The sequence below is a fragment of the Abramis brama genome, assembly GCF_963993115.1.
Source record: "Abramis brama genome assembly, chromosome: 23".
Taxonomy (NCBI): domain Eukaryota; kingdom Metazoa; phylum Chordata; class Actinopteri; order Cypriniformes; family Leuciscidae; genus Abramis; species Abramis brama.
In genome coordinates, this window is record NC_139985.1 from 21,104,528 (window position 1) to 21,226,423 (window position 121,896).

Here is a 121,896-nt window from a genome sequence, read left to right on the forward strand (position 1 = left end):
ATATTCAGTTATAGTCATAACGCCACCTACTGGCAACAGAAACTGACATGGTTAACACAGTAATGCAGTACTAACCACATAATTATTGTGTACTAAGCATGCTAGAAACAGACTAAACATGCTAGCAACACTTAGCTGAGTCATGAAGCATGCTATTATCACCATTATACAAAACATTTTGTAACTGACTTTGACATACTCTTACTATATATACCTCCTTAAATGTACATTTCCCAACCATGCTCTGTCTTCCTAAAGCCACCGAGTGTTGATGGCACGGGTGCGAGGGCCCTTTCATCGCTGCTTGCAGCTTTAATTATTATTATTATTCTTCTCCGCATTAAATTGCATTTTTGAGGGCCTAAACATGCTCGAAAACTCACGAAACTTTGCACACGCGTCAGAACTGGCGAAAATTTACATCTGATATAGGTTTCAGAATTGGACAGGGCAAAATGGCTCGATAGCGCCACCTATAAAAGTTCAACGGAGTGCGCCTCCCGCAACGTTCCACGTATGTGCACGAAATTCGGTACATACATGTAATGACCTAATACCTACCAAAAAGTCTCTTGGAGCGTAGCCCTAAACACAACAGGAAGTCAGCCATTTTGAACTTCCTCTCAGATTTTTGTGCAGTTTTTGCCATTTTCAGGCCTCATACTTTAACGAACTCCTCCTACAGTTTTAATCTGATCATCTTCAAATTTGGTGAGTGTAATCTTAAGGCCTTTGCGACGTTAAATTGCGAAGATCTTGAGTTTTCGTCGAAGGGCGGGTCCTCGGCGGCCTGACAAATTTCGATGTTTCGCCATGAAACAGGAAGTTGCTGTAACTCAGGCATGGAATGTCCAATCTGCCCCAAACTTCACACGTTTGATAAGAGTTCTGTCCTGAACACATGACCATGCTCATATTCAGTTATAGTCATAGCGCCACCTGCTGGCAACAGGAAGTGACATGTTTAACACTGTTATGGACTCCTAATAACATATAAAAAAGTGCCAGCAAGTGCTAAACATGCTAACAACATACTAGAAGCATGCTAAAACATGCTAGCAAACTCTTAGCTAAGTGCTAAAGCATGCTATTATTGCAATTAAATAGGAATTTGCTGTAACTCAGGCATGGAATGTCCAATCTGCCCCAAACTTCACACTTTTGATAAGCGTTCTGTCCTGAACACATCTACATGAGAATATTCAGTTATAGTAATAGCGCCACCTACTGGTAACAGGAAGTGTCATGTTTAACACGTTGATGCCATTCTAGCAACATGTTAAAAATGCCATTGACTTCTAAACATGCTAGAAACATGTTAAAACATGCTAGCAATACTTAGCTAAGTGCTAAAGCATGCTAATTCAATGAAACAGGATGTTGTTGTTACTCAAGAAGGCAATGTCCAATCTGCGCCAAACTTCACACTTTTAATAAACATTCTGTCCTGAACACATGACCATGCTCATATTCAGTTACAGTCATAGTGCCACCTGCTGGCAACAGGAAGTGACATGTTAAACACTGTTGTGGACATATAAAAACATATAAAAAAGTGCCAGCAAGTGCTAAACATGCTAACAACATACTAGAAACATGCTAAAACATGCTAGCAAACACTTAGCTAAGTGCTAAAGCATGCTATTGCTGCAATTTAATAGGAATTTGCTGTAACACAGGCATGGAATGTCCAATCTGCCCCAAACTTCACACGTTTGATAAGAGTCATGGCCTGAACACATCTACATGAGAATATTCAGTTATAGTAATAGCGTCACCTGCTGTCAACAGGAAGTGACATGTTTAACAGTGTTGTGGTCTCCTAATAACATATAAAAAAGAGCCAGCAAGTGCTAAACAGGTTATCAACATACTAGAAACATGCTAGCAAACACTTAGCTAAGTGCTAAAGCATGCTATTACTGCAATTAAATAGGAATTTGCTGTAACTCAGGCACGGAATGTCCAATCTGCCCCAAACTTCACACGTTTGATAAGAATCATGGCCTGAACACATGTCTATGCTCAAATTCAGTTACAGTAATAGCGCCACCTACTGGCAACAGGAAGTGACATGTTTAACACGTTGATGCCGTTCTAGCAACATGTTAAAAATGCCATTGAGTTCTAAACATGCTAGAAACATGTTAAAACATGCTAGCAATACTTAGCTAAGTGCTAAAGCATGCTAATTCAATGAAACAGGACTTTGTTGTTACTCAAGAAGGCAATGTACAATCTACCCCAAACTTCACACGTTTGATAAGAGTTATCTCTTGAACACATGTCCATGCTCATATTTAGTTATAGTCATAGCGCCACCTGCTGGCAACAGGAAGTGACGTTTAACACTGTTCTTGACTCCTAATAACATATAAAAAAATGCCAGTAGGTGCTAAACATCCTACCAACATACTAGAGACATGCTAAAACATACTAGCAAACACTTAGCTAAGTGCTAAAGAATGATATTACTGCAATTAAATATGAATTTGCTGTAACTCAGGCATGGAATGTCCAATCTGCCCCAAACTTCACACTTTTGATAAGAATCATGGCCTGAACACATCTACATGAGAATGTTCAGTTATAGTAATAGCGCCACCTACTGGCAACAGGAAGTGACATGTTTAACACGTTGATGCCGTTCTAGCAACATGTTAAAAATGCCATTGAGTTCTAAACATGCTAGAAACATGTTAAAACATGCTAACAATGCTTAGCTAAGTGCTAAAGAATGCTAATTCAATGAAACATGACTTTGTTGTTACTCAAGAAGGCAATGTCCAATTTGCACCAAACTTCACACGTTTGATAAGAGTTCTGTCCTGAACACACATCCATGCTCATATTCAGTTATAGTCATAACGCCACCTACTGGCAACAGAAACTGACATGGTTAACACAGTAATGCAGTACTAACCACATAATTATTGTGTACTAAGCATGCTAGAAACAGACTAAACATGCTAGCAACACTTAGCTGAGTCATGAAGCATGCTATTATCACCATTATACAAAACATTTTGTAACTGACTTTGACATACTCTTACTATATATACCTCCTTAAATGTACATTTCCCAACCATGCTCTGTCTTCCTAAAGCCACCGAGTGTTGATGGCACGGGTGCGAGGGCCCTTTCATCGCTGCTTGCAGCTTTAATTATTATTATTATTATTCTCCGCATTTAATTGCATTTTTGAGGGCCTAAACATGCTCGAAAACTCACGAAACTTTGCACACGCGTCAGAACTGGCGAAAATTTACATCTGATATAGGTTTCAGAATTGGACGGGGCAAAATGGCTCGATAGCGCCACCTATAAAAGTTCAACGGAGTGCGCCTCCCGCAACGTTCCACGTACGTGCACGAAATTCGGTACATACATGCAATGACCTAATACCTACAAAAAAGTCTCTTGGAGCATAGCCCTAAACACAACAGGAAGTCAGCCATTTTGAACTTCCTCTCAGATTTTTGTGCAGTTTTTGACATTTTCAGGCCTCGTACTTTAACGAACTCCTCCTACAGTTTTAATCTGATCATCTTCAAATTTGGTGAGTGTAATCTTAAGGCCTTTGCGACGTTAAATTGCGAAGATCTTGAGTTTTCGTCGAAGGGCGGGTCCTCGGCGGCCTGACAAATTTCGATGTTTCGCCATGAAACAGGAAGTTGCTGTAACTCAGGCATGGAATGTCCAATCTGCCCCAAACTTCACACGTTTGATAAGAGTTCTGTCCTGAACACATGACCATGCTCATATTCAGTTATAGTCATAGCGCCACCTGCTGGCAACAGGAAGTGACATGTTTAACACTGTTATGGACTCCTAATAACATATAAAAAAGTGCCAGCAAGTGCTAAACATGCTAACAACATACTAGAAGCATGCTAAAACATGCTAGCAAACTCTTAGCTAAGTGCTAAAGCATGCTATTATTGCAATTAAATAGGAATTTGCTGTAACTCAGGCATGGAATGTCCAATCTGCCCCAAACTTCACACTTTTGATAAGCGTTCTGTCCTGAACACATCTACATGAGAATATTCAGTTATAGTAATAGCGCCACCTACTGGTAACAGGAAGTGTCATGTTTAACACGTTGATGCCATTCTAGCAACATGTTAAAAATGCCATTGACTTCTAAACATGCTAGAAACATGTTAAAACATGCTAGCAATACTTAGCTAAGTGCTAAAGCATGCTAATTCAATGAACAATGTTGTTGTTACTCAAGAAGGCAATGTCCAATCTGCGCCAAACTTCACACTTTTAATAAACGTTCTGTCCTGAACACATGACCATGCTCATATTCAGTTACAGTCATAGTGCCACCTGCTGGCAACAGGAAGTGACGTTTAACACTGTTGTGGACTCCTAATAACATATAAAAAAGTGCCAGCAAGTGCTAAACATGCTAACAACATACTATAAACATGCTAAAACATGCTAGCAAACACTTAGCTAAGTGCTAAAGCATGCTATTACTGCAATTGAATAGGAATTTGCTGTAACTCAGGCATGGAATGTCCAATCTGCCCCAAACTTCACACGTTTGATAAGAATCATGGCCTGAACACATGTCCATGCTCAAATTCAGTTATAGTAATAGCGCCACCTACTGGCAACAGGAAGTGACATGTTTAACACGTTGATGCTGTTCTAGCAACATGTTAAAAATGCCATTGAGTTCTAAACATGCTAGAAACATGTTAAAACATGCTAGCAATACTTAGCTAAGTGCTAAAGCATGCTAATTCAATGAAACAGGATGTTGCTGTAACTCAAGCATACAATGTCCAATCTGCCCCAAACTTCACACGTTTGATAAAAGTCCTGCACTGAACACATCTACATAGCGATATTCAGATATAGACATAGCCCCACCTACTGGCAACAAAAACTGACATGGTTAACACAGTAATGCAGAACTAACCACATAACTATTGTGTACTAAGCATGCTAGAAACATACTAAACATGCTAGCAACTACTATTCCTCCTTAAATGCACATTGCCCAACCATGCTCTGTCTTCATAAAGCCACCGAGTGACGATGGCACGGGTGCGAGGGCCCTTTCATCGCTGCTTGCAGCTTTAATTAGGGCCCGAGCACCGATGGTGTGAGGACCCTCTTGGAATTGCTCTGTTTATTATTATTATTAGGGCCCGAGCACCGATGGTGTGAGGACCCTCTTGGAATTGCTCTGTTTATTATTAGGGCCCGAGCACCGATGGTGTGAGGACCCTCTTGGAATTGCTCTGTTTATTATTATTATTAGGGCCCGAGCACCGATGGTGTGAGGACCCTCTTGGAATTGCTCTGTTTATTATTATTATTATTATTATTATTATTATTCTTCTCCGCATTAAATTGCATTTTTGAGGGCCTAAACATGCTCGAAATCTCACGAAACTTTGCACACGCGTCAGAACTGGCGAAAATTTACATCTGATATAGGTTTCAGAATTGGACAGGGCAAAATGGCTCGATAGCGCCACCTATAAAAGTTCAACGGAGTGCGCCTCCCGCAACGTTCCACGTATGTGCACGAAATTCGGTACATACATGTAATGACCTAATACCTACCAAAAAGTCTCTTGGAGCGTAGCCCTAAACACAACAGGAAGTCAGCCATTTTGAACTTCCTCTCAGATTTTTGTGCAGTTTTTGCCATTTTCAGGCCTCATACTTTAACGAACTCCTCCTACAGTTTTAATCTGATCATCTTCAAATTTGGTGAGTGTAATCTTAAGGCCTTTGCGACGTTAAATTGCGAAGATCTTGAGTTTTCGTCGAAGGGCGGGTCCTCGGCGGCCTGTCAAATTTCGATGTTTCGCCATGAAACAGGAAGTTGCTGTAACTCAGGCATGGAATGTCCAATCTGCCCCAAACTTCACACGTTTGATAAGAGTTCTGTCCTGAACACATGACCATGCTCATATTCAGTTATAGTCATAGCGCCACCTGCTGGCAACAGGAAGTGACATGTTTAACACTGTTGTGGACTCCTAATAACATATAAAAAAGTGCCAGCAAGTGCTAAACATGCTAACAACATACTAGAAGCATGCTAAAACATGCTAGCAAACTCTTAGCTAAGTGCTAAAGCATGCTATTATTGCAATTAAATAGGAATTTGCTGTAACTCAGGCATGGAATGTCCAATCTGCCCCAAACTTCACACTTTTGATAAGCGTTCTGTCCTGAACACATCTACATGAGAATATTCAGTTATAGTAATAGCGCCACCTACTGGTAACAGGAAGTGTCATGTTTAACACGTTGATGCCGTTCTAGCAACATGTTAAAAATGCCATTGACTTCTAAACATGCTAGAAACATGTTAAAACATGCTAGCAATACTTAGCTAAGTGCTAAAGCATGCTAATTCAATGAAACAGGATGTTGTTGTTACTCAAGAAGGCAATGTCCAATCTGCGCCAAACTTCACACTTTTAATAAACATTCTGTCCTGAACACATGACCATGCTCATATTCAGTTACAGTCATAGTGCCACCTGCTGGCAACAGGAAGTGACATGTTAAACACTGTTGTGGACATAAAAACATATAAAAAAGTGCCAGCAAGTGCTAAACATGCTAACAACATACTAGAAACATGCTAAAACATGCTAGCAAACACTTAGCTAAGTGCTAAAGCATGCTATTGCTGCAATTTAATAGGAATTTGCTGTAACACAGGCATGGAATGTCCAATCTGCCCCAAACTTCACACGTTTGATAAGAGTCATGGCCTGAACACATCTACATGAGAATATTCAGTTATAGTAATAGCGCCACCTGCTGTCAACAGGAAGTGACATGTTTAACAGTGTTGTGGTCTCCTAATAACATATAAAAAAGAGCCAGCAAGTGCTAAACAGGTTATCAACATACTAGAAACATGCTAGCAAACACTTAGCTAAGTGCTAAAGCATGCTATTACTGCAATTAAATAGGAATTTGCTGTAACTCAGGCACGGAATGTCCAATCTGCCCCAAACTTCACACGTTTGATAAGAATCATGGCCTGAACACATGTCTATGCTCAAATTCAGTTACAGTAATAGCGCCACCTACTGGCAACAGGAAGTGACATGTTTAACACGTTGATGCCGTTCTAGCAACATGTTAAAAATGCCATTGAGTTCTAAACATGCTAGAAACATGTTAAAACATGCTAGCAATACTTAGCTAAGTGCTAAAGAATGCTAATTCAATGAAACAGGACTTTGTTGTTACTCAAGAAGGCAATGTACAATCTACCCCAAACTTCACACGTTTGATAAGAGTTATCTCTTGAACACATGTCCATGCTCATATTTAGTTATAGTCATAGCGCCACCTGCTGGCAACAGGAAGTGACGTTTAACACTGTTCTTGACTCCTAATAACATATAAAAAAATGCCAGTAGGTGCTAAACATCCTACCAACATACTAGAGACATGCTAAAACATACTAGCAAACACTTAGCTAAGTGCTAAAGAATGATATTACTGCAATTAAATATGAATTTGCTGTAACTCAGGCATGGAATGTCCAATCTGCCCCAAACTTCACACTTTTGATAAGAATCATGGCCTGAACACATCTACATGAGAATGTTCAGTTATAGTAATAGCGCCACCTACTGGCAACAGGAAGTGACATGTTTAACACGTTGATGCCGTTCTAGCAACATGTTAAAAATGCCATTGAGTTCTAAACATGCTAGAAACATGTTAAAACATGCTAACAATGCTTAGCTAAGTGCTAAAGAATGCTAATTCAATGAAACATGACTTTGTTGTTACTCAAGAAGGCAATGTCCAATTTGCACCAAACTTCACACGTTTGATAAGAGTTCTGTCCTGAACACACATCCATGCTCATATTCAGTTATAGTCATAACGCCACCTACTGGCAACAGAAACTGACATGGTTAACACAGTAATGCAGTACTAACCACATAATTATTGTGTACTAAGCATGCTAGAAACAGACTAAACATGCTAGCAACACTTAGCTGAGTCATGAAGCATGCTATTATCACCATTATACAAAACATTTTGTAACTGACTTTGACATACTCTTACTATATATACCTCCTTAAATGTACATTTCCCAACCATGCTCTGTCTTCCTAAAGCCACCGAGTGTTGATGGCACGGGTGCGAGGGCCCTTTCATCGCTGCTTGCAGCTTTAATTATTATTATTATTCTTCTCCGCATTTAATTGCATTTTTGAAGGCCTAAACATGCTCGAAAACTCACAAAACTTTGCACACGCGTCAGAACTGGCGAAAATTTACATCTGATATAGGTTTCAGAATTGGACGGGGCAAAATGGCTCGATAGCGCCACCTATAAAAGTTCAACGGAGTGCGCCTCCCGCAACGTTCCACGTACGTGCACGAAATTCGGTACATACATGTAATGACCTAATACCTACAAAAAAGTCTCTTGGAGCATAGCCCTAAACACAACAGGAAGTCAGCCATTTTGAACTTCCTCTCAGATTTTTGTGCAGTTTTTGCCATTTTCAGGCCTCGTACTTTAACGAACTCCTCCTACAGTTTTAATCTGATCATCTTCAAATTTGGTGAGTGTAATCTTAAGGCCTTTGCGACGTTAAATTGCGAAGATCTTGAGTTTTCGTCGAAGGGCGGGTCCTCGGCGGCCTGACAAATTTCGATGTTTCGCCATGAAACAGGAAGTTGCTGTAACTCAGGCATGGAATGTCCAATCTGCCCCAAACTTCACACATATGATAAGAGTTCTGTCCTGAACACATGACCATGCTCATATTCAGTTATAGTCATAGCGCCACCTGCTGGCAACAGGAAGTGACATGTTTAACACTGTTATGGACTCCTAATAACATATAAAAAAGTGCCAACAAGTGCTAAACATGCTAACAACATACTAGAAGCATGCTAAAACATGCTAGCAAACTCTTAGCTAAGTGCTAAAGCATGCTATTGCTGCAATTAAATAGGAATTTGCTGTAACACAGGCATGGAATGTCCAATCTGCCCCAAACTTCACACGTTTGATAAGAGTCATGGCCTGAACACATCTACATGAGAATATTCAGTTATAGTAATAGCGCCACCTGCTGTCAACAGGAAGTGACATGTTTAACACTGTTGTGGTCTCCTAATAACATATAAAAAAGAGCCAGCAAGTGCTAAACAGGTTAGCAACATACTAGAAACATGCTAGCAAACACTTAGCTAAGTGCTAAAGCATGCTATTACTGCAATTAAATAGGAATTTGCTGTAACTCAGGCATGGAATGTCCAATCTGCCCCAAACTTCACACGTTTGATAAGAATCATGGCCTGAACACATTTCTATGCTCAAATTCAGTTATAGTAATAGCGCCACCTACTGGCAACAGGAAGTGACATGTTTAACACGTTGATGCCGTTCTAGCAACATGTTAAAAATGCCATTGAGTTCTAAACATGCTAGAAACATATTAAAACATGCTAGCAATACTTAGCTAAGTTCTAAAGCATGCTAATTCAATGAAACAGGACTTTGTTGTTACTCAAGAAGGCAATGTACAATCTACCCCAAACTTCACACTTTTGATAAGAGTTATCTCTTGAACACATGTCCATGCTCATATTTAGTTATAGTCATAGCACCACCTGCTGGCAACAGGAAGTGACATTTAACACTGTTCTTGACTCCTAAAAACATATAAAAAAATGCCAGTAGGTGCTAAACATCCTACCAACATACTAGAGACATGCTAAAACATACTAGCAAACACTTAGCTAAGTGCTAAAGAATGATATTACTGCAATTAAATATGAATTTGCTGTAACTCAGGCATGGAATGTCCAATCTGCCCCAAACTTCACACTTTTGATAAGCGTTCTGTCCTGAACACATGACCATGCTTATATTCAGTTACAGTCATAGCGCCACCTGCTGGCAACAGGAAGTGACATGTTTAACACTGTTGTGGACTCCTAATAACATATAAAAAAGTGCCAGCAAGTGCTAAACATGCTAACAACATACTAGAAACATGCTAAAACATGCTAGCAAACACTTAGCTAAGTGCTAAAGCATGCTATTACTGCAATTAAATAGGAATTTGCTGTAACTCAGGCATGGAATGTCCAATCTGCCCCAAACTTCACACATTTGATAAGAATCATGGCCTGAACACATGTCTATGCTCAAATTCAGTTATAGTAATAGCGCCACCTACTGGCAACAGGAAGTGACATGTTTAACACTTTGATGCCGTTCTAGCAACATGTTAAAAATGCCATTGAGTTCTATACATGCTAGAAACATGTTAAAACATGCTAGCAATACTTAGCTAAGTGCTAAAGCATGCTAATTCAATGAAACAGGACTTTGTTGTTACTCAAGAAGGCAATGTACAATCTACCCCAAACTTCACACGTTTGATAAGAGTTATCTCTTGAACACATGTCCATGCTCATATTTAGTTATAGTCATAGCGCCACCTGCTGGCAACAGGAATTGACGTTTAACACTGTTCTTCACTCCTAATAACATATAAAAAAATGCCAGTAGGTGCTAAACATCCTACCAACATACTAGAGACATGCTAAAACATACTAGCAAACACTTAGCTAAGTGCTAAAGAATGATATTACTGCAATTAAATATGAATTTGCTGTAACTCAGGCATGGAATGTCCAATCTGCCCCAAACTTCACACTTTTGATAAGCGTTCTGTCCTGAACACATGACCATGCTTATATTCAGTTACAGTCATAGCGCCACCTGCTGGCAACAGGAAGTGACATGTTTAACACTGTTATGGACTCCTAATAACATATAAAAAAGTGCCAGCAAGTGCTAAACATGCTAACAACATACTACAAACATGCTAAAACATGCTAGCAAACTCTTAGCTAAGTGCTAAAGCATGCTATTATTGCAATTAAATAGGAATTTGCTGTAACTCAGGCATGGAATGTCCAATCTGCCCCAAACTTCACACGTTTGATAAGAGTCATGGCCTGAACACATCTACATGAGAATATTCAGTTATAGTAATAGCGCCACCTACTGGTAACAGGAAGTGTCATGTTTAACACGTTGATGCCGTTCTAGCAACATGTTAAAAATGCCATTGTCTTATAAACATGCTAGAAACATGTTAAAACATGCTAGCAATACTTAGCTAAGTGCTAAAGCATGCTAATTCAATGAAACAGGATGTTGTTGTTACTCAAGAAGGCAATGTCCAATCTGCGCCAAACTTCACACTTTTGATAAGCGTTTTGTCCTGAACTCATGACCATGCACATATTCAGTTACAGTCATAGCGCCACCTGCTGGCAACAGGAAGTGGCATGTTTAACCCTGTTGTGAACTCCTGATAACATATAAAAAAGTGCCAGCAAGTGCTAAACATGCTAACAACATACTAGAAACATGCTAAAACATGCTAGCAAACACTTAGCTAAGTGCTAAGCATGCTATTACTGCAATTAAATAGGAACTGCTGTAACTCAAGCATACTATGTCCAATCTGGCCCAAACTTCACACGTTTGATAAAAGTCCTGCACTGAACACATCTACATAGCGATATTCAGATATAGACATAGCCCCACCTACTGGCAACAAAAACTGACATGGTTAACACAGTAATGCAGAACTAACCACATAACTATTGTGTACTAAGCATGCTAGAAACATACTAAACATGCTAGCAACAACTATACCTCCTTAAATGCACATTGCCCAACCATGCTCTGTCTTCCTAAAGCCACCGAGTGACGATGGCACGGGTGCGAGGGCCCTTTCATCGCTGCTTGCAGCTTTAATTAGGGCCCGAGCACCGATGGTGTGAGGACCCTCTTGGAATTGCTCCGTTTATTAGGGCCCGAGCACCGATGGTGTGAGGACCCTCTTGGAATTGCTCTGTTTATTATTATTATTATTATTATTATTATTATTATTCTCCGCATTAAATTGCATTTTTGAGGGCCTAAACATGCTCGAAAACTCACGAAACTTTGCACACGCGTCAGAACTGGCGAAAATTTACATCTGATATAGGTTTCAGAATTGGACAGGGCAAAATGGCTCGATAGCGCCACCTATAAAAGTTCAACGGAGTGCGCCTCCCGCAACGTTCCACGTATGTGCACGAAATTCGGTACATACATGTAATGACCTAATACCTACCAAAAAGTCTCTTGGAGCGTAGCCCTAAACACAACAGGAAGTCAGCCATTTTGAACTTCCTCTCAGATTTTTGTGCAGTTTTTGCCATTTTCAGGCCTCATACTTTAACGAACTCCTCCTACAGTTTTAATCTGATCATCTTCAAATTTGGTGAGTGTAATCTTAAGGCCTTTGCGACGTTAAATTGCGAAGATCTTGAGTTTTCGTCGAAGGGCGGGTCCTCGGCGGCCTGACAAATTTCGATGTTTCGCCATGAAACAGGAAGTTGCTGTAACTCAGGCATGGAATGTCCAATCTGCCCCAAACTTCACACGTTTGATAAGAGTTCTGTCCTGAACACATGACCATGCTCATATTCAGTTATAGTCATAGCGCCACCTGCTGGCAACAGGAAGTGACATGTTTAACACTGTTATGGACTCCTAATAACATATAAAAAAGTGCCAGCAAGTGCTAAACATGCTAACAACATACTAGAAGCATGCTAAAACATGCTAGCAAACTCTTAGCTAAGTGCTAAAGCATGCTATTATTGCAATTAAATAGGAATTTGCTGTAACTCAGGCATGGAATGTCCAATCTGCCCCAAACTTCACACTTTTGATAAGCGTTCTGTCCTGAACACATCTACATGAGAATATTCAGTTATAGTAATAGCGCCACCTACTGGTAACAGGAAGTGTCATGTTTAACACGTTGATGCCATTCTAGCAACATGTTAAAAATGCCATTGACTTCTAAACATGCTAGAAACATGTTAAAACATGCTAGCAATACTTAGCTAAGTGCTAAAGCATGCTAATTCAATGAAACAGGATGTTGTTGTTACTCAAGAAGGCAATGTCCAATCTGCGCCAAACTTCACACTTTTAATAAACATTCTGTCCTGAACACATGACCATGCTCATATTCAGTTACAGTCATAGTGCCACCTGCTGGCAACAGGAAGTGACATGTTAAACACTGTTGTGGACATATAAAAACATATAAAAAAGTGCCAGCAAGTGCTAAACATGCTAACAACATACTAGAAACATGCTAAAACATGCTAGCAAACACTTAGCTAAGTGCTAAAGCATGCTATTGCTGCAATTTAATAGGAATTTGCTGTAACACAGGCATGGAATGTCCAATCTGCCCCAAACTTCACACGTTTGATAAGAGTCATGGCCTGAACACATCTACATGAGAATATTCAGTTATAGTAATAGCGCCACCTGCTGTCAACAGGAAGTGACATGTTTAACAGTGTTGTGGTCTCCTAATAACATATAAAAAAGAGCCAGCAAGTGCTAAACAGGTTATCAACATACTAGAAACATGCTAGCAAACACTTAGCTAAGTGCTAAAGCATGCTATTACTGCAATTAAATAGGAATTTGCTGTAACTCAGGCACGGAATGTCCAATCTGCCCCAAACTTCACACGTTTGATAAGAATCATGGCCTGAACACATGTCTATGCTCAAATTCAGTTACAGTAATAGCGCCACCTACTGGCAACAGGAAGTGACATGTTTAACACGTTGATGCCGTTCTAGCAACATGTTAAAAATGCCATTGAGTTCTAAACATGCTAGAAACATGTTAAAACATGCTAGCAATACTTAGCTAAGTGCTAAAGCATGCTAATTCAATGAAACAGGACTTTGTTGTTACTCAAGAAGGCAATGTACAATCTACCCCAAACTTCACACGTTTGATAAGAGTTATCTCTTGAACACATGTCCATGCTCATATTTAGTTATAGTCATAGCGCCACCTGCTGGCAACAGGAAGTGACGTTTAACACTGTTCTTGACTCCTAATAACATATAAAAAAATGCCAGTAGGTGCTAAACATCCTACCAACATACTAGAGACATGCTAAAACATACTAGCAAACACTTAGCTAAGTGCTAAAGAATGATATTACTGCAATTAAATATGAATTTGCTGTAACTCAGGCATGGAATGTCCAATCTGCCCCAAACTTCACACTTTTGATAAGAATCATGGCCTGAACACATCTACATGAGAATGTTCAGTTATAGTAATAGCGCCACCTACTGGCAACAGGAAGTGACATGTTTAACACGTTGATGCCGTTCTAGCAACATGTTAAAAATGCCATTGAGTTCTAAACATGCTAGAAACATGTTAAAACATGCTAACAATGCTTAGCTAAGTGCTAAAGAATGCTAATTCAATGAAACATGACTTTGTTGTTACTCAAGAAGGCAATGTCCAATTTGCACCAAACTTCACACGTTTGATAAGAGTTCTGTCCTGAACACACATCCATGCTCATATTCAGTTATAGTCATAACGCCACCTACTGGCAACAGAAACTGACATGGTTAACACAGTAATGCAGTACTAACCACATAATTATTGTGTACTAAGCATGCTAGAAACAGACTAAACATGCTAGCAACACTTAGCTGAGTCATGAAGCATGCTATTATCACCATTATACAAAACATTTTGTAACTGACTTTGACATACTCTTACTATATATACCTCCTTAAATGTACATTTCCCAACCATGCTCTGTCTTCCTAAAGCCACCGAGTGTTGATGGCACGGGTGCGAGGGCCCTTTCATCGCTGCTTGCAGCTTTAATTAGGGCCCGAGCACCGATGGTGTGAGGACCCTCTTGGAATTGCTCTGTTTATTAGGGCCCGAGCACCGATGGTGTGAGGACCCTCTTGGAATTGCTCCGTTTATTATTATTATTAGGGCCCGAGCACCGATGGTGTGAGGACCCTCTTGGAATTGCTCTGTTTATTATTATTATTATTATTATTATTATTATTATTATTATTCTTCTCCGCATTAAATTGCATTTTTGAGGGCCTAAACATGCTCGAAAACTCACGAAACTTTGCACACGCGTCAGAACTGGCGAAAATTTACATCTGATATAGGTTTCAGAATTGGACAGGGCAAAATGGCTCGATAGCGCCACCTATAAAAGTTCAACGGAGTGCGCCTCCCGCAACGTTCCACGTATGTGCACGAAATTCGGTACATACATGTAATGACCTAATACCTACCAAAAAGTCTCTTGGAGCGTAGCCCTAAACACAACAGGAAGTCAGCCATTTTGAACTTCCTCTCAGATTTTTGTGCAGTTTTTGCCATTTTCAGGCCTCATACTTTAACGAACTCCTCCTACAGTTTTAATCTGATCATCTTCAAATTTGGTGAGTGTAATCTTAAGGCCTTTGCGACGTTAAATTGCGAAGATCTTGAGTTTTCGTCGAAGGGCGGGTCCTCGGCGGCCTGACAAATTTCGATGTTTCGCCATGAAACAGGAAGTTGCTGTAACTCAGGCATGGAATGTCCAATCTGCCCCAAACTTCACACGTTTGATAAGAGTTCTGTCCTGAACACATGACCATGCTCATATTCAGTTATAGTCATAGCGCCACCTGCTGGCAACAGGAAGTGACATGTTTAACACTGTTATGGACTCCTAATAACATATAAAAAAGTGCCAGCAAGTGCTAAACATGCTAACAACATACTAGAAGCATGCTAAAACATGCTAGCAAACTCTTAGCTAAGTGCTAAAGCATGCTATTATTGCAATTAAATAGGAATTTGCTGTAACTCATGCATGGAATGTCCAATCTGCCCCAAACTTCACACTTTTGATAAGCGTTCTGTCCTGAACACATCTACATGAGAATATTCAGTTATAGTAATAGCGCCACCTACTGGTAACAGGAAGTGTCATGTTTAACACGTTGATGCCATTCTAGCAACATGTTAAAAATGCCATTGACTTCTAAACATGCTAGAAACATGTTAAAACATGCTAGCAATACTTAGCTAAGTGCTAAAGCATGCTAATTCAATGAAACAGGATGTTGTTGTTACTCAAGAAGGCAATGTCCAATCTGCGCCAAACTTCACACTTTTAATAAACATTCTGTCCTGAACACATGACCATGCTCATATTCAGTTACAGTCATAGTGCCACCTGCTGGCAACAGGAAGTGACATGTTAAACACTGTTGTGGACATATAAAAACATATAAAAAAGTGCCAGCAAGTGCTAAACATGCTAACAACATACTAGAAACATGCTAAAACATGCTAGCAAACACTTAGCTAAGTGCTAAAGCATGCTATTGCTGCAATTTAATAGGAATTTGCTGTAACACAGGCATGGAATGTCCAATCTGCCCCAAACTTCACACGTTTGATAAGAGTCATGGCCTGAACACATCTACATGAGAATATTCAGTTATAGTAATAGCGCCACCTGCTGTCAACAGGAAGTGACATGTTTAACAGTGTTGTGGTCTCCTAATAACATATAAAAAAGAGCCAGCAAGTGCTAAACAGGTTATCAACATACTAGAAACATGCTAGCAAACACTTAGCTAAGTGCTAAAGCATGCTATTACTGCAATTAAATAGGAATTTGCTGTAACTCAGGCACGGAATGTCCAATCTGCCCCAAACTTCACACGTTTGATAAGAATCATGGCCTGAACACATGTCTATGCTCAAATTCAGTTACAGTAATAGCGCCACCTACTGGCAACAGGAAGTGACATGTTTAACACGTTGATGCCGTTCTAGCAACATGTTAAAAATGCCATTGAGTTCTAAACATGCTAGAAACATGTTAAAACATGCTAGCAATACTTAGCTAAGTGCTAAAGCATGCTAATTCAATGAAACAGGACTTTGTTGTTACTCAAGAAGGCAATGTACAATCTACCCCAAACTTCACACGTTTGATAAGAGTTATCTCTTGAACACATGTCCATGCTCATATTTAGTTATAGTCATAGCGCCACCTGCTGGCAACAGGAAGTGACGTTTAACACTGTTCTTGACTCCTAATAACATATAAAAAAATGCCAGTAGGTGCTAAACATCCTACCAACATACTAGAGACATGCTAAAACATACTAGCAAACACTTAGCTAAGTGCTAAAGAATGATATTACTGCAATTAAATATGAATTTGCTGTAACTCAGGCATGGAATGTCCAATCTGCCCCAAACTTCACACTTTTGATAAGAATCATGGCCTGAACACATCTACATGAGAATGTTCAGTTATAGTAATAGCGCCACCTACTGGCAACAGGAAGTGACATGTTTAACACGTTGATGCCGTTCTAGCAACATGTTAAAAATGCCATTGAGTTCTAAACATGCTAGAAACATGTTAAAACATGCTAACAATGCTTAGCTAAGTGCTAAAGAATGCTAATTCAATGAAACATGACTTTGTTGTTACTCAAGAAGGCAATGTCCAATTTGCACCAAACTTCACACGTTTGATAAGAGTTCTGTCCTGAACACACATCCATGCTCATATTCAGTTATAGTCATAACGCCACCTACTGGCAACAGAAACTGACATGGTTAACACAGTAATGCAGTACTAACCACATAATTATTGTGTACTAAGCATGCTAGAAACAGACTAAACATGCTAGCAACACTTAGCTGAGTCATGAAGCATGCTATTATCACCATTATACAAAACATTTTGTAACTGACTTTGACATACTCTTACTATATATACCTCCTTAAATGTACATTTCCCAACCATGCTCTGTCTTCCTAAAGCCACCGAGTGTTGATGGCACGGGTGCGAGGGCCCTTTCATCGCTGCTTGCAGCTTTAATTATTATTATTATTCTTCTCCGCATTTAATCGCATTTTTGAGGGCCTAAACATGCTTGAAAACTCACGAAACTTTGCACACGTGTCAGAACTGGCGAAAATTTACATCTGATATAGGTTTCAGAATTGGGCGGGGCAAAATGGCTTGATAGCGCCACCTATAAAAGTTCAACGGAGTGCGCCTCCCGCTGTGTTCCACGTACATGTACGAAATTCGGTACATATATGTAATGACCTAATACCTACAAATAAGTCTCTTGGAGCGTAGCCCTAAACCCAACAGGAAGTCAGCCATTTTGAACTTCCTCTCAGATTTTTGTGCAGTTTTTGCCATTTTCAGGCCTCGTACTTTAACGAACTCCTCCTACAGTTTTAATCTGATCATCTTCAAATTTGGTGAGTGTAATCTTAAGGCCTGTGCGACGTTAAATTGCGAAGATCTTGAGTTTTCGTCGAAGGGCGGGTCCTCGGCGGCCTGACAAATTTCGATGTTTCGCCATGAAACAGGAAGTTGCTATAACTCAGGCATGGAATGTCCAATCTGCCCCAAACTTCACACGTTTGATAAGCATTCTGTCCTGAACACATGACCATGCTCATATTCATTTATAGTCATAGCGCCACCTGCTGGCAACAGGAAGTGACATGTTTAACACTGTTGTGGACTCCTAATAACATATAAAAAAGTGCCAGCAAGTGCTAAACATGCTAACAACATACTAGAAACATGTTAAAACATGCTAGCAAACACTTAGCTAAGTGCTAAAGCATGCTATTACTGCAATTAAATAGGAATTTGCTGTAACTCAGGCATGGAATGTCCAATCTGCCCCAAACTTCACACATTTGATAAGAATCATGGCCTGAACACATGTCCATGCTCAAATTCAGTTATAGTAATAGCGCCACCTACTGGCAACAGGAAGTGACATGTTTAACACGTTGATGCTGTTCTAGCAACATGTTAAAAATGCCATTGACTTCTAAACATGCTAGAAACATGTTAAAACATGCTAGCAATACTTAGCTAAGTGCTAAAGCATGCTAATTCAATGAAACAGGATGTTGTTGTTACTCAAGAAGGCAATGTCTAATCTGTGCCAAACTTCACACTTTTGATAAACGTTCTGTCCTAAACACATGACCATGCTCATATTCAGTTACAGTCATAGTGCCGCCTGCTGGCAACAGGAAGTGGCATGTTTAACACTGTTATGGACTCCTGATAACATATAAAAAAGTGCCAGCAAGTGCTAAACATGCTAACAACATACTAGAAACATGCTAAAATATGCTAGCAAACACTTAGCTAAGTGCTAAAGCATGCTATTACTGCAATTAAATAGGAATTTGCTGTAACTCAGGCATGGAAGTCCAATCTGCCCCAAACTTCACACGTTTGATAAGAGTCATGGCCTGAACACATCTACATGAGAATATTCAGTTATAGTAATAGCGCCACCTATTGGCAACAGGAAGTAACATGTTTAACACGTTGATGCTGTTCTAGCAACATGTTAAAAATGCCATTGACTTCTAAACATGCTAGAAACATGTTAAAACATGCTAGCAATACTTAGCTAAGTGCTAAAGCATGCTAATTCAATGAAACAGGATGTTGTTGTTACTCAAGAAGGCAATGTCCAATCTGCGCCAAACTTCACACTTTTGATAAGCGTTTTGTCCTGAACACATGACCATGCACATATTCAGTTACAGTCATAGCGCCACCTGCTGGCAACAGGAAGTGACATGTTAAACACTGGACTCCTGATAACATATAAAAAAGTGCCAACATGCTAACAACATACTAGAAACATGCTAGCAAACACTTAGCTAAGTGCTAAAGCCTGCTATTGCTGCAATTAAATAGGAATTTGCTGTAACACAGGCATGGAATGTCCAATCTGACCCAAACTTAATATGTAACATGCAAGAACCATGCTAGCAACACATAGCTAAGTTCTAAAACATGCTAGAAATGCTAAAGGAAGTTGTTGTAACTCAAGTATACAATGTCCAATCTGCCCCAAACTTAACATGTTTGATAAAAGTCCTGCACTGAACACATCTAAATAGCGATATTCAGATATAGACATAGCCCCACCTACTGGCAACAAAACCTGACATGGTTAACACAGTAATGCAGAACTAACCACATAACTATTGTGTACTAAGCATGCTAGAAACATACTAAACATGCTAGCAACTACTATATATACCTCCTTAAATGCACATTGCCCAACCATGCTCTGTCTTCCTAAAGCCACCGAGTGACGATGGCACGGGTGCGAGGGCCCTTTCATCGCTGCTTGCAGCTTTAATTATTATTATTATTATTATTCTCCGCATTGAATTGCATTTTTGAGGGCCTAAACATGCTCGAAAACTCACAAAACTTTGCACACGCGTCAGAACTGGCGAAAATTTACATCTGATATAGGTTTCAGAATTGGACGGGGCAAAATGGCTCGATAGCGCCACCTATAAAAGTTCAACGGAGTGCGCCTCCCGCAACGTTCCACGTACGTGCACGAAATTCGGTACATACATGTAATGACCTAATACCTACAAAAAAGTCTCTTGGAGCATAGCCCTAAACACAACAGGAAGTCAGCCATTTTGAACTTCCTCTCAGATTTTTGTGCAGTTTTTGACATTTTCAGGCCTCGTACTTTAACGAACTCCACCTACAGTTTTAATCTGATCATCTTCAAATTTGGTGAGTGTAATCTTAAGGCCTTTGCGACGTTAAATTGCGAAGATCTTGAGTTTTCGTCAAAGGGCGGGTCCTCGGCGGCCTGACAAATTTTGATGTTTCGCCATGAAACAGGAAGTTGCTGTAACTCAGGCATGGAATGTCCAATCTGCCCCAAACTTCACACTTTTGATAAGCGTTCTGTCCTGAACACATGACCATGCTCATATTCAGTTACAGTCATAGCGCCACCTGCTGGCAACAGGAAGTGACATGTTTAACACTGTTATGGACTCCTAATAACATATAAAAAAGTGCCAGCAAGTGTTAAACATGCTAACAACATACTAGAAGCATGCTAAAACATGCTAGCAAACTCTTAGCTAAGTGCTAAAGCATGCTATTATTGCAATTAAATAGGAATTTGCTGTAACTCAGGCATGGAATGTCCAATCTGCCCCAAACTTCACACTTTTGATAAGCGTTCTGTCCTGAACACATCTACATGAGAATATTCAGTTATAGTAATAGCGCCACCTACTGGTAACAGGAAGTGTCATGTTTAACACGTTGATGCCATTCTAGCAACATGTTAAAAATGCCATTGACTTCTAAACATGCTAGAAACATGTTAAAACATGCTAGCAATACTTAGCTAAGTGCTAAAGCATGCTAATTCAATGAAACAGGATGTTGTTGTTACTCAAGAAGGCAATGTCCAATCTGCCCCAAACTTCACACTTTTAATAAACGTTCTGTCCTAAACACATGACCATGCTCATATTCAGTTACAGTCATAGCGCCACCTGCTGGCAACAGGAAGTGACATGTTAAACACTGTTGTGGACATATAAAAACATATAAAAAAAGTGACAGCAAGTGCTAAACATGCTAACAACATACTAGAAACATGCTAAAACATGCTAGCAAACACTTAGCTAAGTGCTAAAGCATGCTATTGCTGCAATTAAATAGGAATTTGCTGTAACACAGGCATGGAATGTCCAATCTGCCCCAAACTTCACACGTTTGATAAGAGTCATGGCCTGAACACATCTACATGAGAATATTCAGTTATAGAAATAGCGCCACCTGCTTTCAACAGGAAGTGACATGTTTAACACTCTTGTGGTCTCCTAATAACATATAAAAAAGAGCCAGCAAGTGCTAAACAGGTTAGCAACATACTAGAAACATGCTAGCAAACACTTAGCTAAGTGCTAAAGCATGCTATTACTGCAATTAAATGGGAATTTGCTGTAACTCAGGCATGGAATGTCCAATCTGCCCCAAACTTCACACATTTGATAAGAATCATGGCCTGAACACATGTCTATGCTCAAATTCAGTTATAGTAATAGCGCCACCTACTGGCAACAGGAAGTGACATGTTTAACACTTTGATGCCGTTCTAGCAACATGTTAAAAATGCCATTGAGTTCTATACATGCTAGAAACATGTTAAAACATGCTAGCAATACTTAGCTAAGTGCTAAAGCATGCTAATTCAATGAAACAGGACTTTGTTGTTACTCAAGAAGGCAATGTACAATCTACCCCAAACTTCACACGTTTGATAAGAGTTATCTCTTGAACACATGTCCATGCTCATATTTAGTTATAGTCATAGCGCCACCTGCTGGCAACAGGAATTGACGTTTAACACTGTTCTTGACTCCTAATAACATATAAAAAAATGCCAGTAGGTGCTAAACATCCTACCAACATACTAGAGACATGCTAAAACATACTAGCAAACACTTAGCTAAGTGCTAAAGAATGATATTACTGCAATTAAATATGAATTTGCTGTAACTCAGGCATGGAATGTCCAATCTGCCCCAAACTTCACACTTTTGATAAGCGTTCTGTCCTGAACACATGACCATGCTTATATTCAGTTACAGTCATAGCGCCACCTGCTGGCAACAGGAAGTGACATGTTTAACACTGTTATGGACTCCTAATAACATATAAAAAAGTGCCAGCAAGTGCTAAACATGCTAACAACATACTACAAACATGCTAAAACATGCTAGCAAACTCTTAGCTAAGTGCTAAAGCATGCTATTATTGCAATTAAATAGGAATTTGCTGTAACTCAGGCATGGAATGTCCAATCTGCCCCAAACTTCACACATTTGATAAGAATCATGGCCTGAACACATGTCTATGCTCAAATTCAGTTATAGTAATAGCGCCACCTACTGGCAACAGGAAGTGACATGTTTAACACTTTGATGCCGTTCTAGCAACATGTTAAAAATGCCATTGAGTTCTAAACATGCTAGAAACATGTTAAAACATGCTAACAATGCTTAGCTAAGTGCTAAAGAATGCTAATTCAATGAAACATGACTTTGTTGTTACTCAAGAAGGCAATGTCCAATTTGCACCAAACTTCACACGTTTGATAAGAGTTCTGTCCTGAACACACATCCATGGTCATATTCAGTTATAGTCATAACGCCACCTACTGGCAACAGAAACTGACATGGTTAACACAGTAATGCAGTACTAACCACATAATTATTGTGTACTAAGCATGCTAGAAACAGACTAAACATGCTAGCAACACTTAGCTGAGTCATGAAGCATGCTATTATCACCATTATACAAAACATTTTGTAACTGACTTTGACATACTCTTACTATATATACCTCCTTAAATGTACATTTCCCAACCATGCTCTGTCTTCCTAAAGCCACCGAGTGTTGATGGCATGGGTGCGAGGGCCCTTTCATCGCTGCTTGCAGCTTTAATTATTATTATTATTATTATTATTCTTCTCCGCATTAAATTGCATTTTTGAGGGCCTAAACATGCTCGAAAACTCACGAAACTTTGCACACGCGTCAGAACTGGCGAAAATTTACATCTGATATAGGTTTCAGAATTGGACAGGGCAAAATGGCTCGATAGCGCCACCTATAAAAGTTTAACGGAGTGCGCCTCCCGCAACGTTCCACGTATGTGCACGAAATTCGGTACATACATGTAATGACCTAATACCTACCAAAAAGTCTCTTGGAGCGTAGCCCTAAACACAACAGGAAGTCAGCCATTTTGAACTTCCTCTCAGATTTTTGTGCAGTTTTTGCCATTTTCAGGCCTCATACTTTAACGAACTCCTCCTACAGTTTTAATCTGATCATCTTCAAATTTGGTGAGTGTAATCTTAAGGCCTTTGCGACGTTAAATTGCGAAGATCTTGAGTTTTCGTCGAAGGGCGGGTCCTCGGCGGCCTGACAAATTTCGATGTTTCGCCATGAAACAGGAAGTTGCTGTAACTCAGGCATGGAATGTCCAATCTGCCCCAAACTTCACACGTTTGATAAGAGTTCTGTCCTGAACACATGACCATGCTCATATTCAGTTATAGTCATAGCGCCACCTGCTGGCAACAGGAAGTGACATGTTTAACACTGTTATGGACTCCTAATAACATATAAAAAAGTGCCAGCAAGTGCTAAACATGCTAACAACATACTAGAAGCATGCTAAAACATGCTAGCAAACTCTTAGCTAAGTGCTAAAGCATGCTATTATTGCAATTAAATAGGAATTTGCTGTAACTCAGGCATGGAATGTCCAATCTGCCCCAAACTTCACACTTTTGATAAGCGTTCTGTCCTGAACACATCTACATGAGAATATTCAGTTATAGTAATAGCGCCACCTACTGGTAACAGGAAGTGTCATGTTTAACACGTTGATGCCATTCTAGCAACATGTTAAAAATGCCATTGACTTCTAAACATGCTAGAAACATGTTAAAACATGCTAGCAATACTTAGCTAAGTGCTAAAGCATGCTAATTCAATGAAACAGGATGTTGTTGTTACTCAAGAAGGCAATGTCCAATCTGCGCCAAACTTCACACTTTTAATAAACATTCTGTCCTGAACACATGACCATGCTCATATTCAGTTACAGTCATAGTGCCACCTGCTGGCAACAGGAAGTGACATGTTAAACACTGTTGTGGACATATAAAAACATATAAAAAAGTGCCAGCAAGTGCTAAACATGCTAACAACATACTAGAAACATGCTAAAACATGCTAGCAAACACTTAGCTAAGTGCTAAAGCATGCTATTGCTGCAATTTAATAGGAATTTGCTGTAACACAGGCATGGAATGTCCAATCTGCCCCAAACTTCACACGTTTGATAAGAGTCATGGCCTGAACACATCTACATGAGAATATTCAGTTATAGTAATAGCGCCACCTGCTGTCAACAGGAAGTGACATGTTTAACAGTGTTGTGGTCTCCTAATAACATATAAAAAAGAGCCAGCAAGTGCTAAACAGGTTATCAACATACTAGAAACATGCTAGCAAACACTTAGCTAAGTGCTAAAGCATGCTATTACTGCAATTAAATAGGAATTTGCTGTAACTCAGGCACGGAATGTCCAATCTGCCCCAAACTTCACACGTTTGATAAGAATCATGGCCTGAACACATGTCTATGCTCAAATTCAGTTACAGTAATAGCGCCACCTACTGGCAACAGGAAGTGACATGTTTAACACGTTGATGCCGTTCTAGCAACATGTTAAAAATGCCATTGAGTTCTAAACATGCTAGAAACATGTTAAAACATGCTAGCAATACTTAGCTAAGTGCTAAAGCATGCTAATTCAATGAAACAGGACTTTGTTGTTACTCAAGAAGGCAATGTACAATCTACCCCAAACTTCACACGTTTGATAAGAGTTATCTCTTGAACACATGTCCATGCTCATATTTAGTTATAGTCATAGCGCCACCTGCTGGCAACAGGAAGTGACGTTTAACACTGTTCTTGACTCCTAATAACATATAAAAAAATGCCAGTAGGTGCTAAACATCCTACCAACATACTAGAGACATGCTAAAACATACTAGCAAACACTTAGCTAAGTGCTAAAGAATGATATTACTGCAATTAAATATGAATTTGCTGTAACTCAGGCATGGAATGTCCAATCTGCCCCAAACTTCACACTTTTGATAAGAATCATGGCCTGAACACATCTACATGAGAATGTTCAGTTATAGTAATAGCGCCACCTACTGGCAACAGGAAGTGACATGTTTAACACGTTGATGCCGTTCTAGCAACATGTTAAAAATGCCATTGAGTTCTAAACATGCTAGAAACATGTTAAAACATGCTAACAATGCTTAGCTAAGTGCTAAAGAATGCTAATTCAATGAAACATGACTTTGTTGTTACTCAAGAAGGCAATGTCCAATTTGCACCAAACTTCACACGTTTGATAAGAGTTCTGTCCTGAACACACATCCATGCTCATATTCAGTTATAGTCATAACGCCACCTACTGGCAACAGAAACTGACATGGTTAACACAGTAATGCAGTACTAACCACATAATTATTGTGTACTAAGCATGCTAGAAACAGACTAAACATGCTAGCAACACTTAGCTGAGTCATGAAGCATGCTATTATCACCATTATACAAAACATTTTGTAACTGACTTTGACATACTCTTACTATATATACCTCCTTAAATGTACATTTCCCAACCATGCTCTGTCTTCCTAAAGCCACCGAGTGTTGATGGCACGGGTGCGAGGGCCCTTTCATCGCTGCTTGCAGCTTTAATTAGGGCCCGAGCACCGATGGTGTGAGGACCCTCTTGGAATTGCTCTGTTTATTATTAGGGCCCGAGCACCGATGGTGTGAGGACCCTCTTGGAATTGCTCTGTTTATTATTATTATTATTATTATTATTATTATTATTATTATTATTATTCTCCGCATTTAATTGCATTTTTGAGGGCCTAAACATGCTCGAAAACTCACGAAACTTTGCACACGCGTCAGAACTGGCGAAAATTTACATCTGATATAGGTTTCAGAATTGGACGGGGCAAAATGGCTCGATAGCGCCACCTATAAAGGTTCAACGGAGTGCGCCTCCCGCAACGTTCCACGTACGTGCACGAAATTCGGTACATACATGCAATGACCTAATACCTACAAAAGAGTCTCTTGGAGCATAGCCCTAAACACAACAGGAAGTCAGCCATTTTGAACTTCCTCTCAGATTTTTGTGCAGTTTTTGACATTTTCAGGCCTCGTACTTTAACGAACTCCTCCTACAGTTTTAATCTGATCATCTTCAAATTTGGTGAGTGTAATCTTAAGGCCTTTGCGACGTTAAATTGCGAAGATCTTGAGTTTTCGTCGAAGGGCGGGTCCTCGGCGGCCTGACAAATTTCGATGTTTCGCCATGAAACAGGAAGTTGCTGTAACTCAGGCATGGAATGTCCAATCTGCCCCAAACTTCACACGTTTGATAAGAGTTCTGTCCTGAACACATGACCATGCTCATATTCAGTTATAGTCATAGCGCCACCTGCTGGCAACAGGAAGTGACATGTTTAACACTGTTATGGACTCCTAATAACATATAAAAAAGTGCCAGCAAGTGCTAAACATGCTAACAACATACTAGAAGCATGCTAAAACATGCTAGCAAACTCTTAGCTAAGTGCTAAAGCATGCTATTATTGCAATTAAATAGGAATTTGCTGTAACTCAGGCATGGAATGTCCAATCTGCCCCAAACTTCACACTTTTGATAAGCGTTCTGTCCTGAACACATCTACATGAGAATATTCAGTTATAGTAATAGCGCCACCTACTGGTAACAGGAAGTGTCATGTTTAACACGTTGATGCCATTCTAGCAACATGTTAAAAATGCCATTGACTTCTAAACATGCTAGAAACATGTTAAAACATGCTAGCAATACTTAGCTAAGTGCTAAAGCATGCTAATTCAATGAACAATGTTGTTGTTACTCAAGAAGGCAATGTCCAATCTGCGCCAAACTTCACACTTTTAATAAACGTTCTGTCCTGAACACATGACCATGCTCATATTCAGTTACAGTCATAGTGCCACCTGCTGGCAACAGGAAGTGACGTTTAACACTGTTGTGGACTCCTAATAACATATAAAAAAGTGCCAGCAAGTGCTAAACATGCTAACAACATACTATAAACATGCTAAAACATGCTAGCAAACACTTAGCTAAGTGCTAAAGCATGCTATTACTGCAATTGAATAGGAATTTGCTGTAACTCAGGCATGGAATGTCCAATCTGCCCCAAACTTCACACGTTTGATAAGAATCATGGCCTGAACACATGTCCATGCTCAAATTCAGTTATAGTAATAGCGCCACCTACTGGCAACAGGAAGTGACATGTTTAACACGTTGATGCTGTTCTAGCAACATGTTAAAAATGCCATTGAGTTCTAAACATGCTAGAAACATGTTAAAACATGCTAGCAATACTTAGCTAAGTGCTAAAGCATGCTAATTCAATGAAACAGGATGTTGTTGTTACTCAAGAAGGCAATGTCCAATCTGCCCCAAACTTCACACGTTTGATAAGAGTCATGGCCTGAACACATCTACATGAGAATATTCAGTTATAGTAATAGCGCCACCTACTGGTAACAGGAAGTGTCATGTTTAACACGTTTCCAATCTGCGTCAAACTTCACACTTTTGATAAGCGTTCTGTCCTGAACACATGACCATGCTCATATTCAGTTACATTTATAGCGCCACCTGCTGGCAACAGGAAGTGACATGTTAAACACTGTTGTGGACTCCTGATAACATATATAAAAGTGCCAGCAAGTGCTAAACATGCTAACAACATACTAGGAGCTAAAACATGCTAGCAAACACTTAACTAAGTGCTAAAGCATGCTATTACTGCAATTAAATAGGAATTTGCTGTAACTCAGGCACGGAATGTCCAATCTGCCCCAAACTTCACACGTTTGATAAGAGTCATGGCCTGAACACATCTACATGAAAATATTCAGTTATAGTAATAGCGCCACCTACTGGTAACAGGAAGTGTCATGTTTAACACGTTTCCAATCTGCGTCAAACTTCACACTTTTGATAAGCGTTCTGTCCTGAACACATGACCATGCTCATATTCAGTTACATTTATAGCGCCACCTGCTGGCAACAGGAAGTGACATGTTAAACACTGTTGTGGACTCCTGATAACATATAAAAAAGTGCCAGCAAGTGCTAAACATGCTAACAACATACTAGAAGCTAAAACATGCTAGCAAACACTTAACTAAGTGCTAAAGCATGCTATTACTGCAATTAAATAGGAATTTGCTGTAACTCAGGCACGGAATGTCCAATCTGCCCCAAACTTCACACGTTTGATAAGAGTCATGGCCTGAACACATCTACATGATAATATTCAGTTATAGTAATAGCGCCACCTACTGGTAACAGGAAGTGTCATGTTTAACACGTTGATGCCGTTCTAGCAACATGTTAAAAATGCCATTGACTTCTAAACATGCTAGAAACATGTTAAAACATGCTAGCAATACTTAGCTAAGTGCTAAAGCATGCTAATTCAATGAAACAGGATGTTGTTGTTACTCAAGAAGGCAATGTCCAATCTGCGCCAAACTTCACATTTTTGATAAGCGTTCTGTCCTGAACACCTGACCATGCTCATATTCAGTTACAGTCATAGCGCCACCTGCTGGCAACAGGAAGTGGCATGTTTAACACTGTTGTGAACTCCTGATAACATATAAAAAAGTGCCAGCAAGTGCTAAACATGCTAACAACATACTAGAAACATGCTAAAACATGCTAGCAAACACTTAGCTAAGTGTTAAAGCATGCTATTACTGCAATTAAATAGGAATTTGCTGTAACTCAAGCATACAATGTCCAATCTGCCCCAAACTTCACACGTTTGATAAAAGTCCTGCACTGAACACATCTACATAGCGATATTCAGATATAGACATAGCCCCACCTACTGGCAACAAAAACTGACATGGTTAACACAGTAATGCAGAATTAACCACATAACTATTGTGTACTAAGCATGCTAGAAACATACTAAACATGCTAGCAACTACTATTCCTCCTTAAATGCACATTGCCCAACCATGCTCTGTCTTCCTAAAGCCACCGAGTGACGATGGCACGGGTGCGAGGGCCCTTTCATCGCTGCTTGCAGCTTTAATTATTATTATTATTATTCTTCTCCGCATTTAATTGCATTTTTGAGGGCCTAAACATGCTCGAAAACTCACAAAACTTTGCACACGCGTCAGAACTGGCGAAAATTTACATCTGATATAGGTTTCAGAATTGGACGGGGCAAAATGGCTCGATAGCGCCACCTATAAAAGTTCAACGGAGTGCGCCTCCCGCAACGTTCCACGTACATGCACGAAATTCGGTACATACATGTAATGACCTAATACCTACAAAAAAGTCTCTTGGAGCATAGCCCTAAACACAACAGGAAGTCAGCCATTTTGAACTTCCTCTCAGATTTTTGTGCAGTTTTTGCCATTTTCAGGCCTCGTACTTTAACGAACTCCTCCTACAGTTTTAATCTGATCATCTTCAAATTTGGTGAGTGTAATCTTAAGGCCTTTGCGACGTTAAATTGCGAAGATCTTGAGTTTTCGTCGAAGGACGGGTCCTCGGCGGCCTGACAAATTTCGATGTTTCGCCATGAAACAGGAAGTTGCTGTAACTCAGGCATGGAATGTCCAATCTGCCCCAAACTTCACACGTTTGATAAGAGTTCTGTCCTGAACACATGACCATGCTCATATTCAGTTATAGTCATAGCGCCACCTGCTGGCAACAGGAAGTGACATGTTTAACACTGTTATGGACTCCTAATAACATATAAAAAAGTGCCAGCAAGTGCTAAACATGCTAACAACATACTAGAAGCATACTAAAACATGCTAGCAAACTCTTAGCTAAGTGCTAAAGCATGCTATTATTGCAATTAAATAGGAATTTGCTGTAACTCAGGCATGGAATGTCCAATCTGCCCCAAACTTCACACTTTTGATAAGCGTTCTGTCCTGAACACATCTACATGAGAATATTCAGTTATAGTAATAGCGCCACCTACTGGTAACAGGAAGTGTCATGTTTAACACGTTGATGCCATTCTAGCAACATGTTAAAAATGCCATTGACTTCTAAACATGCTAGAAACATGTTAAAAAATGCTAGCAATACTTAGCTAAGTGTTAAAGCATGCTAATTCAATGAAACAGGATGTTGTTGTTACTCAAGAAGGCAATGTCCAATCTGCGCCAAACTTCACACTTTTAATAAACGTTCTGTCCTGAACACATGACCATGCTCATATTCAGTTACATTTATAGCGCCACCTGCTGGCAACAGGAAGTGACATGTTAAACACTGTTGTGGACTCCTGATAACATATAAAAAAGTGCCATCAAGTGCTAAACATGCTAACAACATACTAGAAGCTAAAACATGCAAGCAAACACTTAGCTAAGTGCTAAAGCATGCTATTACTACAATTAAATAGGAATTTGCTGTAACTCAGGCATGGAATGTCCAATCTGCCCCAAACTTCACACGTTTGATAAGAATTATGGCCTGAACACATGTCTATGCTCAAATTCAGTTATAGTAATAGCGCCACCTACTGGCAACAGGAAGTGACATGTTTAACACGTTGATGCCGTTCTAGCAAGATGTTAAAAATGCCATTGAGTTCTAAACATGCTAGAAACATGTTAAAACATGCTAGCAATACTTAGCTAAGTGCTAAAGCATGCTAATTCAATGAAACAGGACTTTGTTGTTACTCAAGAAGGCAATGTACAATCTACCCCAAACTTCACACGTTTGATAAGAGTTATCTCTTGAACACATGTCCATGCTCATATTTAGTTATAGTCATAGCGCCACCTGCTGGCAAAAGGAAGTGACGTTTAACACTGTTCTTGACTCCTAATAACATATAAAAAAATGCCAGTAGGTGCTAAACATCCTACCAACATACTAGAGACATGCTAAAACATACTAGCAAACACTTAGCTAAGTGCTAAAGAATGATATTACTGCAATTAAATATGAATTTGCTGTAACTCAGGCATGGAATGTCCAATCTGCCCCAAACTTCACACTTTTGATAAGCGTTCTGTCCTGAACACATGACCATGCTTATATTCAGTTACAGTCATAGCGCCACCTGCTGGCAACAGGAAGTGACATGTTTAACACTGTTATGGACTCCTAATAACATATAAAAAAGTGCCAGCAAGTGTTAAACATGCTAACAACATACTAGAAACATGCTAAAACATGCTAGCAAACTCTTAGCTAAGTGACTAAAGCATGCTATTATTGCAATTAAATAGGAATTTGCTGTAATTCAGGCATGGAATGTCCAATCTGCCCCAAACTTCACACTTTTGATAAGAGTCATGGCCTGAACACATCTACATGAGAATGTTCAGTTATAGTAATAGCGCCACCTACTGGCAACAGGAAGTGACATGTTTAACACGTTGATGCCGTTCTAGCAACATGTTAAAAATGCCATTGAGTTCTAAACATGCTAGAAACATGTTAAAACATGCTAACAATGCTTAGCTAAGTGCTAAAGAATGATAATTCAATGAAACATGACTTTGTTGTTACTCAAGAAGGCAATGTCCAATTTGCACCAAACTTCACACGTTTGATAAGATTTCTGTCCTGAACACACATCCATGCTCATATTCAGTTATAGTCATAACGCAACCTACTGGCAACAGAAACTGACATGGTTAACACAGTAATGCAGTACTAACCACATAATTATTGTGTACTAAGCATGCTAGAAACAGACTAAACATGCTAGCAACACTTAGCTGAGTCATGAAGCATGCTATTATCACCATTATACAAAACATTTTGTAACTGACTTTGACATACTCTTACTATATATACCTCCTTAAATGTACATTTCCCAACCATGCTCTGTCTTCCTAAAGCCACCGAGTGTTGATGACACGGGTGCGAGGGCCCTTTCATCGCTGCTTGCAGCTTTAATTATTATTATTATTGTTCTTCAAGGGTTCGGGGGCTTTTGGGGCCTTTAACGTGCTCAAAAACTAATGAAACTTTGCACGCAGGTCAGAACCCGCGGCCATTAGGGCCGGGCTGAAGATGGTACCCGGGCGTGGCAGGGGGGCTCAACAGCGCCCCCTGGAACGGAATCCGAACACTTGTCCATAAATCAAACACACTTGCATGTAATAATATGAAACTCGGAACACATATAGATCTCATCGGGCCGAACAACTTTCGTGCTCTAAGTTTTACGCCAGCCCAACAGGAAGTCGGCTATTATAGGTTGTTTGGAAACGCATGCTGTGGAATTTAATGTACTCCTCCTAGGGAATTCATCCAATCGCCTCCAAACTCGGTCAGCATGAAGTCAAGACATTGAGGATGCTAAATTGCGGACGGATTTTTGATATCTCGAACGGTTTGGCCGTGGCGAGGAAACGAATTTATGGCGAATAATGGAAACAGGAAATGTGTTATAACTTCTGCATAAATTGACTGATCTTGATGAAACTTCAGCAGTGTGTTCGTTGTCAGAGGCCGATCACATTGATGTGACTATTGTGAGTCAAAGTTATAGCGCCACCAACTGGCAGCAGGAAGTGTGTTACTTTAAAAATTCTTTGAAATCACCCTCTTATTTTTACCCGATTTGCTTCAAACTTTATGTGTATAATGTAAACACACGGCAGATGTAGACCTGTGAAAGGATTTTTGATATCTTTAATACTGTTGCCATGGCAACGCTTCAAACTTTAATATTCTTTTTTGATGCTTTTGAGACTCTTAACATACTTGAAATTGGATGAAACTCGACAGACACATCACATTTATTAGCCCGTAGACATGTGCAAAGTTTCAGAAACGGGCGTGGTGAGGGGCTCAGTAGCGCCACCTTTAGTCATAAGTGGGGGGGTTAGTTTTATCAACAGCAACAAAACTTGGTATGTGTATTGTTCTCATCAAGACGGACAACTTTCTAATTGACATTAACTATGTCCGACCAACAGGAAGAGAGATATTTTGGTTTGAATGTGGATTTTCTGAAGAATTTTCTCTCCCTCTCTCTGTGTCTCTGTGTGTGTGAGGGGAGGGGGGGATTTGACTATTGCTTTTATATTGTTAATCAAGGTTTCAGGGGCTTTTGGGGTCCTTAACGTGCTCAAAAACTCTTGAAACTTTGCACACAAGTCAGAACCCCCTGCCATCAGGGACGGGCAGAAGCTGGTACCCGGGCATGGCTGGGGGGCTCAACAGCGCCCCCTTGAACGGGGTTCTAAAACTTGGTCCATATATCAAACACGCTTGCATGAATTAATATGAAACTCGGTACACATATAGATCTCATCGTGCCGAACAACTTTCCCCTGGTCAAGTTTTACACCAGCCCAACAGGAAGTCGGCTATTATGGGTTGTTTGGAAAACGCTTGCTGTGGAATGTGAAATACTCCTCCTAGAAAATTCACCGTGTCCCCTCCAAACTCGGTGTGCATGTAGTCAAGACTTTGAGGATGCTAAATTGTGGACGGATTTTTTATATCTCGAATGGTTTGGCCGTGGCGAGGAATCGAATTTATGGCGAGTAAAGAGAAACACGAAGTGGAATAACTTCTGCATACATTAACTGATCTTGATGAAACTTCAGCAGTGTGTTCGTGGTAAGAGGCCGATCAGATGGATGTAACTATTGTGAGTCAAAGTTATAGCGCCACCAACTGGCAGCAGGAAGTATGTCACTTTAAACATGCTTTTGACAAAAGTGGGGGGGTTAGTTTTAAGTACAGTAAAAAAAAAAATAGTTTTTATATTGTTCTCATCAAGCCGGACAACTTTCTAATTTACATTCATTAGCTCTGGCCATCAGGAAGTCAGATATTTTGGTCTGAATGTGGATTTTTTTTGCAAAATCAGCCTCTGAATTTTTAGCCACTCCTCTTACACTATTTATTTTATTCCCACCAGACTTTTTCAACGTGATGAAAATACATTAAATATGCTAAATTGTGAAAGAATAATAAATATCTCAAACGGTTTTGCTATGGCGAGGGATTAAAATAATGTCCAAAAAGGAAACACTAAAAGCCTAAAATCTTCTAAAAATGTAATTATATACCATTTATTTCTATATAAAAGTATACAAATATCACAACTAAACCCATTTTATCCTGTTTTTAAAAAGAATTTTATTCTAAAATTAAAAACAGTAAAGTAAAAAAAAAAAAAACAAGTCATACATAGGGCTATACTGCCCTCTTGTGTCCAAAAGCACATCAAAATAGTATATAAGACTTTTTACCAGGTAGGCCAATATTCTATTTAAAGATACATTTATTAGGTATGTGTCTGAGGATATTTTCCCACCGGTTATTCGACGTGTGACACAAGCGGGTGCTTTTAAATTGCTAATATAAAAGTAAAAGAAAAATACAGACTTCCACACTGACATTGATAATGTTGCACACACAAATCACACAAGTTGGAAAGAATGATGCTTTTAAACAACACTAAACCGCCATTAGGTGTCGTCAGGCATCCATCTTAATAAGCGAGTCATTGATTCATTCGTTCAAACGATTCGTTCGAATGAGTCGATCATGATTAAGACAGATGTTTATGGATTGATCATTCAAACTTTGAGTCAACCGATTCCTTAAAAATGCTGAATCGTTCAGTTATGAGAAAACACGTGATGCGTGATGGTTCTGCTGTGATCTTTAACTATTTTCGCTGCTGAAACAGAACAAAAACAATCAATACTGCATCTAAAATGTAAGTGACTTAATTGTAACTGTTTATTAACCTGTTGTATGAAATCTAGGGGTGGGAGAAAAAATTGATTCTTAGATGCATCGCGATGCGGATGTGGACGATTCTGAATCAATTCACAAATGTCAAAAAATCGATTCTCTAAAAAAATATTTTTCTAATAACGTAATATTGACGGAACGCAACGGAGTAATATTGAAATATTGACGGAGCATCAATCATCATATTAGAATGATTTCTGAAGGATCATGTGACACTGAAGACTGGAGTAATGATGCTGAAAACTCAACTTTGATCACAGAAATTAATTGCTATGTAAAATATTTTAAAATTGAAAACAGCTGTTTTAAATTGGAATAATATTTCACAATATTACAGTTTTTGTTTGTATTTTTAATCAAATAAATGCAGCCTTGGTGAGCAGAAGAGACTTCTCCTAAAAACATTAAAAATCTTACTGACCCCAAACTTTTGAACGGTAATATATATATATATATATATATATATATATATATATATATATATATTTATATATATATATATGTGTGTGTGTGTGTGTGTATGTATGTATGTATGTATGTATGTATGTATGTATGTATATATATATATATATATATATATATATATATATATATATATAAATATAGCTGCGAGCATCGATGGAGGGCCGAAGCCGGCGGTACCGCCAACCCGGTGCCTTTAGGTAACTAAAGGCACCGGGGTTGCGGTGCCACCGGCTTGGGCCCGTAATCGCTGCTCGCAGCTATATTTGTTTATTATTATTATTTTTTTCTACTTCTCTGGCACTTTTGGGGCCCTTAACGTGCTCGAAAACTCTTGAAACTTTGCACACAGGTCAGAACCCGCGGCCATCAGGGCCGGGCTGAAGCTGGTACCCGGGGCGTGGCAGGGGGGCTCAATAGCGCCCCCTAGAACACAATCTGAAATCTTGGACACATACAAGAACGTATTAGTATGAAACTCGGTACACATATAGATCTCATCAGGCCGAACAACTTCCGCACTCTATGTTATTAGCTCCGCCCAACAGGAAGTCAGCTATTATGGATTGTTTGAAAAACGCATCCTCTGGAATTTGATGTACTCCTCTTAGAGAATTCGTCCAATCGCAACCAAACTCGGTCAGCATGAAGTCAAGACATTGAGGATGCTAAATTGCGGACGGATTTTTGATATCTCAAACGGTTTGGCCGTGGCGAGGAAACAAATTTATGGCGAATAAGGGACACAGGAAGTGTATTATAACTTCAGCATACATTATCTGATCTTGATGAAACTTTAGCAGTGTATTCGTTGTAAGAGGCCGAACACAAGGATGTGACTATTGTGAGTCAAAGTTATAGCGCCACCAACTGGCAGCAGGAAGTGTGTCACTTTCAAAATACTTTGAAATCACTCTCTTATTTTTACCCGATTTGCTTCAAACTTTATGTGTATAATGTAGAAACACGGCAGATGTAGACCTGTGAAAGGATTATTGATATCTTAGATACTGTTGCCGTGGCAACGCATCAAACTTTAATATTCTTTTCGGATGCGTTTGAGACTCTTAGCATGCTTGAAATTGGATAAAACTCGACAGACACATAACACTTATTAGCCAGTAGACATGTGAAAAGTTTCAGAAACGGGCGTGGCAGGGGGGCTCAACAGCGCCCCCTTGAATGGGGTCTGAAATCATGGTCCATATATCAAACACGCTTGCATGATTTAATATGAAACTCGGTACACATATAGATCTCATCGGGCCGAACAACTTTCCCTCTGTCAAGTTTCACGCCAGCCCAACAGGAAGTCAGCTATTATGGGTTGTTTGGAGAACGCTTGCTGTGGAATGCGAAGTACTCCTCCTAGAGAATTCATCCAATCCCCACCAAACTCAGTGTGCATGAAGTCAAGTCATTGAGGATGCTAAATTGCGGAAGGATTTTTGATATCTCGAACGGTTTGGCCGTGGCGAGGAAACGAATTTATGGCGAGAAAAGAGAAACACGAAGCGGTATAACTTCTGCATACATTAACTGATCTTGATGAAACTTCACCAGTGTGTTCGTGGTAAGAGGCCGATCAGATGGATGTAACTATTGTGAGTCAAAGTTATAGCGCCACCAACTGGTAGCAGGAAGTGTGTCACTTTCAAAATGCCTTTGACAAAAGTGGGGGGGTTAGTTGTATATACAGTAACAAAAATCAGTACGTACATTGGTCTCATCGAGCCGGACAACTTTCTAATTTAAAGTAATTAGCTCCGACCAACAGGAAGTCAGATATTTAGGTCTGAATGTGGATTTTTGGGATATTTCAGACTCTGAGTTTTTAGCTACTCCTAACTGGTTTATTTTTTTCACACCAAACTTTTTCAACACGATGAAAATACATTAAAGATGCTAAATTGTGAACGGATATTAAATATTTCAAACGGTTTTGATATAGTGAGGGATTAAAGTAATGTACAAAAAGGAAACGCAAAAAGCCTCATCTTCTAAAAATGTAATTATACACCATATATTTCTATATAAAAGTATACAAATATCACAACTAAACCCATTGTATTCTTTTTTTTTTTTTCAATTTAAGAATTACTTATACGTTTAAAAATAGCAATTGTACTCTTTAGTCCCATAAAAGTCAAGTCATACATAGGGCTATACTGCCCTCTTGTGTTCAAAATCAGGTAGGCCTATTGTATCTATATAAAAATATACTAGGTATGTGACGGTGAGAATATTTTACCACTGGTTAATCGACGTGTGACACCGCTGGGGGCTTTTGAATCGCTAACTTAAAAAGGAAAGTAAAATATGTTCGTCCGCACTGACATTGATAGTGGTTGAGCGAGCGTTTCAAATGAATTCCTATGGAAGTAGGAATTATCTGAAAAACGTTCACTCTGTTCTGCTCGTTCCTCGCCGTGGATGCGCACCGTTATGAATGCCTGTGCAGCCGTGAACATTTTAGTTTAATTTTAAAATTAGCGCCTTTCGGGGGGTGGATTGCTTGAAATTATTTTACAAAAGCTCAATGTTGTGTTTTATTGCGGCTGTACACAAATATAAGTTAAAACTTTGCAGTTTGAATGTCGTCCTGCATAATGACGGAGTATGTTTTTATGTGTCCACTGTTCAATCGCGCCCACGCCACACACGGTTTACTATCTTTGTGGGGACTCTCCATAGACTTAATGGTTTTTATACTGTACAAACTGTATATTCTATCTCCTAACACCAACCCTACCCCTTAACCTACCCATCAAAGAAAACTTTCTGCATTTTTACATTTCCAAAAAAACTCATTCTGTATGGTTTATAAGCTTGTGTACCCATGGGGACCTCTATTTAGGTCCCCACTGTGACACGAGTCCCCAGGAGTCTGTGTGCATTCAGGTTGAAGTCCCCACCGGGATAGAAAAACATGAACACACATACACACACACACACACACACACACACACACACACACACACACATACACACACACACATTCCAGCATTGCAGTCTTGACATTGCAGTCTGTTCATTATAGCCTTAATAAAATATAATAATAAAATAGTCAACCTAACATATAAAAATTACACTGCTCCGTTTAAATAGTCAGTAGTACAATTCATACTATTCACAGTAATCACCGCTCAACTGTGATGTTTCCAAGCACATTTTTGCACATGTGAAGAGGATAATTTTTCCCTTCAATAGTGGAACGTGAGTGAAGTACAAAGCCTTTAATACACAAATGTTTAGCATCCAAAAAATTTAATTATATATATATATATATATATATATATACATATATATATATATATATATATTTTTTTTTTTTTTTTTAAAGTGTGTGTGTATATATATATATATATATATAAATATAGCTGCGAGCAGCGATGGAGGGCCCAAGCCGGTGACACCGCCACCCCGGTGCCTTTAGCGTAACTAAAGGCACCAGGGTGGCGGTGCCACCGGCTTGGGCCCGCAATCGCTGCTCGCAGCTATATTTCATTTTAAGACTATTCATCGTTTCTACTACACACCTTACAAGCGATATCGCATGAAACTTATACCCAATCCATACTGCAGTTTCTGTAACACTGACGCCACTGGTACATTTCTACATATGTTTTGGGACTGTCCAATGATTCAACCATTATGGAAGTATGTGATTGTTATGTTACATGATCTTACAGGTCTATATTTGGATTTGGACCCCTGTTTACTATTATTGAATGATGATTCAAAGTACCAATTTTCTTTATGTGAAAAAAGAGTGTTGATGGCAGGGTTCACAGCTGCAAAAAAAGCTATTTTACAGCAGTGGATAACCCCAGACACAAACCTGAAACAATTTTGGATAGTCTCATTTCATTATATAGTTTGCCTTGAGTGTACAACTGCAAAGATCAATAAGGCAAAGACAACCACTGTGAACACCTGGATGAATATAGCCTCTGCCCTTAAAGAGCTTCTTTGAATACAGTCAATATGAGTTTGCTGCCAGTGTTTGTTAAGTGTGTTTGTGTTCTGTGTGCATGTGTTTTTATTTTACTTTATTTTAATTTTATTTCTATCCTCGTCCAAATGCTCTCTCTGTATGATAATCACAAAAAACAAGCAGTAATGACCACTGACAACTTGAATTAAAATAAAACTAACTGTTTACTGAATTTTATGAACAGGATTACAGATAGATATAGCGCACACACATGGAATCAATCTCATTTCTCTTATCTCTTTTTTCTTTCTGCGCGCCCACTATGCATTATGGGTAGACTTTTCTTAAAGCTGAACAACCTTAAAAATGACAATTTAAACTGTTTCTGTTATTATTAAATATAATTAATTAAACATTTATATTCTAATTAATTCACAACAATCCCTTTTCTTTAAAATGTTAAAAGACTAAAATCAGAGGTTTATTATTTTATATAACTGTTTTTGTCAGAACCTGTATTTTAACTGTAAAGTTGTATAAATAATGGTTTTCAGAATCATAATGAGCTTTGTTGCTAAGTATGTGTCACAGTTGAGCTGCATATAAGGATAAGATGACGAAGATGAATGGTATTAACAGTATTTAATAGTATTCACAGGGTACATCCAGATGTACAGTACATCCAGACAGGCAAGCAAATGTAACCAAAAGTAAACGAGACCAGACAAAGGTGAACTGAAAACACAGGACTTAAATACACGGACAAACGAGGTGATTAATGATACACAGCTGACAGTGAGGAAAAATGAATCAGTAACTATGGTGATAGACTAGTTGTGATAAATGGTGCAAAACAGAAAACAAAGTCCAAACAGAGACATGACACAACACCTCACGCCAGTAAATGAATGAATGAAGGAGGCTCTAATGGAGGATGAGAGAGTCCGGTAGAGGGATGGAACAGAGGGCAGTCCATGGCTAAGTGATGGCGATGTCTAAGCCAGGTGAAGTGATGGTGATGTCTGAGCCAGGCGGAGCCAATGGTCCGGGAGTCCGGTGGAGACAAAAGCTTGTTGGTCGCTATTGGAGTTGAGGGAGGAAGGAGTGCAGGCTGAGGAGTCAGGGTGATGGGCCGAGGTGGCACAACGGGATGGAGATGTTGGACACTGTGGTCGGGGGCAGAGCAGGGGGCTCTCCACGACCAGGAGAAGCTGGCTCACAGTGGGCCCCAGGTGTAGCTGTGCCACTGAGAGGAGGCTGAGGAGAAACTGAGGGGCAGATAGGAGACAGCGAGGGACTGGCGAAAAACTAAATTCTGGTAAAAAGTCTGGAGAGGAGGCAGGAGAGAGAGGCTGGGCAGGACCAGCTCATCCAAAATGGAGCCGACAGGCTCGGGAGGGATTAAAGGAGGTAGGAGTTCTTCCTCTCCATAATCAAAATAACTGTTTAAGGCACGGGCCAGAAACTCATTCTCAGTTGCGGGAGTGTGGACAGGGCTCCATTCTCCATCCCCGAACTCCTCACAAACTTTGGATGATGCAGCCGGCTTGCACACCTGGTCAGACTTGCGGGGCTCCGGCTCCACGGCGATGTTTCACTCAGCCATTCCGTAAGTCGTTGGCTCCTGCATGGCGGGCTTTCTGTCTTCAGTGGGCTCGTGCTATTGTTCCTCGCCATTTGGAGGTTCCTGGCTGGGCACTGGATTAGAAGTGGGGCTAGTGTTGTTGAATCCGACTGTGAAAGACAATCCACAGTGATGCCAGCACCCACTCCACATATGCAGCAAAGCTCCCTCATGGTCCCTCCCCGGACAACTGTGCCTTTGTCCATGCGTTGAGTCCCACGAGGAAAAATGAACAGAAGTGTGACAGATTGGCAAGGTCGATGAATTCTGTCACATGTGCCTCGAGGGAGCGATTTTCCTGCTCAAGGCACAAAAACATTCAGTCCTATCACAGTCACAGAGTGGCGCAAACAAACAGCAGCCACCTTAAGTTTATGCTGGGTTCACGCCATGCCGTAATTACCATAATTAAGAGATGGCAACCCGTGACATTCTCCTCAAAGTTGTTCACGTCCTTAGACTCGAGTGTATGCATCTCTATGGCAACACTGCCAGGGAATCACACTCTGAACAGGTGTGTACGTTTCAAAATGCTTTCTAAATCTAAATGCTTTATTTGAACAAGCTGATGGGCTTTATTTGAAACAATGGGCAGGCAAATGAGAGAAGCATACAATGGCTGATGAAAGGTAAGTTACCACACACACGTTAGAAAGTCACTGATAGATGAATGACATCATCCTTTTTCCTTTGCAGTGAAGGATTACAAATTTAAGTTTTAGATGTTTTTTATGTTTTAGATCCTACTTCCTTACATAACATCACATAAAAACTAAGGTGAACTATACTGTATTGGGCATTCAAGGTGAACATGAGGGCATCCATTTACTGATTAGATTTAATATAGTTTCCTTTGAAGGGGTTTTGTTAGTCTTTGATCTTCCTACTGAGAGTTGAACTGTGTGAATGTTTACCTAGTCTTAGTTCTCGTGACCATGTGTTGTTTATACAATTTGGGGGGTACCATTATCTCAGTTGGGGGTAATTGCCTCTATTGTCTTTAGATTATTAGATTTAGTGGTCATCTCTAAGGCAGTGTTTAAGGTCAAGACTTTTAAGGACTGTCAGCACCTCTAAGGACTGCCCACTGAATGCCTATAAGATACCATGTAAAGTTACGTTAGTCAGATTGTTGGATGACTGCAGCAACGCTCAGCGAAGTACTCAATAAAGAATAAATGAAAGTTTAGCCTAAGTTCTGCCAGGAAGGCTAAATTACTTTGTCACTTATTACCTTAATTATTATCCAATCACGTCTTTATACTCTTCGTATAAAAGATCGGTACTTACACATGTTTGAGTTCGCAGATGCCGACGCGACAACAACCTCCACCCTCCCCACCACCACCAGGATGGTCCTGTCCTTACCTTCCAGGGGGGTCGGCTGCGCCCCTGCCTTCGTCTTCAGGCAGGAGATGCAGATCCACTACCCTCGGATTACGAACTATGGACGGGGCCTACGCCAAAGAAATGTATAATAATGCTTGCTGAGCTGTCAATAAATGTATGCTTCGTTACATTTTATCTCCCGAGTCTTTCTGGTAGAACTTCTGCTTGAACGATATCCCAACATCTCCTGGTCTTGCTTGGAGGGGTCTAGACTGGAGGGACACAAGGAACTGGGGACCAGGAACAGGAACAAGGAGAGGAATGAGTGAGGTAAGTAGGTAAGAGATAAACCAACAGGAGGTAGTCTGAGCTCTAGACGAGACTAGACCCAGTGTATGTGTGTGTGTGTGTGAGGTAATTTAATGCCATCTCTCATGGCACTGCAGACTCTGCTCTGAAGGGAGGGTAGGATCTAATGCTTTCAAATCTATAGCTTGCTGTTGCTAGCCTGTACAAAACTGCAAAACTATTTTCAAATCAACATTTAGAATAAATACCACTCTTTCCATTTTATAATTGGGTGTTGTGTTATCTGTTTGTTTTTTTGTTTTTGTTTTTTTTCTTGCTGTTGTGTTTTATGGTTTGTTAAATTTATTTGCACTTCAGAGCAGGGATGTGCAGAGAGGTCCTCAGGGGCAGGGGCTCAAATGTAAAAAAATGGGCATATATATATATATATATACATATATATATATATATATATATATATATATATATATATATATATATATATATATATATATGCTTTGCATCACAGAAATAAATGATATTAAAAAGTATATTAAAATAGAAAACCATTATTTTAAATTGTAATAATTTTTTTCCTGTATTTTTTATCAAATAAATGCAGGCTTGATGCTCATGAGGGACTTCTAAAAAAAAAAAAAAAAGTAATGTGTGTGCAAATTTTTGATCAGTAGTAGTACTGTACTATTACTATTGCTGCAAAATGATCAAAAATGTTAAAATAATAAAGTGGCCATTTTGTGTGTTGTTGTCAGCCTACACTTCACATAATAGGCCTGGGCTTCATTTAACAAACTATGATAGTTTCATCAAATGGTAAACATTGTATATAGACTAAATACAAGTGACTTTACTACTATACTTACCATTAATGCTACTTTTGGTGCTGGTTTTGTGCAGTGCTTTGTAGTCAATTAACATCCATTAGTTCAACGACGCAGATTCAGATCGCTTCAAAAATGTAAATTCTTCTGTCCATGTAATTTTCAAACGATTTATGAATGACCGGAAAATTACTGCTCCACTGCACATTGTCCAATAAAATTTGAACTTGTTGTGCCAGATGACGACTGGTCAGTGTATTATACATGACAAACAGGCTTCAGTGAATTATGTAATATTATAAAATATGTGATATGTGAATTTTTAATTGAATCGACACACTACCTTTTATTATTGAAAAAAAGTTTAAAATTGTTTGGTTTGGAGCCATATACTCACTGAAAGAACCATATTTGGCTCGAGAGCATCGGTTTCCGAGCAGACTGTGGAATACCTACGTTTACACTAGTGCATTTTCATTTTAAAACGCATAACCTTTGCTACGGTTATGCCTGCCGTCCACACACACTGCTCCGGAGTTTTAAGACCCTCGAAAACGGAGACTGACCCCGTCGGTCAAGACCGAAGTAAGACACACGCAACTTGACGCAAGTGACGCAACGCAACCCATAGCAATGCATTATAGCAACGACACCTCAGACTGACAGAAACGTAAAAATAAACGTGAATTTAGGCTACTTTAGTTTTGTACATGTTGTCATGTTAAATATAATCAAATGCATTTTGTTTTATTGACCACAATATTATCATTGATATTTGTTTGAGAAGGGCACTTTTGATTAATTTTGAAATAGGGCAGGGGCTCGAGCACCCAAAGCCCCAACCACTGTATTAGGCACACAAATATTAATAAAGCATTATAAGTCTCTGTGTTCAACGAACCGGTTAATTCAAAATCACTCAACACAAAAAGACACTCGCAAGTTGACGGTGTAACCTGCAGAAAAGGTCACTGAACAAATCATTGAATTAATTTGAATAAACTTTTTAGTGAAAGGATTCAAAGATTCAAGTCACAATTGTGAGAATATGTGTTTTTGTAAATGTTGAGATTTTTCTGAGAAAAAAAGACTAGGAGCTGAGATCCAGCTCTATCAATAAATCACAGCGTTGATGGCCATTGGTCAGGTCTGTTGAGTTATACCTTGAAAATCCTGTTAAACCACAACAAGACAGACTATATCAAGAGTAGCCTAGGCTACTGAACTTCAAGACTTCGGAACTTCATTTACCTATGTCAGTCTATTCTCCAGGGAAAAACTCATTTAGGACACTCTCATCTGTAACGAGATCAGGTGAAGGCACGTGCTGACTTTCCCTGTGGCTTTAGAGAGAGAGATCATTTACCTCGCCTCATTATGGATTAGGTTTGTGAACAACACAATGCACTACTTTCTGATCTCTCTTCTACTACAGTATAAATAAACACAAAGTGTGGGTTACTTGACATCACTTCATGACAAAAATCTAAATGGCACAGAGCCACTGTCAACAGGGAAGTGTTAGATTTTATTACTACATCCTAATCCTCTTAGCCTCTTAATTCCTCCCAACCGTGGTCTTGAGATGTTGGATGGATGCATGATGGCTTAATCCCTCGTTAGAAAAGGTTACCTCTGCTTTTCCCTCCTGCGTTACACACAGCGTCTCACCATGGAGGAGCTACTGATACCCGCAGATGTCGAGGAGGCGCCGCCCGAGCCTGTAACCTTCTTCTCTCCGGCGGGACCTGCTAAAACCCCGCTGGAGAGAATAAAGGACTGCATGGCCACCATTTTCTCAGTCAGTGTCAGGAAGTATGTGAAGGACTACATCAGGCGAAACGGGTTGCTGACGCTCTCGGTACTAGCTGTAATCACAGGATGCGTCCTGGGCTTCATGCTGAGGGGCCTGGCCCTCTCCACACAGGTAGGCTTATTAAACTAGGATTTTAGAGAAATGAATGACTGTGGACATGTCACTGAAAATGCACACAAGGGTAGAATTATACAAAAGAATGGCAGTTGTTGTAAAGTTGTTAGTGATGCATGATAACCTAGGTACACGTCAAACATCCTTCCAACATTCATTTTTCTATATTTTATTATCTTTTGATCAGATTTATGAAATGGTGAAAACATTCTGTTGTGTTTTAATTGGTCTCTCCATCCTTAATTATTAAGTTATTTATTCTTGCTTTAATGTCATGTTTTTAGAAAATGGCTTTAAGGTTTATGATTTAGAATGTATGTAGAACTTACAGTATGTTTGACAAGTATGCTTGTCAGATGATGGGCTCATCTTGGAAACATATGTTTCCATATTGGTTTGTTACAGAACAAAACATATGTTTGTCTGTAGCTAATGAAATGGTGTCAAATACACATTTTTTATCTTCATATATTGTATTATTTTTTTGTCAACATGGGCTAAATGGGTTTTAACTGATTTTTTCCCTGAGTTTACCTGTTTAAATTATTATAACTCCACAGATAAAAATTATTTGAACAACATTGTCGGTTTTTGATTTTTGTTGTGATGGATGGAGGCATGTAGGTTTCAAGGTTAGGAATTACTAGGCTACTTAAGAACATCTGTGCTTAGTGATCTAATCCCAGACAGAGAGACAACAACATACTCATACTTCCAATAAGAAATATTATATTGTGGCAATTAACTCGCCCCATAAAAGCAACCTCAAATCAGACAGCAGGTTAAGGAGAGGTATACATACACACACACATATATATATATATATATATATATATATATATATATATATATATATATATATATATATATATACAGTGCAATGCATAAGTGAATACACCCATGCTAAAGTTGACTAAAAAGAGGAATAAAAAATCATAATTTGAAAATTGAACTTAATGCCTTAATTTAAAAAATTAGGAAAAATCCAACCTTTAAGGACACCAATTTTCTTTGTGAATGAATAATGTATCGTAAATAAATAAATGTTCATGGTGCATAAGTGAGTACACCCCTATGTTAAATTCCCATAGAGGCAGGCAGATTTTTATTTTTAAGTATTTTTTTAATTTTTTTTTTAGGATACTATGCATCCTGATAAAGTTCCCTTGGCCTTTGGAATTAAAATAGCCCCACATCATCACATAGCCTTCACCATACCTAGAGATTGGCATGGTTTTATTTCAGTTAGCCTAAAAGCTAGATTGATTTGCATTGAGAGATGATCTTATGGAAAGTACCCCATGCCAATCTCTAGGTATGGTGAAGGATATGTGATGATGTGGGGCTATTTTAATTCCAAAGGCCAAGGGAACTTTATCAGGATGCATAGTATCCTAAAAAAAAAATTAAAAAAATACTTAAAAATAAAAATCTGCCTGCCTCTATGGGAATTTAACATAGGGGTGTACTCACTTATGCACCATGTATTTTAAGGAAGAACATTTATTTATTTACGATACATTATTCATTCACAAAGAAAATTGGTGCCCTAAAAGGTTGGATTTTTCCTAATTTTTTAAATTAAGGCATTAAGTTCAATTTCCAAAATATGATTTTTTATTCCTCTTTTTAATCAACTTTAGCATGGGTGTATTCACTTATGCATTGCACTGTATATATATATATATATATATATATATATATATATATATATATATATTGCTTTCAATATTGATCATAAGAAATGTATCTTGAGCAACAAATCAGGATCAAGTGACAGTGAAGACTGGAATAGTGGCTGTTAAAAGTCCAGCTGTGCCATCACAGGGACAAATTACATTTTAAAATATATAAAAATAGAAAACAGTTCTTTTAAATTGTAAATACTGTTTTTGCTGTATTTTTGAACAAATAAAATGCAGCCTTCTTTTAAAAACAGTGGGGAATTTTTTTTTTGAATTTGCAGTGTTTCACAGATGCTTGTCAAATGCAACGCTCATCTTGTAAATATATATATATATATATATATATATATATATATATATATATACATACAGTCAAACCAAAATGTATTCAGACACCTTCAATTCAACATTTCTCACATTATCACAGTTTATTCACTATAGTTTAGAAAATGGTAATAAAATATGACAAGAACAAGAGTTATTAAATCAGTTTATATTTCACTGGTTTTAGCCATCCTTCTCTTAGACTGTCTCACAAATGGATTAGGTTGAATAGCTGTCAGCTGTTAAATTTAAGTACACAATTAGATAATACCAATTTAGGTCAACGAATTACCAAGCAATGCTTAATTTTGTTCAGTCTGTGGTGTAAAAAAGGTCGCATTAGCAATTAAGGAAAAAACACTTAAGCAAAACATGGTCAGGTCAAAGTGTCTGAATCATTTTTGGTCCCAAATTTTTATCAATTTTACTGGTAGTCCACTGTGTTATGAAGAATTTTTGGGTATAATATGTCACAGTTTACTTTATCTTGCTATCATCACTTACATAAATGAACTATAGTATATAGTTGTATCTATCTATCTATCTATCTATCTATCTATCTATATATATATATATATATATATATATATATATATATATATATATATATATATATATATATATATATAATACACCCACACATTACTGATTAAAAGTCTGAATATCATCTTTCTCTGTTTTCGTAATCAGGCAAAAATCTATTTCTCCTTCCCTGGTGAGCTGCTCATGCGGATACTTAAAATGTTGATTCTTCCCCTAATCACCTCCAGGTGGAGTTTGATTTATTCACATCTGCATATTACATTTTAAAGCTATCAGACAAAATTCTTAATCTCACACATTAAGAATGTGTGAACATATCCTCATATCAGCTTTTACTCTCTGTAGTTTAATGTCTGGACTGTCATCAATGGAGTCAAAGGCCTGCTGCAGGATGGGGGTGCTAACGGTCACCTACTACCTTTGGACCACATTCATCGCTGTAGTGGTTGGCATTGTACTTGTTCTAATTATCAAACCTGGCTATGGGACAGATGTGGAGAGCAACAGACTGGGAGGTGGACAGGTCATAACATCTGCAGATGCACTGCTGGATCTGGTCAGGTACAGTCAGAATGGATTATGACAAATTTTGTCAGGTAGCAAACATTTTTGTTGGTCTTGGACCAACGTTCCTATCAGCCAAGCAGATTTTAGGAGTAGGCTTAGATATCAAGCTTAGCACCAGTTGACTCTCAGCGGATCCACGTCTACCTATAGGAATACGACGCCTATCACTATATACATATAAGCTCCTTCAGTATTATCAGCAGCTATCGCGTTTCTCAGGAGCTTATTACCCTCATCCATCCCCAGCTCCTCCTCTCGTCAGTCAGGATTTGGCATTCTGATTACCCCTGAATCAGACTAAAATTCTCAAATTATGTTGTACATTAAAATTAATTAATGATATATGCAATACATTCATGTTGGTTCTGTTCTGTTTACCCTAAGGGGGAAAACTGCTGCTCTCCCTGCTCTTATCCATGCTAGGCTGCATGGATGTGCAGGGAGTTCTTGCCCAGAACAGAACCATACCACCAATCCTAACTGTATGCTAATTGTCAATCGTATTTGACGATAGTGGTCCTGACAGAAATGGGGTTAGAAGCTTGGACAAACTTTTCAATCTATTTCCATCTGATTTTAGGGGTAATTAATGGTTAATGTTTGGACTTATTGGTGGGTTTGATAGTGTTCTTCTGTTTCAGAAATGGAAAATACCTTAAAGGGATATCACCCAAACATATAGTTTCAAACCTGTGTTGCTTATTTTTTCTCCTATGTGACACAGAAAGAGAAAGATTTCCCATGCAATTACAAACAATGGGAATTGGAGCACCCAGGCTTCAAAAATTACACAAAGACACCATAAAAATATTATAAAAGGAGTTCATATGAATTGTGTGTTGTGTCTAAATGTTTTGTTGTGTTGAAATTCAACAATGATAGTCTTTTCTTCACAAAATCTATTGTATGACTTCAGAAGAAAATATTATAATATACATATAAAATCACTGTGCTATTTATATAACACACAAATCACATGTACCACTGTTATGGTGTTTTTATACAGAATAAAAAAGTCACACAGGTTTGGAATGGCATGAGATTAAATCTTGCCAGTATTTTCATTTTTGGGTGAACTATCCCTTTAATATTAGCTTTTTAATTGCTAAAATGATAAGCTTTTGGGGTAAACTGCTCATTTTGATGAGTCACTGCTATTTTCATTCATTGGAAAGAATTGTCCATGTCTGGGGAGTCTAGGCCATCCCATACAGTGCAATCCTATTAAAGCAGCGGGGTGATTAGGATATTTTTAGTAATCTGTACAAAGTAAGAGGAGGAGGACCCTCCCATCCCCCACCCCCTTCTGCCCATGGACACAGTGAGCTGCTGTTAGTCTTGGCTGCCACACTTAATTATAGCTGGTGCTTAAATCTGCAGTGTATGACATATCATAGGGGATTCATGTCCTAAATATTCATAATGTGAATGAATTAATGAATTGGCATCATATTTTGTATCCTCAGGAATATGATACCCTCCAATCTCATTGAAGCCACGTTCCAGCAGGTGAGTAAACACTTTACCACATTAAATGCCACTTATTTGACAAGTGAGCTTAAAAATATACTGTGTGTGTACTGCGAACATGAACAATACCAAAGTCTCTTTCAAGAAAAGCCAGTTCCCTTTCAGTCTGTCACAATCGGCGTACGTAGACGTACCGACATATTGGGATCACGTCAGAGAGCCCCAATCATCTTCGAGTGTAAACAGAATGAGCCAATGCACATTGGCGTGCAAGATTTGCATCTCACGCTTCGCCCTGCAGCGCGGGTATAAATAGGAAGCAGATGCAAGCACCAGTTGTCTTTCGCTTCGGAGCCGAACAAATCTTTATAAAAATTTATATGCATTCTCTGAGAGTGGTGAATACAGTCAACGAGTGTGTTGAGTGTTCTTTGTGAAGAAGCCTCTCCAGCAGTGTTGGTGTTACGGCGTGTGCAGCGGTGGTCGCGAGCTCACAGCTCTCAACTGCTGTTTTCACAGCATTGGTTGGTTCGAGGGCGTCTTCTACGAGGTCACTGTTTTAATATCAGTTGAGTGAGTGCTTCACTGTGCGGGCTGCACTGAGAGAGCTAATTCCTGAAAGAGCAAACACAGGTGTGACTGCGTCTTTTTCAAGATGTCATATTACCGTGTGTTTCTGGATGTGATCATTCCCTGGTGCAAGCTGACTGTCACGAACACTGCATCACGTGTCTGGGCATTCAGCAATTTGGGCATTCTGAGGTCGAGACTCCTATACCTCAAACGAGGTGGGGTCTCCTTACCATCTTCTTATGCTGGGCGCTGGAAGGGAGCAGCAATAGGTGGCGTTTTACGAGATCCCAATACGTCAGTATGTCTATGTACGTCGAACGTCCCGACTGAAAGGGAACGTCTCGTTACGTATGTAACCCTCTTTCCCTGAAGGAGGGAAAGGAGACGTACGTCCCGTCGCCACCATTGCTGGACCACCACTGATGCCAGGCTCCTGCTCAGCTCCTCAGTGGAAAAACAACTGGTGCTTGCATCCGCTTCCTATTTATACCTGCGCTGCGGGCCGGAGTGCGAGATTCAAATCTCACAAGGCAATGTGCATTTGCTCGTTCTGTTTATACTCAAAGACGATTGGGGCTCTCTGACGTGATCCCAATACGTCGGTACATTTACGTACGTCTCCGCTCCCTCCTTCAGGGAACGAGGGTTACAAACGTAACCGAGATGTTCACTTGGTGGCCATATTTGCAATGTCTCCAAACAGCTATTTTGTGCATAAAAAGACCTACTACATGAACATGAACTGTTCCATAAATGTTATTTCTTATTTTTAAATAGCACTTGTAAGTGTGCATTCAAGGTTTTTCCAGCCAATGCGCCTGTGCAGTCCTAAGTGCCTAGTCCTAACCAGAGATTCAGCTGCAGCAATGCGATTACTTTACAAACTGATGACTGGCTTTTTTATTTAGGCGGGACGTTTTCTACCAAATTGCGTACCACTTTCTCTCGTTCAACCAAATTGCGTACCACTTTCTCCCATTCATAGCAATATGAGTGAACTGTTTTGGTATATATATACAGCCTTTGACCTCAAATCATGTGGCTTATTGTTTTTTTGTTTTTACTTGAGCCAGTATGCAATTGCCTAGCAACTCCCTAGCAACCGTATTGCAAGGTGTTAAAAAAATGAATATTTACAAAATCCTAGAATATTTACATGTGGCTAAATTATATATCACCTAGAATATTTACAAAATTGTTATACCAATGATTGTACAATGAACATCACTCACATTTTCTTATGAAAATGTAAAACCTATTTTTGTTGTTTCAGTATAAGACAGACCTTATTCCCATCTTAAAAACACCAGTGAACACTGGACGCCCAAATTTTGTTTACTTGATGCCAGATGACGACAATCCAAAGGGTCGAACGGTGCTGTTGGAACTTACGCCAGCTCCAGACATCCAGTATAAGACCCGTCCAGGCAGCAGTCAGCAGATGAATGTACTTGGCATTGTTATTTTCTCAGCCACAATGGGTAAAACATCTGACTTCACCTAATAAAGTATCTTCATTTAGTAAAATCATGATTAAAAGCATAAATATAACAAAGGGCTTTTCATTTAGGTCTCTTACTTGGTAAAATGGGCGAACGGGGAGCTCCTCTGGTGAACGTTTGCCAGTGCATCAATGAATGTGTGATGAAGATCATTAATACTGCTGTATGGTAAGAAAGAAAGCAGAGGTTTTGAGCTTTTGACATATAAGATGTCATCATACTATGAGAATATCCTGTAAGTTTCAGAACTGAAAACTTCCTTGTTAGTCCATAAACAGCTTTTATTGTGACCAAGCCCAGCGAATGACTCTTTGTGGAATGTGCTTTTTATAGATAGGTAAAAGACCGTCGCAACAAAAGAAAATGAACGTCTACTACATAGTTGCAACGTTGGCCCCGCCCACTGGCATGTTAGTGAGATGAAGAGTAGAGAAGCGTGACTAAAAATAACATTACCTTCCAAAAGATTCTAAAGCTAGGAATGTAGTTATTTGTTTTTAACAATGTGAATGTCTCAGTTGAGCATTATTTGTATTCTGTACATTTTACTGTGGATTCTTTGGTAAATCAGTCGCAATTTCGGCACAGGCTTTGCAAAAAGACTTTTACGATATGGACTCGACAGTAATACCACAACATGCAAGTAACCGTGCTAATTCTAATGCCTGATCTGTGACCAGTGATTTTTTTATATTTAATGATTTGTGTACAGTCAGATGGTCTTGTCTATGTGTCAGTAAATCAAACCAGTGGTGACTAAATCAACTTCACATTGTTTCTCTTAGTAGGATGAAAATAATCTATTATGTAAACTGTTATTAAATTATATATTGAAAGTGATCAAAGTATGCTCCTTCTACAATCGCTGGAGCTGTCAATCAAACAGCAAGTTTATCAGTGACTGAATTCTGGACTTTTGCCAAAACTCCCGGTATAGTCAACGAATCTCTTATTTACATTGTATTTGCACTGTTAGTTATGATGAAAGCATTCGTTAGTGTGCAGAAATCGAGTTGCAATGACGAGATCACTGCTTTTTTTTTTTCACTTCAGTTTTTGGGGCAGACCTGACCTGTCGAAAAGAGATGGTATTCATCCCTCCTAGGATGGTGCTGCTCTTCTCTCTAGTAATATGACACATAGTCTTAGAGCTCAAACATGAACTGGGGCTCAGGTCAGGAAGCAGACAGACTGGCTAAACCGACCGTCTGCTAGCTGTCTCACGTCACCGAGGTCAGATAAATCCCATCACATAGAGCCTCTTTCACCTAGATATCATCATATAGAGACTGTGTCTGTTGCCCGAATTAGGAAATACAAAAAACTTCAAAACTCATCTAAGGGTAAAAATATAATTGATGTTCAACAAATAAACAAACAGATATAATACAAATGAGCAAATGATAAAGCTTGGGTTGCTGAATATTCAATCCCTTACTTCAAAAGCACTTATTGTTAATGATATGATTACAGACTATAATCTATGTGTTTGACAGAAACCTGGCTAAAACTAAACGATTACATTACTTTAAATAAGTCCACCCCCCAAGATTACGGTTATAAACATGAACCTCGCTGGGAGGTGTTGCTGTAATTTATAATAATATTTTCAGAATTACTAAGAAGTCTAGTTTCAAATAAAATTCTTTTGAAGTGTTGGTGCTTAATATAACAATATATAGTGTGAATGATAAACCACGTATTAGATTTGTACTGGCTACTACACTCACCTAAAGGATTATTAGGAACACCATACTAATACTGTGTTTGACCCCCTTTCGCCTTCAGAACTGCTTTAATTCTACGTGGCATTGATTCAACAAGGTGCTGAAAGCATTCTTTAGAAATGTTGGCCCATATTGATAGGATAGCATCTTGCAGTTGATGGAGATTTGTGGGATGCACATCCAGGGCAAGAAGCTCCCGTTCCACCACATCCCAAAGATGCTCTATTGGGTTGAGATCTGGTGACTGTGGGGGCCATTTTAGTACAGTGAACTCATTGTCATGTTCAAGAAACCAATTTGAAATGAGTCGAGCTTTGTGACATGGTGCATTATCCTGCTGGAAGTAGCCATCAGAGGATGGGTACATGGTGGTCATAAAGGGATGGACATGGTCAGAAACAATGCTCAGGTAGGCCGTGGCATTTAAACGATGCCCAATTGGCACTAAGGGGCCTAAAGTGTGCCAAGAAAACATCCCCCACACCATTACACCACCAGCCTGCACAGTGGTAACAAGGCATGATGGATCCATTTTCTCATTCTGTTTACGCCAAATTCTGACTCTACCATCTGAATGTCTCAACAGAAATCGAGACTCATCAGACCAGGCAACATTTTTCCAGTCTTCAACTGTCCAATTTTGGTGAGCTCGTGCAAATTGTAGCCTCTTTTTCCTATTTGTAGTGGAGATGAGTGGTACCCGGTGGGGTCATCTGCTGTTGTAGCCCATCCGCCTCAAGGTTGTGCGTGTTGTGGCTTCACAAATGCTTTGCTGCATACCTTGGTTGTAACGAGTGGTTATTTCAGTCAAAGTTGCTCTTCTATCAGCTTGAATCAGTCGGCCCATTCTCCTCTGACCTCTAGCATCAACAAGGCATTTTCACCCACAGGACTGCCACATACTGGATGTTTTTCCCTTTTCACACCATTCTTTGTAAACCCTAGAAATGGTTGTGCGTGAAAATCCCAGTAACTGAGCAGATTGTGAAATACTCAGACCGGCCCGTCTGGCACCAACAACCATGCCATGCTCAAAATTGCTTAAATCACCTTTCTTTCCCATTCTGACATTCAGTTTGGAGTTCAAGAGATTGTCTTGACCAGGACCACACCCCTAAATGCATTGAAGCAACTGCCATGTGATTGGTTGATTAGATAATTGCATTAATGAGAAATTGAACAGGTGTTCCTAATAATCCTTTAGGTGAGTGTATATACAGGCCACCAGGGCACCATACAGACTTTATCAAAGAATTTGCTGACTTTCTATCAGAGTTAGTACTGGCTGCAGATAAAGTCGTAATTGTTGGTAATTTTAAAGGGACCCTATTATGCTATTTTAAAGTTTCCTAATGTTGTTTTGGAGTCTCCTACAATAGGTTTACATGCATCAAAGGTCAAAAAACTGTTTAATTTTCTCATAATATACATTTGCACATCACCAGATTTTCAATGATTCTCAAATGACTCGTCAAATGAATCAATCTCTCTAAATCCCTCCTTTCCACGAGCTACTCTGCTCTGATTGTTGTGATTGGTTTACCGTGTACAGCGCGTCGAAAACAAAAACTCCCATTGCCATAACAATGTCAGCTCTGCATGTCCTGGTCCTGAGGTTCCCTAAACTAAACACAGTAACGAACAATGACGTCAATTTTACCATATCAATGCGAGCGCGAGTCCTATGATGAAACATTCATTGGAAAAACTAGTTATTGAACCCGAACCTCCATCGCAAGGACAACTCAAGCAGGACGTTTCTCAGTGATACACTAACGTTACTCAGTTTGAGGTACATGAGATGTTGCAACTGTAATTCCTCAGCATCAGCATTAACAAGTGCATGTCAATCAACCGATTATTTTACTTGTACTAATTTATTTACCGAATATTTTTCTAATATATTGCGGTGAACACGTGGAAACTGTATCAATAACAGTCCATGTAAGTTATGCAATACATTAGCCGAGCTCTAGCATGAATGACTGATGTAACATAAACATTGGTAAAACAAATCTTGCTCCATGCTTAATCTTTACTCAAACTAGTGAGAACAACAGACAATCTGCATTAATAGACACAGTTTTAGGTAATAGTGGCCCACAGCTGATTAGCAGAAGTATTTCAGTTAGACAGTAATAATGTGAGTTAGCCAGTTAGCAGGAGACCTACACAATATAAAACTCAAAACTAAGTATTTTGAACACCATCTTTCAAGAGTAAGCGGTTTGCGAATCCTGCATTGAACTCCAATATTTCGGAAGAAGTCGTCAGTAAAACAAAGGGAACACAGCAAAAGTTTAGGATTATACTGCTGTGATATCGTGGATAAAGATGCACTTTAACCACTGATTCTTCACATGCTCGTCCTTGGGCAGTGAAAAAAAAAAACTGGCTTTACCTTCACATTGTAGAGCACAGCGTTTTCTCGACATGATGCTATCCAGTATCCACAGGAATCAGCTGCTGGTTTGAGGTTCAAGTTTTCCCTGGTGTCTGTGCGCGCAATAAGTGTGCGGGCAATATGCTAATGTTGCGTGTTGACGTCACAACGAAACGGCTTATGACTCGTTTGAAAAACAATTAATTTCATTGACTCAGAGTCGACTCTTACTTTTCAAAGACAAGAAAGACTTTATATACGGTGCACTTTCAGTTCTCTTTCATAGGTTCACTCAACGCTGCGTAGGCTAAGACGCAGTGGGAACGCCCTCTGGGTGAGCCGATTGTCTGAAGCCCGCCTCGATGCTCTTACGTCGTCATATTATATTGGTGCGCGCGCCATCTGCTCCTCAGATTTCTCTGCCTTCATGAAGCGGCCATTCTAGCCCTTCGTTCTTGGTTTTTCTGGCCCACATATTCAGATTTTAGCATCAGCATTCTTCATCTGCACTTCAGTGACTGCGAATAGTGGAACTCAGTTCTCCTTGCGGTGGAGTTTCGTCGTTGCCTGGCGCCATGCGCTCTCTTTATTGCGAGTGAAGAACCTAACAGTAAGTGTGTTAAATGTTTGGGTTTTTCACATGCGGCTGTTCTAGGTTTGTCAAAATGTAAATTTTGTGACAATCTACTCCTCAAAAGTTTGTGGTTTTTGAGAAGGAGTCATCAGCCCCCCCTCGTCGTGCTCCCGAGACCGCCGAGGCCTCGCGGGGATCCGCGAGCTGGGGTTCGGATGTAGAGCTCGAGGGTATGGAGTATGAGCAGACGGGACTCGCCCTTTCTCTCCCGAGCACGCGCCCGGCGTCATTTACACCCTAGCCCGGAAGCGCGCGAGACGGTTTCTTTTGGGCTGGAGGATGTGATTTACACTGCAGTGTCCGACTCTGAGGATTTCGGGCCTGTTTTAGCCTAGCGGCCAGGAAGCACAGCCTACTGTGGCCTACACGGAGCTTATTGATGTGCTTTTGCGCGCTACAGAGAAGCTTGCCATTGACTGGCCTGACGAGCCCCACGAGTCACAGTCATCTAACAAAAGATTTTTAAAGGAACACTCCACCCATTTGCATTAAGCTTTGCATTGTTAGAAACCCAGTCATACTATTGAATGGTCGTGCAACACTCTCTCATTTTCCCCTGAGACGGGAGAAATACGTATTTACCTCTTACACTTCCTCCCACAATGACGCAAAAATCGTAATTTTGCGTCATTGTCGGAGGAAGTGTAAGAGGGGGGGATTTCTGTTGAGACTACAAGCACTAGTTCCCACCCTTTCAAACCCGCCCATAGGGGGTTGGACCTAATGCGCTAACAGACCTATCACAGATCAGTGCTAGTGCGTTTGATTTCCAATGCCATCCTCTTTTTCCCGGACATGTCCAGCCGTCGAGATCGTCCAAAATGTCCGGGATTCGGCTTTTGCTTTCTGCGGTCGCCATTCATTGTTTACATGCACACCTTTTGTTTCAATCTAGCTGAATTCATTCCGATTGGTGAATCTGAATGTAGTGTTTACATGAACACTAAACAAGTGATCGGTTGATGTGCATTTTAACATTGCTAAGAAAATTCCCGCTCCTCCGTGAGAGATGCGAGACCGGTGCGTCTCAGTAATGACGCCACCGGCCTCGCGCCGTTCTCCCGCGCCCTGCTCACCACAGTAAACATGATGAATGGCGACTGTAGAATGCAGATACTGTAGATACCTGCCGCTCGCATCCTCGGAGACACGTTCAGTTTTCTTCAGGAGCAGGCAGACCCTGCGGTACCGATCCAGGCAGTGGTACCTCCCACTGCGTGTCAGGACGCCAGGTGCTCTCCTTCACGGTCGACCACGCCGCCCCACAAGATTCAGCTCGACACCCTAACACAGGTATGTCCTCTGCATTGCAACACTCCGCTCCTTCTATCACATTTCTTTCAATAATGGAGGCGTCTGCCAGGGGTATCGCCTTGGATCCTCCGCACAGTCCAGCTCGGCTACACGCTTCAGTTCTGTCGCACCCCCCCTTGCTTCAATGGGGTATTTCCGACTGTAGTCGACGGCGCCTCAGAGGCTTCTGTACTACAGCAGGAAATTTCGTCACTTCTCCTCAAGGGAGCGATAGAAGAGGTTCCTTTAAAGGAAGTCGAGCAAGGCTTCTTCAGCCGTTACTTCCTGGTCCCGAAGAAGGGCGGCGGTCTGCGACCTATACTAGACCTCTGCCGACTGAATTTCTCCCTTTACAAAGGAAAATTCAACATGTTGATGCTGAAAGCTATCATATCTCAAATTCGTGCGGGGGACTGGTTCATGACAGTAGACCTGAAGGATGCATAGTTCCATATTCAGGTTGTACGGCCACACAGGAGGTTCCTCAGATTCGCCTTTGGAGGAAAGGCTTACCAGTACAGGGTCCTTCCCTTTGGTCTCGCTCTAGCACCGAGGACGTTCACAAAGTGTATGGATGCTGCTCTTGCCCCGTTGCGGCTCCAGGGCATTTGTATACTCAACTGTCTGGGCAATTGGCTCCTTTTAGCTCGCTCCAGGGAATTGGTGACCCACCACAGGGACATTGTCCTTCGTCACATTCAGTATCTCGGCTTGAGGTTAAACACCGAGAAGAGTGTTCTCACCCCAGCTCAATGCACAGTTTTCTTAGGGTTTCGCCTGGATTCCGTTCTGATGCAGGCCCGTTTGGCTCCTGCTCGGATTTCCAGTCTTGTGACATGTTTGGCCCACTTCAGGGTCGGCCATCGTGTTTCTGTGGGCACTTGCCGCAGGCCTCTGGGTCTCATGGCCACAGCCTCCCCTGTGCTACACCTAGGGTTGCTCCACATGAGACCTTTTCTGTGGTGGATGAAGCTCTCAGGGGCACGGTCGACAGGACTGGCTCTTCACCTGTTGAAGGCGTCGCGCAGTTGCTCCCGTGCCCTTTCAGTCTGGCGGGACCCCCTCTTCCTTCAGAAAGGGGTCAGCATGGGCGCTATTTTCCGTCGCTAAATGATTACGACGGATGCCTCTCTGACCGGCTGGGGCACGGTTTTCGAGAGCAGGCCAGCATGCGGGGTCTGGACTGGGGAGACTCTCTCTTGGCACATAAACAGCTTGGAGGTGAGAGCTGTTTCCCTGGCCCTTCTACACTTTCTCCCTTTTCTTGAAGGGCACCATGTCATTGTCAGAACAGACAATATGGCGGTAGTGTCCCATGTAAACTGGCAGGGGGGCTCACGGTCGAGCACCCTATACAGACATGCACGCCACCTCCTCCTGTGGGCTGAGGACAAGTTCCTTTCACTGAGGGCAGTCCATGTCCCCGGGATCTTGAACCTCACAGCAGATTTTCTGTCGAGGCAGAAGCTCAGGTCAGGGGAGTGGATGCTGAACCGTCAAACAGTAGCCATTGATTTGGGACGTGCTCGGAAAAGCGGAAGTGGACCTCTTTGCATCTCAGGAGTCGTCCCAATGCCCACTTTGGTTCTCCCTGAGCCCCCCAGCAGCATTGGGAATAGATGCATTCGCCCAGCCATGGCCGATGCAGAAACTTTATGCATTCCCGCCCGTCAAATTGATCCAGGCGGTTCTGTCCAGGGTGAGGGAGAGCGGATCCCGTCTCCTACTTGTAGCCCCATTCTGGCCGTCCCAGCCGTGGTTCTCAGAGCTGGTTCCTCTTCTGGAATCCCCTCCCTTGGAGATTCCAGTCAGGGAGGATCTACTATCCCAGCTTCAGGGCAGGATATGGCACCCTCGCCCCGACATTTGGAAGCTAATCAGAGGCCGCTAGCTTAGAGCTTTGGTCTTCCCACTGATGTCCAGGAGACCATTGCGAGTGCGATAGCCCTTTCCACGAGAAGGCTGTATTCCTCCAAGTGGAGGGTTTTTGAGTCATGGTGTTCAACACACGCTGTGGATCCAGTCAGCTGCCCAGTGGGTTCAGTGCTTGAGTTCCTACAGGAGAAGTTTGCTTCTGGAGCGGCCGCTACCACTCTGAGAGTATACGTTGCTGCTATTGCAGCCCATAGAGAGTTGGATGAGACCCCCCTGGGTAAACTAAGGCTAGTCTCAACATTTATGCGCGGGGTTAGGCGCCTGAAACCAGCATGCTCCCCTGGAATTTCCTCTTGTGACCTGTCACTCCCTTTGAACCCTTGGAGTCAGCTTCTGGCTCTCAAGGTTACTCTTTTTTTTAGCTTTGACTTCTTTGAAGCGGGTTGGGGATTTGCAAGCTCTTTCTGTCAGCAAGACATGCATGGACTTCGCTCCTGGTCTGGTCAAGGTGACTTTAAGACCAAGGCCAGGATATGTGCCCAAAGTATTGTCCACATCATTTCGTTCTCAGATTGTCAACCTTCACTCTTTCCATCCTCCTCCTTTTGTTTCTGAGGAGGACGGGAAGCTTCATTTGCTCTGCCCTGTCCGAGCGTTGAAGTTCTATGTAGATCGCACTAGCGGTTGGAGAAAATCTAGCCAGCTCTTGGTATGTTTTGGTGCTGGCCGCCACGGGCTTGCCGCATCGAAGCAGATAATTTCCCATTGGGTTACAGAGGCTATTTCACTGGCATATGCCTTCACCTCTTAGCATCATGGCACATTCCACCAGAAGTGTGGCTTCCTCTCAAGCACTTTTTAGAGGGGCCCTCCTGGAAGACATTTGTGTGGCGGCAGGTTGGTCTTCTCTGCACACTTTTGTCAGATTCTATAGTTTGGATCTCGACATGGCTCCAGGTTCCCATGTTTTGTCTGCTTGAAACAGTCATGTAAGTTATCTGGTCATTATACTAGTTGCGGCAGCGCTTAGCTTGGCAAGTTTGGTATTTCGTTCCCACTGTGTCTTAAGCTACGCAGCGTTGAGTGAACCTATGAAAGAGAACGTCTCGGGTTACTGGTGTAACCTATGTTCTCTGAATAGGGAACGAGACACTGCGTTCGCTGCCAAGCTCCTCGCGCTGCCGACAAGCTTCCTTTTTCGGCAGAGAAATCTGAGGAGCAGATGGCACGCGCGCCAATGTAATATGACGATGTAAGAGTGTCGAGGCGGCGCCCACGCCATCAGCCAATGAATTGCCGTGATTCTATATGGGCTTCAGACAATCAGCACACCCAGAGGGAGTTCCCACTGCGTCTTAAGCTACACAGCGTCTCGTTCCCTATTCAGAGAACACAGGTTACACCAGTAACCCGAGACGATTTAAAACTTTGCAGGATGTTTTCATTCACTTAGAGCTGTTACACACTACATGGAAGGTCATTTTCAAAAATCCATAATAGAGGCCCTTTAATATACATGTAGATAATGAAAAAGATGCATTGGGATTGGCATTTAAAGACATTCTGAACTCTATTGGAGTTAGACAACACGTGACAGGACCTACTCGTCATAATCATACTTTAGATCTAATATTGTCACATGGAATCAATGTTGATGCCGTTGAAATTCTGCAGCAGAGCGATGACATCTCAGATCATTATCTAGTCTCATGTAAACTTAATTTAGCCAAGACTGCAAAGCCGAATCCATGTTACAAATATGTTACACCTATCACTTCTGCCACTAAAGTTTGCTTATTAATAATCTTCCTGATCAGTTTCATCATCTCAGCATCCCAGATAGCTTAGAAGAACTCGATATTGCGACAGAAACTTTTAACTCTCTTTTCCAGCACTTTAGACACAGTTGCTCCGTTGCGCTTAAAGAAGATTAAAGAAAATAGTCCAATGCGGTGGTACAACGAGCACACTCTGTAATTCTGTATTATACATTTTTAAGGCCAAACAAGTAGTTTATTGGGGGTTGATTTGTAAAGAAGGACTACACGCCTGCGCACATATACATTCAAACGCGCCTACCTTTGGACTGAACACGTAATGCGCATGTGTGCGACATCTGTGTTTTCGCGGGTTTGCGTTTTTGAGGTTTGCGCAGAGATAATGGATAATCGTTTGCACCTTCGAACCGGGGATTAAGTTAAATATATCATATATCTATCTATATATATATATATATATAAAGTATATATCATAAATATATCATATATTTTTAGTGACAAGTACACATTTCCATTGCCAACACTTAGTGTCAGATAACTTAAAGACATTGCTATTGCTACATTGCTATGCCATTGCTACACTTTCTATGATATGACTGCTCCACAGACTTCTTGTTAACACACACACACACACACACACAAACCTGGAGATGGACACACTCACACAAACCTGGACCTGGAGATGGACACACACACACACACACACACACACACAGACACAGACACACAGACACACACACACACACACACACACACACTCAAACTCACAAACACACTCAAACACAGGCTCACACACTCACACATTCAAAAAGACTCACACACACAGATTCAAACACAGACACACACTCAGACACAGGCTCACACATTCAAAAAGACTCACACACACAGACTCAAACACAGACACACACAGGCTCACACACACACCAAACTGGACCTGGAGGTGGACACACACAGACTCACAAACACACTCAAACACAGGCTCACACACTCAAACACAGGCTCACACACTCACACATTCAAAAAGACTCACACACACAGACTCAAACACAGACACACACAGGCTCACACACACACCAAACTGGACCTGGAGGTGGACACACACAGACTCACACACACACACACAAACCTGGAGATTAAGGTGGACAAAAACCAACACACACCAACCTGAACCTGGAGATAATAATAATAAATATAGCTGCAAGCAGCAATTACCGGGGCCAAGCAGAATAAGACGACAAGACATGCCAACATTGCTGAAAGTGTCAGACCAACTGCAACAATGAGCAATTAAAGACTTTAAAGAGGATTTTATGCAAAATGCCTGAAAAATCATAGAAACAATAATTAAAAATATGATTTTATGGATTATCACTTTCGACCAATAGGTGGCGCAGTTACACAACTGATGTGATGTGGTCAGAGTGAAGTGACAATGACACATACAAAGTTTGGTGTTAATATGTCAAGGCATTGCAGAGATAAAGCCTGAATAGTGCTATTAGCATCATGCCTCAACTTTGCTGCTGCGCTATACGAAAACGGTTTCGTCTATCGACACGAAATCCATAACTTTTAGTCGGCCTGGAGATGATACGATTCGATTTTGGTGAAAATCAGACAAACGGTCTAGGAGGAGTTCGAAAAAGTAGGTTTTGACTGAAAATCAAGATGGCGGACAGGAAGTTCGGCCAAATAAGGAAAACTTGGTATCTATGTTCTCGGCTTGACCCAAGGAATCTATTAAGACCAGTGGCATTTCAATAGCCAGATTTATTCAAAAGTTATTAGCCTTTTTGGAAATTTTGTTATAACTTTTTACCACTAGGTGGCGCTGTTTCGAAATATTTTGAGTACCTTCAGGGGATGGTGCTGAAGGCACATTCTGAGTTTCATAATATTACACCAATGCATTTGTTTAGTATAGCATTTTATTTCACAAAACTGTATTGAAGTCAATGGGAATTTCATGTTTTGTTCTATTATAGCGCCACCAAGAGGCTCAGTCCCACAATTTTTGTTATGTGTCCTCAGAGTGAGCCCATACATATGTGTGTCAATTTTGGTGAAAATATCTCAATTCACTTCAGAGTTATAGACATTTATATGGAAAAACACGTAAAAAATGACTGACACATGATTTGATTGAATTTTACTACCCCTTATTATCAATATTTTCGCATTTGGGCATTGGCAATTAGATAACAAGCTATGATTCCAAACTTCTGACGGTGGTTTCGTCTCGATCTGACAAACGGTTTCAAAGATATCGCCTAATGTTTTTTAAGCGCTAAATCACAACGCTACACAAACCGTAAGGCGAAACCTAGCATGTTTGGTATAGTTGGACTCGGCAATGATTCAGGAGTCGAATGAGATGAGTTTCGTGAAAATAATTCGATCACACCCAAAGTTATAAGCATTTGGGAAAAAAATTCACCACTAGGTGGCGCTGTTTCGAAACTTCTCACGCTCCTTCAGGACATCGTGCTGATGACCCATACCAAGTTTCGTAACAATTCGTTCATGCATTCTTAAAATACAGCATTTTAGCACAAAATTCAAAATGGCCGACAGTCAAAATGGGCGATATGGTAAAATTGGATATCATTCGAATCGGCATGTTACCCTGAATGTAACGAGACCAATTTTATGAATTTTGGACAAACTGTTCAGAAGTTATAAGCAAAAATAGCCATTTTTCATATCTCCGGACCAGTAGGTGGCGCTGCGCCGAAACGCAGCATGTTGCCTCAGGTCATGCTTGTGATGACATGTACCAAGTTTGGTCTGAATCCGATAAAGCATTGCGGAGATACAGCCCTACGACTGTTTTCGCAAGCGCTACGTAAAATTTGTTCGTGCGTTTATTGAAAACGGTTTGACGAATCAATTTGAATTCCATAACTTTTTGTCAGCACTGCCTGAAGATGATCTGGTTCAATTTTTGTGCAAATCGGACAAACCGTCTAGGATGAGTTCGAAAAAGTAGCTTTTTCGAATGATTCAAAATGGCGGCCATATTTTTATTACGGAAAATGAAGTCATAGGGTGCAATTGAATCAGCATGAGCTCAGGAATCAGAGGAAAAAAGAATTTTGTTGATTGGCCTTACGTTCAAAAGTTATTAGCAAAATAAAAGTGAAACTTTGGACAGGTGGTGGCGCTAGAGGGAATGACTTAGAAACACCAAAATTGGAGTATTTAATGTTGGGACTGTCCTCTATCAGAATGTCAAACCAAAACAACTTTCCCGCAATCGGTTCTATGGGCTGCCATAGACTCCCATGGCGGAAGAATAATAATAAGAAATGGAACAGATACAATAGGTGCCTCCGCACCTTCGGTGCTTGGCCCCTAATAATGTCTAGTCTGGTGGCTGTGATAAACCTACCAACGTCCGTTGCCATGATTTTTGGAATGACTGATCGCGAGAGGAAAAAATTACGTTTTAGTCGCATAACATCGGTTAATGGAAACGCCGTCATTTCGCAATAGTTGTTTATCGATATTTAGAAAAAAAATCGCAAAAGTTTTGCGTGAATCTGTAATGGAAACGCGACAGCTCTTAACATAGACTAACTTCTCAGAGTTATGTTGAGCAACAGTGTTCATTACTAACCATTCAAATCCCGGATTGATTCTGGAATCTTCGCTGGGGGAATAAGCATTAAGCACCGGCAACAATCCGTCCTCTCTAACAAACGCATGCTCATGTTTGGATTCAGATCGTGCGGTAAGAGACCAGAGGGGGGCTAGTCGTGCCTCCGTTGTCAATTTGTGAGAGTGAGAGAGGGAGCAAGCAGCATGCAGCTCTACAATTAAATACAATTTTACCCATATCAAATAGTTAAAAAATCTGAATCAATCCGTGGCGGTAAGCGTTGATATTGTGGCGGGCCGCCACAAATTAATGAATGTATGGGAAACCCTGCACTGTAAAGAAGCTTTGAAACAATCCATATTGTTAAATTCGCTATATAAATGAAGCAGGGGTGGCAAAGGGTGGCAGCTGCCACCCCTGGGATACAGTCTTTGTTTATAAATCACATTATATTTTTTAAGTATATTTTATGTTCATAGCCTACACGTTGAAGGCAAGGAGACCCGCACCAAATTCCTCTCAAACAGAAATCGCAGATTTAGAATCCCCTCCCCCTCACAATGGTTTCACCCATCACCAGCACGGCAGCGACCCCCGCGAAATTTCACCAGTGGCAGCAGGGCACAGGGCAGCCTGGGCAGGCTGCACAGTGCATCTGTCTGCAGTACTGAGCCTGAGCTGCCCCAGAGCCTCTGAAGGTGAAGTGTAGTTTAAATACACGTTTAACTTAGTTACATTTGTAATGAATGTATCGTATGCTAAAGACGATTCAGCATAAGCAAAAACAGCGAGTCTATAACGTTAGCCAAAATCAGCGGTCAAATCGCTCCCTCGTGAAAAAAAATAAAAAAATAATTGAATATCCTGTTTTTCTTAAAATATCACATTACAGAAGTAAAAGGTTTGCAAATGGTATTTTCATAGTCATCAACATGATGGGCATTTAAAAATTCACATTCTTGAGAATCATTCAACTAATTCCTACCAGACTGTTTAACTTCTCTGCATTTTTCAACAGGTATTTTCCTTTTGGTATCATCTTCCTCGTGGCTGGCAAAATCCTGGACATGAGCGATCCCTCCACACTTGGGAAGAAACTGGGCTGGTATGGGGTGACGGTCCTGGCAGGCCTGTTTGTACATGGCCTCATCTTGCTTCCACTCTTCTATTTTATTCTGACACGGAAAAATCCTTTCACATACATCAGAGGACTTCTGCAAGCCATGGTCATTGCCCTAGCCACGTCATCCAGGTAAGATGAATTCCTCAAAAAAAATCTGTAAATAGCTCGTCCCAACTCCATTAAATGAAGTAGAAACATACGTTGGCCTTGTAAGAGTGAGGCATCCTACTCTTTTTCACAGCTCAGCAACGCTGCCCATTACAATGAAATGTTTGCTGGAGAACTGCCGAGTGGACAGGCAGATTGCCCGGTTTGTGCTGCCAGTGGGAGCCACTATTAACATGGATGGAACAGCGCTTTATGAAGCAGTTGCTGCTATTTTCATTGCTCAGGTCAATGAGCATGAACTGGATTTCGGACAGCTTGTCACCATCAGGTACTTGCAGACCGGCAGAGATGTAACTAAATATAGTCAGCACTGGGAAAACAAAATTAAAATGTAAGAATCAGCCATTTCAATTCCTATTTTGATCGACCACAAAATATTGATGGGAGGACGCATCCCAAAGATCTATTATGGTTACTGCCTAGACAGACAAAGGTTTTGTGCAAACTTAGTTTTAATAGTTAATGGAAACTAGACAGACTCATCTGATGTGATCAGTTCTATCAGGAATCGGAGTCAAATCATAATAATCATCCTATTCTGATTTCCTCCAGTATAACTGCGACCGCTGCCAGTATAGGTGCTGCTGGAATCCCTCAGGCAGGCCTTGTAACCATGGTGATAGTGTTGACATCTGTTGGATTGCCACCGGATGACATCACACTGATTGTGGCCATTGATTGGATCTTGTAAGTTGAGATAACTGCCATTTATCTGTTGAAAAAAAAAAAGCTGTAATCAGTGCCATGATTAATATAATTCAATGGATCATAAGAATGTAAATTAAATATAAATAGTAATAAAAGTAAATATTTATACAGAGTGGAGTAAAAAAAATTTTTTTATTAAAACACAATGCATGAGGCAAAAATAATGATGATAGGATCAATAAAGTCTTCCACCCCTTCTGGTTTAAAGAGATCGCTTTCGAACAATGATCAACGTACTAGGAGATGCTCTGGCAGCTGGAATCATTGCCCACTTGTGTCGAAAAGACTTTCCACCTGACAGAGAGGTAAATTAACATTTATTTATGTGTTACTTTTCCCCTTAAAAACATGTTTACAAACGTTTTTCTTGTCTTTCCTTTTTGAAAATAATGATCAAGATGTGTAAACATAAGTTTTTCAAAAAACACATGAAATTATTAGTACATTTCTAATAACTGTGTTTTAAACTTTTTATGTATTTATTTATTTATTAAATTGCGGACACTCTTACATGTCACTGGCAAGCCCATGTTATATGTCAAAGGCTTTTTGGAGCATCATGATTAAACTTTAGTTTGTTATCTTAAAATAACACAAGCTTATTTATGGAATATGACCTTCTTTTTGTCAGGAAAAAGCAAATGAAGCTAAACAGGACACCCAGACTGCTCATAACATGGAGAATGTGCCTTTGACTGAAGTACCACTGCTGGCCGGCAAAGACTGTATATTTGAGGTGGTTGGGGACACTGTTTTTGAACGACCCACAGTCTACTACAATATTTGTCAAGTCTGAATCACCAGATGGTTGCCTTACAGATACCCAAAAACCTCTTTTGGAGCTATGTTTCTATCACTGTGCCATAAAGAAGTACTGAACGAACACTTTCTCTGGTTCTTCCACCTCCAGGCTTTTGTTATTGACTACAATTTCACGAGTTCACACTTAAAAATAATCAGAAAATAATTAATCGATAGGCGTATTTGGCGTGCTGTTTTGATGGGAGGGCTTCGAGCTCGGAATACGGTCCGAACCATGAGTACTCCCCCCGTATCCCTGGCTGGGATAGGAACCAGCCAATAGTGAGGAGTCAGGGTTGGCGGAGGGATGCAAGAAAACTGTCGAGGAACATAGGTGAGTCTATATATATATATATATATATATATATATATATATATATATATATACATATACATATATAGGCCTAATCTCATGCTGATTGGATAGATCATTTGAATGCGTTCCTCCCGAACTTTGTTGATAAAACTTTTCTTTTTTTTTTTGACAATTGCTAGGGCACATTTCTCAATACTTAGGTCACTTTTTCAAAACTCTTCACACAGTGGGTTTATGTGGGCTAAACTGAAGGTTATTTAACATTGCTTTGGCAGAAAATGCATTCAAAGACTACATCTTTGAAATTACATGAATACATCTCTCAATTAGACACTACATACAGGCCAAATTGCACATTTATACTCTTTTCAAAACTTATGTTCAAAACCTAACATAATACATAATTGAATAATATAGCAATTTGCTACATTTGTACAGTAATATAATTTTGAAATATATTACAAATCTAAAAATGAAAAAAAAAATGATGTAGCTAAACACCTACACAGATCTTTCAGTCTTTCATTACCATCAATACAAAAGAGGAAGACTTAGGAATAATTTGGTACTGTAATGTAAACATGGACTATGTAACAACCTGCAGTGAGTTCTGCAAGTGTCATATGTAAAGAAATTTTCCAAAAGCAAACATCCTGTTGTTAGAGTTTTTAGGTCATTGTTTTATGACTGACAAAGTGAGTTTGTTGGTTGACAACCTCTGCTAGTGTTATGGAAGAATGACTTGATTTGAGACATGTTTTGGTCATTTTAGTGCATTTTGAATGCGAAATTATGCTATGCCAAGCTGAAAGTGAAGTGCCGAAGTGAAGTGCTCAGTGAAATTGAGTGAAGAGTTTAAAAAAAGTGACCTACAGTGGGGAGAACAAGTACACTGCCGATTTTGCAGGTTTTCCTACTTACAAAGCATGTAGAGGTCTGTAATGTTTATCATAGGTACACTTCAACTGTTCAAACAAAAATCCAGAAAATCACATTGTATGATTTTTAAATAATTAATTTGCATTTTATTGCATGACATAAGTATTTGATCACCTTACCAACCAGTAAGAATTCCGGCTCTCACAGACCTGTTAGTTTTTCTTTATGAAGCCCTCCTGTTCTCCACTCATTACCTGTATTAACTGCACCTGTTTGAACTCGTTACCTGTATAAAAGACACCTGTCCACACACTTAATCAAACAGACTCCAACCTCTTCACAATGGCCAAGACCAGAGAGCTGTGTAAGGACATCGGGGATAAAATTGTAGACCTGCACAAGGCTGGGATGGGCTACAGGACAATAGGCAAGCAGCTTGGTGAGAAGGCAACAACTGTTGGCGCAATTATTAGAAAATGGAAGAAGTTCAAGATGACGGTCAATCTCCCTTGGTCTGGGGCACCATGCAAGATCTCACCTTGTGGGGGATCAATGATCATGAGGAAGGTGAGGGATCAGCCCAGAACTACACGGCAGGACCTGGTCAATGACCTGAAGAGAGCTGGAACCACAGTCTCAAAGAAAACCATTAGTAACACACTACACCAGACTACGATCTTGGCCAACAGCCTCCTTCCCTCAGTAAGAGCAATGAAGATGGGTCGTGGCTGGGTCTTCCAGCATGACAACCTCCCAAAACACACAGCCAGGGCAACTAAGGAGTGGCTCCATAAGAAGCGTCTCAAGGTCCTGGAGTGGCCTAGCCAGTCTCCAGACCTGAACCCAATAGAAAATCTTTGGAGGGAGCTGAAAGTCCGTATTGCCCAGCGACAGCCCCGAAACCTGAAGGATCTGGAGAAGGTCTGTATGGAGGAGTGGGCCAAAATCCCTGCTGCAGTGTGTGCAAACCTGGTCAAGAACTACAGAAAACGTATGATCTCTGTAATTGCAAACAAAAGTTTCTGTAACAAATATTAAGTTCTGCTTTTCTGATGTATCAAATACTTATGTCATGCAATAAAATGCAAATTAATTATTTAAAAATCATACAATGTGATTTTTTTTTTTGTCACTTACAGTTGAAGAGTACCTATGATAAAAATTACAGACTTCTACATGCTTTGTAAGTGGGAAAACCTGCAAAATCGGCAGTGTATCAAATACTTGTTCTCCCCACTGTATAAGTATAGAGAAATGTGTCCTAGCGATTGTAAAAAAAAAAAAAAAAAAAAAAAAACCCTGTAATATTGGCTGTTATTGTATTTATTTTAGTTTTTTTTCACAGCTGAATACATTTATACAGCATTCCTTTCCCTATTAAAGGAAAATACTTGTATTTACAAGGACAGATAATTATTTTTTTTTATTTTTTTTTTCACTTTTAAAGCTGGAGGTACGAAAATATTGCATGCTGACACTCATTCAGGAATTGTGTCATTTAGGCTGATATGTCAAAACAAACCAAAACTACAATGACATCATTTAAAGGTGCATTGTGTAATATTTAGGAGGATCTGTATCCTCCTATATCATATCAATATCATATACATAACTATGTTTACTGTGGTGTATAAAGACCTTACATAATGAACCGTTATGTTTTTATTACCTTAGAACGAGCCGTTTCTATCTACATACACCGTGGGTCCCCTTACATTGAAATAGCCATTTTGCACCGACATGTTTCTACAGTTGCCCTAAACGGACAAACTACTACATAGCGCGTTTTGTCACTATGTTGTTCTTCGTGCAAAGAAGCTAGCTAAAGTCAGCGAATAAAACACTGATACAATGATGAACAAGTAACAATAATATTCGCAATAACATATCGTTTTACTGAATAATTAAGTAAACATAATTTCTTAATTTATCTTTGTAAAGGAACCTCATTGCTTAACTGGCTACTCTCTGCTGTCTCAGACGACGACATCTTTTCCTGACGGCCACCGTAACTTCTGTTGGTTGCAATTCGTAACCTCACCACTAGATGCCGCTAAAAATCACACACTGCACCTTTAACAATACATCTTAAAGGTGATGGGGAGGAAACATTTAAAGTGCACAGTTAAAAGCCAATTATCTATAATCACGTGCAAAGGCACGGGTGACTGCTTTGCAAATGTGTTTTTTTTGTTTTGTTTTTTTACATCCTCATTGTATTTTTGTGTAATGAACTTGCAACATGTTTGTAATTAAAATATTGAGATAAAAAAATAAATAATTGTAATGTGTTGTTAGGTGCAGTGTTGTGCAGTAATGATATGAGAGATTGCATGCACATGAGAACAGATGGTTAACATCGGAATTGGTTTCAGAGAAAACCAACAAACAAACAGAGCTTATGTCTAATTAGTGGAGCTGCTTGCCTCAGGGTTAAAAGCTCAGGATGATGATCACAAAGAAGATTAATGACAAATTAGCCATTCAGAGGTTATGACCACAGAAACTAATTCAGCAGGGACAAACAAGAGGCCTGACTGTGTTCCAAAGCAGAGATGTGGATTAATAGAACCCAGTTATTGCAGCCAGAGATCTATTTGCTTTGGCCCAGGTATACTTTCCACTCCGTCTTGTGCACAGTTGAGCGCACAAACCTTTCAAAATATACTCCTTTGGCCTGAAGAGCGTTACTTTTACACCATTTGGCTTGCCATGAGATGCCGTAAAAAACATCTTGGGTTACAAATGTAACCTAAGTTCACTGAGAAGGGGAACGAGACACTGCATCTGAAGCATGTATACAACGTGACAATCGTATTGGCCGGCGACAGCCTATGACATCACTACCAGTGCGACCGTGAGTATAAAAGGCTGCCTGAGGAATACATCATCTATGTAAATTGAGTTCCGTTATCCGTCACTATGCATTCTGGGTTCCCATGACGACTAAACACGGAGGTGAGGAAATTAATCACTTAATTTGCACTCACTGAAGACAAGAAGGCAACTTCAGGCAATTTACTATAATAGTCCATTCACAAGTTCACACTTACAAATAAGTCAGAGAGAATAAATTGTTTGCGTATTTGGCGTGCTGTCTGAAAGGAGAAGGCTCCGAGCTTGGTATTTGGCCCGAACCCAGAGTACTCCCCCCGTATTCCTGGCTGTGGTAGGAACAAGCCAAGAGTGAGGAGTTGGGTGGTGGAGGGATGCTGAAAACTGTCGAGGAATGTTGGTGAGTCGACTGTATAGGCTTCCTATCATGCTGATAGGATAGATGTGGTAATTGCTGATGATGAGTTGATTGGATAGATCATTACTTTGTTAATGAAACATCATTTAGAGTGATGTGTGTAGCGGCAATCCCAGGTAGCCGACTCGAATGGGCCCACTACATCCATTGCTAGTTTTCTCCATGGCTCAGCAGGAAAGGGCACAGGCTGAAGTGGGGCAGAATTTACTTTTGTCCGAAGCCTGTTTTGTCCGAAGCCTGACACAGTTGACATGATGGAGTTTTGGTTCCTTGCCACTGTCACCTTTGCCTTTTGGCTTGCTTAGTTGAGGATACTTAATATATTCAACAATATTATTGATCTGTCTGCATTGACACCATTATATGAGAACTGAACTGAGCTGGGCGATGACATCACTGTTTTCTCCAGAGCGGCTATATCTCTAAACAAACTAAATGAATAACTTTTTACAACAAAAATGAACCATCACTGAACTTACTTAAGCTGGACTATGATGCTATTTTCTTCTAGATCTGCTGTACAGCAGAAACAAACTTTGTTGCATTATGTTCCTGTTATAACTGTACAGTTGCTTTGAAACAATCTGGATTGTTTAAAATGCAATATAAATAAAGGTGACTTGACTTGACTTGAGATAATGAGATAAAATGCATGACCGACTCCGACCCATCCGTGGCCACCAGTATAGATTGCGCAGTCGCTGCTTAGTGCACACGATGCCCTGGTGTCCCTCATGTGCGAGCATGACTAACCTATGACGTAATGACACAGGTGCAATAAGACATGATCCCCTAAGGATGAAGTCGTCCATTGCAGCAAGTTCATGTCTCAATTTGTAGAATGGCAGCAGGAGGGGGTCAACATGTGAAGAAGAGCACAGCCAGCCTTGCTGTATCTGTGCGCGCAACTTACATGACGTGATCCCCTAAGGATGAAGTCGTCCATTGCAGCAAGTTCATGTCTCAATTTGTAGAATGGCAGCAGGAGGGGGTCAACATGTGAAGAAGAGCACAGCCAGCTTTGCTGTATCTGTGCGCGCAACTTACACATCTCAGGCAAGAGGAAGAAGCAGTTCTTTCCAGTTCACAGCAGTCAATGCAGAGGTAAGCAAAGCTACTTGTTCAGGCTCAGTGTCCACATCACTTTCCATGGATTCAGAAGGCAAAGGAAGACATGACAGATAGTCGGCAGTGAAGTCATGACAGCCTGGCCGGTAGATCACTTCGTAATTGAAACACAGAAAGCGCGCAGCCCAGCGCGCGATACACATGCCTGCGCGGTCCCCTCCTTTAGTGGTGAGTAAAGTGGTTAATGCCTGATGGTCTGTATGCAATTTGAACGTTCGACCCCACAATATATCCTCCATTTCTCGACCACCCAAATGCATGCGAAGGCTTCCTTTTCTACAGTCGAATATTTGTGTTCGGCCAGAGTGAGAGTTCTTGACGCAAAGGCCATGGTGCGTTCAGAGTTATAAGGGTGTATCTGTGAGAAACGGCCCTGAGGCCATAGTCAGACGTGTCTGTCGAGATGAGTGTAGGCAGATCAGGGTTATAAAGGGCGCACACTTCTGGAATGCTGATGGCGCTGAGACCAACCCGTACAGAACCCGGCAGAAATGGAACAATCCCTTGTGCGTGATGAAAACAGTTAAGTCCATATTGAAAGTGTACAACATGACCTGATGGTACGTGCTTTGAAGATCAATAGTTGAGAATAATGTATAGCCCCACTAAGTAATGAGAGCAACTCCTCCATATGTGGCAAGGGATAACTGTCAGTCACAATGGCTTTATTGGGTTCTCAGAGAGAATTGGGTGGGTTTCCGCTACCACGTTGATTTTGGGGTTAAAGTATGTCTGCAAAGTAGCAGTTGCTGGGTCGAGTGTGTCATCTGTATCGGGATGTGTGTAGAAAATTTGTTGCCCCTCAGTTCCAAGACAATGAAGTAGAAGAGCTCTTTTTCTCGCTTGGGGCCACTCCTCACCAGCTGCATTGATTACTAGTAGATAGCTGCTAAACATTTTCTCCCACATTGTAAATGGTATAGCCAGCTCCCCCAGGCATGGAAGGAAGGGGCTTGGAAATGGAGCATTTACCGCAGAGATCCTTCTTCAATTTTACATTTTTCGGTTCTTATTAGAAGCAGGAAGTATGACTATATTAGACCGGTTCTGTCAACACTGCATTAGCTCCCTATTAAACATTGTATACATTTTAAAATATTGCTGATTACTTACAAAGCACTAAATGGTTTAGCACCCCAGTACTTGAGCGAGCTCTTAACGCTTTATATTCCTTCACGTCTATTGCGATCTCAATTCTGGCCATAAGCAATACCTAGAATATCAAAATCGACAGCTGGGTGTAGATCATTTTCCTATTTAGCACCTAAACTCTTGAACAGTCTTCCTAACATTGTCTGGAAAGCAGACACATTATGTCAGTTTAAATCGAGACTAAAAACACATCTCTTTAACATGGCATACAAGTCAAGTCAAGTCATCTTCATTTATATAGCGCTTTTAACAATGTAGATTGTTCCAAAGCGGCTTTACATTGATAATAGGAAATTAAAGTAACAGAGATTATTTTGGCTTTACAGCAGCTCAAGAATTAAGTTAATGTCCAGCTATAGTTAGTTTTGATTGACTCACTTCAGTCGCAATGATCATTAGTTATTAACTTAGGGGCCGCTAACACGACACCGTTATAACAGAAAACTCTTAAGTTCTTTCTGTGCAAACTTCAAAAACGTGAACCCGTGAGAACGCTAATGGCGTGCACATGCGTATTACGAGTTCAGTCTATAGGTATGCGCATTTGAATATATGTGCACAGGCGTGTAGTCCTTCCCTACAAACCAACCCTCAACAAACTACTTGTCTGGCCTCAAAATTTATAATACAGAATTTATATCGCTTCCGCGTAGCCACGCAAACCGGAATCATCCCGTCAACGCTTTATCTGTACAGAGGTAAAGAGAAGGGAAGGAGGCCTTCACAGGGGAGAGACTAGTTGACACTTCAGGACTGTGTTGTCGTCGCGCCCAGGCGCAGGTCCTTCATTAGATCTGGACACGCCCTGAATCTGGCGGACTGCGTTAAACCTCTGGATAAACAGAGAGACTAATATTAGCGTAGACGCCATTCTTCTTATGATGTAACAAGTACATCAGGATTTATGGGAAGTGTTCACGGTTCCGGCTGACCTAAACTATGCTGCCTAATATTGAATTATAGAAGTCAATATGGTTTAAATCATGCTTATCTGACCATTATCAGTTTGTTGCAGTAAATTAAGAGATGTCTATCGATCACAAGTTCAGTATGGTGTACCACAAGGCTCAGTACTAGAACCGTTGCTGTTCACTCTGTACATGCTACCCTTGGGAGATATCATTAGAAAGCATGGCATTAGTTTTCACTGTTATGCTGATGATACGCAGCTCTCTATTATATCCTGAGCACGTCTCTAAACTGAAACAAAACTCAGCGAATACTTGTCACACATTTATGAGCCATATATCTATTTAAGTGTGTACTTTTAAATGATTGGATTCAAAATGAAAACAAATATTCTCTGTTTAAGTCATTTGTATAAAACCAACAAGATGTCCAGTTTCTCAAACCCTTGTAAATAACGCGCTGTGCGTTTGAAAAGCAAAACGCACCAAACATTAGGCTTCATGTTTTTACTCCAATCTCATTTCATGACGTCATAATGAATGGAAACATTTGAAGTGACATATGATAATCAATATATTTTTCTCTAGTGTAGTGTTACTGAAGTGTTCCTTTTTAACGACTGATAGGCTGCCTGCTATAGGTTATTGTTATTATGGTTACACTTTACAATACGGGTGCACTAATATGCATTAATTCATGCTTAACTAATGCACAGATAATCATGTGTTAATGTATGACTCATGAAGAATTAAACCATTAATTAATGATTACTGCATCAGTAACTAATAAAGATTCTATATGGTTAATATATTAAGTAATATATGAATTGTTATTAGTTAAATGTGTCATAATGTATTAATTTCTTAATAACGTATTTTATTAACTAAAAGTGTAAATTAATGTGTTAATTACCACAATTGGTCAAAGCAATGTACTTCAACTTCCAGTTGTCTGCTTTAATTAATTATTAACTAATGATTTGCAAATGTGTCATTATGTTATGACTTTACTTGTTGAGGCACATGACTATTAACTAATTGTTAAGTAATATCCCATTCATGGGTTTTGACAGTTTGCACATGCAGTGAATGTAATGTCAAAGAATGAGTCTGAAGGATGAGTACGTTGGGCTGCACACAAATATCAGCATACCAGAATCTGAACTCCTGACCGCTGTTACACTGTGTTTAAACTGGACGAGACTAGCTGTCTACACTGGACATGACAGACCATTGCAAGTCCATTTCTCCTTCGAAACAGAACTAGCACAAGAGCTCGGAGTACGTCAGAAATAGAATGTGGCATCAGTTTACTGTCGGGGTTTTCTCGTGTAGCGTCGCGCTGCATCCAGTGTAGTATCACTGACTATAATGGATGCTCTATTGTCTTTGTCTAGTCTAGAGTGACACAGTGTTATGAAATAGCAGTGCTCGGCCGCATGTTCTCAGTGTACCACGACCTCAAGCTTAACCTGACATATTCCTGTGCCATGAACAACAAGGTTCATCGGACTCAGTGAAATCTTGGTTGTAGATGGTTGGAAATTGAAATCAATGGCTTAGTGTGGATGTCAAAACCAAAATAGCATATTACTTAACAATTAGTTAATAGTCATGTGCCTCAACAAGTAAAATCATAACATAATGATACATTTGCAAATCATTAGTTAATGATTAATTAAAGCAGACAATTCGAAGTTGAAGTACATGACTTGTAACGTGGAGTTGGAGGGAAGCTAAGCCACGAGGCTATTAGCATAGGTCCGGCATGAAATAAAGTAGCAAGGCAAGAGACGAAGTGGAGGGATTTCCACACTGCATATTTATTTCTCAGATACAGACCATACAAGCCAGGTCTCACGGCATATAAACTATTACCTTCAGCAAAAATAATAACCGGACAGAAATGTTCGTGACCTATAGCCTTCACCAGCGTCCACATTACTCGAGTCAAGGAAGTCGAGCGAGGGTTAAAGGTGATACCCAGTGACAAAACAAAAAGGAGGCACCACCGTGTGGCGTCAACTGGTAATACTCCGCTACACTCCGGCTGTTACATATTCCCCCCTGGTAATAACAAGGCTGTCCTCAGCCGTACACAAATGAAGAAGCAGCCAAGCTACGCTTAACACCTCATTATACATGAACTTGATGAAAAGTTAGCCGTTACACACAGAGAAAGACACAATGACTAGCCTACAGATATACATATCAATGAACAGAGTATACAATTAAAACAGAGAAATACCTAGTAAACATATCAGGTGAATGAGTACAGTGTAATATCCCAATTTTATAGTTTTTAGCAAAAATTTTTTTTTTTTTTTTTTTTTAATGGTGGCCTATAAAAGCCTGAACCACACAGCAAAAATGAGGAGATAAAGACTTCAGAAACACTCTGCAAGGAAATTTGAACTTTAGCAAAACCTATACCACCAAAGTAGGATACACAATGTAAACACAAGGTATGCAAAAAAAATAGTACCATAACTCTGAACTGTGAAAGGTGCATTGCATTTCAATCTTTAACACATGCGTTGCATAACAAATCCTTGCTTATTACAGGTCAAGTCTGTCAGTATGGTAAGCGTTTGTCCATCTGCTGGCCGACCAACCAGACGTGATTCTGGGGCGACGTCTCGGTCTGAGGTCGTAACGGTCAGTGTTACCAGGGTTTGAGTCAGACACACTCATAGCTGAACGGTCCACAGAGTCAAAGTCCATGACTGGCGCTGGGCCAAAGTCAGTGTTACCATACAAGTCAAAACACATGTCTGCAGCAGGGAGGTGAGCCTGGCTGTCAATCTGGGTGATGGGCTCATCGTCATCCCGAGCCCAAGTTTCAGTTTGCTCTTCAGCCGCAGTACGCCTGCCGGGGGAAACAGAGTCCCAAGTGTGGAAAGGTTGCAAGTTAACTACATGAAAGACCCCAGCATCCACACCGGTGTCCAGCTTAGTCAGTCTGTAGTTGACATCTCCCAGTTTTTGACTAACACGGAGTGGGCCTGTGAACAGGGGTGCCAGTTTAGCAGTAAAGTTGGACTGTGAGTCCGATCTGGGATGTGTCTTAACCCTAACAAGGTCACCAACAGCATAAGAGGCCTGACGGCGTCTCAAGTCATAATAGTGTTTTTGTCTTTTGTGACTGTGGTCAAGAGCCACTCTTGCGTGGTCATGAGCTTCCTGTAGAGAGGCCCTGAGTGTCTCTGGGTACGGCACACCAGGATCATCCACACCGTCACTGGATGGATTTGTTATGAGGTCAAGTGGGGTGTCCAGCTCCCGACCATAAAGCATCATGGAGGGGCTGAGGCTTGTGCTGTCATGCGGGGCTGTACGCAGAGCGAAGCAGATTTGTGACAGGTATTTATCCCATGCAGTGTGTTTGTCCCCAACATAGGCACGTATGGCAGTTTTGAGAGTCCTGTTAACGCGTTCAGTCGCATTTGTTTGAGGGTGGTAGGCAGTGGTGAGCCTGTGCACAGATCCCAGAGCGGAAACAACATGTTCAAACAACTCACTGACAAAGGGTGAACCTCTGTCGGAGATCAGGTAGGTTGGGGCACCATGTCTTGCAAACACCTCACTGACAAATTTTCCTGCTGCCACCTGCGCTGTTGCTTCCTTAACTGCACACACTTCAATCCACTTAGAGAAATAGTCCACAAAAACCAACAAGTGGGAGTTACCGGATGCCGTCCGGGGCAATGGGCCGACGAAATCCACACCTGTGTACTGCCAGGGCTTTTGGGGAGAGATGGGAACCATGAGACCAGCCGGTCTCCTCTGGCTTGGTTTAGTGAGCTGACACACTGAGCAGGACATGACATATCGCTTGACATCTGCTGCTATCTTGGGCCAAAAAAATCTTAACCGCAGCCTTGCTAATGTCTTTGAAAAACCGAGATGACCTGCAGTGGGGTGGTCATGATAATAGGACAGCAAGGTGCCACGGATTGATGTAGGCGCGTAAAGCTTCAGTTCTTTCAGAGGATGCAAACCACATCTGGCTTTCGGGTCAGAGTAGAAAAGCAGACTATCATGAACAACAAACTGTGGGGGGCTGTTTATGTCTGAGTCAGTGTGCGGATTCACCTCTAGATTTCTGAGAAGCTGGCCAATGTCCGGGTCATCATTCTGTAGCTGTTTCAAATGCGAGCGATCTGCCAAGAGCACTGGAGGTAGAGCGCGGAGGTCCAAACTGCCGATAACAGCGTAGTCGGGCAACAGGTCTATGGGAGCGTCGTCAGTCAGGGGCAGGGGGTTGAGTGATAGCGCATCTGGCACAGTGTTGCGAGTGCCGGGCTTGTGCACTATTGAGAAATCAAAGTCTTGGAGTCGCAGTGACCAGCGAGCCAGCCGGCCCGAGGGGTTTGGGCGGGACATGAGCCACCTGAGGCTGTTGTGGTCGGTGAAAATGGTTACATGGAGACCTTCCACGTAAGGTCTGAAATGTTCAAGAGCCCAAATCACAGCCAAACACTCTTTTTCTGGGGTGGAGTATGGCCTTTGTGAAGAGAGCGACTTGCATAAGCCACAGCAACCTCTCGACCGTCTGAGTCTTTCTGCATCAGTGCAGCTCCAAGCCCAAGGTCACAAGCGTCAGTGTGAATGAAAAAAGATCCTGTGAAGTCGGGGAATCTTAGGACGGGTGCAGATGTGATGAACTTCTTCAAAGTTTCCATGGATTCTTGACATTTGTCATCCCAGCGGAAGACAGCATCTTTCCTCGTGAGTACATGGAGGGGCTCTGCATGGCGAGCGTAGTTCGGGACAAACCGCCGGTAGTATCCGGTCAGTCCGAGGAACTGTCTGACATTTTTCACGGTGGATGGGGCCTGGAACTTTGTCACAGCTTGTATTTTGTCCTCATCAGGTTTTATGCCAGAGGGTGTGATGCGGTAGCCGAGGAATGTGAGTTCACTCAGACAGAACTGACATTTCTTTAGCTTCAATGAGAGACCGGCGGTTTTGAGTCTTTCAAGTACCTCTTTCAGGTCCTTCAGGTGCTGCTCGAAGGTGGGGGAAGCAACGACGATATCATCTAGATACACAGCACATGTTTTGTAAATGAGACCAGCCAGTACAGTGTTCATTAGCCTCTGAAACGTAGCTGGGGCGTTGCAGAGACCAAAAGGGAGTACACGAAATTGAAAGAGACCACAGTGTGAAATAAAGGCTGTCTTTGATCGTGACTCTTCTGCAACTGCCACCTGCCAGTATCCTCGTGCTAAGTCCAGTGTTGTGATGAACTGCCCCCTCGCAAGAAAGTCAAGCGAGTCATCAATACGTGGTAAGGGGTATGAGTCTTTTTGTGTGACTTGGTTGACGCCTCTATAGTCCACACAGAATCTTGGGTCAGAGCCAGGCCTGTTAACAATAACGACAGGTGCAGCCCACGGGCCAGTGGAAGGCTCAATAATGCCGTCTTGTAACATCTGCTCAACCTGTTCTTCAATGATTCTTTTCTTTGTTGGAGAGGTGCGATAAGGAGGGAGGTTTATGGGCTTCGCGTCCCCAGTGTCAATTTGGTGTTCAGCCATTGAAGTGCGCCCCAGATGACCATCAAACATGTCGCCGAACTGGGTGAGGAGATTGAGCATCGCTGCTTTCTGTCCATCCTCAAGGCTTGCCTCAGCGACTTTGGACCCGAGACTGGTTTGCAAGGCGTCCAGTGACATGATGGCTCCCGCTGCAGTGAATGATTCATCGATACAGTCCTCATCCTCGTCCACCACAGGGCAAGGGATGTCATCCATTAAGACGGTTCTGGATGGGACGTGGATGGTCAGGGAGGCTCGAATCATGAAATCCATGCCTAGGATGAAAGGGGATGACAGGTTAGGGATTATGGCAAAACGTTGGTAGAAGCATTTCCCCATGAAGCCAATAGAGAGCCAAGTCACACCGTCAGGTGTACATGAATCATTATTGGCAAGGCACACTGTTGGACCTATCCATTGATGCGTTTTCCTTGGATAAGAGTCATTAACACAGATGAGATCTGCGCGCACCGCAGATAGTGAAGCGCCTGTGTCTAAGGTTGCTTCCACAGGCACAGCATTAAAGTTCACTTTAGTTCTCAGTGGTGTATTCCAGGGAGCCTTGGAGTCAGTGTCCTCAACGTGACATAGGACGTGCTGTTCTTGTGGGATTGAGGCAAGTGGATGAGGCTCAGTCAGCGTCTGGAGGGAGGATTGCCTCTGCGAAATGTCCTCCCTCCTCTGAAGTCTCCCGACTGCCTGTATGAAGGTGGTGTGTCAAAAGACAAGCTGTCTGTCTCGACTCGTTGCACACCGACATCTGTAGACACAGGTGCTGGGGTTGAGGAATTTGGTACAGGCTGTGACTTAGGAAGTGATGGCACCTGAGATACAGTGTTGCAGGTTGGGCAGGTGCGAGACGTGAACCCAGGGCGAGAGCATTTATAGCAATGGGGCTCAGTATTCTGGTTTCTCCTCACATGTGGGGGAGGAGACTGGTGTCCACTTGGCCCCAGGACCTCATGGAGTTCATGTGCACGCAGTAACAAGTCCATCACTGAGGGGATAGGGGCTCCATACAGTGCAACTCTATATTTTTCCAAAGAATGTTTACTTATCAGTTCAATCTGCTCTTGTTCAGGTGGTGGGCTCCTTAATTTATTAAACTCCCCCAGCATGTGAGCTACGAATGTTGGGAGGGGCTCATGTGGTGCTTGGACACGGTCGAGAATGCCTCTCTGGACACGTTCTTGGCGGTCAGATGGCAGAAAAACAGTTTTAAACAGCTGGCAGAATTTGGCCCATGTGGTGACATGTGAACTGAGAGCTTTAAACCATTTACCTGGCTCTTTTGCAAGGAAACGTGGCAGCTCGTATAGTATCTGCATGTCTGTCAAGTTTAGTGAAGCTCTGTAGGTGTTGACAGCCTGCAACCAGTCTTCAGGGGGCACTTTACCATCACCAGCAAACACAAGGGGCTCGAGCTTTGCATGATGTAATGCAGCAGCGATCACTCTAGATGTGTTGCTCAGCTCGAGTGAAGGGGGCTGCAGAAAATAGCCTGAGTGATTACCTTGAGCACCAGAATCTGATGTGGGGCCCGATTTGGTAACAGCAGGTGTGAATGGGGTTGAAGTGGCCATGGGGGTTGGTTTCAGTTGCTGAGTGCCAGGACTGACAGAGTGGATTTCATCCCACCGTTTGAGTAAGCCTCGCTGTAGTTCCAGCGAGTCGTTCAGGACACTCACGTAGCTTTTCAACCTCCGACTGCAGATCCTGAACTTGGTTTTCTAGGTCCGCAGTAGTGCGGTGGGGGACAGTGTACCCAGTCAAACTTATAAGGTCCATGTCTGGGTCAAAGTCAGAATCACCAGCTTGTGTTTTTGGGCGAGTTGCCATTATCTGCACTTTTAAGTCAAATACCCACAATGAAATCAGCTTTAACGCTGTCAAGGAGCAAGAGTAATATAACTGCCCAACCTTAAACTTAATAACAAAAGCTCTACTAGAATACACTTAGCACTGCATATGAACAACACGTGCACCAAACGCATTAAATACCAAAAAGTATGGCAATATGAGAAAATCACTGAAAATGTGATACTACAGTGGCACAATACAGGTAACTCAAAACTTCAAATACATTTAACTCAATTTTTTTATTTATTTTTTATTTTTTTTGATAGTCACACGGTTCTCCGAAATACTCACAGAGTCCAACTCACAGAGTCCAACTCCCCGAGAGAAAATTATGTTCGCGAGTGTTTAGCAGGCCGTCAGCAGACACATATCCAATGCACTCGGCAGGCAGGGAGGCAACGTGAAGTTCACACAGTTATCAGTTCTCACGGCTGTAATCACGGTAGCTTTAGCTCTAGCAGAAGGGGACACGTGCGTCGAAGAGGACGGCGAAATACACACTCACACGGACACCCACGGTGGAGAAAAGTACAAAGCAGTCCGGTCCGGTCTAGTCCTTCTTCGCGTGCCCACGCGAGGTCCAGGTAATAATGTTCGGGCGCCAGTTGTAACGTGGAGTTGGAGGGAAGCTAAGCCACGAGGCTATTAGCATAGGTCCGGCATGAAATAAAGTAGCAAGGCAAGAGACGAAGTGGAGGGATTTCCACACTGCATATTTATTTCTCAGATACAGACCATACAAGCCAGGTCTCACGGCATATAAACTATTACCTTCAGCAAAAATAATAACCGGACAGAAATGTTCGTGACCTATAGCCTTCACCAGCGTCCACATTACTCGAGTCAAGGAAGTCGAGCGAGGGTTAAAGGTGATACCCAGTGACAAAACAAAAAGGAGGCACCACCGTGTGGCGTCAACTGGTAATACTCCACTACACTCTGGCTGTTACAGACTTCAACCCATTGTGGTGATTAACGCATTAATTTACACTATTAGTTAATAAAATATGTTATTAAGGAATTAATACATTGACACATTTAATTAATAACAATTCATATATTACTTAATCTATTAATCATTTAGAATCTTTATTAGTTACTAATCATTAATTAATGGTACCCGTATTGTAAAGTGTTGCCGTTATTATTATTTTATGCAGCACTGCAGCCTATGCCTACAAGGCACAACAAACCTGGTGTTCATTTTTGTATCATTGTATGTGTGTGTGTGTGTGTGTGTGTGTGTGTGTGTGTGTTTTGTGATTTTTAAAAAGCAATTTTAACCAGAAAAATCAAAAATGTATTCCCAAAATCTTGCAGCCCTATAGTTTCTCTTGATATCAGCATGTTCACAGCTGTTTTTTGTTGTTGTTGTTGTTATTGTTTTTACAGGGACCAGATGCCCCACTGATGAGTCCTGCTGACTTCAACATTCACATGAGTCTCTGTACATGAACATGATAAAGTAAAAAATCAAACACCTTGAAAATGACAGGTATGTACGTTTCAGGAATGGCACAAAGGTGTGTGACTATTCAAGTCTGTGTCTTTAGATCAGTGTGTTAAATAATGTGCTTTTTTGTCATTTGTTGTGTATCTTTGGATTATGTTGTGCTTTTAATAAATCCAAACAATCAAAAGGCCATTCTTTTTTAAATCTCCTCATTCTTTGTGCAAGGTTGCTCAGAATGATAGGGCCTGATAGCACCTAAAGGCGGGCAAACACTGTGCGATGTCTGTGCGATTTCAGCAAGGAACCTACTCACACTGAACGAGTAGATCGCATGCGATGTAAAGCCAAAGCTCAGGATTTATGTGCTCACACTGTACGGTCCGAACGTCGAGCTGCGACTTGACTGCTCACTGTAATGATGGGTCAGAGACGTTCGGATCCATTTGCAGTGTTTATTAGTAGAATAGTCAAACAGGCAGAAATCAGGGAACAGCGTTAAGAATGTCAGAGGCAATCCAGAATCACAAACAGTGTTAGGCAGAAGTCGGGGCAGGCAGCAGAGAATCATAAACGATACCAGGCAGAGGTCAGGGCGGGCAGCAGATAAAACACGTGAGTAAATAAACAGGCAGAGGTCAGGAAACAGGAGTCAGTACCATGCAGAGAAAACGCTCAGAAATGTCAGCCGTGGCAAAACAAGACTTCGCAATGACCAAGAGTTCAGAGTCAGTATAAATAGAGAGGAGAAGTGGATGCACCTGTGCAGGTGATTAGACCTAGGTACGGGGCTGATGGGAATTGAAGTTCAATACTCAGGTGAACTTGATCTTTGGTGATTGGAGAGAGCCACAGAGGTGCGATCTATGACAGAGCCCCCTCCCTGCGAGCGGCTCCTGAAGCGAGGATCAACACGACGCCGAGGTCTTCCACGGGGTCTAGGGGCAGGTCTCTCTGGGTGGTTCTGATGAAACTCAGTGGTGAGTGCGGGGTCCAGTATATCTTGTGATCTCACCCAGGATCTCTCTTCTGGACCATACCCCTCCCAGTCGATTAAGTACTGTAACTCCCTGCCTCGGTGCCTTGAGTCGAGTATCTCCTTTACCCGGTAGGCCTCCTCACCGTCGATGATGATGGGAGGGGAACTCTCATTAGCAACCTCATCCTGGTCCCTCTCTCCTCTCGGAACCCCAGCCGGTTTGAGCAATGACACATGAAAAGTGGGAGAAATGCGATAAGTGGATGGTAAGGCTAGGCGGTATGACACTGGAGTTATTTGTCTAAGAATCTTAAAAGGACCCACGTACCTAGGATTTAGCTTCTTGCTGGGGAGTCGAAGACGAAGATCTCTTGATGACAGCCACACCCACTGTCCAGGAACGTATTCTGGCCCCCTTCTCCGAAGACGATCGGCCTGTTCTCTGACTCTACGGACTGCTCGTTGAAGGTGTACATGAGCGTTGTTCCAGGTCTCCTCACTCCTCTGTAACCAGTCATTAACAGCAGGGACATCGGTAGGTTCGCCAGACCAGGGAAATAGAGGTGGTTGGTACCCAAGTACGCATTGAAAGGGTGTGAGGCCCGTCGAGGGTTTGAGAAGGGAATTTTGTGCATACTCGGCCCACATGAGGAAACGACTCCAGTCCTGCTGGTTCTGATGACAGTAGGTGCGCAGGAAACGTGTAAGTTCTTGGTTTAGCCTCTCTACCTGACCGTTGGCTTGTGGATGATATCCGGAGGTCAAACTGACATTGATATTGAGCTGTCCACATAACTCCTGCCAGACCCGGGAGGTAAATTGCGGTCCTCTATCTGATACAATATCCTCAGGTAGCCCGTACAGTCGAAAGACCTGCTGTATCAGAGCCTCCGCTGTTTGAAAAGCTGTAGGTAGTTTGGTTAAGGGAATGAATCTACAGGCCTTAGAGAATCGATCCACCACCGTAAGTATCGTCGTGTAGTTCTGGGAGCGAGGCAGATCAGTGACGAAGTCAACAGCAATATGAGACCATGGACGTTGCGGTACTGGAAGGGGCTGAAGTAATCCGGCTGGTTTCTGATGTGATGCTTTGACTATGTTGCAGATGGTGCATTGATGTACAAAGGAAATCACATCGGCCTAGGCCACCAGAAGCGATTAGTCACAAGATGAGTGGTGGCTGTAATCCCGGGATGTCCAGCACTGGGAGTATCATGCACCCACTGTAATACCCGGGTACGGAGGCATTGTGGCACATAGGTGCGATCCGGAGGGCAATCAGGCGGTGTTTGCTCCTGACTCTGAGCCACTGCAATCTCTGTCATTATGTCTGTAACAGAGACAGGGGTGCCACAATGAGGCCCCAACAGCAGCAGCACCACTGCTCTGAATGTACCGGCAGATGGAGGCGAAAAAATGAAGTGACGTGATGATGAGGTCAAAAGTTCAGTGTTTAATCCAATAGGTGCAACTGGTATTTACAGTGAAAATCCAAAGAAGGAAAAAAAAAACTAATCAAACAAAAATAAATAAAATAAACTGTTTAAAGTTATCTGCACACAAAATTTGGCTATACCAGTAAATCGGCCCAAAAACAGAGCAATAACTCCCCAAACACTCACTCTACGAGCTTCTTAACCACACTGAGGCGCCTTCTTAAAAAGGCTAAGCCCCTCCTACTTGGACCAAACCATTTGGTAATTAAAGATAATAAAAGACATTTAAAGAAGACAAATCAAAATAGATTTAACAGTAACAAAGAGATAAACAGTTTGAATAATATAAAAATATATAAACATTGAAAACAAAACAACTCAATTAATTATTAATGTTGAACAACGCGTATCAAAGAATCAAACAGAACTCCAATCTCCCCCTCACACATGACAACAATTAACTGTGCCTATTGGCGGGAAAGAGACATTCAAAATGGTGGCAGTTCCTGTGACCGGGTTTCGTCTGTTTGGTAAAGTAAGTACGTAAGTATGACAATTTATTATTATGTAAGAGGTTAATTGAAATCAATAAACATATAACATGGTTACCGGTCTTGACAGATAGTGTGTTAAGATGTTAGTGTGAAAGTGTCTGTATGTATGCATTTTCTCAGTCCAGTGTCATACTAAGAGTCTTCTCCAAAATAAGAGTCTCTAGTCACAGATCCTCACTGTGACAATGTCCCACTGTACCGGGGCGAGAATGAGTGTCTTGGGAAGTATGGGCTCTGATGTAGATGAAACCGAGGAACTGTCGAACTGTCGGGAAAGGGCGTCGGCCTTGCCATTCTTGGAACCCGGGCGGTACGTAACTTTGAAATCAAATCTGGAGAAGAAGAGAGACCACCTGGCCTGTCTGGGGTTCAATCGTTTGGCGGCCCGAATGTACTCTAAGTTCCGATGGTCAGTCAGAACCGTAAAAGGCAAGCGAGCTCCCTCCAACCAATGCCGCCATTCTTCAAAGGCGGCCTTCATAGCCAGAAGTTCCCTATCTCCCACATCGTAATTTCGTTCAGCTGGAGTGAGTTTGCGGGAATGGTAAGCACAGGGGAACAATTTAACTGGACTTCCATGCCGCTGTGATAATATTGCCCCAATCCCAGTATTGGAAGCGTCCACCTCCACAATGAACTCTCTTTCAGGATCTGGATGGTGCAAAATGGGAGCGGTGGTGAATTTCTCCTTGAGCTGTTTAAATGCTGCGTCACTCTCGGCTGTCCATTTTAACCGGTGTCCTCCACCCTGGAGAAGAGATGTGAGCGGTGCGGCAGTGATGCTGAAGTTTCTAATGAACCGTCGGTAGAAGTTGGCAAAACCCAGGAAGCGCTGCAATTCCTTTACATTAGTGGGTTGTGGCCAGTTAACCACTGCTTGTACCTTGCCGTTGTCCATGGTTACTCCCTCGGTACCGATGACGTAACCCAAGAAGGCGATCTGCGTCTGATGGAACTCACACTTCTGGACCTTGGCGTATAGTTGGTTGTCGATGAGGCGCTGAAGTACTGCTCTCACATCTTGCACATGTGTTTCGAAAGTCTCAGAGTAAATTAGAATGTCGTCAATGTAAACAATTAGTTTCTGGTTAAGCATATCTCGGAAGACCTCATTGACCAGTGCCTGGAATACGGAGGGACTGTTGGCTAGCCCGAACGGCATCACGTGATACTCATAGTGCCCGGTAGTGGTTGAGAAAGCGGTCTTCCACTCGTCTCCCTCCCGGATCCGAATCAGATTATATGCATTGCGTAGATCCAATTTAGTGAAGTACTTTGCGGTGCGGAGCTGTTCAAGGGAAGCAGGAACCAAGGGTAGAGGATAACGAAACTTCACAGTAATCTCGTTGAGACCACGATAATCGATGCAAGGGCGTAAACCTCCATCCTTCTTCTTCACGAAGAAAAACCCAGCTGACGCAGGGGAAGTGGATGGTCGAATGAATCCCCTAGAAAGTTGTTCCTTGATGTACGCCTTCATAGCGTCAGACTCGGGTTGCGAGAGGGGGAAAATTCTTCCTCGTGGGGGCACAGTTCCAGGAATAAGATCTATAGCACAGTCACAGGCTCTGTGAGGAGGAAGTTGAGTAGCTTTACTCTCACTAAAGGCGAGTGCAAGATCATGGTATTCGACAGGAATCTGTTGAAGGTCTGGATTCTCAGTGTGAGTGGAAATCGTGGTAGTCTTGATGAAAGGATGCAGGCATTCCGTTAGACAGGTGTTGGACCACTGGATAATCTGTTTATCAGTCCAAGAAATGATGGGGTTATGCTTCTCTAGCCAGGGAAGACCCAGGATGATGGAGTGTCGTGGAGATTCGATGGTGAAAAATTGAATAGTCTCAGTGTGCAGAATGCTAGTGCTTAAGGTTACTTCTTGAGTGATGTGTTGGATCTCTCCGGTACCCAAAGGGCGTCCGTCTAGCGCTGCAACTGCCACCCGGGATGTACATGGAAGAAGAGAAAGATCATGCTCTTTAATGAATGATAGATCAATAAAGTTTCCTGCAGCCCCTGAATCTATCAAAGCAGTGGTATGAACTATTTTCTTGCCAATGCGCATACTGACGGCTAATTCAAAGGGTTTAGAGGAACATAGATTAGAACTCACCGCAGCAGAGTCTCGTGATGTGGGTCTGTTGGGACAGGTCGCCCTCATGTGGCCGGATTGCCCGCAGTAAAGGCACAAGCGATTGCGCAATCTTCTCTCTCTCTCTGCGGGAGTAAGCCGAGTGTAACCGATCTGCATAGGCTCAGCTTCTAGACTTGCGGAAGGAGATTCGACGACTCGGTGCATCTGAGGCACTCGCCGTGCTCGCATCAGGTTATCAAGACGTATGGTTAAATCCATGAGTTGGCTGAGAGACTTATCCTCATCTCGACACGCCAGTTCCCCCTGCAGATCAGAATTGAGCCCCTTTCGGTAGAGTAATTTCAACGGAGCTTCCGCCCACCCAGTTTGTGCAGCGAGGGTGCGGAAGGAAAGTGTGTAATCTGCCGCTGAACTTCCCCCTTGACGTAGAGAAAGTAAAAGTTCGCCAGGCTCCTTACCCCCGGCTGGATGCTCGAAGACCTCTCTGAATTGGCGGAGGAAATCATCATAGGAGGGAAATGACAGGTTTCCCCCCGACCAAAGCGCCGTCGCCCAATCCAGAGCCTTTCCAGTTAAAAGTGAGCAAATAAGAGACACTCGGCTGTCCTCGGTGGGATAGAGGTTAGATTGTTGGTTAATAAACAGTGAGCATTGCAGAAGGAATCCCTTACACCGTTCAGGCGAGCTGTCATATTTATCAGGAAGAGACAGTCGTGGATTACTTGAACTTGTACTCACAGTCTGAGTTGGCTGCTCTGGAGATGCTGCGGGAGGAGCTGCGGCGGCGGCTTGTGTCGTGAGGGCTTGCATAGATCTCACTAGTTCCTCGGTCAGCGATGTCAGCTTGACGAGCTGTTGTTGGTGGGCTGCGAGCATGGAAGCCTGTGAAGATACTTCGGAGGTAAGACGATACATGGCTGCTGGATCCTGTGTGGGCGAAGTCTTCTGTAATGATGGGTCAGAGACGTTCGGATCCATTTGCAGTGTTTATTAGTAGAATAGTCAAACAGGCAGAAATCAGGGAACAGCGTTAAGAATGTCAGAGGCAATCCAGAATCACAAACAGTGTTAGGCAGAAGTCGGGGCAGGCAGCAGAGAATCATAAACGATACCAGGCAGAGGTCAGGGCGGGCAGCAGACAAAACACGTGAGTAAATAAACAGGCAGAGGTCAGGAAACAGGAGTCAGTACCATGCAGAGAAAACGCTCAGAAATGTCAGCCGTGGCAAAACAAGACTTCGCAATGACCAAGAGTTCAGAGTCAGTATAAATAGAGAGGAGAAGTGGATGCACCTGTGCAGGTGATTAGACCTAGGTACGGGGCTGATGGGAATTGAAGTTCAATACTCAGGTGAACTTGATCTTTGGTGATTGGAGAGAGCCACAGAGGTGCGATCTATGACACTCACACTATACGTGTGAAATATGCGCGAATCAGCGCGATAAATCCTCGTGCCGGGTTGCGCCTATGGACGATATCATGTAGCCTATCCAGAGATATTGTCAAAACAAGCATCAGCTATCAATATCAAGAAGATTTAGCATTTCCAATTTATATATTAAATTATTAGTAGGCTAGTATTATTGTATTATTATTATTATTATTAGGGAAGGCTACTTTTATTATTAAACTGATAGGCTATTATAATTAAATAGCCACGCAACAATTTCATAGCGCATCACCGCATAACCAACGCACTGTGAGGATAATAAAATATTAGCCTACATAGAAGCTTTACTTCTCCTCATTAAAAATTGTCTAAAACATTTAGGTCGATTACAATGAATTATATACATATAATTCATTATTAACAGTCTATAATATGTCCGAACACTGCAATAATTCATCAATGAAAATTAAAAACACCTTTATTTCAAAAACATTTTTTAATAATAAAAGAGGCAAAGTGTACATCGCAGGTGGCTTGGAATAAGTGGGTAATGGTTAATCCATTTTCCAACACGAACTGGAGGTAAGCAACAGTAATTTGTAGCTTTGAACTACAGAACTTATAGATCTCCCTTTTTTTCTTTTTTTTTTTTTCTGCAGATGAAACTGTTTTCGCACAGGCACAGTGAGGGAAAAAACGGTAACACTTTAGAATACTGTTCCTTCATTAATGAATAACTACACAGGAACAAATGAGTAATGCATTAGTAACACTCTAGTAACTACTATTAACTAACAAGAAACGATACTTGGTTACTCACGTAACCTCGGTTCTCTCTAGAGAGGGAACGAGTATTGCGTAAGCTGTGCTTACGCAGCGGGAAAAGCCTTCTTTTCTCGAGATACTGAAACCAAAAATTATCCTTAATTTCATATATTGTCAACGCAGTGCGGCTGCAGGCAGCTGAGCTAGAGCGGCATACTGCGCGCTCATTGGCTGCCGCGCGGCAACTGCTTAAGCCTACCAGTGAGCCTGGCGTGACGTCACGCCCAATGAGGGCGCGCGCGACCTCGCGCGTCACAGCCCGCCAGAATGGGCGGCGTCAGAGCGTATATAAGGAAGGCTCGTAGGCTATATTCTCTGTTTTCTGTCGACTGAAGCGACACGAGCGATAGGCTCAGCACGGTCAGGGAACGCAATACTCGTTCCCTCTCTAGAGAGAACCGAGGTTACGTGAGTAACCAAGTATCGTTCTCTTACGAGAGGTTCTCTCGTATTGCGTAAGCTGTGCTTACGCAGCGGGAACCCTTTGTCCACGCCGTGCGAGCCTAACAATCACATATGACTCATAGAAAAAACATAGAGGTGATTAAAACAGGTGGCCAGCGGTGCGGGCCAGCGCATGTTCATAAGCACACATAGGGAAAAAACACAGAACGGCACTGCCGGTTCATGTAACTGATACCCTGAGCGTGCAGCTCAACAGACAAGCTAATCGGTAATACAGCCTGACCCTTGGGCAGGACATGAAACACGACTAGACTGACAGAAGTTTAGCCTGCATAGCGGGAACTTCCAGGTTATAAAACCTAACAAATGTGGAGGGGGACGCCCAGCCCGCCGCCCTACAAATGTCGTCAATGGAAACCCCACTGGACCATGCCCACGATGAGGCCATGCCTCTGGTGGAATGAGCCCGTATGCCTAACGGACATTGCAGGTCTTTGGACGCATAAGCTGCTGCAATCGCGTCTACTATCCATCTGGATAGTGTCTGTTTCGAAGCGGCGCGACCCTTGATGCGCCCGCCAAACGAAACGAAAAGCTGCTCTGAGAACCTGAAGGCTGCAGAGCGCGTCACATAACACCTTAACGCCCTGACCGGGCAAAGGCGGTTAACCCCTTCCTCACTGCTGGAGGACGGCAGGGCCGATAGGGTAACGACCTGAGTCCTGAAGGGAGTGCCTAACACTTTGGGGACATAGCCGTGCTTCGGTTTGAGAATGGCTAACGAGTCGTTAGGTCCAAACTCGAGGCACGACGCGCTGACGGACAGCGCATGTAAATCTCCCACACGTTTAACTGAAGCCAGAGCTAGCAGAAAAACGGTCTTAAGCGTTAAGTATTTCAACTCCACAGAGTCCAAAGGCTCAAAGGGATGCGCTTTTAAGGACTCCAGGACCAGAGACAGGTCCCAAATAGGAACCGACGGGGGCCGCGGAGGGTTCATTCTCCTGGCCCCGCGTAGAAAGCGGGTAATGAGTTCATTTCTGCCCAGTGCACGGCCGCGCGCCGACTCAGCGAACGCTGCTATGGCCGCGACATAAACCTTGAGCGTGGAGGGGGACCTGCCCGCGTCCAACATCTCTTGGAGAAATTTCAATACCTGTGGAACTCCACAGGTCCGAGCATTAGAACCCATATTCACACACCACTTGTTAAACACTGACCACTTAGACGCATAGAGCCGCCTCGTCGAGGGGGCTCTGGACTGCGTGATCGTGTTAATTACCCCTTCTGGCAGGCCAACGAGTAATCGTTGATTATCCACGCATGCAGAGACCAGTGCTCTGGATGGGGATGCAGAATCGAGCCTCGGGCTTGAGAGAGGAGATCTCTCCTCACCGGAATCGGCCATGGGGCTGTGTCTGCCAGTCTCATTAGCTCGGGGAACCATGGTTGGTTTACCCAGCGCGGGGCTATGAGGAGCACTGCGCAGTTCGCCTCCCTGATCCTCGCTAGCACTTGAGGTAGCATCGAGATCGGTGGGAACGCGTACAGCGGAGCGCTGGGCCAGGTCTGGGCCAGTGCGTCCTCCTGTTTCGAGAAAAACCTCTGGCACTGAGCGTTCTCGCTCGTGGCGAAAAGGTCGATCTCCGCTTCGCCGAAACGACGCCAAAGCGTCTGTATCGTCTGGCGGTGTAAAGACCATTCCCCTGGGGGAACGTTGTCCCTGGACAGTCTGTCCGGGCCGTCGTTCAAACGACCGGGTACATGAGCTGCCCGTAGGGAGCGCAACGGGCCTTGAGCCCAGGATAGGAGGCGCTCTGCGAGCGCGCACAGGGTTCTGGATTTGATTCCGCCCTGGCGGTTCACGTACGACACCACTGACATGTTGTCCGAGCGAACTAGCACATGGTGTCCCCGTAGAAGCGGTAGAAAGTGCTTCAGCGCTTTCTCGACCGCCAGCATCTCTAGACAGTTTATGTGAAGGTCTTTCTCCGTATTCGACCACGGGCCGCAAATCGGACTGCCTTCGTGAGTCGCTCCCCAACCCATGTTGGACGCGTCTGTCGAGATCACTTTGCGGTGTGCGATGGTTCCCATCGACACTCCCCGCTGATACCATTCGGCCGCCAGCCAGGGCTGCAGGGCTGTAACACAGCGCTGAGTCACTCTGATTGGAGCACGGCCTGAAATCCATGCTTTGCGGGGCATTTCCGTTTTTAGCCAGCGTTGAAGCGGACGCATTCGGAGTAAACCCAACCGCAGGACAGCTGCTGCTGATGCCATGTGGCCCAGCATCCTCTGAAAAGTTTTCAATGGAAAAACTTTTCCCTCCTGAAAGGAGGCGGCGAGGTGTCGAACACAGCGCGCGCGCTGTGCGGACAGTCTGGCCGTCATCGCCGCCGAGTCCAGATCTATACCCAGAAAAGTGATAGACTGGCTGGGGGCTAAAGAGCTCTTGTCCCAGTTCACGGAAAGACCCAAGCTTTGCAGGTGACCGAGAAGCGCTTCTCTGTGGGAAACTAGTTCCTCCGCTGAGTGCGCTATAATGAGCCAATCGTCCAGATAGTTCAGGATTCGCATTCCCCTCGATCTCAGGGGTGCGAGAGCCGCATCCATGCACTTCGTAAATGTACGGGGTGCCAGGGATAGGCCGAACGGCAGGACGGTGTACTGATATACCTGGCCGTCGAAGGCGAATCTCAAGAATGGCCTGTGACGGGGTATAATCTGAATCTGAAAGTACGCGTCTTTCAGGTCGAGAGATATGAACCAGTCCCCCGGGCGAATCTGCGCGAGGATTTGACTGGTTGTGAGCATTTTGAACGGCCGTTTCATAAGCGTTTTGTTCAAATATCTCAGATCCAATATAGGTCTGAGTGCTCCGCCCTTCTTGGGTACGAGGAAATAGCGGCTGTATACGCCTGCCTCGGAACCCGGAGGGAGAACCCGTTCTATCGCCCCTTTGTGCAGCAAATTCGCTATTTCTGTGTGAAGCAGATGCGCTGCATCCGCTCTCACTATAGTCTCGGCCCGAGCGCGATAGCGCGGAGGGCGGCGAGCGAATTGAAGCGAATAGCCCTTTATCACTGTGTTCAGTACCCACTTCGACACTCCCTGAATAGCTTTCCATGCATTCGCACTCATAGCTAGGGGTCGAATCGCCTCTGAGTCTCGCCCGCCGCACAGCGCGGGACGGGGGATCTGTGGCGGTGTAAGCGCGAGTCGCGCAGTGGCAGTGAGGGGGAACGGGGGTTCGCTGATGGCGGCAGCCGGCTGAACGGCGCTGTGAGAGAGCGTTGTGTGTGACGGCTCGCGGCGCGGAAGCGGGGCGGGCTCGCGCATGTTTATCGGAGAGTGTGCGTGCTGTAAAGCGGGCACAGAGCTCTTTATTATCACACAGCCGGTGGCTGACTCGTACGTGTTTACATGAGAGTGTGCGCGCTGTGTAGCGGGCACAGGGCTCTTTATTAACACACGGCCAGTGGCAGAATGTTCTGGTCCCCAAACGTGTGAGACAGAGCGAGCACTGTGTAGGTGTGAGCGCTGAAGTGTGGGCACGTGACCTACAGTTATCACTCGAGCGGCCGTAGCGCGCTTTATGTGAGTGCACTCTGTGGGGTACACAGGGGGATTTGTGCTTGTGTGTAGTGATGAGCACTGGGAAGTGGGCAAGCTTACTACACTCATAACACTGACGGCGTGAGCCGACTGACCAGATATTACACTCTTTATTCGATTTATCTGGGTCGCCGTAAAAACGGCGTTTGTGTGCAGGCGAGAGAGTTGAAAAACTGGCTCGTTGGCTGCTGTGGGCACTACTGCCGTAGCCTTCGATAAGGGGACTGGCAGAGGGATACATTTTAGCTTTGACGGTGGTCCGGCCGCAGCGGGACTCGACCGTCTTTTCCTCCCGGCGGATGCTAGGAGGACTTTGCAGGCTCGGGCTTCAGCGTTACCTTAGGCCGAGGCCCACGCGGGGGCGGCGGCCTGTGCTGGCTGGTGGAGCGGGACCTAGGGCGGCCGCGCTGGCGCTGCTGGGGGGCTGGGGGTCTAGATGGCCGTTGTGCGGAGCTGCGTGCAGGAGGCTGGTTAGAGCGGCCTGCAGCGGAGCTCGAGCGGCGGGGCAGGAAGAGGTTCATGGCCTGTGACGCTTTCTGTACCTCAGAAAAACGGTCCACGAGGCCACTCACTGCGGGGCCGAAGAGACCAGTAGACGAGAGCGGGGCGTTCAGGAAGACGGACCGCTCTTGTTCCCCCATGTCGGCTAGCGTTAACCACAGGTGGCGCTCAATGACGGTCAGCGAAGCCATGGATCGACCGATAGCTTGGGCCGCTGTCTTCGTCGTGCGAAGGGAAAGGTCCGTCGCACTGCGCAGGTCGGTTAAGGCCGATCTATCCAGTTCTCCCTCGTCGAGCTGGCGGAGGAGGTCCGCTTGGAGAACTTGAAGGACCGCCATTGTGTGCAGGGCTGAGGCGGCTTGCCCAGCGGCGGAGAAGGCGCGGCTGGCGAACGCCGAAGTAGTCCTGCAGGCTTTAGACGGGAGGGCAGTCTTTGAGCGCCATCTCTTGGATGGGGGGCAAAGATGCGCTGCAACCGCCTGTTCGACCGGTGGAATCCGGTCATACCCCTTCTCCGTGGCTCCGTCCACGCGGGAGAGAGTCGAAGAGGCTGGAGAACGGAGTCTGGCCGAAACTGGAGCGTTCCACGATTTAGCAAGCTCGTCGTGAAGCTCAGGCAGAAACGGCGCTGGTCTGGATGCTGGGGCCTGGCGACCGGAGGTCAGGAAGCATCCATCGAGCCTGTTAGGCGGGGGTACCTCTGGCGGTGACCACTCGAGGCCCAGGCGCTCGACTGCCATAGTGAGGAGGCGGAGAAGCTCGGCCTCCACCCCGGCGGGAGCCCTGCTGGAAGCTCTGGTGGAGGAGGCGGATCGGGCGGAGCCGGACCACACCTCGCTGTCCGACGCCATCAAAGAGCACGTGTCCAGTCGATCGTTGTCATCCGCTTCATCCGCTGTGTCGACGGCATCGAGGGCGAGAGCCGTCGGCTGCGCGTCGGGGAGCAGGGGCGGAGAGGGAGAGAGCGAGGCTCGCGGGAGAGGCTCCGGCGAGGCCTTGGCTCGTGTCTCAGGCTCCGGAGGGCGTTGTGAGCGGCGTTTCTTTTTACGCGGCCCAGCAACGGCAGGAGCGGTGTCTGTGAAGAGGGCGAGTCGAGCCCGCAGGGTCGACATCTGCAGCTCTTCGCAGAATTCGCAGCCGCCCGAGGACAACGCGACGGCTGCATGGTCCCGTCCCAGGCAGAGAGCGCAGAGGAGATGGCGGTCTCTGTCGCTGAGCGGCGAGCGGCATGAGCCGCACGTGGTGCGAGGCATTTGTAACAACGCCTCGTGCTCTTTTAGAGTGCTGCGGAGAAAAGGCAAACACACACAAAAAGAGCTTATTAATGAAGGATATCTATCGCCGGATAGCTGAGCTGGCACGGCAGGCTGAAGGCGGCGAAGAGATCGTCCGGCTTCCTCAGGCTGTCCTAAGCTGGCTCGTTAGCTTGATCCAAGAAGGCCACGGCGACGGTTTCCTCTCAGAGATCAGCGATGCGAGTGCTTCGCTGAAAAGACAGAAATCAGAGAATATAGCCTACGAGCCTTCCTTATATACGCTCTGACGCCGCCCATTCTGGCGGGCTGTGACGCGCGAGGTCGCGCGCGCCCTCATTGGGCGTGACGTCACGCCAGGCTCACTGGTAGGCTTAAGCAGTTGCCGCGCGGCAGCCAATGAGCGCGCAGTATGCCGCTCTAGCTCAGCTGCCTGCAGCCGCACTGCGTTGACAATATATGAAATTAAGGATAATTTTTGGTTTCAGTATCTCGAGAAAAGAAGGCTTTTCCCGCTGCGTAAGCACAGCTTACGCAATATGAGAGAACCTCTCGTAAGAGAACTCTGATTAACGAATTAGTAAGTAATCGCACTTAGATGAATGTGGTAGTTCATTATTAGCTAATCAATAACTACTATTTGTTTCATACCTCCCAGAGAACTACTATCTACAGGTTCATAATTAACATGAATAATGCATAATTTATAATAAAAGGTAATGGTAACCCACTAGTAATGACTCAAGTGTTACTACATCATTTTAAAGGAACTACTAATTATTTGGATCAGTATTCTAAAGTGAAAAACATGATAACAACCTAATATTGACTGAAGTCATTGTAAGCTTTTGAGATTTTTGTAAGGTTTTGGATAGTAATGAATCAAGTGTTACTACATCTTTATAAAGGAACTACTAATTATTTGGATTTAATTATTATCTGCTTAAATCCATATACTTTACAAAATATCAATAATATTTACCGAGCCGACTATGGACCAGTGAGGTGCAGAAATGAAGAAGAGCAAGTATTTATAAAATATTATGAAATGATGTTGTGTAAAATATACATAAAATACAATAGATAAAAAATATATATAAAAGACATGTTATTCAAATATTTTTCTATCTGTAGCAAAGACAAACTACCTATTTTAAACAAACATATTTATACATCACATTTACATGTTTCCAAAATACCAATGGTTTTATATACAATATTGATGTAGTCTATTCCTGCCATAGGCGTTTCCGTTATCTGGCATATCGCAGCTTTGTCAGCTGGTGCTGGGGCTACCTAGGACGTACTGTGAGGGTTTTCATCCCGTCCTGTGTTGTTCAGCGGATCAGCCAGCAGTTTCCTCATCCAGCTGGACAGTATGTTGGGTTCCGGCCACCCCTCGACTGAATCGTGACACACGATTTGGAGGTTTTTTCAAACTGTGATGACAGAGAAGGTGGAATGGGGACTGTGTGCAGCTCTTCCGCATATGGTGTGGGGTCCAAAAAGACTTTATGTAGCAGAAGGCTCATAAGGTCATCGACATAGTCTGTAAAAAGAGTCACTCTATTGTTTTATAGAATTACTGATAAACAACCTACCTTTGTTGTATATTTATCATTAGTGTAATATTTACAAATATTTTTCTTTAGCTTATATTTTATTTATTATAGCCATTTATTTGTTTTATATTATTGATAAAATATATTTGACAACTTACTGTATGTTGGGTCTGTTTTCACTGGCTTAGCTGTGCATTCCCCCTTTTTGGACTTAGGAAAAATGAATTTATACACCACCTGTCCTTCAGTTGTTGTTGCCTGCTCGCAGTTAGCATTTTCATTATAGTGCATTGCTGCGAGAGACAGCCTGTAATCATTGCACAATCCATTACAATTGTTAGACACATCGTTTAAAAATATGACTGAATATGTCAAAGATTATTACCTGCACAACATTCCTATGAAAGGGAAAATCACATTCTTTGGGGCAAAACGCAAAATCAGACTGTGGAATGCCTTTAGTGATGACGTCTGAAAGTGGTGGCTGAGCTTTTCTATATCCTTGAGAACTCTCTTGTTGTATAATAGCTTTTCCACTTTGTGGAGTGCTATTGATCCTGTAACGAAACAGATCAAAATATGAACTGTGAAAAATGAATTACTGTAATTTAATTTACCCTCTCTATATAGTCATACCTGGTTGGAACCATTTTGTTGGATCCCTGGAAACTTTGTCTGGGTGTTCAAACTTGGGGAAGAGTTGGTTATCATGAACATGCACATTTTGTATGTGGTTCTGCAGTGAATTCTACTTCGTCACCTTTTCTGGCCCAGACACAGAGGAATTCACACACCAGTAAACATGGTTTCTGATGCTGCGCAACCATTTTTTCAGCACCTCGCAGTTCTTCCTTTGTGAAAGTTTTTCAAGTTTCTTAGATAAACGTGTACAAAGTAAAAGATCGTTTGTACAATCATTATTTCAAGATAATTAAATTACAACCAAAATAAAAATGAACAAGTTAAGTTGAACATTTTAATTGAACAATTCATTGAACTAGAATCAACTTTGTATTTGATTAAAAGGTAACACTTTAGAATAATGGTCCGTCATTAATAAGTAACTATGCAGGAAGTAATGAAGGACTTATGAGTAGTTCTACATTAAAGGGTCACGACACCCCCCTCTTTCAGCTCAAGTCTAGCTCACAATCTTTTTGAAAAATGCAACTTAATTGGGCGTGGTGGCTGTGAGAAGAAAGGAGGGGAGTGGGTGTGGTATGGCACGGCAGGGGAGAGGGGGGACTGTCATCGCCAGTGGCCCATGCATGCATATCGACTGTCACTAAAAATCAGTGGTAAAACGTGAGGAAATGCTAGATTTTTTTTATAGCTGGCAAAGTTATAGTCTAATGAAATACACTGACACCTTATAATTGTATTTAAAACATATAAATGCACATGTATATGTATAATTATGTCATTATAAAATATATATATATTTGTTTATATACACACTATAAATGCATATATTTGAAATTCGCTTTAAAAAAAAAGTTCCGTACATAGCCATCTACGCGCCCCCTAAACCAACATAAAAAAGATGGACAGTGACATAGAAATTTGCACAAATTAAGCATACGTTCCATACAATTTTGAGGTATTATCGACATATCTAAATTTTAATAACGAGTGATTATTTAACAAAAGGCAAGTAAAACGGTCAGGGTTACATTTTAGACACACACACACACACCTCTGAAGCGATAGAAAAGTCCTCGGGACCGCATCACTCGCAAGACGAAACCTGCATTGGTGTACAAGGCCGAAGTCCACCATTCTCCAGTTGTACGGTTGCTACATAGTTTAGATGTGTCCGTGGTTGATGGCCAACCAGCCGCCCGCAGTCAGAGTCTAGCCCTGGCAGCATCGCGGGGAAAGATGCACTGGAACTTTTGCACCACGAAAACAAACGCGCGTCCCATCATTACCTCTCTCATCTACTACGCGATAGGCGATATCATAGTTTGACATGTCTGTCATTGGAAAGATCCACGTGGTGTCATGAATAATTAATAGAAAGTGTCTTCTCATTGGATAAAAAAACTCAGTCTCATTAATAATTATGAGACACCGATGAGTCATCAGAGTACTATAGTGCTCTGCCATGTCATAGTCTGTGACGTGGACACGATGAAGATTTTAAACCCGGAAGACGAAAATAGCGGAAAAAAACTAAAATTTAACCATTTTCCCCCTACTATTAAATCTAACAGATGCTAACTTTGTCTTCAATGGTGTTCAACACACATACCTCTGTTAAAATCTCAGAAATTTTGGTTTAGGGTGTCATGACCCTTTAACACCTTAGCTACTACTATTAACTAATATGGAAACAATATTAACTAATCAGTAAGTAATATCGAATTTAGGACTAAGATAGTTCCTTATTAGGTAATCAATAGTTACTTAATGAGATTGGCATCAGAACTAATAAGTAATTATGACAACTTATAAAGAATTACTAATTAATTACTAATCACAACATTATTGTGTCTGAGACGTTAGCAATTATCTTTTTTTTACCTTCAACGTGGTCATAAAATTCATCACTACTTACTCAAGTGTTACCTAGTCACTCTTCAAGGACTACTTGTGATCTGGACCATTATTTTAAAGTGAAAAAGATGTTTTCACTTTAAAATAATGGTCCAGATCACTAGTAGTTCCTGCATAGTGACTAGGTAACACTTGACTTGAGTAAATAGTGATGACCATTTTCATAGTAAAAATGTGACTATTTTCATAGTAAAAATGATGACTGATTACGTCTCAGACACACAATAATATTCTTTATAATTTGTCAGTTAGTTAATAGTTATTAATGAAGCTAATCTCATTAAGTAATTATTGATTACCTAATAGGGAATAATCTCCTACATTTTATATTACTTACTGATTAGTTAAGCTTGTTTCTTTATTAGTTAATAGTAGTAGCTGAAGTGTTAATGTAGAACTACTCATTAGTCCTTCATTACTTCCTGCATAGTTACTTATTAATGACGGACCATTATTATGAAGTGTTACTGATTAAAAACACAAAGATAAATAATTACCTTTCTCAAAGTGCCACACGTCATAGAACTGAGTGATATTGCGTTCCCTCAGGTACTTTTGAATCTGCGGATGGCGATCAGTGACTATATAGTCAACAGCTAAACCATTAGACTCCAGCTTATCGAGACAACACTTTAATCCCTCCTTTTCCATAATGGTAACTGCCACCAACTTCGTTGCTCTGTTGTTGGGTACACAGCATTTCAAATATAGGAGTATAAACAGTAACAGATTAAAGAAAATGTAACGATTTTTGATAAATGCTTAGGAATTACTAACCTGAATTAGTTGAAGATCCAGAATTGTGTTGGTTTCCATGTGCATCATGGTGTAGCTGCCAAATTTGGCTGAGTGTCCTATTGTAAACATCATAATCAGAAATAGAACATTAATGAGAACATCAGTATTATAATATTTTAGGAAAGTCCAAAGACTATAAAATAAACAGTGTGACCTTTTTTAAATAGTCTAAATGTACCTGGTGTGTCAGCACGCATGTCTCCAGCCACTGCAACATTTCCTCCCTCTTGCAGCTGCCTTATAAGATTCAGTTGATCTCTGTTCCACTTGTGTACGATGGTAGGCTCAAATAAATTCCTGGCATGATTCCTAAAAGTAGCAAAATGAATCATCTGGAGCTTCATGGCCTTGAAAATCTATGAACATATAAATTAAAAGACTGATATAAATACATAGTGAAACAACACAGTAATTTTAGTATGAATTTTATTGTAATTTTAATACCTTCTGTAGCTGTTTAAAAGATCCACCGGTAAAATACGTTGCAGCAGACAATAGCAGGTTTCCAAGTGGGGTACTCCCTACAACGGGCTGGCTCTGCCACTGTCTGTGGTAGTTACACTTTTCACAAAGCTGGGTGAATGCAACAAAAGTCCCCCTTCGTCTGCTCTGGACGTCACTCTTCATTTTACAAATTGGACTGGACACAAACAGCTCTCTAAGAGAGCTTTCAAAAACAATGTATTTGTTATCGCTGTAGTCGGGCTGTGGATCTATCCTAAAGTAATATAAAAAATACATATTAGGAAGTTGCTTTCATGGCATATATATATTTTTAAACAGAAATGTATTGGTAAAAATGTGTGTAAATATGTATATTTTAACTTACGCCAATTCAGATTCCTCAGTGACAACAGAATCGGGGTTATATGTGGAGTCATTGGGTCCGACGTGTAATTCTGATTCTTCCTCTTCCTCCTCATCTAACAGCAAATGAGGTATCTTGCTGTTGAAGACAGCTGCACAATGACAGGCAACATGACAGTTGTTTGAGTGCCCACATCATGACCAAATGTTGCTTGAATGCCTACAAGTTCAATTTTTTTTTTGTAAAAATACAATTACTCAAAACCATCTGTCATGCTATTACAAAACAATTTCGCAGGGAGACACATAAGCCACTTTCTAATGCACATAATTTTCAATAGCCAGCATAACAATTTATAATTAAAAAACAATATGTACTAGTACTGAATATGAAAAAGTAATACATAAACACATTTAGTGTCTGTATTTCATACATTAGCTCCTTAAGTGGAAATTGCTCAATGTACCCATTGAAAGTTGTGTGCCCACTGATCGCATCTTTGGCTTTATCTCTGTGCCCACAGTTTCAGTCTCTATAGGGTCTGAAATATGATCATATAACACCAATTTTATCATCACTACTGTACATTGGTTACCTATAAAGTTCTGTATTAATTACAAGGTATTGCTACTGACTTATAAAGCCCTAAACGGTTTAGCTCCAGTCTATTTAACGGATCTTCTATCGCCCTATAATCCATCGCGCTCTTTAAGATCACTAAATTCGAAGCTTTTGGTCATACCTAGGATATCCAGATCCACCAATGGAGGGAGAGCATTTTCACATTTAGCTCCAAAACTCTGGAATAGTCTTCCTGATACTGTTCGTTGCTCAGACTCGCTCTCCCAGTTTAAAACTAGATTAAAGACGCATCTTTTCAGCCAGGCATTCATATAATACTTTTAATCTTACAGTTAAATCCAACCTCTAGTTCATAAACGCCAGAGGAGAACTGGCCCCCGACTGAGCCTGGGTTCTCCCAAGGTTTTTTTTTTCTCCATTAGGTCACCTGGTGGAGTTTTTCGGCTCCTTGCCACTGTTGCCTTTGGCTTGCTCAAGTTGGGGATATTTGGGATATTTAATTTAATTAATCAATCAACAATACTATTGATCAGCATTACCAAACGTGGACATTTTCCACTAGAAACAAGCATTGATGTATTATTTTAATTTAATACTGTGAAGCTGCTTTGATACAATCTGTATTGTGAAAAGCGCTATATAAATAAACTTGACTTGACTTGACTTGACTTGACTGACATCCAACTTCATGAAGTGTAGATGTAGTGGGGAATTCTTGGGAACTAGGACCCTGCTGAGATGTTGTCTGTAAAAAATAATGACAATATGTAATCAATGATCAAATAAGAGAAATATATACATTTGACATGTAAAATAATAATGAAAAACTGAATTGCTGGATAATAATCATTAGACCACAAAAAATAAGCTTCATACACAAGAATTTCATATAATCGTTCTAACAAATTATACTACAGTCCTCAAAGGGATTTTTATTTTAATTTAATTTTTTTGTTGTAAAGACTGCAGATCTATTGTGATCGCTACTGACTATATGGCACTGTTACTTTTGCATTTTTAGAAGATTGTAGCCAAATATCTGTCGCCAGAACTATTAACCCAATACGAACACTAAACATTGGCTTTACAACAGTAGCCAAATCAAACACAAAACCATGTTTAGCATGCCTGTAGATAAACAATACATAAAAGCTATAATCAAAGAATAATTTACACTGATCACATAAACGACAACCACAAACATTCCAAGTTCTCTGCGCTGGTGATATTAAACAGAAGTTTGTATGTGTTTGTCGGATAAGTATGAATTAGCATTTAACAAACTGGTTTGTGGAGCCAAACAGCGTTGTCCTTCGTTTACTTCCTTGCTACAACATACAATTAACAATACGAACTATTACATGAAAACACATCAACAAAAAAATCATACTTACAGGTTGTGGCTCGTAAACAACAGCTTCTGTTTTTAAAGTTAGAACTGCTCCATCTTTCAGGACAAGCCATTGTGCGAATCCTGCATTGAACTCGCAAAGATTGATGAAGCTTTCCTCCGGAAAATGTGCAGCACAGAGAGCGACATTTGGATTGTAATTATGAGGGACCGAGTTAAAAATAAATTGTAACCACTGCTCCCTAACTCCACCGTCTTTAGGAAGACTAAACAAAGTGGACCTGCAATCTGGGTGAAAATAGCAGCGTTTCGACGGCATGGCAGCAACGACACTCTACTACCACAACAACTCTTCTCCAAAGCAACATAAAATTGCCTCGCCCCCTTTATTTATTGTGTTCCCAGAGGAGTGGTTTATGTAAATGTTGAGGTTAGTGATGTCACTAACCCTGGAGGAATGTCTTGTAGTCCCTACCGGCCGTTTGCTGTAGTTCTTAGAAACTGATTTCTTTAAAAGCAAATATCTCCCTTTGTATTGAACTTTGAGCGTTGTAACTTTGCAGATGTATATGTTCAAATAGCAACATTACACACTAGCTAAAGTTAAAAAAGTGAAATCACATTCAACCACCCCTTTAATATTCAACAATATTATTGATCTGCCTGCATTGACACCATTATATGAGAACTGAGCTGGACAATGACCTCACGGGTTTCTCCAGAACGGCTATATATATATATATATATAGAAAAAATAAACAAAATTAATAACTTTTTACAACAAAAATGAACCATCACTGAACTTACTTAAGCTGGACTGTGACGCTATTTTCTTCTTGAAACAAACTTTGTTTGTGTTTACAAATCTCTGTAAAGCTGCTTTAAAACAATCTGTATTGTAAAAAGTGCTAAATAAATAAAGGTGATTTGACTTGACTTAAGCGCAGGCATTCAGCATCCTCATCTGCAAATTTGTTGTGTCTTGTACAGATGAAATTAGACACAGAAAAGTATGATGAAGTAGCATACTTTTAATCTAATGCATTAATCTTTTAGTCTAATGCAACGGCACAACTATGTATGCTACTTTTCCCCAATGCTTCTTCAATGGTTATTTTCCTTTCTTAACCCCCAGCGACACCTAGTTCACTAACATACAACAGCTCTAGATGAAAATTGTGTCATTGTCCAGCTTAAATAAGTTCAGTGTTGATTTATTTCCGTTGTAAAAAAAATCATTAATTTAGTTCATTTATCAATACTGGAGAAAACAGTGATGTCATTGTCCAGCTCAGTTCAGTTCTCGTACATTGTTGTCAATGCAGGCAGATCAGTAGTGATAGTAGATCATAAGTGTCCCCCGACTAAGCAAGCCAGAGGAACCCCAAACTTCATCAGGTGACAGAACGGAGAAAAAAAAAACCTTGGGAGAAACCGGGCTCAGTCAGTTCTCCTCTGGCCAACAAACAAACAGTGCATGATTATGATTCAGGCAGCACTACAGATCAGAAGTCAGATAGGATCGGAACATTCAAAATTTTGAATCAAGTACCATCTGGTTAAAGATCACATTCATCACGCTGGTATGGAGACTGTCATGATGAAAGAGAGGAAGCAATTGCAAGTAAAACTCTTTATTGAGAAAAGTTAACAGAGAAAATTAAGCTCCGGCTGATGGCAGGTGGCGCAGGGACTTTGATGGTCAGTACAAGACAGATGAGATTTGAGTGCGTTGGTGAGTGACGAAGAGAAATCCACACGATGAAGTAATCCACAGGAAAACACTGAACGAGAACAATGAATAACAAGACTGGAGACCGCCAACAGGAACAGGAACGGACAGACATGCAGCACGGAGGACCTCATACAACGATCTGATAAAGGAGATGAGAATTGGGTGAGTATTTAAAGATGAGAGGATTAACTGCAGCTGGCGCCGTGAGTGATATCAGCTGTGCTCTGATAAACGATGATTGCCGGTCACGCCCACACACACACACCCACACACATGTAACAACATAAACACGAGACAAGCAGGAAACAATGCATTCATAAACCGTGACAGAGACGGGTTTGTTGAGGATCTGTGCCACTGTCTGTTGGGTCAATGAGGCCTTCACAGGTGATAGTCTAGTTGACACAACCTCTGCTGACACTACAGGGATGCGTTGTGGTCGAATCTAGGTGCAGGTCCTCCATCTGATCTGGATACGGACTAGCCAGATCTGGCTGACTACGGTAAACCTCGGGATTAAAAAAGAGACTAATATTAGCGTAGATGCCATTCTTCTTATGATGTAACGAATACATTGGGTGTTATAGGAAGTGTTCTTGGTTCTGGCTGACCTAGTTTATGCAGCCTAACAATTATTAAAATTATTTTAATTATAGAAATTGATAATGTGTTGTGTATACCAAGTTAAAGTGATGTGTTTTTAGTCTAGATATAAACTGACAGAGAGTGTCTGCTTCCTGAAAAATGCAAGGAAGACTGTTCCAGAGATTAGGTGCTAAATAGGAAAAGGATCTACCGCCTGTGGTTGATTTTGACATTCTAGGTATTATCAACTGGCCAGAATTTTGAGATCGCAGTAAACGTGAAGGACTATAATGCGTTAAGAGCTATTAGAGTATGGAGCTTTGCTTCCATACTGCCAAATTTATTCACACACTTCCGGGCAGGCACGGGGCAGGGCAAGGCGATTACGCGTTGCACTGCACCCCCAGAGTAGCCCGGGAAAGGGTGGCTGTCAAATCTGATTCAGCATGAACACACACACCATTATAGTGGGAACTCAGCATCATCTTCATTTCCAGAGCGTAACAGCCCTCTCTCCGATGCAGCGATCGACATCTGATCCTCCCCTGGAGCCCTGAATGAAATGCTTGGTCCCTCATGAGAAGGACCAGTAATCCCTTTCGAAAGCTGCCAGGCATGCGAGACAGTGAACGTGAACGTGGAATAACATGGCAACGTTGTCATGCTCTCATGAGAGAACATGAACCACCCACGAACGCAGTCTCAACCCACTTAAGCGCAGGCATGTGAAACAGTGATCGTGGCCGTCAAATGAGGACAGAAACACACAGTTTGAATGACATCTTGAAAAAGACGCAGTGCCAAACCATGTATGCTCTTTCAAGAAACTGCTCACTCTGGTGCTGAGGCACCCAGGGATGACCACGGCTACACAAATAGGACGATAGTGCAAGCCTGATGTGAACAATTCACATTCTCATTGAAGGCGCAACATTCTGAGCGGTGAAAACAGCTGTTTTGCTCTCTGTGAGATCGCGGCCAGCGCTGTCTGCGCTGTTACACCAACACCAGCTTGAAGAGGCGTTCTCCTGAAGAAACAGACTCATTTTTTAAGGTAAAACACTCTAAGATAAGATTGCAGAGCAGGAACAGCATTCACCATCTGGCTTCGAAGCGAAAGACAAAGATGCAACGCACCTTCTGCTCATTATATTATCATTATAATTATCACATGCCAATGTGGCTCCAGGCTCAGTCGGGGGCCAGTTCTTCTCTGGCCAACGAATGAACAGTGTATGATTATGATTTAGGCAGCAATACAGGTCAGAAGTCAGTTTGGATCAGAACATTCAGAATATTTATCCAGTGGAAGTCGGAGTCATCACACCGGTATGGAGACGAGTTTATTGAGGATCAGTGCCGATGGCTGTCGTGTCGATGACGCCTTCAGGATGAGGCTGGCACATCAGGGATGCGTTGTGGATGGGTCCAGGCGGAAGTGGATGGGTCCGGATTCGGCTGACTTCAGTAAACCTAGGAATACACAGAAAGACTAACATTAGTGTAGATGCCATTCTTCTTATGATGTAACGAGTACATCAGGTGTTATAGGAAGTGTCCCCGGTTCTGGCTGACCTAATCTATGCAGCTTAATAATCATTTAACTGATTAGAATAACAGAAATGTATAATGTTCTAAATGAATGCCAGGTAAAAGAGATGCTTTTTTAGTTTAGATTTAAACTGACAGAGTGTGTCTGCTTCACGGACAATTTTAGGATGACTGTTCCAAAGTTTAGGTGCTAAATAGGAGAAGGATCTACCGCCTGCAGTTGATTTTGATATTCTAGGTATTATCAACTGGCCAGAATTTTAAGATCGCAGTAGATGTGAAGGACTATCATGCGTTAAGAGCTTGCTCAAGTACTGGGGAGCTAAACCCTTTAGTGCTTTGTAAGTAGTCAGCAATAAATAAAAATTTATACAATGTTTATTAGGGAGCCAATGCAGTTTTGACAGAACGGGGCTAATACGGTCATACTAACCACCTAGTAGAGCATTACAATAATCAAGCCTTGAGGTCATGAACACATGAACTAACAGTTCCGCATTTTTCATTGAAAGCATATGTTGTAATTTAGATATATTTTTAAGATGGGTTTTACAGATGCTAGAAACGTGGCTTTCAAATGAAAGATTGGTATTAAAAAGCACACCCAGGTTCCTAACTGATGACGAAGACTTGAAAGAGCAGCCATCAATTGTTTGCACGTATTAACCCAGAATACTGTCTGAGGTTTTTTGTCCAATAATTAGAAACTCAGTTTTTTCAGAATTAAGTAGTAGGAAATTACTAGTCATCCAAATTTTAATATCAGCTATGCATTCCGTTAATTTTGTGAATTGGTGCATTTCGTCGGGGCGTGAAGAAATATAATTCTGAGTATTATCAGCATAACAGTGAAAACTAATTCCATGCTTCCTAATTATATCTCCCAAGGGTAGCATGTACAGGGTGAACAGCAACGGCCCTAGTACTGAGCCTTGTGGTACTCCATACTGAACTTTTTTTTCATTTACTGCTACAAAATAATCTGCTGCGGTCAGATAAGTATGATTTGAACCATGCTAATGCAATTCCACTAATGCCAACATCATTTTCGAGTCTATTTATAAGAATGTTGTGGTCTTTGGTATCAAATGCAGCACTAAGATCCAGTAACACTACTAGAGAGATACAACCACGATCGGATGATAAGAGCAAATCATTTGTAACTCTAATGAGAGCAGTCTCAGTACAATGATATGGTCTAAATCCTGACTGGAAATCCTTGCAGATACAATTTCTTTCTAAAAAGGAACATAGTTGTGAGGATACTGCCTTTTCTATTAACTTTTACAGAAAAGGTAGATTCGAGATCGGCCTGTAATTGACTAATTCTCTATGATCAATTTGCGTTTTTTTAATAAGAGGTTTAATAATAGCCAGCTTAAAAGTTTTCGGTACATATCCTAGTGACAAAGATGAATTAATAATATTAAGAAGAGGATATATGACCTCTGGAAGCATCTCTTTCAATAGCTTAGTCGGTATAGGGTCTAACATACATGTTGTTGATTTAAATGGTTTAATGAGTTTAGACTATTCTTCCTCTCCTATAGAAATGAATTAATTATTTTTTTCTCAGGGAGACAATGCACTGTCTGATGTGATACTGTAGTGGATGGTTGCATAGTTATAATTTACTCTCTAATATCAATCTTGTAAGTAAAGAAGTTCATAAAGTCATTACTGCTGTGCTGTTTGGAAACGTCCGGTGTTGGAGCTTTATTTTTCGTTAATTTAGCCACTGTTTCGAATAAATACCTAGGGTTGTGTGTGTTTTCTTCTAAAAGAGTTGAAAAATAAGCAGATCTAGCAGTTTTTAAGGCCTTTCTGTACGCAATAGTGCTCTCTCTCCACGAAATGCGAAAAACTTCTAATTTTGTTTTCTTCCAGCTACGCTCCATTTTTCTGGCTGCTCTCTTTAGGGCCCAAGTGTTCTCGTTATACCACGGTGTTGGACTATTTCCTTTAATCTTCTTTAAGCGCAATGGAGCAACTGTGTCTAAAGTGCTGGAAAAGAGTGTCAATCATATCTGTTGCAACATCGAGTTCTTCTAAGCTATCTGGGATGCTGACGAGATTAAACTGATCAGGAAGATTATTTATAAAGCAATCTTTAGTGGCAGAATTTATAGTTCTACCATATTTATAACACATAGTCGGCTTTGCAACCTTGGCTAAATTAAGTATACATGAGATTAAATAATGATCTGAGATCGCTCTGCTGCAGAATTTCAACAGCATCAACATTGATTCCATGTGACAATATTAGATCTAAAGTATGATTACGACAATGAGTAGGTCCTGACACGTGCTGTCTAACTACAATAGAATTTAGAATGTCTGTAAATGCTAATTCCAATGCGTCTTTTTCATTATCTACATGGATATTAAAATCACCAACAATTAGGACTTTATCTGCAGCCAGTATCTGATAGAAAATCAGCAAATTCTTTGATAAAATCTGTATGGTGCCCTGGTGGCCTGTATACAGTAGCCAGCACAAATGTCAAATGGGATTTATCACTTACGCTTGATAACGTTACAGAAAGCACCATCACTAGACTTCTGACATTTCTAGACATTTCCTGTTTTCGGTCGAAGTCCATAGTAATCGATTGTCGAGTTCACGCGCATAGGTTTAGTTACCTATGATCATGCGCGTGAACTCGACAATCGATTACTATGGACTTCGACCGAAAACAGGATGTAAATACAGGTATGTGTGCTGGCTGAAATAACATCATTTTTATTCATATCTTTCACATCTACTGCAGTCAGATTCACCCGTGTTCACTCTGAAGGAATCACTCACATTGGCTGTGCACTTGTAATGACACATCAAGGATGTTAAGAGGCTAAAAGCAGGTTTAAAACTTGCCCCATTCAAGTCAACAGGGTGCAAATTTTAAAAAGAGGATAACATGGTGTAGGCAACACCGATTTTTGTCGTTGTTCTCTGTATTGACAGCACTCCAAATTTTAAAAAAAATGACCTCAATGTTAAAATTGACTGGAGTTCTCCTTTAACTAGAGCATGCTGGATAACATATTTTTATTGGAGGTTTGTTTATGTTAATAAATATATATAATATGCTACGATTTTGCTCCATTAATCAAAGTTTTTTTAATTTAATTTTTATTTATTTATTAAATCCTCTAAATTAATAATGCTGACTTCACTGTATGGGGCGATCCCAAGGTCCATTGTGATTTTTCACTCAGTAAGTAGAAGAGTTAATACGCTTTATGTCGAACGTCACATGACCAAACCGGAAACCAGGTCTCATTACTTCCGCTTTTCAAAGTAGTGCGGTAATAGCAGTGTCTCTGGTAGCAGTACGATTGAAGTAAATGAACTGACGGCAATAATACGTTTTCACTTCATCACTTTGTTCTTTTAATTGGTTAAAATGATTATCTTGTGTTCATATCAGATCATCAGTGAGAAAAAGAACGTTACTGATACAGTATTACGTTATTAGCTTACAGTAATGGACTGACAGCGATAGCTAACGTTATGCTAACCTAGCTAGCTATTACTTATTATTTACGTTTTATTAGATTTTAATATCTGAATGTTAGTGAAGAAAAAATGTCTTTGTAAAGACGAATTAAGTACTAGAAGTGGGAGAATCCAAACAGTGATTTCTGCTGTGTACCGCAATGCACAATGTCAGGGAAGTTCAACTCCACCGTAAGCTTCCATCACTTCCCAAAGGATGTATCCTTTAAAAAATCATGGATACACAATGTGAGACGTAAGAATTTAGTAATTAAGAGGACCACGACAGTCTGTAGTAGACATTTCGTCACCACGGATATTATTCAAGGAGAGTGACGACGCTTGAAAGAGGGGTCTGTGCCTGTGTTGTTTGCCTGGAACGACTACTCTCTGCCAGCAGCCAGACCAAGTGTCTGGGAGAGAACACCACGACCAGAGGAGGAATTAATTGAAGAGGAAGAGATGGATGTTGAATTGTTGCTTCAGTGCCACGATTATGATGCAAAACCAGGATCATCAGCTTTGGATACAGCATGCGAGAAACTCGAGGCCCAGCAGCTGGTGATAGAAGAGCTGCAAAAGAGGCTGGAGGAGGTTTCACTGAAGCAGTCGTTTGGCTTGGAGAGGTTTTCAGCATTGGATGATGACATCAGATTCTATACCAAGTACGTATTGTGTCATATGATATATTTAGCTTGTATACCTTTGTGGTTATGACTTTGTTGCAGACCTAAGTTGTGTTCATATTCATTGACCTTTATTTTTACTGAATGACATATGAAAGCAACTCTTTTATGTGGGCACACTGTGAGTTACTTTTAATCTTTTCCTGTATAGTAATAAATAAAAGTAAAAAATAACAGGACAAATTAAAGTACATTAATAAAATCAGAATTGACATTAACTCATCTTTAAAACAAGGTGATTACATTTTGGATTAGATCTAACTAGGGCAATGAGTTATGCTTTGATTTAAAAATAATAATTTTCATTCACTCTTTCAGATTTGCCAGTTACCGCCATTTACAGGCATTTTGGAGACTGATTGAACCTGCAACAAGGAGAATTGTGCATGTTGGTACACGATAATCTACTTCCAGCACAACAGCAGCTCCCGACAAGGCCACTGATCCACCTCGTCAACCGGTAGGCATAGTTCATACTACATCATTTTGTTTTAAAAAGCAGTTTGTTGATAAATCAGCACCCAAGAGAACACTGCTATTTAATTCAATTCAACCAGAGCTGATGCCTTCCAATGATAATGAACTGTTCCTGTTCTTGGTGTACCTGTCACTGGTTCTGAAGAAGAAAGATCTGGGTGATCGTTTTAACATACATCAGTCCACAGTCAGCAGGATAATCTCAACTTGGGTAAATTTTTTGTACACCTTATTGGGAGCTGTTGGGATATGGATGTCTCCAGAGTCAGTTAGAGCCACAATGCCAAGTGTGTTCAGCAAGTACTCTGACACCCAAGTCCTTATTGACTGTACAGAGATGAGATGTCAGATGCCTTCATCTTTACTCTTACAGAGTGAGATGTTTTCACAGTATAAATCCCACACTATCCTGAAAGGAATGATAGGCGTGTCACCGCATGGTGCTGTTACTTTTGTTTCCTCATTGTATTCTGGCTCAATCAGTGACAAAGAACTGTTAAGACATCTGACATTATCCCTCTTTTGGATAAAGAGATGGCTGTAATGGTGGACAAGGGATTCAGAATCGATGACCTAGTGACCTGCAAAGTTTACAGACCATCTTTTCTAAGTAAAAAGTCCCAGTTGTCTCATGATGAAGTGCTGGTCACTCAGGACATTGCACGATTAAGGATACACGTGGAGAGGACAATTAGGCGCATCAAAGAGAACAAACTTTTTGACACTGTTATCCCCCTGACTATTGCTGGCAGTATCAACCAGCTTTTTGCGGTAGCCTGCCTCCTACTAAACTATCAAAACAAGCCACTGGTAAAGGCTTGGGCCAAAGAACTGACTAGTTGACCTTACTGAGCCAGCCTCTCTGTATACTTGCACACTGAATAGCCTGTCAATATGCTTGTCTCAGATCTGCTTGCCAAACTGACAATGGGCTTCCCTCGATTCTGTTTCTTTTGTGTGTGATAAACAATAACACATCACAACAATTTCAACAATAACGGGATTCTCTAATGTTGCAGATTTTATACACCTTTTATACATATACTATAATTTATTATTATTATTTTAATGATTATTATTGATAATTTTTTTACTTTGACTGGTTCAATTTGTATAAAATCTTAACTTTTATATTTAGTAAAATGTGTGTAATCAAACAATGCATACAGTAAAATATGAAATGAGAAAACCTCTTTTATAAACACCATATAATCACAATGAGACATGTTGTATATGAAATGTTTTAATGTTGTAATTATTTTGTCAATGACAAATAAATCTTTGTGAAAAAATCATTTTTGTCTTTGTTCATTGTAAAATATACAGTACCTATTTATGTAACAATTACTGTGTAACCGTTTGACGAACATGTTACCTCTTTATCAGTTGCATCAATCAGTAATCTCTTTTGGAGACAAACAGGTACTTCTGCATGTACACATAGAAGTAAAACTGGTCCACTCTCTCTCTGATGACTACTGTTACCTTCGGGTCAACATAGATACGCTGCATACGCATGTCTTCCTGGGCACAAATCACAAAGTCGCACCATTTCAGGCCAGTGATCAACAGTTGACCCTGCACCTGCCAGTAGTGTGAGTGGCTTTCACGGAGAGCCAAAGTGCCATTCTGCATTCAAAGGTATTTACAGTTCACATAGTTTTTTACATTAGGGCACTTTATCTCAACTAGTCCAAATGGTGGCTGTGCAACTGGATCAAAAATCAAGCCATCTGGTGAGGCACCAAGCCAAGGGGCATCAGGGTGGATGACGAGGCCACAGGGTGTGTAGTTGATATCTTTCATCCTGCAGTACTCCATTGCCGCCTCAAACTCCATGTCTGCACCTCTTCTCATCTCAGCAGTCTGCCTTGTTCCTTTGAGGATTCTTTCTGCAAGAGACTCTGCAGAGCTCTCTCCCCTCACAAAACACACCTCACTAAAACGTGAGGAGGTGATCCTAGGCCTACGGAGCTGATGCCACTCCTAGTCTGCTGCCTGCTCTCTTGTTGCCGCCTCAATCTTATAGGCTATGTCCAGTGTGACCATCAAGCTTTTCAGATGGAAGTGCTCCTCCTCAGTGCACACGTGCCTCTGTTGGGGCAAGCCTGTACTCCCCAAGAGGCAGCGGTGGGTAAGGTGGCGGATCTTGGTGCATCTTGACTGACTTTGTTGGGAATATAGGCTGCTGGCAAACAAGCACACTCCCCTTTTGTGTTAAGCCAAAAGCGGTCTCAACAAGGGTCTTCTCGTCACTGATGGCTGAAAGATGGCTGCAGGTGGGAGAGGGGCTGTCACAGTGCTCCTAGTCTATTGTTTGCTCACAAGATTGCAAAGATGTTGATCCAGTTCGGATGGTTGGTAACATCTTTCCTCTGCTTAATTTAAATGACAACCCGTCAAAATATGAAGATCTGGGATATAAACAGACAAACAATGATTTGGCAAAAGCAAGCACCGGCTATGGAACCTACACACTGGCTGTGACTTTGGTCTACCCACTACTTTACAATAAGTTTACCAAGAAGACTAAATCAACAACACCGACTCAATCATTGCTGACAACTGGACTTATTATCGCCATATGTTTGATGTTATCCGGAGACATCCACCTGTGCCCAGGCCCGCATCACTTCAAGACGCCAGGAGAGGCTAACCCATGCTCAGAGGACAAACACGCCACTCATACCTTGCAGGTACGTTCAGGTACATCTCCGCGTTCCTCTGCACAATATCTTGATCCTCTCCTTCCTCTGTCCCCGTCGTCAACTGTGGCCGAGCTGTCTGTTCGGGGAGGCGCGGGCGATGGTGTGGATGGCGCGGTACCGGGGTGGTCTGTTGGGGCGCTGCATGATGAAACTCCGGGTCCGAGGGTGTGTGTCGGTGCGTCGGACAGAAGCTTTAGTAGTGAGTCCGTGGGACAACAGCGTGGTACAGCCTTGGCTTCGCTTGGGAGCGGGAGGCATGATCCAGACACACAACAACAACAAACTTTCCTGAATGGCCGCTCCGTCACCATGGTAACGACCATAAACAGGAAGCGGCTCAATCCAGGGGTAGCCAAACACCGGAAATGGGCGTTCTTTCAAACTGTCAATAACTCAAAAATAGTTTGGGACCCTAAAGCAAAACCCAAAGGTCTGCTGGGTGGGCATTTAAATATAAGAAGCATCATGTCAAAAACAGATCAAGTTAATCACCTGTTACTTAACTCAAATTTGGATTATCTCTGTCTATCTGAGACCTGGCTCTATAACAATGCCCCCTCTGCAGCACTTAACATCCCTGGCTATAATATGTTCAGGAGAGACAGAGAAGGGGCAAAGGGTGGTGGTGTTATGATATACATAAAAAACAATATTCAGTGTCAGGAAATTCAACGGCTGAATGATCATGAACTGGAATGTTTGGGCTTAAATATTATACTATCACCACAAATGTCTTTCACAATCATTGTGGTATATCACCACATTTTTTGTGCGTTCCCGAGGTTAGACCTTCCTTAACATAATGCCGAAAACCCGAAGTCTCTAGGTGGTCTGGTTGAGGAGTAGATAGAAGTGCAAGATTGGTGCGCACAGACGCACAGAACAGAAATCATGAGTTAACAAGCGCAATTTCCGGGGGAAAACTGCGCTAAAAAAGCTTAAAAAAAATAACTGACAAATTTGATCTAGTCCAAATGATCAAAGGGCCCACAAGAATCACCACATCAAGCAGCACCCAGATTGATTTGGCATTTACCAACCGACCTGAGAGAATATTTAAATCATACAATATGTTAGCCGGTCTTTCTGATCACAATTTGATCCTTGTGGCCAGAAAGCTCTCAAAAAAGAGATTTGATTATTCTGTCAGAGAGCGTGAGTTTGTTGGAATCCCCAAAAACCGCCAGGAAGGATTTAATAGTGCTGTCCAGCGGATTGACTGGGATCACATATTGTTTGGATCAAATTGTGAAATGGATTCTGAATCTTTTGTGGCGACAATTGAGAGAACAATTAAAGATTTTAGCTGTAAAGTTAAACACAAACACAATAAAAACATACTTCCCTGGATGAACTCAGACATACTCAAACTAATGAAAGAGAGGGATCGTGCGTTAAAAAATGTAATTAAAACTAAGTCAGCTAGTGCTAAAAATCTATTTACAACATTGAGGAATAAGACTGTTAAAGCTATACGCAAGGCCAAAGCAGATTTTTTTTTGACTATAATAGAAAATGCAAAAGGGGATTCTAAAACAATTTGGAACCAACTTAAAAAACTTGTAGGACAAGACACAAAAAGGAAACAATTTTTAGAAATTAAGATAAATGGACAAATTACAAATAATACAAAACAAAGTTGCAGATGCCTTCAATAATTTTTTTATTGAATCTGTATCCACTATTGCCCAAAGCTTACCATCTAACAATCTAAATATTTGTCCGATAAATAACTCAGAGCCAATTTTCAACCTGGGCACAGTCACAGAATCTGAAGTCTTACAGACAATAAAAACACTAAAAGCTTCCAGAACTAGAGACATATTTGGCATAGATTTGTGCATGCTGAAAGAACTCAGTTCCACATTATTAACACCAGTAACCAAAATTGTCAATCTCTCCTTTATTGAGGCAGTATTTCCAAGTGTGTGGAAGTCAGTTGCTGTTGTTCCAATTCTCAAAAATGGAGATCCATTGTCAGTGGACAATTACAGACCAATCAGCATCATACCTACTGTAAAAACTAAAGGAGCCTCAAATATCCTGTTGGATACTCAAGGAACTTCAAAATGTAATTTAGGTGCCTCAAAGCTCTTTCTCCTATAGTAGGGTTACTGGAGGAGCACTGACAATATTTAAGGTTCTTGCTGGAACTTATGGGATCCTTTAAGCACTTTGTATTTAGTTCAGAGGTTCTGGAGTCACCTTTTCATTACCACGAGACCTCGAAGTGCTTTGGGGGAAAATAGAGGAACCTGAATGCGATAAAAGGGTTATTGGAAGATCTTTTAACATTTAAGTGGTTCCTGGAAGATCTCTTATGTTAAAGCCAGCATCTGGAGGAACCCAATGGTTCAGTGAGGCCAGAATAAGATTATTATTGTCCTATTATTATTATTATTATTATAGGCTACTTAAGTTTGATTCAGTATACATACCCAGGTGAAAAAGACGTACTATTAAATGTATTAATGTGCTTGAGTGTGTTTTTAGTAGACCTACTACAATACAAATATACTTTAATGCATTTTAATACATTTAACAGTAGCCTACGTCTTTTTCACTTGGGTTACATATATTTAGTATAGGCCTAGGCTATTTTATTAAGTAATTTAAACCTTAAAAAACAACACTAAATAATAATAATATTATGAAGAAGAACCAGGAGGAGAAAAGTTGTATTCTGTCACGAAACTGCTGCTATTCCTCTGCTGTCGTCACTTCAGTGATGCTCGCCCTGCTCGCGCGCAACAACAACAATAGTATCCACTGACGTCATCGGGTTTGAAAGTAACGGCTCCTCTCATCAAAGCTTCCGCCGTTTGTTCGGCTCTCCGTTACAAGGTTTGTAAACTCGCAAATAAATATAAATACAGAGTCTACTCACTATATATTCAAACACACATATACTGTATATAAATTAAATTTATTATACATTACTACGTTTTTACAGTGTTTACCACTCGTTTTTGCACAGTATCTGGTATGAAGGTTTTAGCCGCGATGCTAACTAACATTACGTTGATCTAATGTAATTAACAAATGGAAATTATTGACTTATTGTCTTAGATTGATTTAGTCATTCAATTCAACATATTCTGCACAACTGTGTCGTCAAATTGCTGATATAGCCTATAATTTAGCTGATTCCTGCTGTCATTGGAGTTTGTTATGAATAATAAAAGCAGGTTTATAGTTTGGTCTGTTTTTGTTTAGCCTAACTTTACTTACTACATGTGCCCCCATTCTCTCAAATACGTTACAATTTTAAAGCCATTTACTGGTCAATAAATATTATATTGTGAATAATCAGCTTTTTTTCTTTTGTATCCCCAGAACAACCATTACATTTCTAAAATAATCTGAACATTTCAGTGGCAACATTGAATTACAGTAAGTTACCTGCACCACATGCAAGTACTTTATTACTATGAACTTTCTCTGTGTGAAATTGTATTGTTTGACTGTGTACTAGTGTTTTTTTTAATCAGTTATTCTCTGAAAATCTTCCCTCATGCTCTCAAATCTCATTCATGTTACTCAGAAAAATAATATTAGGTTTGGTTCACAAATAATGCTATGCATTTTTTTCTTATATCTTTATCATTTGCATTTGAATATAAGACATTTTAATTCTGAATTATAACTTCAAGTTTAGTCTTTTTCGACAAAAAGCTATTATGGCTTCAGAAGACTTACAACACAACCCATAACACATGAGTTGTGAACTCATTGATTATTTTTAGGATCTTTTCTGGGACATTTTTGGAGCTTAACCATTTTTACATAAATTGTTGCATTGAATTGAACTAGACAAGTGTACATAAGAATGGTTTCCTGAATGATTTACACAAATTTTTTCTGCTTGTTTCATGCAGTGATTGGTAAGCGATCGGTGACTGGGGTTGCATTATGCCTGAGATCTGCTTTTGGGTTCCACAGACAGAAAGTCAAACAGGTTTGGAACGTCACAAGGCTGAGGAAATTATTTAAATTTCACAACTATCACTTTAATAACCTTACTAACAGTAAATTTTGTACTTTGCAGGGATCCCGGTAAGCTGAAATACAAGTTTGAACAAGAATAAAAATCCTCCTGTAGACCTGAAAATCGCTGAAGTGCCTGGACCATCCACCAGAAAAGAGGAAAAACACACGGAAATCGAAGCTGCGGCACCTCTTCACTTTTCTAACTCTTTAAGTACCTCACACCAACTTGGTCCCATAGTGACATTTTTGACCACAAACGAAATTGCCGACCATGTAAATTCTTATTGAAATGACTGGAATTAACCAGTGAACATTCACAGAACAACAGATAATTTTACTGCACCTTAATACTAATGGAAAATGTTTTCTGCTTGTTGTAACATAAGGAATACTGTTTCCGGGTCGAAGCCTCTACTTCTACTTCCTCTATCTTGTTTCATGAGAATACTCAACAACCATTTATGAACACTGTTGATTCAAGTTACACATTTAAGCTTTTCAAAAGCCATAGTGTACATTACAGTCTCCAGTCTCACGGCATCCCAGACTTCAACATTTTATGATTCAAAATAGCTGAATAACTAACCATCTAAGATTTCGGTATAGAGATAAAGGTTAGGATCATAATTTTCAGGAATATTACAGCACAATGAGTGCATATTAGCACTGTTTGTTTGTTTTTGGCATCTGATAGAGCTTTTGGACTTGGAAACAGTGATGTCAGACTAACCATCGGACTGAAACACAAATGTTTTAAAGTTAAGTAAAGATGGACATTTTTAATTAATCAAAATGTAATTTTTTTACATTGATTTATTTCGTGGAACATATGCGTTTCCATGCATTTTGTTGAGATGTCTTTTCTTGTATAGCCTATTGTATATACATGGTTGATTATTCATGTTGCTTATGTATTATACTATTTTTTGTGTATTCATTGATATTAATCTATAGTTAGCTTTTTTTCCCATGTGCATGGAAGTGTATGTATAAAAATGAATATCAAATATGTAATAAACAATTCTTATTTTGTATTTG

The 121,896-nt window shown here is 41.4% G+C and overlaps 1 protein-coding gene across 4 annotated transcripts; it reads left to right on the top strand.

The window, feature by feature from the left end:
- The first annotated feature begins 45,395 nt into the window (after nucleotides 1-45,395).
- Nucleotides 45,396-99,686, top strand: slc1a8a (solute carrier family 1 member 8a). 4 transcript variants are annotated; one of them, XM_084101461.1, is made up of 12 exons: nucleotides 45,396-45,666; nucleotides 48,369-48,448; nucleotides 48,567-48,782; nucleotides 50,255-50,297; nucleotides 52,105-52,312; nucleotides 52,402-52,501; nucleotides 66,643-66,876; nucleotides 66,989-67,183; nucleotides 67,468-67,602; nucleotides 67,832-67,928; nucleotides 84,856-84,958; nucleotides 99,212-99,686. In XM_084101461.1, exons 1-11 carry the CDS (start codon nucleotides 45,412-45,414, stop codon nucleotides 84,916-84,918), a joined length of 1,626 nt encoding a protein of 541 aa, XP_083957587.1. In that variant the 5' UTR covers nucleotides 45,396-45,411; the 3' UTR covers nucleotides 84,919-84,958; nucleotides 99,212-99,686. The 4 variants fall into 4 exon arrangements, with proteins under 4 accessions (XP_083957587.1, XP_083957586.1, XP_083957588.1 ...); XM_084101460.1 differs by lacking the exon at nucleotides 99,212-99,686 and adding an exon at nucleotides 68,255-68,758 and having other exon boundaries at nucleotides 84,856-84,962; XM_084101462.1 differs by lacking the exons at nucleotides 84,856-84,958; nucleotides 99,212-99,686 and adding an exon at nucleotides 68,255-68,389 and having other exon boundaries at nucleotides 67,834-67,928.
- The last annotated feature ends 22,210 nt before the right edge of the window (nucleotides 99,687-121,896 follow it).

What these genes read in the sequence shown, in the direction of transcription:
- slc1a8a (XM_084101460.1), top strand. Translation starts at nt 45,412, where the DNA reads ATGGAGGAGCTACTGATACCCGCAGATGTCGAGGAGGCGCCGCCCGAG. An exon ending in TTGAAGCCACGTTCCAGCAG is followed by an intron (nt 50,298 to 52,104) that starts GTGAGTAAACAC and finishes TTGTTGTTTCAG; the next exon opens with TATAAGACAGACCTTATTCC. An exon ending in TATTTTCTCAGCCACAATGG is followed by an intron (nt 52,313 to 52,401) that starts GTAAAACATCTG and finishes CTTTTCATTTAG; the next exon opens with GTCTCTTACTTGGTAAAATG.